The sequence below is a fragment of the Nerophis lumbriciformis genome, linkage group LG06, assembly GCF_033978685.3.
Source record: "Nerophis lumbriciformis linkage group LG06, RoL_Nlum_v2.1, whole genome shotgun sequence".
In the NCBI taxonomy this organism is placed as follows: Eukaryota; Metazoa; Chordata; class Actinopteri; order Syngnathiformes; family Syngnathidae; genus Nerophis; species Nerophis lumbriciformis.
Window position 1 is genome coordinate 38,035,803 of NC_084553.2, and position 133,605 is coordinate 38,169,407.

Genomic DNA, 133,605 nt, shown 5'->3' on the forward strand with positions numbered 1-133,605 from the left:
GAAAATGATTTGCAAATCATTGTATTCTGTTTTTATTTACCATTTACACAACGTGCCAACTTCACTGGTTTTGGGTTTTGTACATTAATATCTGCAGTAGGGTTGTACGGTGTACCGGTACTAATAAAGTATTGCGGTACTAATCAATTGGAAACGGTACTATACTACTACGTAGTGAAATATGCAGCAGAGAACGGCGATCGAGCAGCAGAAAGAAAGGACATACCAGAGGCGACACCGGGGAGGAAGATTTCATGGGATTTAGCGATCGGGAGTGACAGATTGTTTGGTAAACGTATAGCATGTTCTATATGTTATAGTTATTTGAATGACTCTTACCATAATATGTTACGTTAACATACCAGGCACGTTCTCAGTTGGTTATTTATGCGTCACATAACGTACACTTATTCAGCCTGTTGTTCACTATTCTTTATTTATTTTAAATTGCCTTTCAAATGTCTATTCTTGGTGTGGGTTTTTATCAAATAAATTTCCCCAAAAAATGCGACTTATACTCCAATGCGACGTATATATGTTTTTTTCCTTCTTTATTGTGCATTTTCGGCCGGTGCGACGTATACTCCGGAGCGACTTACAGTCGGAAAAATACGGTAATGTTTCAATTTTCTATGCCAACAAAGCAAGTATGTCTGATCGAAAAATACTCGAAAATACGGTAAAGCTCCACTTTTAAAAATGTGCTATCTCAGTGGTAATTTACATAGTGCTGTATATGCCAGATTAAAAACTGTTGATTAGCAATTTTACATGACACCTCCAAATTTGGTGAGGAAAACTACAACTAAGATGCACATTACAATCAAACAGGTGTTGTGAAATACATACAAATAGGGCTCAACAGAAGAAAAGACAGGCACATTCAACTTACAGGCAAAGACTACTTCCTGAGTACAGTAACACACCTTAGTCTATACACTACTGCCAATTAATGTCTTGGAATTGCGACTGTATGCAAAGTTTACTATATAATACTTGCAAATGAGATTCAGAAGTGTAAGAAAACAATATAGAACAACTGGACAGCACATTTATCAATATCAACTCAGTGTTAAATGTCAAATTAAAAAATAGATGTTATTATCGATTCCCAGGTATGGGGAATTGGTACCCTATTGGTTCATATGTGAAAGGTACCCATCCATAATTGTAAACGACTTGCCTGACAACACAGAAACTAAACACTGACAATCACGATCACTCAGCAGGTACTGATTACTGATTACGTTACTATCAATGTACAAATAAGTCATACTTGCCAACCTTGAGACCTCCGATTTCGGGAGGTGTGTGTGTGTGTGTGTGTGGGGAGGGGGGGGGGGGGGGGGGGGGGGGGACGCGTGGTTGGGGGTGTGGTTAAGAGGGGAGGAGTATATTGACAGCTAGAATTCACCAAGTCAAGTATTTCATACATATATATATATATATATATCCTGAAAATATGCAAACAAAACTATGTCTAGATAATTGATACTTCAAACTTGCATAAATATAACATGAATATAACATAACTTGGCTTCTGAGAGCTTCAAAATGTAATGAATAAAATGCTAAAGTTGTTGATAAACAAGCAATTATTTTAATAAATAAATATGGTCATTTTAAATGAATTATAATGATAATTTAAAATTAATTATTTCAAATATGTTTATTTTAATGTACCGGTATAATTCTATGGCTGGATGTAATAAGGAGTCAGAAAAAATACAAATAAAAATACAATTAATTTTGATGTTTTTAGCAAAATATAGTAAAAATGTATTTCGTTTTTTTTTTAATTAATAAATATATTTATTTTTAGGTAAGATAAACATAATAATACAATTTATCTCTAGTCTGGATGATTTAGTTCTTGTCACCCTGTTGTCCTCCTGTCATGAAAAAAGGCTGTCCTCACTCAGGTCCGCATGGAGCTGGAGGGGGCGTGGCCTTCAGCTCCGGCTGAAAATCGGGAGATTTTCGGGAGAATATTTGTCCCGGGAGGTTTTCGGGTGAGGCGCTGAATTTCGGGAGTCTCCTGGAAAATTCGAGAGGGTTGGCAAGTATGAAATAAGTCCAACATTGTCTTTCATGGCCTAAAGCAGTGGTTCTCAAACTGTGGTACGTGTATGTGTACGTTTACTATTGGTTTGCGGGCTCCATCTACGCGGGCTCCATCTTGTGCAGGGGCCGACAACCTTCCGCCTACAAAGAGCCATTTGAGCCCATTTCACACCAGATAAAACCCACCTAGAGCCACAAACTCTGTTTGATTCCTAAAATGACTATAACACTACTTTTAGTTTCATTACATTTACGCTATAGCATTTATGAAATCAAACACTAGACCAAGTATTTTTGCTCAGATCAGCTTTCCGCAGCAGTTCCGAAACTGCTCATTTTCGGTCATCTCCAGCTCGGTAAGATTTTTCCGCGAATGCTGTGTTGTTTGCCATTTTTTTCCCCACATATTAAGCACACAAGTAAACCAACCTTGTCAACAGTGAACGCAAATTGGATAGATAGATAGATAGATAGATAGATAGATAGATAGATAGATAGATAGATAGATAGATAGATAGATAGATAGATAGATAGATAGATAGATAGATAGTACTTTATTGATTCCTTCAGGAGAGTTCCCTCAAATGTTCTATTTTCATCAGAAATGTTTCTCCTTTTGATTTGTCCATTGCTAGTTCACCGGGGGTTGACCGCTAAAAACAATACCATTGCTTGGCAGCAAAAGATGACACATAGGGGGTGTTGCGTGCATTTCGATAGACAAAACATTGCTCTATAAAATAAAAACGGTTACATTAAAATAGACAAACTATGTATATCTACATAACTAAATAAAATAAAATAAATTAAGATGAAATAGCCGTTATTTATTGAAATTTTTTTAAAAGCCAAAGGGAGCCAGGGTGGAGGCATGAAAGAGCTGCAGCTCTAGAGCCGCGGGTTGCAGACCCCTGATCTAGTGGTACGCCAAAGAATCACTTGATTAAAGTATTGTGTATTATTTTTACTATATTCAAACACTGACTATGTTTACACTGCAGGCCAAAGTGGCCCAAATCAGATTTTTTTCCAGCTGACTGTTTACACTGAAAGTAAAATGTGGCTTTTATCACATTCAAGTGGCCCAATGTCATACTTGCCAACCTTGAGACCTCCGATTTCAGGAGGCGGGGGGTGCGTGGTGGAGGGGCGTGGTTGGGGGCGTGGCTAAGAGGGGAGGAGTATATTTACAGCTAGAATTCACCAAGTCAAGTATTTCATATATATATATATATATGAAATACTTGACTTTCAGTGAATTCTAGCTATAAATATATATTTCTTTTATTGTGTATATATATATATATATATATATATATATATATATATATATATATATATATATATATATATAAAAGAAATACTTGGATTTCCGTGTTCATTTATTCACACATATACTTGTTGAGTTAAGGGTTGAATTGTCCATCCTTGTTCTATTCTCTGTCACTATTTTTCTAACCATGCTGAACACCCTCTCTGATGATGCATTGCTGTGTGGCACGCACAAAAGTGCTTTCATCAAATGCACTAGATGGCAATATTGTCCTGTTTAAGAGTGTCACAACATTGCTGTTTACGGCAGACGAACTGCTTTACGGTAGACCAAAACTTGACTGCTGTTGTTGTGTGTTGTTGCCGCGCTGGGAGGACGTTAATGAAACTGCCTAACAATAAACCCATATAAGGAACCAAGAACTCGCCCTCGATCATTCTACAGTTATAACGTCATTGGGCAGGCACACCGTTTATATTGTGGGAAAGCGGACTCAGGTCCATGCGGACCTGAGTCCGCCTGAATTTCGGGAGATTTTCGGGAGATAATTTGTCCCGGGAGGTTTTCGGGAGAGGCGCTGAATTTCGAGTCTCCCGGAAAATCCGGGAGTGTTGGCAAGTATGCCCAATGTGGCCTTGATGTCACTTGCATGTGTAGCACGATAAAATGAAAACCGTATTCTGTAAATAAACAAGGTAGTCGCTACTACTACAAAATAAAATAAGATTTGCCACCGTAGATATTGTCCATCCATCCATCCATCCATTTTCTACCGCTTGACCCTTTTGGAGTCGCGGGGGGTCGCTGGAGCCTATCTCAGCTGCATTCGGGCGGAAGGCGGGGTACACCCTGGACAAGTCGCCACCTCATCGCAGGGCCAACACAGATAGACAGACAACATTCACACTCACATTCACACACTAGGGCCAATTTAGTGTTGCCAATCAACCTATCCCCAGGTGCATGTTTTTGGCGGTTGGAGGAAGCCGGAGTACCCAGAGGGAACCCACGCAGTCACGGGGAGAACATGCAAACTCCACACAGAAAGATCCCGAGCCCGGTCACCACACCATAAAAATTTGTGTTTTTTTATCGTGAAAATAAATTAAAGTAATATAATGTATGAATGGATATAGTGTAATATATTTGGGTTCTAATCTTTTTATGATAAGTAGAGGAGGCACGGACATCTGCATGGATCAACGTTAGCTTTATTTTTCAACTGACGTGTAAGCAAATACACCACAGCGTCAATTACGGTCCTTCAACAATCGCTATTTCTTCAGAATCATAATAATAACTACTTATTGCCTATTGTTTGTGCACTATCGACTAGTGATGCACCAAAAATTCGGCCGTCGAAAAAGAGACTTTGCACACCGAAACCGGATGTTGTGAAGAAGTATCCACTTCCCCTGGCGGACTGCGTCTTTCCCCGCCCACACGAGTGACATAGCTCGCCCAAATCTGACGAAAAAGCGCATTCAGAAAGATAGATAGTACTTTATTGATTCCTCATATCTTAATGCTGTTTAGACTGAAGTCACATTTGAAAAGATCAGATTTCAATCGAAATTGGACTACATCCTGATGTGGCCTGAATCTGATGCGAAAAGATCAGATTTGAAGCATTTTGGAGTGTTTAGACTTGAGGGCAAAAAAATCTGACTTGGTGTGCAGGGTAAACGTGTGCAGTGTAAACGGGTCCACTGTGTTACTGTTCAAGCTGTGTGTGATGTGACAGTGTTACAGTTTGTTTTTGAGGTGGCACTTGGTGAAAAAAGTTTGAGAACCACTGGCCTAAAGCTTCATTGAACGAAAATAAATGTTAAAGGTATGACAAGTTCTCCACAAATAAAGTTTGGATTGATAGTAGCTAAACTTGGCCAAATCGCTATCATAAGCTTACAATAAACATAAGTAATGTTTGTGTGTAATACATGTGGCATAGTTACATGTTCATAGCAGGATGAGGGGTGGGATATAAATACAGTATAATAACATTTAGTGACCTCTGGACAGCCATTTATCAATGACATGTACCAGCCTTACGTGTGACAGAATAACATGAGTTGACCAAACATCCTGTTTTCACATGCTGTCATGGCCACTTTTTGATGAAATTGTCCTGGTTTTCAACAAAAATGAAGAAGATAACTTGAATGTATGAATAAGTTTTGTAATATTTGTATTAATTTGTTGATGATATTTTTAGTTCAAGTTGGATTTGCTAATATAGTTATTATGATTTTATATTTTTTGTTATTTATTTGTCCTTCAAGACTTAAACAGAGATTGTTTTACAAGCTGATTTTTCTAATAGAGAAGCAACATTATTTCTGTCAATTGAATCTTATCAAAAAGATTTTAAGCATAAAATAAACATGTTAAGTAACCTTTGAGAAGCGTCATCTGAATTTGTGTCTTTGGTTATAGAGAGTATTTTATAGTATAACAATTTTCTATCCATACAGTGGAGGCATACTTGAAATGTAAGCATCTTTGAGTAAACTTTAAAAGTGCCAGAACTGGTACTGCAATCACGGTCAAAATTCTGTAGTCCCCCTCCCCTCTCCCTGACTGAGGTTGCCAGATACACTGGGCTACTCCAAGGAACTTCAAACTTCCACTGCCTCTTACTAGGGGTTGAGGTGCTGGGACCATAAGAGCTGAATAGACAAGCGTTTTGACAATAACAAATCTCTAACCAACACATTTTTCACAGAATTAGGCTATTTTCAGGAAGAAGTACGTCTTGCCTGCGTACAATATCACAACAAATGGCAATCATATGGTTACTGTCAGTACTATCAGAAAACAAAGACTAAAACAAACAACAACCAACGCTAGCAATGGTTATATTGGAGAAATTAAGTAGAGCATGCTTAGCAGCCTAATGTACACCCAAAACTAAAGAGGAGTAATTTTACCATGGTATGCCTACAGGCAAGAAGAATGAGGAATTATTTTATCGTGTGATTTGGCTGTCTCCATACGTTTCCCATTGCCATGATGACAGGTGTGCTAATGTTGGAACCCATTTCCTCAGCGCATCAGCATATTGAGAACGAAATAGGCACTGACACTACCCATATCCACATAGGTTTTATTTGTCGAAAAATATATTTTTGCCCTGTCAGCTGGATTACACATCGACATACAGGCTAACGGGCATATATTTCCCCCGTTAGCCTATATGTTGATGTGTCATTGACCGGGCTAGCATGCTAAGCATTACAGTAGGAGCACCACCAAAGCATTCCTTGCACGAACATACTGGCTTTGTTAAAGAAGGTCATAGACTGTATTGGACAATATAGTTTACATACAAAATATCAATTTCCATTTATTGCAAGTAATAACAAAACGTAAATGCCTTACTTACTTATGAAGGAGGAAATGAGTAAGTTTGGCATCAAATGAAAAAATCTTCTCCGCCTTCCATCGTCTCCATCTTTCAAAGGCATCCTGATACAAATCCTTGTTTTGTTCCTGGCTTTGTCATGAATAAGTTGAGAATTGTAAAGACGCTTTTAGATTTACTAAGGTCTGACATGTTTAGTAACTTTACCAGTGGCAGTAGCTAGACAAAGGTGGCGGTGCGTAATTGGCAAACTGGATTTAAAACACTCACATACTTTCTAATTGGTCAAACGGTAGACGGCGGGAAATCGAAATTAAAACAATAACAAGATTTCGGGGCTGTAAATCTAATTTTGAAATGAGCATATCCCGGCTGAACTACTGTTATCAGTTGGAGAAGTATTCGGAAACATTTATTAATTTATTAATGCTTTTTGACATATCAGGGCCATTTAATGATGACTTGACATGAATTTATTACATATGGCTCCTTTAAGGTATGTCACCCTAAAACAGTCCTTCTCAAATAGTGGTGCATGCCCCGCTTGGAGGTCAAGGGTCCGATGCCAGGTGTGTGTCCCACATTCTTTGTTGGTATCATGCACACTTCAAACCCTGCTTCGACAAGCTGTGCACTACAAAATGTGCTTATTGTAGCCCATAATCGCTTCCTCCTTTTGATTTTTTTTTTTTTAAGTCAGCATACATGGTTTTATTCATTTTTGTCTTGTAGGTTAAAGTGTTTCATATATTGTGCTCCTAAATTCATGTTGCTGATCATTTTGAATTTATAGTCATCTATTGAATTGATTTAATTGAATTTTTCAGTATCAATTGGTTCAAGTCACTCAAAAATAGTTTATAGGATAAATCAGTTGTTCCCAAATAGTGGTGCGGGCCCCCCGATGCCGGGGGGAAAAGTGTGACCTTGGGGAACATGCTTTTTTGCCGCAACAGAAAATGATGAAGCGTATTTAGCACTTGGCTTCACTGTAACCACGGTGGAAGACGAGAAAAGACTGGTGTGTTGTTTACTTTAATATTAATACATTTACAATGTTATGCAGAGGTATAATTCTAACAATTTTATAGACAAATTACAGTGGAGAGTGGGGGGGGGCGCAAAAATATTTTTTTTCTTTCTGGGGCAGGGGGGTGCGTAACAGAAAATGATTGAGAAGCACTGGTTTCCAATAAATATACGTTTTTTGGGGGGGGTTTTCTGGCAAATTCATACACTTTAAATAGTTTCTGTTCCAATGTTAATAAAGTTATTGTTTGTTGTAAACTGAGCTATAGGTTTCTCTTTTTTCTTAAATGTTGATAAGGATACAATGTAGCAGAGGTGTGCTTATAGACAAATCATACTATTTATTGTCGCAGTATAGAGTGAGGCGGCGCAAAATATTTTCTTCTTCCTGGGGGGGTGTAATAGAAAATAATTCAGAAGCACTGCCTTACAATGGCATGGCTATTAAATAAATTCACAACAGTGTGTTTCCATGGTGCTTGTGGGAATTAAGGTGTGCCTTTTGCTTTATAGCCACACAGCTAGATAAAGAATGAAAAAAACTGACACAGCATATTCCTTAAGACATAAACCTTAACAAGTCCAAAATATCATTTTTTGTATACAGTTTGAAACAATTGTTCTTTGAGAAAAATGTAAAACTTTGATATTGTAGAATGTTTATTACCATTTTAAAATCTTGCAACAAGTATAAAAATAAGTTAATAGGATACAAACATGGCCAAATAAAACTAAAACCAAACGACGCAACCCTTGATGATGCGCGATGAAAGATTTCATTCATATGGTGACTTTTAGTATTCTTGGCTGCCATAGCATGAAAATAAGTCAACTGCTATCTAGTAAAACTTTAAAGGGGAACATTATCACCAGACCTATGTAAGCGTCAATATATACCTTGATGTTGCAGAAAAAAGACCATATATTTTTTTAACCGATTTCCGAACTCTAAATGGGTGAATTTTGGCGAATTAAACGCCTCATCGGGAAGCAATCCGCCATTTTCTCAAACACCGAGTCAAATCAGCTGTTATTTTCCGTTTTTTCGACTGTTTTCCGTACCTTGGAGACATCATGCCTCGTCGGTGTGTTGTCGGAGGGTGTAACAACACGAACAGGGACGGATTCAAGTTGCACCAGTGGCCCAAAGATGCGAAAGTGGCAAGAAATTGGACGTTTGTTCCGCACACTTTACCGACGAAAGCTATGCTACAACAGAGATGGCAAGAATGTGTGGATATCCTGCGACACTCAAAGCAGATGCATTTCCAACGATAAAGTCAAAGAAATCTGCCGCCAGACCCCCATTGAATCTGCCGGAGTGTGTGAGCAATTCAGGGACAAAGGACCTCGGTAGCACGGCAAGCAATGGCGGCAGTTTGTTCCCGCAGACGAGCGAGCTAAACCCCCTGGATGTCTTAGCTCACACCGTCCCTTATGCCACCGAAGATGATCAAGAGAAGAATATCGACCCTAGCTTCCCTGGCCTGCTGACATCAACTCCAAAACTGGACAGATCAGCTTTCAGGAAAAGAGAGCGGATGAGGGTATGTCTACAGAATATATTAATTGATGAAAATTGGGCTGTCTGCACTCTCAAAGTGCATGTTGTTGCCAAATGTATTTCATATGCTGTAAACCTAGTTCATAGTTGTTAGTTTCCTATAATGCCAAACAAACACATACCAATCGTTGGTTAGAAGGCGATCGCCGAATTCGTCCTCGCTTTCTCCCGTGTCGCTGGCTGTCGTGTCGTTTTCGTCGGTTTCGCTTGCATACGGTTCAAATCGATATGGCTCAATAGCTTCAGTTTCTTCTTCAATTTCGTTTTCGCTACCTGCCTCCACACTATAACCATCCGTTTCAATACATGCGTAATCTGTTGAATCGCTTAAGCCGCTGAAATCCGAGTCTGAATCCGAGCTAATGTCGCTATAGCTTGCTGTTCTATGCGCCATGTTTGTTTGTGTTGGCATCACTATGTGACGTCACAGGAAAATGGACGGGTGTATATAACGATGGTTAAAATCAGGCACTTTGAAGCTTTTTTTAGGGATATTGCGTGATGGGTAAAATTTTGAAAAAAACTGAAAAATATAATAAGCCACTGGGAACTGATTTTTAATGGTTTTAACAATTCTGAAATTGTGATAATGTTCCCCTTTAAACCACAAGTGAATCAAAACCCAAAATAAACTTTGATCTGGCACCGGATCATAAGACTGGCAATAGAGAGGGGTCGTTTCAAGTACAGTTAGTTATCTACCCATTATTCAAAAACAAATTGTTTTTATGGGGAAAATAATACATAAAGGGCAGCTTGCTATTTAAATTTCGATTATCTCGATGTTTTGGATCTTTTGCACTTGCAGTAGCAAACCAAAGACTGCTCAATAGTAATGTCTGAACTTGGCCTTGTTGATTAATTGATGGTCTGTGTTGAACACAAAATAAAATAAGCCACTGGGAAATTATTTTTAATGGTTTTAACCCTTCTGAAATTGTGATAATGTTCCCCTTTAAAACAACATTACCACATATGGCATTAAAAAAACATAAAAATGAGAGAAGTCACAAACACTCAATACCTGTTCTATAGTCATCATCACAAACATACCAAAATAGATATTCTTACAGGGGTATTTAGATCGGAGGTCAATGCGACCCCATACTGCATGGGCTGTTGTGACATTATTGTTTGATACCTTTTTTTATCAATCATTTTATGGTCCCCTGGCATTTTTTCACATTTTTAAATACCAATAAACCTTGATCCAAATACTGTAGTGTAGTGTTTCTTAACCATAGGGCCTCGGACCATTTGGGCAGCGAGTGCCCTCTACAGGGCCACCAAAAAACTTCTGTATCCAAGCCGAGGTCTGTATGGGCCCAACGGTACTCAGTTGTAATACACTTTTCTACCACTTATGGCAGTAATGACATTATCATACAAACAGAAGAGGTCTGCAGCTAAAGACCTAGAGAAGTTTCTTGAGGGCATAAATTAGGATTAAAGTGGTGAAGCTGTAATTTAACTTGCACTTACATTTTATTGAAAGTTTATCTAAGAACATATTCCTTATTAAATTAATGTATTTATTTTTGCACAACATAATATGTACATTTATTTTTGTCAGTTATTTATGAGTCTCTTTTTATGCAGTATATTTGGTTAGTATTTATTTTTGTAATGAACTTTACCTAAGCCTAAAATGTATGTGTTGAGTAAAGAATAATCATTGTGATTCATATCATTTGACAAGGGTGTAAAGTGTAAGTAAGTTTGATATAATCATTGAGTACCATTAACATCAAGAGTAAGATTACTAATTAAGTGTTAATATTTGAGTGGGTCCTGGGCCCCTCTGCAGTGGAAAAGTTGGGTCTCCAGGACAAAAAGGTTAAGAACCTCTGCTGTAGTGAACAGATAACCAGAGACTCCTTCCAGAACGTGTTGCACCGCCGCTATTTCCCTGTTTACACGCTGGAAGTTGTAAGTTGTAAGTGAGGCAAAAAAAAAGGTGTGCTCATTGCTAATGAGGCGGACTTTGTGACACTTTTTTTTCTTGGTTGTGTGAAAATTGTGGAACACATAGTTTTACTAACGCTCCATGAAATCCATGAAAAAGACAACACTTCAATCCAGGAAGTACTTGTTACATAAATGTTTGTTGCCATGGTGATTTAGTGTGTGTATACACGCTACAACAGCTACTTCTTCCTGGCTTTATGTGCAAAATAATCCGTGGCTCAAACGTTATTTACTTGTTGTTATAACCACCTTAATGTTATTTCTGATGTTCAAAGGGAACTGCACTTTTTCTTTTTTTTAGCATTTATCAGTCACAATACTTATGTGAGACAAGAACACAGGTTTTTCTTTTTTTTCATGCAATCGATATAAATGCAATTAAAAGTCCGCTTACAATGGAGCCTACGGAAGTCGCTTTATTTTATATTCTGCCTATAAAAACCCTTAAAAACGCATCCAAACACCTCCATTAAGGTTTTATATACACATTGTATATACAATTTATATATATAATGTAGTAACAGGCACATTTATTATAAGATGTAATATTTACGTATTTAACTCATTTTAAGCATACGCATAAGCAATGATAAAAAATTAAAAAAAACGCATCACAACGTTTTCACTGATTACTACTCACTGCAGACATTATGAGAGCCAACAAACATAATAAAACATCACTTACTGTACAAGGTCTGCTGTCATTAGGATGCCGACTGATAGAATGTTCATGTCCCGTTTAGATGAAGAATGACACATAATCCTTGCAAAGAAAATGGGGGTTGAATCAAGCGTCTTTTTCTGTCTTTCTCGCCATTTCCGGGTCTACATTGGCTATGAAAGTGTACCAACTTGTCGGATTATGGACTCATCCTTCGACTATCAAGGTGAGAGGCATTATATCCATCCATTTTCTACTGCTTGTCCCTTTTGGGGTCGCGGGGGGTGCTGGAGCCTATCTCAGCTGCATTCGGGCGGAAGGCGGGGTACACCCTGGACAAGTCGCCACCTCATCACAGGGCCAACACAGATAGACAGACAACATTCACACTCACATTCACACACTAGGGCCAATTTAGTGTTGCCAATCAACCTATCCCCAGGTGCATGTCTTTGGAGGTGGGAGGAAGCCGGAGTACCTGGAGGGAACCCACGCAGTCACGGGGAGAACATGCAAACTCCGCACAGAAAGATCCCGAGCCCAGGATTGAACCCAGGACAACTCAGGACCTTCGTATTGTAAGGCACATGCACTAACCCCTGTTCCACCGTGCTGTCCGGCATTGTATATGATCTGGAATAAACTTCCACGAGTTCCGATGCGAGAAAGCCGTTAGCGCTTATAATATCGATATCACTAATACTTAACTAATATACATGTCGCAAAAAGTAAATTGAGTATTGATGGCGGTTTTTGGATGGCCTGGGCAATCATTTTGACTCGGGGGCCACATTTAGAGAAAAAAATGTGTCTGGGGGCCGGTATATCTATTTTTAGGAACACTAATACAAAACCTCACAATAATGTCTGATTGAATGCTAAAAACAGTATGACAGACCGCCTTAAAAAACGTAATGAAATTTTAAAAAATTCTATGAACGATAAAACACTGAATATTGACAAAATATGAATGTCACACCCCATTTCGATCGACATATTTTACAATCAGGTGAAACGCAACAAAAAAACAAACAGTGAAATATGAATGCGAAGGGTAGAAAATAAACCCACCTACAATCTGATGTATCTGATATATCCCTAAGCTTTAGAACTTTGTTGTGAAAATCTCCTTCCGCGTCTGTGGAAACGCTTCCCGCCCACACTGCTTGATGCCTCGTCTGAGCTGTTGTGACGTAGATGACCATAGTAACTAATTAGATGACCATAGTAACTAATTAGATTACCATAGTAACTGGTATATCATCCATAAGCGCAGATGCCAACCATTGAAATACTTTGTATAGTTCAAGACTTACGGTCATTAGAAAACATCACTGCACATCATAATGGCAGCTACACTTTCCATCTTAAAGATCTAAAAAATTATTTGGGAATGTCCGGCGGGCCAGATTGAAAAGCTTAACGGGCTGCATGTGGCCCCCGGGCCTTAATTTGCCCAGGTCTGTCCTATTGGCTCCATTGCAAGCAGACTTTTATTTACGTTTATTTTACGAGTTAGTATGCTTCTTTTTTTTTTTAAATACAACCCTTGACATGTCTTTCATAATGATTGTGAACGATAGGCAAAATTCCAAAAAAAGAGCAGTTGTCTTTTATTTATTTATTTATTATTAAAAGTTCTGTTTAGTAAAAATGTTTGTGAAGCCGCAATGCATCAGAGGGGCTTTGTAGATGCTGTTTGTGTGTTTGATTACGCGGTGGAGTGTGACAGTTTGATATTAAATATAAAAGAAATCAATGGAATTAACTTTGTATTAAATAGTCACATCAGTTCAATGATAATTGTCCACGTGTGGTGAAAGTCAGTTAGCCCGGTCCACGATGTGCATTCAGATCTTTCTTAGATAATACAAAGTGGCACCATTGTGCTTTCATCCTCATCTCATCTCGACGGATGTTTTCAGGTCTTTCGGTTGAGGCAATCAGAATAGATTTGATAGTTTTCTGGAAGTTTGTTCTCTCATTTTATTTTGTGTGATGCCATACTTGCCAACCTTGAGACCTCCAATTCCGGGAGGTGGGGGGGGCGTGGTCGGGGGGGCGTGGTTGGGGGCGTGGTTAAGAGGGGAGGAGTATATTTACAGCTAGAATTCACCAAGTATATATAAGAAATACTTGACTTTCAGTGAATGATATATATATATATATATGTATGAGGTGGCGACTTGTCCAGGGTGTACCCCGCCTTCCGCCCGATTGTAGCTGAGATAGGCTCCAGCGCCCCCCGCGACCCCAAAAGGGAATAAGCGGTAGAAAATGGATGGATGGATGGATGGATATATATATATATATACATAAGAGAAATACTTGAATTTCAGTGTTCATTTATTTACACATATACACACACATAACACTCATCTACTCATTGTTGAGTTAAGGGTTGAATTGTCCATCCTTGTTCTATTCTCTGTCACTATTTTCCTAACCATGCTGAACACCCTCCCTGATGATGCATTCTGCTTCGTCTCCTTGTTGTGTGCGCAGTTGTGCACTGCACTCTCTAAAAGCCGTAGATGTTATTGTCACATATGCATGTACAGCAGATGGCAGTATTGTCCTGTTTAAGAGTGTCACAACATTGCTGTTTACGGCAGACAAACTGCTTTACGGTAGACGAAAACGTGACTGCTGTTGTTGTGTGTTGTTACCGCGCTGGGAGGACGTTATGGAGCTAGAGGGGGCGTGGCCTCCAGCTCCGCCTGAATTTCGGGAGATTTTCGGGAGAAAATTTGTCCCGGGAGGTTTTCGGGAGAGGCGCTGAATTTCGGGAGTCTCCCGGAAAATCCGGGAGGGTTGGCAAGTATGTGTGATGCACACTGCGTCCAAAATTTGAGTACAGTATAACGTTTCACCTTCTTGGAGCTCTGGACTTATAATAGCCCCACAGGTGCGTAAGAACAAAAGTACTTTTAAGTGTTGCTCCACCCACAGTGGGCATCTTAGATGAAGGCGCGTATTGGTATACCTAAGACGAGTGGGGAGAATTCTGCACAGCCCCAATCCACGCAGTTGTGCATCTTTTTTCACTTGAGCACGTTGGAGAATGGGGCCCTATGTGTGCAAGGCAGCCAGCTGATGCTTACGGACTTCATTGTGTCTCCCATGCAGTTGTGTGACATTGAAGTGAAAATGAACACCATAAAAAGCTCAGAGCGGATAAAGCCGCCACCAATATAAGCTGCGCATTGGTCCTTATTTTGTGACTGTTGCGTTCACTCCTTTGTTGAAACTAAAGCATATTAATGCTCATAAAAGCCAGAGTGGTCATTGATTCTGTGCCGTTACAAGATTTTGGAGGAAAGAGGATGGTAACTTTCTGTCTAGCCTGGGACAATATTTTAAGAAGGTAGAAACACCTAAAGACAAGCCAAAGGGCTGCAGGATAATTACAGGGATAAAAGTAAGTGTAACCGAGGGCACTCTCATTTCTTTACTGTATCTGTACATCTTTATACAATAGGGTTGTACGGTATACCGGTATTAGTATAGTACAGCGATACTAATGAATCATATTCGGTGCTATACCGCCTCTGAAAAGTAACCATTGGTGGATCTACACCTAACATCCACTGTAATGATACCAAGTACAGTAGCGTATCTAGTCGATACTACTATGGTCATGTCGATATTTTTTGGCATCACAAATTTGTATTATGTTTATAAACTCAGGAAATGTGTCCCTGGACACATGAGGACTTTGAATATGACCAATGTATGATCCTATAACTACTTGGTATCAGATTTATACCCAAATTTGTGGTATCATACAAAACTAATGTAAAGTATCCAAACAACAGAAGAATAAGTGATTATAACAATTTACCAGAAGTGTAGATAGAACATGTTAAAAGAGAAAGTAAGCAGATATTAACAGTAAATGAACAAGTAGATTAATAATTAATTTTCTACCACTTGTCCTTAATAATGTAGACAAAATAATAGAATGGAAAATGACAACACGTCAGCAGCTAAATTAGGAGCCTTTGTTTGCTTACTTACTACTACAAGACAAGTTGTCTTGTTTGTTCACTATTTTATTTAAGGACAAACTTGCAATAAGAAACAAATGTTTAATGTACCCTAAGATTGTTTGTTAAAATAAAGCTAATAATGCAATTGTATGTGGTCCAATTTATTTAGAAAAGTGACGAAAAGTATCAAAATAATATTGGTATCGGGACAACACTATTATACAACGATATTATTATTGAGTTCAATGCAGTCAGGCAGAATGCATCGCTCAGCGTATTTATTGTGAAACTTGTGTGGTTGGTTTTGGAGCGCTTGACAAATGTAATGTGTGACGCAATGGAGAGACACAAAGTTGGACGTAAATAATTATCTCAGAAAAGTAGTTCACATAAGGAGTTATTCTCTTTTATTATTGCTTCATTTAATTCTTGTATCCTATTTTGTATCTGTATATTCTAGATGTATTTCATGTGTTCTGTGTGCAGTGTGAGTAAGTTAGCAGTTAATGTATGCATATTTTAGGCATAAGATCCAATTTACACTAAAACACAACTTACATTGCTGTCTAGGAATGGAACCCTTTCATTACCCAAATACCACCTGTATTTGCCTTAACAAAGTGAGTTGCACAATTATTTTTAATTAATTAATTGTTTAATTAATTATCAATTAATTTGCACGTTTAGAACCTATATAGACCCACAACAATTAGCACATGAATTATGTATAAATGCAGATTAATCACGCAATTTATTATGACCGCACATGCTCGGCCCTTAAGCACAGATGGTTAGCTGCAAGCAGTGGACGACAAACAACGCTGGGGAAGCATACCCTCAGAAATGTTGTCAAAAAAAACTGCCACAGATAAGTTAAACACTTTTATCAAAGTTCAAGTGTGATTAATCATTTAACAGCATTAATTTTAACTAGGGATGTGCCGATTAATCGGCCACTGATCAGTATCGGACGAATTTCGTGAAAAAGTAGGTGATTGCTGTTACTGATTAATACCTTTAAATGCCGTTTGCAAACATTGTGGTTAATACCTTGTGGCTAATATTGTGTTTATTTTAATGGTGTGCTCCAAGTGTACTGGGAAGTCAGAATTTCTGAATCCTCACCACCAGGTAAATAGCAAGTAACAAATAACAGGTAGATTAAGAGTCTAGAGACAGGATAATATAACAACAGCATTGTCACAGTCAGTACTAAGTACTAACTCAGTTTTTTGGACAGCAGATCAAGTCATAATTTGGTGGTGTTGATATCAAGGGTTGTGTCAGTGTATGACACTAGGGCGATTATGTCCATGTTTTTCTTTTCCCCAAATCCTTTTTTATTTTTGTAAAATTTTGTTTATGTTTACAAACTCAGGGATTAATTTCCTGGACACAGGAGGACTTTGAGATAAAGTTCACAGTAGGGCTGGGCGATATGGCCTTTTATTAATATCTCAATATTTTTAGGCCATGTCATGATGCACGATATATATCTCGATATGTTGCCTCAGCCTTGAATGAACACTTGATGCATATAATCACAGCAGTATGATGATTCTATGTGTCTACATTAAAACATTCTTGTTCATTCTGCATTAATATATGCTCATTTTAAACTTTCATGCAGAGAGGGAAATCACAACTAAGTCAATTTACCAAAACTGTATTTATTAAACAGTTATTAAGCAGTGGCACAAACATTCATGTCATTTCCAAAACAGAAAGTGCAAGATTGTCAGAGACATTTTAAAACAAGCTATTAGTGCACTTTTGTGCATGATGTCACTAAGATGACATATCAAACAACACTAAATTAAAGTGCACTTTTTGTACAGAACGCCACTACAATAGTTTAAAACAAATAAAGTGCACTTTTGTGCATTATGTCACACAAGATATTTCAATAACTGTCAAATAAAAAAGTTCCATAATAGGAAATCAAATAGTGTATGTGCTTCGCTATGTGGTATGTTCCTGCGGATGTTATCTCCTTCAGTTGATTGACTAGTTTTTTCATACGATGTTGATGTGGAAATAGTTGCTTGGGCATTTTGTTGGTGTGGCACCGAACGGAGATGTTGACATGGGGAGTAAGCACTCTTCATTCTCTAGCGGGTGACTTTTCAAATGATGCTACACATTAGCAGTGGTGCTACTTTTTGTAGCAAAGCTTAACATACTTGACATATTACAGTTGTCTGTTTAACATCTTCCCGCTTTAAGCCAAACTACCGCCAAACGATGGACCCTGTGCTGTTTTTCTTGGGAATTAAATATTCCTTCATTTGTTACCGGATTCGCACCTTCTTTCTCTTGTATTACCACTCACACAGCACCGCTAGCATCACAGCTAACGTTACCCATGCCGCTACCTCTCTGCTTCCGTGAGAGCGTATGACGTTGCACGCATGACAGTATGTGACGTATGTAAGAAGGTGCGCTTGTTTTTGGTCTCTGTGAGAAGAGCTTGTAGTGTAATGCCCACAGCTAAAACCAAATGCGTGAGAACGTATACTCGAATATCACGATATAGTCATTTTCTATATCGCACAGAGACAAACCCGCGATATATCGAGTATATTCGATATATCGCCCAGCCCTAGTTCACAGTGACTTTTGGTGTATTTACGAAACTGAAACAATGCAAAAAGAATTCCTTTGAAAGTTAATAATACTAACAGGGACACGAGTGAACGTGTTAGCATATTAGCTAATGCTAACTGGGATAGCTTCATTACATTATAATAACATGTACAAATATGCATGAAAACACTACAGACATCACACATGGAATGATTTGATAAGTATGAATAGTTTTAGTTATGTTGTAAAACTTACAAACGTTGCTTGGAGTGATGAATGAGGAATCCATACGTGTAGAAACAATATAGACGGCTAGTAGACGATATGGCACTTGTACTTCCAGATGAAAGCTTAGCCTAAACAGAGGGCACCAGCAGTGAGCAAACTTGTCAAAAAAATGGTGCCATAGCACAAACAATACCACACACGTTTAGTGTCTTTGCCTGTTTTTTGTTTTTTTTACTATTTGCATTATGGCCGTCAGCGAAACAAAATCCATAAATTAGCCACACCGTTATATAAGCCGCGTGGTCCAAAGCGTAGGAAAAAAGTGAATTGATGATACTTGTTAAATAAAACCTCTGCTTTGTTTTTAATGAATATTCAGGCCTACAATACTACTGTATTTTAATGTTGTCAATTTGGTGGTACTTGGTGAAAAAAGTTTGGGAACCATTGGAGTAGTAGATAGATACAGTAATAATTAGTGTTTAGTTATTGTTCACTATTGACTTTGTATCGACTTGCATGTAAAAAAAGAGAATTAATGAACTAGTCTAAATATTTGGTTACCGTAATAATGTTAAACTGTCAACATCTATTAATTAAATATTCAAACACAGTGTTACTGTGTGTAATAAATTGAAACATTTACAATTAATACATGTGATTGGTATCGGGCCAGTCATGGATAAGAAAAAATGTCATTTTTCTAGATCTGGGGTTGAGAGCACTTAGCTTCAGTAGGTGTTGGCTCAGTTGATTAAAAACCACAGTCAGAAAAAGGACCCTTGTACCTCTTTATGGCGAGGAGAGATTACAGTAACACTGAGATTTTGTTTGTTTATTAGTCATGCAAAGTTAAGTCATGTTGGGTGGTTACAGAACAACCTTTTACTGTCCCTCACATGCTTATCTTACAGTATCTGTCCACGACACATGCATACTTCCTTGTGTATTCAGGGAGAGCTTGCACACATTGCTGGTAGCTATAAGGAACTATATGTCTGTTTTTTTTGTTTGTTTTTTTTCACAAAGTTGTGACAACCAATATAATTGAGTCCGGTTGGAGATTAATTAAAATTTTTGTGTACACATCTGCAGATAAAGCTCAATAAATTTGTTTTAGTTTTAGTTCACATTGGCACTAAAGTGAATGATGAGCTAAGGACAACAAAAGACAACAAGCAGAAGAACCAACAATAGAAGGTAAGCTTTTTTCCCCCCCTCCTACTCCACTAATTGCTTGTGTCGCTGTAATAAATATATTACGATTTCATTCCACAGCTAAATTCCTTTTACCACTGGATGCATGGTCTTCATATATACTGTATGTCCACGGCCAGACAAGACTAGACACGCATGATGGAGGACATTAAAAGCAGAGAAAAAAACAGAGAGGAGCGACACAAGTAAGAAATAACATGGAGTCCCCATGTTTAATTGCTTTAATGAGCTGACAAACCAACATATTTCATTTATACACATGTTCAGCAATTTTGGGGATGGGATCCTTCAAGTTTAATTAAAAAAATAGATTAAATTCATACAAATGGAGGAAGAAAATTGGTCGAGCTGACATTTTCCTCTTGGCAGCAGAAATCCATCTTTTTCTCATGGGCTTGATTCTTGTTACCTGCTGGTCTCTGAAAGGCTTTTCGTCGTACAATTTATTAAACAAATTGGCTGCATGGATGGAGAAGGAATATCTTTTTCAAATCTGCTTTTTGTGTACAGTCATCTGTCATTTACAGTTGCACTGGACATTATTCAACAACCCATTGTAAATTACATCTGTTGTCAAAATGTACAATATATCCAAAAGAAAAATAGAGTCTGTAATATTGTAATATTAATATCTTGAGCTTTGTTAATTATTTAGTTTTGTTGTTTTAATAAAACCTTAACAGAATTTAAATTGAGGGCAGAATAATTTTGAGTGCATCTATCCTATACTATATACTATCAAATACCAACATCATTTATTATTAAGTTAGAAATTCTAAATTATGAAATATTCTTTTATCATTTTACATTTAATTTAAAAAAATTGTAATAATATAAATACCTATGTTTTTCTTAATCAATCCTTCCATGATTTTGCAGGCTTTTTTTGTGATTTTTGCGGTCTTAAAAACCCTGAATTTGAGGCAGCTTTTTCCAAAAGTTACAGCATTTTGAGACTGTTTTTTTTGTTTTGTTTTTTTAAATATCATTAAATCAACATGTGGTTTTTTTTTTTGTATTTGCTATTAATTTTATATGTGTTTCTTGTAACCTTAACAAAAAAAAGGACAGCATTGCAGGAAAAAAGTGGAAAGCACATACTGTATTGATGTTTTACTCATTTTGTACCATGCAGACTTTAAAGTAGACACTAGTCAAATTAATTTACTGTTTTAATTAATTATAGCTAATAATCATATTAAATCATTTGATTACTTGCTTCTTTCTGTAATTATAAGTAATGCAATTTGCAGACAGCTCTGTCGTCTATAAATTGCAGGCATTCTCCATATTTATTTTACACTTGAAATGTGTTTATCTATCATTAAGCCCCATTTCAGAACTTTCAGTTTTGGTTGGTTTTGGCGGCACCAGTGGACCAAAGCGGCAGTGTTTTGCCTGAAGGAAGACCATAGCATAGCGATGTAAATCGTCAGAAACTACTGTCACATACAAACAAACTGACACAATAATACCTCAATGATTCAGTATGACTTATCTTTCCAAAGTAGGAATCTACATATTTTACTCAAACTTTATATTTGCGGTTTGCAGTCATTACATTGTTTTTTCTTCATACAATACTTTTGACTTTGTTGCGTGGCTGGTCGTGTAAGTGTGAAACTGCAAACCTCAAGCTAGTGGCTATTTATTGCTATCACGCAAATTTCAGATTGCTAACACTAGCATTATCATTTTGATTTGAGCATCAAAAATCACTTAGCAGGCAGAATCCCTCTTTGTTATTAAGCTCACGCCATTTTTTTTGATTGATTGAAACTTTTATTAGTAGATTGCACAGTGAAGTACATATTCTGTACAATTGACCACTAAATGGTAACACCCGAATAAGTTTTTCAACTTGTTTAAGTCGGGGTCCACTTAAATTGATTCATGATACAGATATATACAATCATCATAATATAGTCATCACACAAGATAATCATCACAGGGGGGTTAAGTTTGGTTGGTATCAACACTTCAGTCATCAGCAATTGCATCATCAGAGAAATTGACATTGGAACAGTGTAGGTCTGACTTGGTACATATGTACAGCAAGTATTGGACACAGAGAGAGAGATCAGAAATTATAAGAAAAAGTGACTACATTTGATTATTTACAATCCGAAGAGGTATGATGAGGAAGGGAGGGTGTTAGTTTAGGGTTGAAGTTGCCTGGAGGTGTTCTTTTAGTGCGGTTTTGAAGGAGGATATAGATGTCCTTTCTTTTACACCTGTTGGGAGTGCATTCCACATTGATGTGGCATAGAAGGAGAATGAGTTAAGACCTTTGTTAGATCGGAATCTGGGTTTAACGTGGTTAGTGGAGCTCCCCCTGGTGTTGTGGTTATGGCGGTCATTTACGTTAAGGAAGTAGTTTGACATGCACTTCGGTATCAGGGAGGTGTAGCGGATTTTATAGACAAGGCTCAGTGCAAGTTGTTTTACTCTGTCCTCCACCCTGAGCCAGCCTGCTTTGGAGAAGTGGGTAGGAGTGAGGTGTGATCTGGGGTGGAGGTCTAGAAGTAATCTGACTAGCTTGTTCTGGGATGTTTGGAGTCTAGATTTGAGGGTTTTGGAGGTGCTAGGGTACCAGGAGGTGAAAGCCTAGGCAATGTTGATCCATGACTGTCCTTTTATGTGGGTAGGCTCCCTTTATCTTTTTTTTTTTTTTGTCTCCTCGGGCAAAACTTTCCGTTTCTTCAGTTGTTTTGTAGCGTCTACCATGCTGCGTTCCATTTACCTACCTACTCAGTGGCCTTGTGGTTAGAGTGTCCGCCCTGAGATCGGTAGGTGGTGCATTCAAACCCCGGCCGAGTCATACCAAAGACTATAAAAATGGGACCCATTACCTCCCTGCTTGGCACTCCGCATCAAGGGTTGGAATTGGGGGTTAAATCACCAAAATGATTCCCGGGCGCAGCCACCTCTGCTGCTCACTGCTCCCCTCACGTCCCAGGCTCCCAGGGGGTGAACAAGGGTGATGGGTCAAATGCAGAGGACAAATTTCAGCACACCTAGTGTGTGTGTGACAATCATTTGGACTTTAACTTTAACTTAACTGCGTTCCATTTACCTTGGAAGTTGGAAGTCGGAGCTGGGAATGGTGTCACAGCCGAGTTAAGAGCGTTCCAGTTGCGATGTCTGAAATCAAGATTGCCACATCCACGAAAGTTATTTTTGCACTTGCTTTGTCTGAATACAAACAACTTATGGGAAAATATGCACTCGTACAACGTAAGTACCACATGAATTAAATGTAGTTTACACTTCAGTGATGTGACCATATGTAAACGTACAACAATACATTGTTTATGGCTGATTCACTGTGACAAAAGCTTATCAGAAGTGCAAATAACGAATATTACAGAAGCGAATATCGTTGTTTACATCCATAGCAGCCATCTTGGAAACAAGCTCGGGGTAGGTGAGAATGCTCTGACTTTCTGAGTCGGAAATCCGACCAAGAGGGAAGTTCCAGTTGAAATTCAAAAAGGAAATGGAACGTTTGCACGTCGGTGTTCGCATAGACTTCCTTCTTATTAACGAATGGGGTGGAGTGACGTATGCCATAAGGCAAGTCAGCACATTTGTAGTTTTTTGTGTAGCAGGGTTCCTGCCACCCTTCTTAATGTGGCTAGGTCCTAAAAGCGATACAGACCCACTCAGACCATTATAGAGGTGCCATTCAACTAGTTGTAAGTCCATGTATCATCCCAAAAGGTATGAAAATATTTTATGAAGGTTGTAAAGTTGTCCCGGGATGCAGACAGATAACTCTGGACAAAGCGTGAAGGTAGGAGATGATTTATTTTCCATAAATCATACATAGTCAATGCAAACAGGAAACAAACAAAAGAAACGCGTGCCGATCGCACGGGAGGCTAAGGGAAAAAACTTAGCACAGGAATCAGCCAGGAAACAAGACATGAACCTACGTGAATGTTACATATAGCAAACAACGAATTCAGACAGAGTGTGGCGAGCAACAGGAATAAATAGCTCTCTGATTAGTGCCCGGCAGCAGGTGAACGTGCCGAACACTAACCAGAGGCAGGTGAAACCAATCAGTACCCATGGTGACCAAAACAAACCCAGGAGTGCACAAAACAGGAACTGAGAGAGTCCAAAAAGAACAGAACATGACTAAACAAAACATGATCCGGGTCACGGGTCATGACAGTATACCCCCACTAAGGACAAATTTCAGATGTCCCCAGAACACCACAAAAAAAACAAGTTCAAGAGCCACGGGAGGGCGGAGGGAGGACTTGGTGGTGGGTCGCCAGGCCAAGTGTCCCCGAATCCACCGAGGACAAGTCAAGTGGCGGCGGCGAGTGGAACGCCGCTACAGCAGGAGAGGCGGGCAACCACGGAATGGCCACATTCACATCCGTGGCCGTTGAGAAGGTGGACGCGAGTAACGCCAGTACTTCAGCAGCCTTTGAGTTCTACGCCCAAGTCACGGGCGTCGCTGCTGTCTGCGCCGATGAGTCCATTAATTGGCCACTGAGGGCAATGGAGCAGGAGCAGTTAATGCTAGCCAAAACTAACAGAACATGGCTAAACAAAACTTGATCCGGGTCACAGCTCATGACAAAAGTTACCTAGTGCGGCTTTAAACATTCATTTATGTTACTACACATTCATCCCCACCCTTTAGGAGCATTTGTGAACTGTTGAGAGCAATTTATTATGGTCATTTGTGTCAGTAAATGAGAGATCATTATCACACTTCAACATCTCTGGCATTGCAAATGACAATCTCTTCTTCGTTGCCTTACTGAGATAAATAATGGTTAAATAAATATATAAGTACGTGTAAACTAGGAAGTCAGGACACTAGTGTGTTGCTAAATGTTTATATACATTATATATACAATGTATATATTATATACACAGAAGGCTCAGCGCCATAGACAGAATGAGAAGTACTGTAAGTCCAAAGTACGCGGAAGGTCAACAATTATTTGAGCAATAAAAGTTTATATATTTTTACACGTTGTTGTTCCTGCTTGGTCTACACAAGATATGAAAATATGTTTTGAGTAGACAATAGACGTACGTATCATATGGAAGGGAGCACTTAAAACAAGGAAACAGAACATAAAAATTATAGCCAACATGAAAGCCGAGAAACCACAGTGCTTATTGGTAAATTCATTAAACTATATGAAACTTTTTTTTTTTTTTTTTTAAAGATAAGTGACACACAATTCACATTATTCCTATCAGGTGTGTCAAACTTATTTTCATTGTTCACTGATTAAAAAAAATGGCTTAAACTACTTTTGTACTTTAGTATGTGCAACATTCATTTTGCAAGTACAGTCAACTTACTTTTGCAGGTGATGTCAACGTAATACCATTGAGTTGACTTTATTTGCAAAAGTAAGTTGACTGTACTTGCAAAATGAATGTTGCATATGCAAAGACTACTATTGTTTGATCTACAGGATAAAATGATGCAAAAAGTTGCCTTACTTTTTTTTAAGTCGATCAAGCACTTTATTTTTATCAGTGTGGGATAGTAGCCAAGTGATTCTACGAATTAGTAAAGTAACACCAAATTAGTAACTGTGCAAAAGTAGATGCTAAAACGGTGAACCTAGGCAGTTTTACAGATGTTTTAACACAGATATGTCCAGGGGGAATTTGACCTTTTTCCAGGTACCAGACTGCATACTTGCCAACCCTCCCGGATTTTCCGGGAGACTCCCGAAATTCAGCGCCTCTCCCGAAAACTTCCCGGGACAAATTTTCTCCCCAAAATCTCCCGAAATTCAGGCGGACCTGAGTGAGGACAGCCTGTTTTCACGTCCGCTTTCCCACAATATAAACAGCGTGCCTGCCCAATCACGTTATAACTGTAGAATGATCGAGGGCGAGTTCTTGGTTTCTTATGTGGGTTTATTGTTAGGCAGTTTCATTAACGTCCTCCCAGCGCGGTAACAACACACAACAGCAGTCACGTTTTTGTCTACCGTAAAGCAGTTCGTCTGCTGTAAACAGCAATGTTGTGACACTCTTAAACAGGACAATACTGCCATCTACTGTACATGCATATGTGACAATAACATCTAGGGTTTTTAGAGAATGCAGTGCACAACTGCGCACACAACAAGGAGACAAAGCAGAAGAACATGGAAGATACAGCCATGCGACGACGAGAAAGATGAAGAAATACGCTTGTAAGTTTCAAGCCGCAGCTGAGATTGGACCTGGATAGCCTCCGGGAAGAAGTAGTGGACTACCAAGTGCTTGGCAGTGAAGATCTTCCTCAGGAAGCAAAGATTGACCGGTTTTGGGCCATGCTAGGGAGAGATGGAAGATTCCAGACTCTAGTGCATTTGATGAAAGCACTTTTGTGCGTGCCACACAGCAATGCATCATCAGAGATGGTGTTCAGCATGGTTAGAAAAACAGTGACAGAGAATAGAACAAGGATGGACCATTCAACCCTTAACTCAACAATGAGTAGATGAGTGTTATGTGTGTGTATATGTGTAAATAAATGAACACTGAAATTCAAGTATTTATTTTATTTATTTATTTATATATTTATATATATATATATATATATATATATATATATATATATATATATATATATATATATATATATATATATATATATATATATATATATAATACAATAAATATATATATATATATATATAGCTAGAATTCACTAAAAGTCAAGTATTTCTTATATATATACGTATATATGAAATATATACACTGAAATTCAAGTATTTATTTTATTTATATATATATATATATATATATATATATATATATATATATATATATATATATATATATATATATATATATATAGCTAGAATTCACTAAAAGTCAAGTATTTCTTATATATATATACGTATATATGAAATACTTGCCTTGGTGAATTCTAGCTGTAAATATACTCCTCCCCCCTTAGCCACGCCTCAACCACGCCCCCGCCCTCAGCCCCCAGCCCCCACCTCCCGAAATCAGAGGTCTCAAGGTTGGCAAGTATGCAGACTGGAAAACTAACTATATTACATTTCAGACCAACTAGCTAGCTAGCTAACTAGCAGTGTTTTTCGAGCTTGAATGTATTCTTTGTGTTTGGTTTGGGTGGCACTGCTTGGTAAAGGTATTTAGCTGAGGTTCTCCCCGTCATTTTGGTATGCTAGGCTACATGTTATGACTGGTGAAGGGGGCTTAGCGCCGCCTGCGGCTGTGCTCGATGCGTTTCAGCGGCTAACAAGCAGAGCTAACTGCCTACAGCCACCGCTGCGACCAAAAACCTCCACAACTCACACCCAGACACACATGGGTGTCTATTTACGGTCGACTTGCATCTTAAACCCCTTGCCAATGGCTAACCCCGCACAGGTGTGTTCTATATCCTGCCGTCCCTGCTTACTTCAAATTAGAGCCGCTTGCAAACATGAGCTTCACATTTGAACAACGGACTTTAGTGTTTAACCAACTACATCACTAACATTAACTTTATTCTTACCGTAAACGTCAGTCTCTAGTCTCACGTTCTGGAACTTCTCCCGCGCTCACCATCTCCTGATGGTTTAAACGAGTTTGCTACCCAGAATGCACCACACGGGGCGCAGTCGGAGGCTTGTAAACACCACAACGAGCAAATTGTTTGTTTTGTGCGTCTGCATAACAAGACTTGTTGAGACACTTACATAAAGTTTGTTAAGAAAAAAAAATCAAAATGACTTGTCTTTTGAACGAATTTAGACTAATTCACAACTTGATATATTTATGTTAAGAGACTAACTTTGTTTTTTTTTGTTCATATCACAGACTTAATGATGTTACAATTACATACTCCCAGATTTACTTTTTTCAGTGTTGGCTACATCCTAGTCACTTCATGATATTAGGTCCTTTACAGGATTTTGGGATGTTGCGATCATGCCAATTATGCACAGCCTCGCATTTGTCCAACCCCTGCAATTTCCCGGCACATTCTGGCCAACCATCGACATCTTTGGCAATCAAATTTGTCCCAGCAGCACCCGAACGCAACTGTCAGACCAATCAAATGTCTCCCTGTATAACTGGGGTCTGCAGCAAAATCAGGCATTTTAGGCCCCACACTTATGGAAAACTTGCTTTGTCAAACTCAAAGTAATAATCCCATATTTTGGTTGGGTAGAAAATGGATTGATGGATAGATGGAATTGAATTTGAAAAGTGTTTTAATGACAAAAAAAAGCTCTATCGAGCGTGTTGTATCAAATATTGAGTTGGAATTGGAATTGAATTATTATTCTATTTTTCTGTATTATTTTGTTGGACTGATTAATAAAAATAATAATAATAATGAGTCACGAAATGCATTGTAAGTATGCATAAAAAAAGAAGAAGATGAAATGCCTTTTTGACACACATTATTTCCCGGTTTTTGCGGGCCGCATCTTGCCAACCATGTCATTTTAGGGCCTTGAGTTTGACTCCTGTGATTTATAGCATCACAGTTTAATAACTTGTGGTTTTTGGATACCAGTGTAGATGGTATTGCTGTTTACATACATACATCCAAGTGTTGGATAACTAGCCAATCTTGTGCAACACTCACCTAAGTACTGACTTCAATAATAAGGGAGTGGAATACAAGGTAGCATGTGAAGTGTGCCTATGAAAGTTGAATCATTAATTGTATGTTGGAATGTCTAAAGTCAACACTTAAGTTTCCTTGTATGAAAAAGTATGTGAGTAGCTGTGAAGTAACACAATGCTTTAAAATGGAACTGCACCTATTTGTTTTCAATTTTGCCTATCATTTACAATCCTTATGAGAGACAACACATGTATTTATTTTTCATTCTAATTTGTAATGATCTGCTGGTTCTAGGGACCTCGCAATGCAGCTGATAGGAGTAATCCATTCTGCCTCTGAATATTAATAATAATAATGGATTCGATTTTATATAGCGCTTTTCTATTATTAGATACTCAAAGCGCTCACAGAGAAGTGAGAACCCATCATTCATTCACACCTGGTGGTGGTAAGCTACATTTGCAGCCACAGCTGCCCTGAGGTAGACAGATGGAAGCGAGGCTGCCAGCTTGCGCCTACGGCCCCTCCGACCACCACCTATCATTCATTCACCATTCATTCACCAGTGTGAGCGGCACCGGGGGCAAGGGTAAAGTGTCCTGCCCAAGGACATAACGGCAGCGATTTGGATGTCAAGAGGCGGAGAGCGAACCTGCAACCCTCAGGTTTCTGGCACGGCCGCGCTACCCACTACGCCATGCCGCCAATCACTCTAAAATGCATCGAAAAACCGCCAAGAATACTTAATTATGTTCCGTAACCTGCATAATAACCAAGCTGTAGCGACATAGTTATCGTAAGAGAGAACACTGAGGAACTGATTTTCCAGAGTTTTTCACAGAGACACTCACACTGCTATGGCACTAGCTAGAGCTGAGCTAGCTTCTACTTCAGCAGCTGGATCAATTTTGAGATTGTAATAGTTAATGTAAGATAATAATAATAATAATAATACATTTTATTTATAAGGCGCCTTCTGGGCACTCAAGGACACTGTACAAAATCACAACAATAAAATCAAATTGGATAAAAACTACAACAACAACAACAAAGAGAAAAGAAAAGATGATTACAATGAATAAGCAGTCAGGAATAGGTGTGTTTTGAGTCTTGATTTGAAGAGGGATATTGAATCTAAGTTGCGAAGGTCTGGTGGTAGAGAGTTCCAAAGATGTGGGGCAGAGCGGCTGAAAGCTCGGGCGCCCATGGTGGACAGTTTAAATAAAGGGACAGTGAGATGGATGGATGAAGAGGATCTTAGGGAACGTGGGCGTGGCGACATGGATCAGGTCAGAGAGATATGATGGAGAGAGGTTATGGATGGCTTTGAAAGTGAGGAGAATTATTTTAAAGTGGATGCGATGTTTGATGGGTAGCCAGTGGAGTTGCTGCAGAACAGGGGTGATGTGCTGGATTGAAGGGGTTCTGGTGATTATCCGGGCTGCAGAGTTCTGGAGAAGCTGAAGTTTGTGAAGTGACTTGTGAGAGAGACCAAAGAGGAGAGAGTTGCAGTAGTCCAGGCGAGAGGTGACCAGGCTATGGACTAGTATGGCAGCAGTATGAGGGGTAAGGGATGGGCGAAGACGATTAATGTTCCAAAGATGAAAGTAAGCAGACCGGGTAATGTTGTTTATGTGGGTTTTAAAAGGAGAGTGTGCTGTCGAGGATGACACCCAGACTCTTGACTTGGGAGGAGGGTGAGACAGAGGAATTGCAGAGAGTAATGGACAAGCTATTGGTTTTGGCGAGAATGGTTTTTGTACCTGTTGTGATTAGCTATACACGATAAGTATTATAGGCTAATCTTGATATTAACTGGACACTTAATTCTCAGTTTAGCCCGGGAGCTCTTTATTTATTTTACCTCTTGGTCGAACACCGGCATCTCCTCCACTTCCGGTTAGTGAAGTGCAATACATCCGGGTTACAGCAGTAAGGAACAGACTTTCACAATAAAGGTTTCAGCCGTAAACATTACATCTCCCTTCAACAAAAATAAGATGTGTATATGGGGATTATCAGTGGCATGCAAAAAAAACGGAGGCATTTAAACACAATTCTGAGCCACAATATTTGAGTCATAGTATACTGTAAATCTTTAGTAGTGCAAATAACATCGGTACACCATATAACATCAGTATACTCAAAAGTGCTGCAGTATTTAAGTGTGTTACTTCTGGAACAAAATTAACAGCAGTGAACATCTCACCATGTAATCTATTAATGCAGTGCAATGTTACAAATCAGGTTCTTTTTTTTTACTTTTTTTTTTTATTTTTTTTCAATCTTTTCTTTTTATTTTTTATTTTATTTTTTTAGGGCAGCGATCCGCCTACACCCTTTACAATCAATTATAAGTCGAGGACTTGCCTCGGCCTTATGACACGTCCATACCTTGTGCATTGGCAAGGCTCGGTGTGAGCAGGTTCACACACCGAACTGGTGTGATGATGTTGCGCACCTGGGTCCTCTGGTGTAGTGTTGGAGTCATCATCGCTGGCCTCTGGCTGCCTCTGTCTAGCAGGTGTCGTCGGTTGCGTCTGAATGACTGTCCATCACCGGTCTCGATGTGGTAGCTCCGTGGTGTCTCAGCTGGTCGGATGACTGTCGCTGGTTTCCACGTGCCATCGCCCTGCTGGAAACGGATGGGTGCTCCGGCGCGCAGCGTTGACAGCGGTCTGGTAGATCTGTTGTACTGTTGTTTCTGGTGCAGCTGGCAGTTCTCTCTCCTTGCACGTACAGTAGCCTCGGGGGTCACCTGAGGTCGGAGTTGTTGAGTTGTCGTGGGCAGGATGGAGCGCAGTCTGCGGCTCATCAGGATCTGGGCTGGGGATTTTAGTCCGTCAACTGGTGTGTTTCTATACTCCAGAAAGCAGAGATAGGGGTCTTTCTTGTCCTCTTTGGCCTTGGTGAGGATTCGCTTTGCAGTTTGAACAGTCTTTTCTGCCAAGCCATTGCTCTGCGGGTAATGCGGGCTCGAGGTGATGTGCTGGAAACCCCATGATTCTGCGAACTGCTAGAATTCACTTGAGTTGTAACATGGCCCATTATCACTGACAACTCGGCGGGCGATTCCTTGCCTCGAAAACACTGCCTTCATCTTGTGAATGACAGCGGCTGTGGTGATGTTATGCAGGCGCTCAATTTCAAAGTATCTGCTGAGGTAGTCACAGATGATGATGTAGTTCTCAGAGTTCCATGTGAATAGATCTGTTGCTACAGTCTCCCATGGGGTCTCTGGAATGTCATGTGAGAGCATGGGTTCTTTGGTGTTGGCACTACGATGTGTTTGGCATATGTCACATCTTTGGACTGTTTCCTCAATCTGTTGACCCATGCCAGGCCAAAACATTATGTCTCTTGCCCTGTTTGCTCTTCTCAACTCCTAAATGTCCTGTGTGGATGCATTTTAGCATGTGTGGTCTGAGCTTGTATGGAATTATTATTTTCTCACCCTTTAGGAGGATCCCGTCGGCTTCTGTGATCTCGTCACGGTGGTTCCAGTAATCGCTGACGAGTGGGTGACATCGTTTTCGTGTCTACGGCCAGCCTGACCGGATGACTTGCTTTAGCTTGGAGAGCTGCTCGTCCTGAGCTGTCTCCATTTTGATGTTGTCCAGCCTGTCAGTACTCACCGGGGCTGTGCTAATGACAGTATGCACTTGTGTCTCCATAGCCTCAGATAGAGACTCGTCCTCTTCATCCATGGATTTTCTCGACAGTGTGTCGGCTACAGGGATCTCTTTGCCTGGTCTGTGGGTGAGAGTTATGCTGTATTTTTGCAATGCAAGCATCATGCGCTGTAAACGCGGTGGAGCAAGGGCTAGGGGTTTTCGGAGAATGGTCTCTAGCGGTTTGTGGTCTGATTCCACAGTTATATTTCGCCCATAGAGGTACTCATGGAACCTCTTACACCCATACAGGACTGCATACAGCTCCTTCTCGATTTGGGCATAATTTTGCTCTGTGCTGGTGAGCAGCTTGGATGCATATGCTACAGGTCTTCCTTCCTGCATGATGGTTGCACCCAGGCCGTTTTTTGACGCGTCCACTTGCAGTGTCACTTCTTTTTCAGGATCAAAGTAAGCCAACACTGGCCCTGGCTCCGCTGTGATGATCTCTTTCATCTTCTGAAACGCATTATGATGAATAGTGCCCCATATGAACTCCGTGTCCTGTCTTAGCAGTAGTCTGAGTGGTGCACACACCTCAGCTAGGTTGGGTGCAAATCTCGCTAGGTACCGTAGTTGACCATGCCTAGCACGGTTTCGAGCTCTGCCTCATTTGTTGGTGGTGGCATGTCTCTGATGGCTCTCACCTTAAGTGGGTCTGGTTTCAAACCGTTGGCTGTGAGCTTATGGCCAAAGTAGCTCACCTCAGAAACACAAATGCGGCATTTATCTGGATTCAGGCGTATTCCTCTCTCTCTGGTGCGGTCGAGCATGGCCCGGAGATTGCTGTTGTGTTCCTGCTTTGTTTTTCCAAACACGACGATGTCGTCAACGATGCCAGCTACTTCTCTCAGGCCTTCGTATGTCTCATCCACCCTCCTCTGGAACTCGTCCTGGGCAGACACGATGCCGAAGGGCAGCCTGAGGAAACGGTATCTTCCGAAAGTAGTGTTAAATGTAGTGAGCAGTGAGGATTCCTCACTTAACTTGATTGCCCAATACCCTGATCTTGCGTCTAGGATGCTGAAATACTTTGCCCCTGCTAACTTGGATGTCACGTCCTCCAGTGTGGGTAGGGGGTAATATGGCCTCATTATTGCCTTGTTTAGGGGTCTTGGGTCTAGGCACACTCTGAGTTTGCGTGTCTTGGGCTTTTCGCACACTACTAGGGCATTAACCCACTGGGTGGGCTCTGTCACCTTGCATATTATTCTGTCCCTTTCCATGTTGTCTAGCTCTATTTTTAGACGGTCTTTAAGAGCAAATGGTACCCTTCGTGGTGGGCAGACAACTGGTGCTACTTTGGGGTCTATTCTGAAATTGCATTCACCTGGGAATGTGCCGATGCCTTTAAAAACATCTGAGTACTCACTTAGGATGTGGTCTGACTGGGCGCTGTTCACTTCGTCACTGTCGACTGCGTACACTACTTTGATGAGTCCCAGGGCCTTGCAGGCTTTGTAGCCTAGGATGGGTGGGCCTTTACAGTTCACTATGTAGAACTTTTCTGTGGTTGACTTAGCTTTGTATGTACTTGCTATTTTGCAGTAGCCGTTCACTTCCAACGCATGTCCGCCGTAGCCTGTTAACTTACGGTCAGCAGTCATTAATTGTGTACTGGGCATTAGTGCATTAAAGTCTTTGGCTGGTATCACACTTGCTTGTGCCCCAGTGTCTAGCTTAAAAGTCAATTTTCTGTTCTGTGGCCCCAATCCAATGGCTGCATATGCACTTTCCTCATCTTCTTTCTCTGTAGTAACAGTGTCCACAAATAGCTCTGAGCTATCATCTTCATTATCTTCACCAACTGTGTGGATTTTTCTGTGCACTGTTCTACCTGGGGTGTGGGACTTAGTTTTGCACACTTTTGCATAGTGATTGAATTTTCGACACTTTAAACATTGTTTACCTTTTGCTGGGCACTCTGTTGATTTATTGTGGTGTCCTCCACACTTGCTGCAGGCATATTCATGCACTTTTGGGCTGTCATGGTGCTTGCTAGCTCCCTTTATGAAATTTGGCCTTCCAGGTTTGCGGTGGATTGCGTGTACTTCGTGGCTACAGTTAGCCATAGCCTTTAGCTGCACTTGTGATAGCTCATGGGAGCGGGCTATATCGATCGTTTTTTCGAGCGTGAGCTCCGGCCCCTGGCTGAGTAATTTTTCACGCACTCTGGGTGAGTTGGTAGCGAAAATTATACGGTCCCTGACCATCTCATCACTGTTTGTGTAGTTACAGTCTTTAACTAGTAGCTTGAGATCTGTCACAAAGTGCTCAAATGACTCACAGTTAGTTTCCTTGCGTCTTCTCCTGGAATTTATATCTTGCAAATATAGGATTTGCTTTCGGGGTGAGGTATTCTGAGAATCTGTCGTAGTATGTTTTTAGCAACTTAGCTTCATTTTCAGTCAGTGTCCACGTGTTGCTGATGTCCCGTCCTTTGTTGCCGATCCACAGCAGAAGAAAGCTGCATTTTTACTCTTCTGCTCTCTGCTTGAGCGGTCCTGTGAACATGAGTTGTGCATGTTGCTTGAATCTCCGCCACGCATCTGGTAGATTAGATGAATCCCAGTCCATCTTCGGGGTAGGTACGCCAAACGCTTCCATTGTTGACTTCTTCCCCGCCTTTTTTTTTTTTTTTTCTCGACGAGTTTACTTTTTTCTCGCGGGTCCGTCGTCTTATTACTTTCACTCTGACACCATGTTGTGATTAGCTATACACGATAAGTATTATAGGCTAATCTTGATATTAACTGGACACTTAATTCTCAGTTTAGCCCGGGAGCTCTTTATTTATTTTACCTCTTGGTCGAACACCGGCATCTCCTCCACTTCCGGTTAGTGAAGTGCAATACATCCGGGTTACAGCAGTAAGGAACAGACTTTCACAATAAAGGTTTCAGCCGTAAACATTACAGTACCGACAAGTAAGATTTCGGTTTTATTACTATTGAGTTGAAGGAAAATGGATGAGAACCACTGCTTGAGTTCACTGAGGCAGTCTGTAAGGGAGGAAGCTGGGAGAGAGGAAGTTGGTTTGGTGGAGATGTAGAGCTGGGTGTCATCCGCATAACAGATTGAGATAGATTATTAATCATGCCTGGCATGTGTATTATACAAGGTTGTGGTTGTTTGCTGAAAAGTTAGTCAACTTCCAGATTCCATGTGTTACCACCAAGAAAAACTCCGGACTGGCTGAAGCAATGGATACTCAACTGGCTCTCGACTTGAAATCGGTGACTTCGCTCGAAAGACTAAGCAAGATAAAAGTTTGTTCTCAACATTCTTTACCTGAGGAATATTCTGAATCCACCAGCTCTACTCTGAGTACAAGTATTTTGCTGAAAGACTCAGCCATCCCATCAGTCAGCTATACCGAGAGCGTAGATTGTAAGTAAGTGTTTGTTGTTGTCCAATAAAAGCTTGGCACTAAGGCTAGTTGTTTTGTTTGTACACAGCTCGCTCGACAATGTGTGTAGTTGTACTAACAAACGGGATGATCAATATTATAGTGACTTACTTGATGGACAGTTGTCCATTTGGGCGAGCTGGCCGGGGACAATTCAGGTGATTTTGGTTAGGTGGGAAAAAGTTTCTACCACTGGAGGGTTTGTTAACACAAACAGTTCGTCTTTCTTTGTGATGCAAATTCCTTGAGCAATGTCCTCCTCGCCAGATACATGAAGCCATTCTATTGACAATAACATTTTGTGCCACTCAGTGCAGCAGAAGCACTCTATTTCAGTCAGCATAGCTTGGCAAAGTCCACATTTGCAACACCAAGTCATGTCGGTCCTGACTCTCTCGGCTCCCGTCTTCTCTGTTTGTTGACGGAAGAAGGAAGTACGTCGTATGAGCATTGAAATCAATGTGCCCAGGAAAGAAGTTCCGGTAATGCTTAAAATGACCAAAGTGCGAAAATCCATCCATCCATTTTCTACCGCTAGCTGGAGCCTATCTCAGCTACATTCGGGCGAAAGGCGCGGTACATTCTGGAAAATATTGTCCAGATTACATATAGTTATTAATGTGTCTGGTACCAGGCAATATATTTTAAATACTTACAATAGTAACGGTTGAAAAATGTGGGCTGGGAAAACCTTCCAGGAAGAGGTGAAAAGAGGGTTTTGGAAAACTGGGAATTTTGGGAACTCCTGGCATTTTTTTTTACTTGGAAAATGGTAGTTTGATTGTCCAAGGTAAGTGGAGTGTGTGAATGTGGAACAAGTGGAAATGTGGGAATTGTGCAAGTTCGAAAAACGGTCTTTTCATTTTCAATGGGCAAAATGACCCGGAAAACCGGAAATTCCATACAATACGTTTTGATACTGGAACGGCTCAGATCGGATGAAAACTTTGGGCTGTGGAGCGCGCCAAGGTTTTTGGACAGAATAATAATAAATATATGATTTTTTTGGTGTAGAATACTATATGTGTGAATGCATGGGCATAATAAATTATTTTACCACAGGCCATTTTGTCAGGGAATTATAATTTTAGATTATATTTAATAACTGTAATTAATATAGCCTGTTTTTTCAGTTCAGTTCAGTTCGGTTTCAGTTTATGCATACGGTACAATTTAATTCATCACATATTTCCAGTTGTTTCATTACAGCACGTCCGAAAAGGAGTAGGAAGAAGCTGATCTTATTTAATCCTACCCCTTTTCATACCATAGTAATTTTATCCCATTTCCTTGTTCTCTGTAACAGAACAGTGAACAAAATAAATAATAAACAAATAATATACCATAGTAAGTAAACAAATATAAATTACATAAATAATCTTTGTCTCAATAAAAAAAAGTCAAATTAAAATTAAAAACATTTTTTTTAAAAAGGGTTCAAGGTGTTCATTATAATTCTTGTTCTGTGAACTTTGTGAACACTTGTCATTTGAACAGTTTCTTAAACTGAATCATATCGGTGCTTTGTTTGATTTCTTTGGTTAATCCATTCCATAATTGAATTCCACATACAGATATGCTAAAGGTTTTAAGTGTTGTATGAGCATACAAATGTTTTAAATTTTATTTTCCTCTAAGGTTATATTTCTCCTCTTTTGTTGAGAAGAATTGTTGTACATTCTTGGGTAGCAGGTTATAGTTTGCTTTGTACATAATTTTAGATGTTTCCAAATGCACCAAATCGTTGAATTTCAATATTTGTGATTTAATAAGTAAAGGGTTTGTATGTTCTCTATATCCAAAATTATGTATTATTCTAATTGATCTTTTTTGTAACACCGTTAGTGAATAAAGTGCACATTTGTAGTTGTTTCCCCATATTTCTACACAGTAACTCAGATATGGTAACACTAGCGAGCAGTAAAGAACGTTAAGTGATTTTTGGTCCAGAACATGTTTTGCTTTATTCATTATTGATGTGTTTCTTGCTACTTTATGTTGTATAGTTTTTACAAGAGATTTTCATCATTTGTGACTCAGGGAAAGATGGGATCCATTTCAGCTCAACCCAATAGGAGCCGAGAAGGAACAAAAAAGAAGATGCTTCCAACTGGCCCAGTACCTAGTGGCTATTATTGTAGGATTATGCGTCCTTACCAGTGCTATCATTGCCAAGGTATGATTCATAAATGGCGTACAATCATCCATGGAGCATGTTAGGTTCCTTTTTAAATTAAAAAAATATTTTGTTTTGGACTATCAGGGCTCTCTCTTGGTGCTGTCGATGTTGTCCAGTCCGACCTCCTTGCGCAGGCCCAAGGAAAAACAGTTCTACATGCTGATGTTGGTGTTCTGTCTCGTTTGGCCAAATTTCCTGGTGTTTATCAAATCACTGTGGAGGTGTGCGTTCAAGAGCATCTTCGTGCAACCCAACTTCAAGACCATGGCATATGTACGTGAGATGTATTACATGACCCAGGCTTATGTATATTTATCAAAAATCTCTTCCTGACAAAATGTCGGTTTCTTCCTTTTGCAGATCTTAGCCATTGAATGCACCGTGTCGCTTGGTACCGCAGTGCTTGTGCTTGTGGTGATGCCTCAGTTTGACGTCCTGACAAATCTGTTCATCAGCGGTGGTGTCTGCGTCATACCTGCATTGCTTCAGATGTATTACCGACTGCAGACAGACACTTGGAAAATTGTATTTCCAATCTGCTCCATCATTCTAACAAGCGCTGGTAAGTGGAATATCTACTGGTCTATGTATGTTGGGGTCATTGAATTTTCATTTCATGGATGCAAATTGAAAAAAAAAAAAAAAAAAAAAAGATTGGTATTTTTGAAACAAAAAGTAAAATTAAAAAACAAAGTGTTTTTCTTGTTCGGTGTCAAAGAGCAATAACTAGATCTAAACAGCGGTTTTATTTTATTTTTATATAAAACATATAAATATGTCATATAAATACTTTTTTTTATATTCCAACACCGGAACTAAAATCTGCTATTAAAAGGCAAGGTCTGTAGGGCGAAAAAAAAGAAATATTACATGTAAATAAAGTGTTTTTTAGATGTCATTTCAGTCGTCCCTCGCCAGATATTGCTGTTTAACCACATTGTTGTTTTCAGAATCAGAATCAGAAGTACTTTATTAATCCCCGAGGGGAAATTAAGATTTTCAGCACAATCCAATTCAATTGGAATGGGAATCACGAATCAATCCCAGTTTTTTTTTGTTTTTGTTTTATTGAAGTTTAATTGACAACATTTTTGACCTAAACTAAATATTTTCAAGCATAAAAATGGCTAAATGAACAGAGAATGATCAATACTACAGTAGTATTGGCCACTAGATGAGACCAAACCAATCAGATCACGCTGCTCAGTATTGTAGACATTGATTGGCTCAGCCTCAGGCAGAATTACTATTTTGGATTTTAAAAAAGTATAAAAGTGACTGAAGGTTGTTATTTCATGTCATAAGGTTGAAAATGGATTTAGAAGGTAGAAAATAATTGTTTTATGCTTGAGCTATGAAAATATTTGATTGATAATTAATGATTCCTACTTTGCGGAAATTAATTAATCGCCAATTCACAACAAAAGATTTCTGTATTGCTTTTCGACACAACTTCCGACAAAAGAACATTTATAAGTAAAATTCCAATAAACCAAAGTTTTTCCATCTCCATTCATAAAACTAAAATTCAATGACTAAAAGATATATAGACAACCGGTATATGTACTGTATATCAGTTGAGTCAAACATAAAAATATAGAGATGTATTACAGACTGTTACCGTCAACAAGGAAAACAAATTCAATGATTACTTTTCGGAAGCAATGCATATAAAGAGAGGTGTGTGGTAAATACCCAACTCTGTTCAATATTTATTTATTTTCTTTAGGGAGACAAAACTTGATAACACAGGAAAAATATACAGAATGAAATTTATTATACAAAAAAAATTAATCAAGGCCGTTGCTTGATACGAGGGAAAGTCAATATAGGGAAAGGGAAAAACAGTATACAAATAAACCGCTAATTTGTCCTTGTGGCGCATGTCAGCTGATGGCATGACCCCACATTGCAGAGACAGCAGGCGGCGTGCAGGTCAAATAATTGAATTCTTTACACAGGCAGCACGTAGCGGTATCAAAGTAACTCATGCACACTGACAAAAGGCAATTATCCAGCATTGACAAGGAGAAATAGGTGAAACTTAATAGACTCGATTAACCAATAGAAAACAAGTGCACTGACAGGAAATAAAGCAGAATGTGAAGTCCAACAGAAAGTACTACTAAAACAAAAGCACCAGGACAGGAAGTGATACCAAACACAGGAAAATAAAGAACCAAATCCCCATTGTCATGTGGGATCATGACAGATCACATTGCCACTAAAAATCCATCAGGACTGCAAAAACATGACCTCCAACCTTTAGTGAGTAGATGGAACAAAATGATAATGACTGTATAATTTTTAAATAAACTCACAGTTTTGTATATGTGTTCTAAAAACCTATTAGTTTTTACATTCCATGGCCATAGATATATTGCACACAGTTTATAAAACATGTTTGAATACTGACCAACAAGATTGTTCTTCACTTTCATTCAGGATACTGCCTGCTCGGAGTTGACTATTACGTCCGGGTATCGTCATATGTGGATGGACAAAGCTCCGACTGCTTTATCTTTGTAGCTGTCGGAATTGTCTCCTCAATCCTCATCTCCATCTGCTGGTGGGAGAATCCAATGCAAGCTACAAATGACATCCGGGTAAAATCGGTTTCCAAGTCTATGTACAATTAACAGTTTATTTGCAAATATTACAGCGAGTTGTGGGAATTTCTTCAAGTATAGCTTTTATTCATGTCAAAGTGTTTTGGCCCATTTGTCGTGTGAAAATATAAACTGAGACTCTTTTGCATCTCTTCATAGGATACGTTGTCAGAACTGGACAGTTTCAGGGACTTTGTGTTTGTCATCAGCAGCATTCTGAGGATAATTGTCATAGGTAATTGTCTGTCTGGATCAATAATGTTAAAACACATTTAATTTTAACCCTTGTGCACTCCTACAGTAGGGCCCAAAACCGGTTACTTATGTGATAAGATTATTCAGTTTGAAGGTTCGCAGTCTGAATTTTTGCCAGGAAGCTTTTCACAAGTTTATTTTATTCAATTGCAATGTGTTTTTGATTGCAAGTTGTTAGAATAGCATACAAACATTAAGTTTACACACTTTCTCTTAAGAACTATTTCGGTTCCATTGACTCCCATTATAACTGATGTGTTTTAAGAGAGAGTAATCCTGGTATATTACTTAGATTTTTCCATAAAACCCAAATTAATCTCATTCTTGCCAATTGAGAGACAAGAAAATGTAGTTTAAGAGTGATTGTGAAAACCGTAAGCGTAATTATTGGAGCTTTGATGAGCGTAAATTAGTTGGACTGCCATTAACCCGCTAAAATGCATCGAAAATGATTTTGGGCAGTTATACGTGTGTACCACAGCAGATATACATAACATACTTCTGTAAACTCAATAAATGTAACCAAGTCCTGCCTGTTTCTCTCTGCACTGTAAAAAATTATAGTTTGTGTCGACTTATCTACTGTATAAATTTCAATGTTATCACGAATAATTGACCTAATCAAGGCCAAATATTCCACTCTGCAACTTATTTTTAAAAATATTACATATTTAGGATTTTCCCATTATAAAAAAAAAACTGTTGCTATTTATGACAAAAAGGCCATTAAAATAAGTTGTTGGAGTTGTTCAAATATTGCAAGCGTTGAAAATATAAAAAATATTAATATAAATTATATATATTAATTTTGACACTTTTGGGAGCGGATCTCTTATGGATCCTAAGAGTAGTGTATTTTTCGGACTATAAGTCACAGCTTTTTTATAGGTGCGACTTATACTCAGGAGCGACTTATGTGTGAAATTATTAACACATTACCGTAAAATATCAAATAATATTATTTAGCTCATTCACGTAAGAGACGAGACGTATAAGATTTGATCGGATTTAGCGAATAGGAGTGACAGATTGTTTGGTAAACGTATAACATGTTCTATATGTTATAGTTATTTGAATGACTCTTACCATAATGTGTTACGTTAACATACCAGGCACGTTTTCAGTTGGCTATTTATGCGTCATATAACATACACTTATTCAGCCTGTTGTTCACTATTCTTTATTTATTTTAAATTGCCTTTCAAATGTCTATTCTTGGTGTTGGCTTTTATCAAATAAATCTCCCCAAAAAATGCGACTTATACTCCAGTGCGACTTATATATGTTTTTTCCCTTCTTTATTATGCATTTTCGGCCGGTGCAACTTATACTCCGGAGTGACTTATACTCCAAAAAATACGGCAAGTGTTTGTAGTCAATCTTGAGGTTGCACAAGGGTTAACGTGTGTGTTATGCCACACTTTGTGCTCGAGATCAAATATCTGAGTGAAGTCAACTGTGAAGGGGCATTTTAGAGGTTTCACTGTAACTGTGTACTGTGGTATACATTGAGTGATTCTGTCATGTACAAAAACTAATAAATCTGTTTTCATTTGTAGGGGCTGTGTACTTGATCTACTATGTCCTCATTGAAAACTCCATCGTCTGGGCGGACTTCAATTTACAGAGTTTTGACTGGGAATTATTGCAAATAGGACTGGTGCTGTTTTTCTTACAGGTAGGCAGACATTGAAAATTGGCAGACATTCATACTTGGTTGTCAAAGTATGGACTGACTATACTCGATTGACGATTCTCCTATGTATTATTATTGACATGGTTATTGTCTCCTGCTTTAAGGCATTTTGCTCAGCAGCGTGCCACTGGTTTGGGGTAGTGGCCTGTAAGATTCATGCTGTCAGGATGAGTTTTGCCCTGCCCTTGTGTAGCACAGGGCCTATTGTGCTACTACTGGGACTGATCCTTTTCATTACCCAAGCACAAGAACTAAATGGGGCACAACATCACAACATCACAGGTGAGTTTTTTATTACTGCACACAACTTGTTGGGAATTTTGCCCATCATCCGATGTCAGACAAGAACACACGTATTTCCCTTTTCTGTGCATTCTAAATAATGAAAAACTGCTAGTATGAGGTGGCCAACAACAAAGGTAATTTGGAATATGATTTATTCTGCGTATAAAGCACATCCATCCAAAAATTCTCCAACACAGTTTTATACACATGCTGTAATTATGTATGTATTGTAATAACAGGCACATTCATTAGACTTAGACTTAGACTTAGACTTCCTTTTATTGTCATTCAAATTTGAACTTTACAATACAGATAAGAACGAAATTTCGTTGCATTAGCTCGTTGTAGTGCAGGATTAAAGAGCAATAAGGTGCAGATATAAATAAACAGATTACTGTACAGATAAATATATTGCACTTTTGCATATGCATCCACGTTTATGGATGTATGTTATATTGTCTTTATATTCCAGCGAGTTCATCCGTTTTGGGCGGATTATGATGCTTAACATGTATTACTTACAGTATTTTGCTCATTTTAAGCTCACATTTTCTTACCTGGGCACATTGATTTTACAGAGGTCTGTGAAATCAAAAGGCCTTTTTCCACTGCAGGAACCTTTACAGGAACTTTCGGTGAAAATACCAAGGGTTACTTTATTTTCCCAGGTAGATGATCCGGGTAAATAAACACCCACCTGTGTTTTCACCAAAAACTACCGGGGTAGATTCAATTCTACTGTAACCACTTTTAGTCCCTATTAGTAAGGTGGGGCTTTTATAAGTTCTCCAAGAACCTCTGAGGGGCATGCTGTGCTGTCGACCGCTGATTGGTTAAACACGGATGGGGCATCCTAAAAACGTTGTATTCGAACACAAACACCACTATTACAGTATGCGAGACAATTTGTTTATCTCTTATTTCTTGTGTATTTCAATTACAACAAACTTGACAATGGAGAGAAAGCAAAACAAAACAAACGTTTGACTTGTAGGAACTTTTGTGGGGCATCTTTGTGCTGAAGTGGAACTATCTCGCAGTGTTTTTACTCAGCCGAATTATTGAAACGAGTATGCAGTTTAATGTTGTTTATGAATTTTTACAAACTTTATTTCAATACGCCAATCTACGAGAAGTGGATGGACTCTTTTAAACGTATTTACAGAGGAATAAGCCGGACTTCGAAGCAGTGAGGCAAGTTGCTCACTGGGACTCCGACTTCGTTGTTTGGGGATAAATATGAAATAAAGGACGAGTGGAACGAAGATAAATCACATTAAATATTAACTTTTTACTTTGTTGCATGCTGTAAAAGTAATCTGTGACACGCCATTTGTGTAGTTATTCGTTTCAACTCAAAGAAACCAAATGCTAATGCTAACAGGCTAACACTAAATCGGATGCGCATATGTTGTCACCATGAGATAAACACTGAAATGTATTCTTTATGTATTGTTTTTTTACAGCTGAAATGGAACATAAGAAATCGTATGACCCTCATGAATTAATAACTTACTGAGGGGACAATTTTTTGACTATTGGACATTTTGGGCAAAAGCCTGAATTTCTATGTAAAATTCGGTTCACTTTCTTTTTAAATCATATCAATTTGTAAGTTATTGTCTTGTATTTCATTCACTTACACTTTAGTAAAAGAAATATGACTTAATATTATCTGTTTATTTACATGGTATCAGTGTAGAAATATAGTTAACCACTCCTCCATACGTCATCAGCCTGATTTGTATAAACTACCTGGGACGGTGAAATGCGGTGGAAACACAAACCACACACTTTCACAGGAAACTTTAGTTCAAGAAACTAAAGCAGTTCAAGCTAGCTAGTAGCTGGCTCCTGGCTAGTGGTCGGAGGAGCAGTGTGAGCAAGGTGATGTGTCACAACGCCAGAAAAGTAGTTCTCTGTGTTTGCTTGTACAATAACAATGTCGCTGTACCTTGGTTGTAAATTAAGTGTTTTTAGAAGTTTTGGGATGTTTTTAGAGCTCTTTCTAGGCAGAATAGATGGCTCCCCATTACCCGCATTGTACTAGCAGAGTTTTGCTAGAACGCACGTAATAGTGAAACACCTGTGTTCTTCTTTCACATCGTGATTGAGGATGATGGACAACATTTAAAACAAAAGTGCAGTTCTCCTTTAAGTTCACAGGGTCAGTTCGATTAAAACCCACTCTCGTGTAATTGCGCCCACAACTTAAACAATGTTTTTTCATTTCAGAGTTTTGTGAAAGCTTGGTCTTCTTGAGCCACAAGAACACAACTCCTGTGGTGTTACTAGAACTCACCAGGAGCATTTGCCGGACGTCACTTTCCAGGTATCCATACGTTGACTATTGACTGTATTATCATCAAGTAGGCATCTCCAGTAATAAATATTGTACGGTAAATACCAATTTGATTGACAGCTACTACTTACAATGGCCTTTTTCAATGCTGGCACTCGAGGGAGTATGCATGTGGTCGGGTTTTGTCGCCTGCACATACTACGTATGGAAGATCAAGGTAGATACCGCTACACACACTTTGCAATTGGTATGTAAATCAAAATAAATGATACATGGTGTTTACTTCCTCATAGGTCCAGCGAATAGAAAGGACCTCTCAGCTATTTGTTCGGCGTCTGTACGAATCTGCTTTCATTGACTTGTCTTTGTTACTCAACACCAAGATGAAGGTAGCTCGGGCCCGAAACCACGAAAGGTAAGCTAGGTTTCATAACAATGTTTTTTTTTTCTTTGTTGGGTGGACGGGAGAAAGACAGCCAAGAGAGACTAATACTGATAACAAGGAAAAGCCTTGTCAATCAGTTGCAAATGATAACATAACAGTTTTGCCCCTCAATGATTCAGCCAAGACGACATCCAGAGCTGTGTCATCTACCTATGTGCCACCATGTGGCATGAGACCTATGACGAAATGCTGAAGATTCTCACCTCCATGTTCAGGTTTGCATAACAACAACACACACATGAACCCACTAACAACATCAAATTATGACTTTCAGTCAGCCAAAGAGGGACTGAATGTAATGTCATTATGTTTGTCCCTCCAGGAATTTGCGATTTCGCGATCGCGCAAATTCAGCGGATCCCCTCGATATAACTTTTTCTAATGCCTGCAACTTCTCCGCACATTTTGGCCAATCAATGTCCTTTTTGCTCAAACGCACACATCAGCTGTCTAATCAACAAATAAATGTTTATTTTTTGTGTGAACGGGGCAGGAACAGAAAACGTGCAACAGTATATCAACTGTATATTGTAATTGTATATTATTGTCCTGCCGCATAGCTCAGACATACTTCCTGTTACTGTATACAGCGCTAAGCCTTTTGGGTAATGTCGTATATAAACATTAGCAGCCCTACTGAGGTCCTCACTTCCTAATTTGATGTAAGCTTTATTTATCCAAGATAAGACAATTAATAACAGATTTTCATTGGAAATGCTGACCTTGCAAAGAGGCAGCATTTACATGTTAGAGATGTTGAAGTTTGATGATATTCTTTCATCGTCTCTCATTTACCAACAAAAATGGTCGCTGTAGATACTTCTCAACAGTTCACAAATATTCTTAAAGTTGGGTGGTAAATGTGTAATATAAAATCAATTGATTAACATCAATAAATATAAATGAGCGTAAAACATACACGGAAAATCTCTGCAACTTGTGGATGACAGGGCAGACAGTGAATGACAAGAAAGCCTTTGATGGTGGCTATTTTGTGTAATTATTAATAAATATAACGATTGTTAATTAAGATTAATTAAAACACTACAGTAATTTTTGTGTACTGTCTTCTAGCGTCTACTTTTAAGTCGGTCTGGTATAAAACTAGTGAAACATCGATACTGTATTTGTTTAATTATTTTTCTTTGAAATCCTTTTTGAGGTTAAGAGTACAAGTAACACTTAAATCAATTGATAACATATACATAAAATACAAAGCTGATTCAATACTAAGGGGAAAAAAAAAATACGCAACTTTCTGAAAAAGCAACTACAAATGCATCCATTTTAGGCCACAAGAGTCATTTAAAAAAAAGCCTGGTAGGACTTTATGTCTACTTTATATTGCTACGACTAAATTGGAATTAAGCTGGAAAAACGTAAGAATTGAGCATAATCGTTTTGGATTTATTGGTGGCACGTAAATTCCACACAGCCTATGCAACAATTATCTTCCATGATTGTTTACTCTCCAAGAAAATGTTGTGTCTTTAAAAAGCCTATCTTCTGAGATGACTATAAAGATGTTTGAAGTTATTTAGTATTCATGGTCACCAGATTAGATAGGGATATTACAGAATTTACATTAAAAGGTGTAACTGTTTTTTTGTTTGTTTTTTTAGGCTTGACCGTTATCGAGGTGACCCCAAAGAAGAACATAAGGACTGTTTTGATTTTGAGTGTCACATTTATGTGGATGATGCCTTTATGACTGAAAAAGGCACAGAAAAAAGGCTGGTTAACTCATACGTTAATGACTTGACCCAAGTTGTCATCGAGGTTTACAGGTAAGGTCTCGCCTTTCATTTAAACATTGCATAAAAGTTTCGCCATCTAAGCCCTTCGTCCAAATATTTAGGGTTTTTACCAACAAAGAGCCGGACGATGTGTCGATTGTGGAAACTCCATATGGTGGCAGACTCATGTTTGTTATGCCGGAAGGCAACATGCTCTACGTTCACCTTAAAGACAAAGCTTGTATCAGGAACAAGAAAAGATGGTCGCAGGTATGAGCTGCCAACCTGAGTAAGCGCTGACCCAAATAAATATGAGTTTGCTCTTTTCTGACTTATAAATGTTCTTACAATGTTGCATACTCGCATTAAACAATGCCAAAGCGTCAAATCATAAGGTTCAAGCATTTAGGTGTGAGCTTCCACATAGTTTTGGATGCCTCTGAATTCTGTTTTGCAGTCTTTTTTTTACCATAGGGCCCTTTGTGATGTCACAGATTGACGGACATATTTATGTGGGAATTTCTAGTACATGCTCTTTGTCAGCCTCCTCTAATTCTGCTGTACTGACACGGCTAACTGCAGCCTCCCGTGTCAATCCTTGTCATCTCATGATAAACATAAAATAAACACCTCAGTGTTTATTTGTCCACGACATTTTACTCCAGACTGTTTTGTCAAAATGGACCAGTACAAAGTTGAATTAGCCGCTAAACTCTGATTAAAAAGTAGGCACCATTGCAACCTTACTAATTGTTTTTTGGGGGACAAACAAGAGAGAAGGAAGGATAAAGTATTATTTTTCTCTAATCGTATCTTGAGCACAATAACACTGACGTGCAACATGTAGTGACACAAATGCTGGTAAATGCTGATTTATTTATTTTTTATGAGGCCTAATGCGATCGCACAAGATGAAAAAAACCTAATGTTTTAACCGGTGAATCTCTAACCTGTACAGTTAATGAAGTGTATTTTCCGACCGTGTCGGGAAAAAACTAATAGTGATAGTCGTTTGTACCTTTTCAAAAGATTGATTCGGATACTTTTGGAGAGGGTGGGGCATCGCAACCAAAACAATATTTTGTTAAAATGTTCTTTTCTTCAATATTTTGTTTAAAAAACAATATTTTGGGGGTTGCAAATGTACTACTTCTGTTTTCAAATCTTTATTTGTTTGCACTGGTTTGTTCCAACCAAAAAAAGATTTACAACCCCAGAAAATATATCCATCCACCAAAACTATTATTTGTAACTAAAAATGTGATCCAAAGAAATTTAAAAATGTTTTTGTCTGGGAAAAAATATATACTTATATTCATTTGTTTAAATCCATTATTTTTTGTTTACAAATATATTGTTTTTTGCCAAACCAATATTTTATCTGCAAATCTTTTTTTGGTTGCGAATCTTTGTTTTTTGTTGTTTTGGTTGCATAAAAAGACACGTCTCTCCAAGACACATGAACCTTTTGCAGACAGACTCACAAAGTGGGTTATAAATGCGACTGTGGAGCTAAATGTGCGCAAAATGTACAGCAAAGCATAGCTAATTTATATAGTCTAGACCATGGGTGTCAAACTCTGGCCCGCGGGCCAAATTTGGCCCTTGAGGCGATATCAAATTAACACTAAAGTTGGCCCGCCGATCCTCCCGGGAGTCTTCCAAACACCAGCCAGCCAGCCAGCCAGCCAGCGCTGGCCCACTCACATAACATGTGCGGCTTCTGCACGCACACACTTTAGAATGCAACGCATACTTCATCAACAGCGATACAGGTTACACTGAGGGTAACCGAATAAAAAACTTTAACACTGCTAGAAATATACGCCATACTGTGAATCCACACCAAACCAGAACCCTTTACAGCACTAACTCTTCCGGGACGCTACAAGGTGTGTGTGTGTGTGGGGTGGGGGGTTTGGTGGTAGCGGGGGTGTATTTTGTAGCGTCCCGGAAGAGTTAGTGCTGCAAAGGATTCTGGGTATTTGTTCTGTTGTGTTTATGTTGTGTTATGGTGCGGATGTTCTCCCGAAATGTGTTTGTCATTCTTGTTTGGTGTGGATTCACAGTGTGGCATATATTTCTAACAGTGTTAAAGTTTTTTATACTGGCACCCTCAGTGTAACCTGTATCGCTGTTGATTAAGTATGCGTTGCATTCGCTCGTGTGTGCATACAGAAGCCGCACATATCTTGTGACTGGGTCTGAACGATGTTCGAATGGATGAAAAGCGGACGTGACGATAGCTCGTAGCGTATGTTAAAGGTTCATTTGTTCAACCTTGGCCCGCGGCTTTGTTCAATTTTAAATTTTGGCCCACTCTGTATTTGAGTTTGACACCCCTGGTCGAGACCATAAGGAAGTGAGTTGAATGTAGATTAGAATCATCATGTGTCTTTAACTAGCTGGTGTTAAGGAGACTATTGTTTTGAAAGTGCAAAACATATCATCAAGCCACAAAATAGTAAATTAGCCAGCAAGTGACTACCCAATTTATACTTGGACTTAATAGTCATAATTTGTCCCTTGACTCCCTTTATCATTTCTTATGTCTTGTAGATCATGTACATGTATTATCTTCTTGGCTGGAAGGGGTACATTTCCAAAAACCCTCAGAAGAGCAGTGTAAGACTTGTCCTAATATTAGATAATAGTTTGCATAGATATTGTGAAACATTAAAGTAATGCTTTTGTTTTTCTTTGTAGCGCCAGGTTAACCTATCTAGAGAATCTTTAGTCTCTACGGACGGTGAGATATTCTTCATGCCTCAGTACGACAATGACAACAAGAGAAGGTTCATCTCAGATGATAATGTTTACATCCTGGCTCTGGACGGAGACACTGACTTCCAGCCTAAAGCTGTCATACTGCTTGTAGACAGGTCAGAATTAGACAATTGTATTCTATAATAGATTTCTCTAATATTTTAACTCTGTAATCACCAAAAATATTCAATACATTTTGTTGAACCTGTTATAACTCCTTGTTCACTTATTTTCATTTTTATCTAATGAAACTTTGATTGACAGGCTGAGGATGTATGAAAACGTAGGAGCAGCTTGTGGGCGAATCCACCCGACTGGAATGGGTAAACAAACAATTGTACTCCACTATTCTGTAGGAGATATTAATCATCCAACAAGCCCGCTTTTGTAAAAAGTGATAATAAAGCCAGAGTTGACATACTAATCAGTGATTAGCAGAGGAAAAACAGTCACCTCTTCCTACATGGTTGTCTCAGGGGCCTTTAGGGTGACACCAATAAATATGTCCCCTTCTTGTTGGAGGATAAATACTTGGGGCTTTGGCACAAGCATCTGGACTAGATCTGACCAATCTAAGTCTACGAGCATGATCTGATGAAGCCTGCATGGATGAGAGGCAAAACTTCTTCTAAGACAAACTGAACAGTCCAGTTTCGATCGATTTAATGCCCAGACAATACAATGACATAGATCAGTGGTCCTCAAACTTTTTTCACCTTGTACCATTTCAGAAAGTACTTGCCTCTCGAAGTAGCACTGTAATAACCAACATTACAGTAGCATAGTAGGCCTATTTAGTCAATAAAAACAAGGCATAGGCATAGTATATTACATTTTTTTTGGCCACTATAACATTAATACAATTTGAACTGTAACACTGTGTTTGAATAAAACATTGCAAGTCCAGAATCAAGTGATTATTAGGCGTACCACTTGAGACCGTGTACCGTACCACAGTTTAAGAATAACTGACCCAGATGAATGACGGCATCCATTAACATGTTCCCCCAAAGCTCCATGTTTAGCTCTGTCTCTGACCATCAGGTCCTATGGTGTGGTACCAGAAGTTTGAGTATGCAGTCGGTCACTGGCTTCAGAAAACCGCAGAACACGTGTTTGGGTCTGTGCTGTGCAGTCCGGGATGTTTCAGTCTGTTTCGAGCATCCGCCTTAATGGATGACAACGTACTGAAGAGATACACGACGACTTCAACAAGGGCGGCAGAATATGTGCAATATGACCAAGGTAGAGACAGTACAGTTGTCTTTTTTTTCTCTCTCTCTCTCTCTCTCTCTCCCTCTCAGCTCCTTGTGATATTCAAGTTATTTTCTTCTCTTTTCCAGGGGAGGATCGTTGGTTGTGTACTTTGTTACTGCAGCAGGGGTGGCGTGTGGAATACAACGCTGCATCCGACGCTTTCACTAACTCTCCACAAGAGTTCAAAGAGTTTTACAACCAGAGGAGACGGTGGGGACCGTCTACGCTGGCGAATACATTGGACCTGCTGCACAGGTCAGTGCTTTTTATGACTACATTTGACTCCAGCCTGTCACATATAGGGGGCATGTTAAAAACCCACCTTTCTGGCCTGTTGACACAGTTTTTGGTGTGTTTGGATCCCCATAAGACAAGCAAGGATAGCGATGAGGAGATATCTATTACACAAGCTGTTGAGATTTGCCCCAACTTGTGACGTTTACCAATTGGTGACATCAGCGGCCAACTCCATACATGGTAGATGTTTTCTGGGAAACTTCTGCACGAGTCCGACATTTTTTAATATTCCCTTGTGGCAGTTGTAGGCCAAACAAAAATACATCTGCGGTGCGACCTGATGACCAAAGATCCCGTTATTGGGTACATTAACCAGCACAGGTCACTACAAAAACTTCCAGCATCATCTCATGGGGCGGTATAGCTCGGTTGGTAGAGCGGCCGTGCCAGCAACTTGAGGGTTGCAGGTTCCATCCCCACTTCCGCCATCCTAGTCACTGCCGTTGTGTCCTTGGGCAAGATACTTTACCTACCTGCTCCCAGTGCCACCCACACTGGTTTAAATGTAACTTAGATATTGGGTTTCACAATGTAAAGTGCTTTGAGTCACTTGAGAAAAAGCGCTATATAAATGTAATTCACACTTCACATCTGAAGAAGGAAGAAGTGCCTGGTTAACTTTTGTGTTTTTGTAATTACTTGGCTGTGGAGCATGGAGGTCAGAGGACAAAATATACAGAAGGATTTACCCAAGACTACTTTTAATCGCAGAGGCAGTTCCAACAACTTATAGAAACGAGGAATACAATGAAGCAGTAAGTCCATCAACAGTATATAAATGACAATTTGCAATGATAGGGTAGCATGTAGCATCCTCCTCACTATTGATATTAGCAAGTAGGACACTGGCACATGTAGTTACAGAGTTACGGTTTAGCATACAAACCCCGTTTCCATATGAGTTGGGAAATTGTGTTAGATATAAATATAAACGGAATACAATGATTTGCAAATCCTTTTCAACCCATATTCAATTGAATGCACTACAAAGACAAGATATTTGATGTTCAAACTCATAAACTTTATTTTTTTTTGCATATAATAATTAACTTAGAATTTCATGGCTGCAACAAGTGCCAAAGTCGCTGGGAAAGGGCATGTTCACCACTGTGTTACATGGCCTTTCCTTTTAACAACACTCAGTAAACGTTTGGGAACTGAGGAGACACATTTTTTAAGCTTCTCAGGTGGAATTCTTTCCCATTCTTGCTTGATGTACAGCTTAAGTTGTTCAACAGTCCGGGGGTCTCCATTGTCGTATTTTAGGCTTCATAATGCACCACACATTTTCAATGGGAGACAGGTCTGGACTACAGGCAGGCCAGTCTAGTACCCGCAATCTTTTACTATGAAGCCACACTGTTGTAACACGTGGCTTGGCATTGTCTTGCTGAAATAAGCAGGGGCGTCCATGGTAACGTTGCTTGGATGGCAACATACGTTGCTCCAAAACCTGTATGTACCTTTCAGCATTAATGGTGCCTTCACAGATGTGTAAGTTACCCATGTCTTGGGCACTAATACACCCCCCATACCATCACAGATGCTGGCTTTTCAACTTTGCGCCTATAACAATCCGGATGGTTCTTTTCCTCTTTGGTCCGGAGAACACGATGTCCACAGTTTCCAAAAACAATTTGAAATGTGGACTCGTCAGACCACAGAACACTTTTCCACTTTGTATCAGTCCATCTTAGATGAGCTCAGGCCCAGCAAAGCCGACGGCATTTCTGGGTGTTGTTGATAAACGGTTTTCGCCTTGCATAGGAGAGTTTTAACTTGCACTTACAGATGTAGCGACTAACTGTAGTTACTGACAGTGGGTTTCTGAAGTGTTCCTGAGCCCATGTGGTGATATCCTTTACACACTGATGTCACTTGTTGATGCAGTACAGCCTGAGGGATCGAAGGTTACGGGCTTAGCTGCTTACGTGCAGTGATTTCTCCAGATTGTCTGAACCCTTTGATGATATTACGGACCGTAAATGGTGAAATCCTTAAATTCCTTCCAATAGCTGGTTGAGAAAGGTTTTTCTTAAACTGTTCAACAATTTGCTCATGCATTTGTTGACAAAGTGGTGACCCTCGCCCCATCCTTGTTTGTGAATGACTGAGCATTTCATGGAATCTACTTTTATACCCAATCATGGCACCCACCTGTTCCCAATTTGCCTGTTCACCTGTGGGATGTTCCAAATAAGTGTTTGATGAGCATTCCTCAACTTTATCAGTATTTATTGCCACCTTTCCCAACTTCTTTGTCATGTGTTGCTGGCATCAAATTCTAAAGTTAATGATTATTTGAAAAAAAAAAAGTGTTTATCAGTTTGAACATCAAATATGTTGTCTTTGTAGCGTATTCAACTGAATATGGGTTGAAAGTGATTTGCAAATCATTGTATTCCGTTTATATTTACATCCAACACAATTTCCCAGCTCATATGGAAACGAGGATTGTACATTGCCAGCATTCTATATTACATCTTTTTTGTATCCTCTGTAATAGATAACTCGATTGACAAATGTAATGATACCTTAGTGATACAGTATTAGCTACATGTAGATGAGCTATGAACAGGCTATGTATTTCCAATTGGGAGACAAACATTTTAAAAACACGTAGCCTGTATTCTTTTAGCTTTTTAGCACTGAAATGTGTGAAAAACAAAGCAAAGAAAATTAACCTTTGGGAGGTTTTAAATCTCGGTTCTGAAGTGTCTTTTTCTTGGCGTTCCTGTCACTATTGGTCAGACTCTGGCTGGTACATGTATGGTTGGATGCTAAAATCCTCCAATGTTGCCATTTCTAATTTTAAAAAAGTAGTGTTTAGTTTTAACCATTGGCGATTGCACTAATAAAGTTAAAGTTAAAGTACCAATGATTGTCACACACACACTAGGTGTGGCGAAATTATTCTCTGCATTTAACCCATCACCCTTGATCACCCCCTGGGAGGTGAGGGGAGCAGTGGGCAGCAGCGGTGGCCGCGCCCGGGAATCATTTTTGGTGATTTAACCCCCAATTCCAACCCTTGATACTGAGTGCCAAGCAGGGAGGTAATGGGTCCCATTTTTATAGTCTTTGGTATGACTCGGCCGGGGTTTGAACCCACAACCTACCGATCTCAGGGCGGACACTCTAACCACTAGGCCACTGAGTAGGTATTATATAGGTAATATTGGCTTTCTGTAAAATATATTATAAAATTAACTTAGGTCAAATATGTATTTTTGTGTTTACAATTCTATGTGCTAGAATTAGTTAAAATTGTAGTTGAGCATCCATTAACTTAAATGCAGTAGCATAGAATGGTTGCTCCACTGCAGCCAACACTAAACAATCATTGGACAAATGCTGGTTTTTGTCCCGCCCCTTGGACAGTCTGCATCTCTAGATGTATGTATATGGAAAGTGGGCTTGGCTTCGGCTAACATAGACACTGAGCTTCCACCTGATAATTAGATCGTCTGTCTGAGGCTGAATCCCTTTTATTAACAAATGAGCGAATCAGCGATCTTGAAATATAAAACCACTGCCAGAGTATTTTTCAAGTTTCATTCCATAGTTGTGAGTTGGTCTAAAGAATTAAAAAATTGTAAGTGACGTTCTCTTAGCATTTTTATATCTTTTATCTGTTATTGGAGACTGTACTCGGGTTTGGAGGGTATAGCTGAAAATGAGATACCCCTACTTGAAAGACCAGCAGCCGCCACTTGTTCTAAGTTATAAAATGTTTTTGGTACGAAAGTTAAAGGCTAAAACTGCAACATGGCTGACGAGGGCGGTGGCGAGGCATGTAGAAGGTCTTTGGCACGAAAAGAAGACCGCCCACAAAACGTCTCGTTTTGAAGAGACAGACAGAAAGTGGCTTGAAGATGGTGTGTAAAACATAATCTATGCCGACCAAATTTTGACCAAAGCACCACTGTTCCATTTCATGTAGACCGCAAGGAAGTGTTTTAGATGTAGACTAAAAATCATAATATGACCCCTTTAAGATGTTGTCATTCAGATGAATATGAATTATTTTGCACTGCAGCGGCTCAGAGACGGTGAAGAGAAACTCCTCCATATCCAGACTTTACATTTTCTACCAGATGTTTACAGTTGGTTCTTCTATTCTTGGACCAGCCTCAGTGACTCTGATGGTGGCAGGTGGGTTGTCTATGACGTCATACCACCCTATTGGCATAACACACCTGTCTTTATCGAATCCTATTTGTTTTGTCCTTCAGGAGCTTTCCAGTTTGTCTTTGAGCTCGCTGGTACAATTTCCATCATCATTTCGAGCATTCCTCCTGTGTTCTACATCATCGTCTGTTTTGTCGCCAAGCCAAACACCCAGATAACAATTGCTGGAATTATGAGTGTTCTGTACGCTTTCCTCATGACAGCGTCCTTGTTTTCTATCATCGGTGAGTTAATCTCCGTTAGGTTTATTGGGATTCTTCGGAGAAGGTTTTTTTGAAAAGTAGAAAAAAACGCCACCATTCTGGCCCAACCAGGTGATATGGTGGTTGAGGGCACGTTCCTGACCCCAACCGGAGTGTTTCTGGTTTCTATGACGATCATGTACCTGGTGACTGCCCTCCTACATCCTGAGGAGTTTGGTACGTACACTCGGTTATCCTCAGTGCTCGCAAATTAATGTGGAATGATGCCATATTATTCATTGTGATGATATTCTTGTTCCATCTAGGGATGATTATCTACGGCCTGATGTATTTCATCTGTATTCCCAGTGGCTACCTTCTACTTACCATCTACTCACTGGTTAACATGAACATTGTGACCTGGGGCACCCGAGAATCTAATAAGTAATGTAACAATGTTTTATAATCGTTCTAAAGTAATCATTTAATCATGGCTTATCTCATACTAGCAAGCGTTGTTTACTCTTAAGTATTTTAGGTATTGGGCGTGTTCACACTATTTTTTTTTCTGACATTTCATCATAGGGGAGCAACGGAGGTGAAAAAGAACCAGAACGTTCTGTGTGATAGAAACTGCAAACTCTGCTGTTGGGACATGAAGTTGCAGGTAAGATAAACACCTGCCAAAATGGGGTGTGATCTACTATGATCCAAATAACAAGTGATAAAAAGCATAGATAGATAGATAGATAGATGGATAGTACTTTATTGATTCCTTCAGGAGAGTTCCCTCAGGAAAATTTAAATTCCAGCAGCAGTGTACAGAGTTGAGATCGAATTTAAAAAGTAAAAAGTAAATAATGGGGGTATAAATGGAAACAAAATAGAAGAATATTACAATAAGAGTACAAATAAAAAGCAACAATGAGAATAAAAATATAACAGTAAAATAAGAATATAACAAGAGAAACTAGGCGGTAGTGATCATGTTATGAAAAAGTATTGCACTGTCATCCGAGTACCCTCCCTCCCCCCCCCAGAGAGGAGTTGTACAGTCTAATGGTGTGTGGGACAAAGGAGTTTTTGAGTCTATTAGTCCTGCACTTGGGATGAAGCAGTCTAGCACTGAACAGGCTCCTCTGGCTACTGATAACGGTATGCAGAGGGTGACTGGCATCATCCAGGATACTCACTAGTTTTTCCACAGTCCTCTTCTCTGCCACCGTCACCAGTGAGTCCAGTTTTATTCCGATCGTAGAACCGGCCCACCTGATCAGTTTCTCCAGTCTGGAGCTGTCCTTCTTAGATGTACTGCCCCCCCCCAGCACACTACGATGTAGTACAGAATGTGCAAACTATAAAATTGCGTGCACTATTAGTGCGTGCTGCGGGTGAACTACTAAGACCGCATTGGAAATTGGAAACAAGTGCAAAAGTGGTGCGGATCGCCCTATTCAAATTAGCCTTTTTGTGTGTAATATATTGGTTATCACCATGGAGATACTCATTTACTGCATATTTATTGGTTTATACGGTCCAACCCGTGGCGTCATGTCGTTCACATCTCGCACACAAATATAATATGAACCACCTTGAAGCGCTATCTGGACAACAAAACCTACTTTTGGCATGCTGAAGGTGCGCCGTGCAAGCGCTGCAGTGTTGTTATGGTGTGTCTGGAAAAACGTAGGTGCAAGAAAATGCATATTGCAAAAAAGAATTTCCATTAGGGGATATATAATCTCTATGAAAAACAAACACCACTAAACAAATGCCAGGCCCTTAAGTTTAATGTAAATTTAAAACACGTGTGGTCTGCATAACATGTAATGGTGGTTCTTTGGTCCAAATTTTGCATAGATTATGTTTTACAGACATTTTTTGTGCCTTTTTCTGGCTGTTTCTTCCGGATGCGCCATTTTGGGGTTTTATTTACACACCTCCACTTTGAAAGCGTCTTCTCCCCATCTTACATGTTGTAGTTTCAGCGCTTTTAGCGTCGACTGACAGACATAAGTTCGAAATATACGCTACTTTTTATTAAAAATGGCAACAGCGGAGGATGCATGTGCAAGTACAAGCCAATTCTCCCCACAACAAAAGGATAGAAAAAAGAAGGATTTTATTGATTATGGCGTCGGAATCAATGGCAGACTCGCGCAAAGCAAATCGGGTATATTTCTATCATATAAGGAGATATCTGCTGATGTCACAATTGAGAAGACATACATGATATGTCCAATATTTTGTGGCAGTTTAAATATTGTGACACTGACGGAATATTCTCTCGTAATCATCTGTCTTTGCAGCACATACCTTCTTTGTCACAGCCATTTGTGCATAACTGTGCCAGTTTGCATGACCATTCCAGAGGTGCCAAATATAGATGCAAAACAGCGGCGGTAGAGAAGTTTGCGTCTTGATCATTTACATTGCGAGTGCTAAAAGATTACATTTTCATCTTCTCCTACCAGTATTGCGGATGTTCTAATAATCAGCACATTTTCTGCATATTCTGTACACGAAGACAGACACGCTAAATGGATTGCGCTCTCTATTTTGCTCATTTAAGATATGCACGAGTGCACATGCTTAGTCGATCAGATTTGATCAAATCCAAACCTTCAGTAATCAGACCTATACTGTATCGCACTGTAATTGTGAATGAGTCAATTTTACAGCTCTTCATTATTTGCAAACTACAGGTAACCCAGGAAACAGAGAATTTGATGATACAACAAATCACAGGACAAATTGGACAGCAAGCTCCTCCCCCTGCTATCACAAACCATGAAACAACTCTACCTGCCACGTCAAATGTGGAGCCACAAGATAGATTAGACACCAGCGACGGGCCTGTTGAGCAAAAAGGACAGAGGGACAAGATTGAGGGGAAAGACTTTGACACCATGTCCAGTTACAGGTAACTTAAGGAAAAATGTTCTTCTCGTCAAATACATAGTACCCTAAAATCCCAACAGAACTGTGATTTAAATATGTGTGTGTGTGTGTGTGTGTGTGTGTGTGTGTGTGTGTGTGTGTGTGTGTGTGTGTGTGTGTGTGTGTGTGTGTGTGTGTGTGTGTGTGTAGTGTGTACAGTTTTGAACAAAAATCAACTGCATCTTACAAGGACGACGACGACGACGACGACGATGATGACGACGAAAATGACAAAAACACAATAGATCTTCCCATGAGTGGTGAGAAACCCTTTACCTGACATTTAAACTGACATTATTTAGTAGTGGTCGCAGAGGTGCAAATTGGCAGTCACGTTTCTGTCGGCCTACCCCTGTGTGAAACATGTGTGGACATGTTGGAATACCACCGCCGTTCCTTTGTACTGGTCTGTTTGGACTTTTAAGTATTTAAAAAAATACATTCTCCAACCAGTAAAGTCTTTCCATTCCCTACTGAGATGTTGCCACCGCAACCCTGACCTGTGTAGATGGAAGACAATGGATGAATGGATTTTTAGGGACCGCAATGTCCCTTTGGGACAGAGGACCCTATTGTAATTGTAAGGTTTTATTATTATTATTCCGCCGCCTCTTTGAGCTGTAATTTGACCCCCTTAACATGCTTCAAAACTCACCATATTAGACACACACATCAGGACTGGCGAAAATTGCCATCTAATAAAAAACCCAAACCCCAAAACTCAAAATTGCGGTCTAGCGCCCCCTAGGAAAAAACACAGACAAAACTTGTAACTTCCGGTAGGAATGTCGTAGAGACATGAAACAAAAACCTCTATGTAGGTCTGACTTAGACCTAGATTTCATACATTGACATCCATCAGCAAAAATCAACAGGAAGTTGGCAATTCCCCCTTCAAAACAAAAGTTTAGTACAATCCTTCATTTTTGCTTCTTTGAGCTGTAATTTGACCCCCTTAACATGCTTCAAAACTCACCAAACTGGATACACACATCATGACTAGCAAAAATTGCGATCTAATAAAAAAAAAACCAACCCCAAAACTCAAAATTGCCCCGAGGAAGAAAACACAGACACAACTGCTCCTAGGAAGAAAACTCAGACAAAACTGCCTGTAACTTCCAGTAGGTCTCACTTAGACCTACATTTCATATATTGACAACCCCCTTCAAAACAAAAGTTTTGTAAAAACCGGTCATCTTTTTTCAAACATTATCTCCTCTGAGCGCATTTGTCGTGTCGGCTTCAAACTAGCACAGGAGAGAGATTGAACCCTTCTGATTAAAAGTTGACCAAAGAGTTTTAATTACTGCTCCGGTTTGGATTTTATGTGCCGTCAAAGTCGGTCCCGTCCATCGCTGCCTGCAGCTTTAATTTTTAATTGTTTTTGCTTTAATCAGAATTTCTTTCAAGTGAATAAGCTGTGGGGCTGCAGAGTCCCGACGGTGTGACGTGTTGTGTGTAAAGTGTTTTTTCGCATGCATGTGATTGAATCGGTTGACGTAAACAGCGTTGTGTAAGCACACAGTCGTGATCTGTGCATACTTGGATATGACACAAGTGCCAGCTTTTTGATAAATAAGGTGAAGAAACACAAAAAGAAGAAGTAGCAAAGTATGGAGGTGGCGTCCAGGGCTCTCTTCTGTTGGATTTACATTGTTTCTTATGAAAAAAAACAGTTTTGATTACTTTATGTTTATGTTACTGTTACGTACGGCGGGGGAAGGAGACAGCCCGACACAGGAAGTATCGCTCAACAGGAATGTATTGAGCTTGATGAGGTGTTGGAGTGTGTATGCTACTATGTGTGTGTGCATGCAAGACTATGTGAAGGAATTAACAAGGTAATGTTACCAGGAGGTTGTTGTAAGTGCGTGTTGGTTGGAAAGGCAAACAAGTCCAAAGGGGCTGGGCAGAAGAAGGTCCGTGAGGCTGGAGATGGGCGTCCAGAGCGGGGGTCGAGGATCGAGGGAGGCAGTCAGAGTCCAGAGGGGGATCCAGGGAAGTGAGGCGCACAGCTCACTTCCAAGGCGATGGAGGATAAACTACGGGAACAAGGGAAACGACAAGGACAAGTGAGCACAAGGGGCAGAGGTACACAGAGAGCAAACACAGGAGAGGAGCCAGAGACGCGAAGCTTACTGTCAGACAGAGAACTACGTTCCAGCACTGGATCGTCGACTGCGTTGGTCTTTATGCTGTCGAGCCTCATTAGATCCAGGTGCGCTGATGGTAGATTGCCCGCAGCGGAACGAGCAGGGGCGTGTCCGCAGGCGCTCTCAGCGGAGCTTCTAGCTGCGCTTGCTGCGGAGGAAATTATGGTACGCGCATGTGCTGTAACAGTACCAGACTAAAATTGTGTGTGTGTGTGTGTGTGTGTGTGTGTGTGTGTGTGTGTGTGTGTGTGTGTGTGTGTATGTGTTCCACACCTTCACCCACAGAGACAAAGAGAGTGGACGACTGACAAGAGGGTTTACTTGGTTTATTTAATTCCGCTATAAAACAATAACAAGATAGCTTAAAACATAATGGGTGGATTTTGATGAAACATTCAGAAAATGTAAAAAATTGAGTAAGGAATAAGTGATTAGATTTTGGGGGTGATCCAGATCACTGTCTGATATCTGGATTTTTTTTCTAAGAATCCTTAACAAGTTTGGTTTTTATTACACAAAATCATGAATAGAATAACATCAATAAAATCATGAATATAATTTTTTTTAAATACAAATATTTTAGTAAAACTGTCAAATAGCAAATATTTATTTCTGATTTCAACATGGCCACCTGGATGAAAGATAACACCAGCTGTTTGTATTTGTGTGCATGTGTTCTTAGACTGGGTGGGTCCGGTGAAAGAAGAGTTTTTGAAGAAGCTGACCTTTGCCAACCTGAAGAGGAACTTACAAGAACACATTCGGTATTGCGCAATACAGAACATGACTGTGCACTATTTATTGTGCCGTAAACAAAAAGAACCACACTTAACACAATGTGTGCAGTACTTCAGTCTTGTGCTGTTCCTTTCTCTGAACTCAGGTCCTCTCTCCGCAACAAAAATCTGGTTGACGTCTGTGAGGACATGGTCTCCATGTTAACAGAGACTCTTAATAGGGAACTATATGGAGTGGGACCAGAGGATGTTCTGACAGAAAGCCAGCTGAATGAACTGCAACAGGCACTGACGGAGGAGGTAGTCATTACAACAATCAAAGTTGATCTTGATTTATGTTTAATAGCTTTTTTCCTATGTTCAAGTCTGTTTCTGTCCTCAACACTATTTCCTTTTGTTTACTTTTGGTTGCCGTGGACACTAAATGATCACACTTGTTTTAGTGATTAGTGTCCTCACCTGTTTCTGCCCCTAATCACTCCCCTTTATATTGCTCAAAAAGGTTCATGATGTCGTCTTATTCATATACTTTTCAAATGTTCTTGTAGTCAGACAATAATTTTGGTACACACAGCGACCAATTTCTACTCTGGACTTCTGAACATCACACAGCACACAAACTGTCAGTCATGAGGACACTCTATGAACGGGCCAACATCATAACAGAAGGAAAAGGAAGAGAAACACATCTAAATTGCACTCAAAAACTGCCAATATGCAACCTGGGTTATCAAAAAAAAAGGGGAACAACAGGTAAAAAAAACAAAGGAAAGAGAATAAAGACAAAAAAACGAAGAAAAAACATACATTAGGCCGAATAACAGAACCAACAGGTCATGAAAAAACACAAAATAAACACAACACTAAACCTCACACAAAAACAAGACACTTACTAGTACACCCAAAGAACGAAATAGAACAAGACAAGAAATGCAATGTAATTTACAAAATCCCATGTAAATCATGCAGAAAATCATACATCGGAGAAACAGGGAGGACATTCAACACAAGAAAGAAAGAACATCAGAAAGAATGTGAAAAAGAGACAAGTGGAAGGTTCAAAAGAAGCCTAAAACTACAATCTGAACAGGAATACTTCAAATCAGCCATATCAGATCATTGCAAGATAAATAACCACATCATGGACTTGGACAACGCCAACATCATTGGGACAGAAAGTAACAAATTTAAACGGTGATTGGATTAAGGAAACCATCAATCGGTCACAATGGTCAGGTGACCCTTCTGAAGAATACAGCAAATGACAGTCGAAACATGTCAGGTAAAAATTCCATCCAATATACCGAAAATATTGTCTGACTACAAGAACATTTGGAAAGTACTCCCCTTTATATTTTGTCGTCTCCCAGCCTAGAGTGGCTGGATCAATGTAGGCTTTATGCGTCACATACGTTTGCTCTTGCTGTGATTACTTTTCCTTTTGTTTACCATTAATTACAACAGGTGCGTGCTACAGCTTATGTTTTTTCACCTCTCCGTGCTCAACTTAAGTTGTTGCTTTGTGGATTCCTGTGCGCCTCCGAGCGACACACTTTTCATGTTTTTGCCTCTTATATACAAACCCCGTTTCCATATGAGTTGGGAAATTGTGTTAGATGTAAATATAAACGGAATACAATGATTTGCAAATCATTTTCAAGCCATATTCAGTTGAATATGCTACAAAGACAACATATTTGAAGCTCAAACTGATAAACATTTTGTTTTTTTGCAAATAATCATTAACTTTAGAATTTGATGCCAGCAACACGTGACAAAGAAGTTGGGAAAGGTGGCAATAAATACTGATAAAGTTGAGGAATGCTCATCAAACACTTATTTGGAACATCCCACAGGTGAACAGGCTTGGGTGCCATGATTGGGTATAAAAACAGCTTCTCAAAAACTGCCCAGTCTTTCACAAGAAAGGATGGGGCGAGGTACAGCCCTTTGTCCACAACTGCGTGAGCAAATAGTCAAACAGTTTAAGAACAACGTTTCTCAAAGTGCAATTGCAAGAAATGTAGGGATTTCAACATCTACGGTCCATAATATCATCAAAAGGTTCAGAGAATCTGGAGAAATCACTCCACGTAAGCGGCATGGCCGGAAACCAACATTGAATGACCGTGACCTTTGATCCCTCAGACGGCACTGTATCAAAAACCCACATCAATCTCTAAAGGATATCACCACATGGGCTCAGGAACACTTCAGAAAACCACTGTCACTAAATACAGTTTGTCGCTACATCTGTAAGTGCAAGTTAAAGCTCTACTATGCAAAGTGAAAGCCATTTTTCAACAACATCCAGAAACGGCGCCAGCTTCTCTGGGCCCGAGATCATCTAAGATGGACTCATGCAAAGTGGAAAAGTGTTCTGAGTCCACATTTCAAATTGTTTTTGGAAATATTCGACATCGTGTCATCCAGACCAAAGGGGAAGCGAACCATCCAGACTGTTATCGACGCATAGTTCAAAAGCCAGCATCTGTGATGGTATGGGGGTGCATTAGTGCCCAAGGCATGGGTAACTTACACATCTGTGAAGGCACCATTAATGCTGAAAGGTACATACAGGTTTTGGAACAACATATGCTGCCATCTAAGCGCCGTCTTTTTCATGGACGCCCCTGCTTATTTCAGCAAGACAATGCCAAGCCACATTCAGCAGGTGTTACAACAGCGTGGCTTCGTAAAAAAAGAGTGCGGGTACTTTCCTGGCCCACCTGCAGTCCAGACCTGTCTCCCATCGAAAATGTGTGGCGCATTATGAAGCCTAAAATACGACAGCGGAGACCCTGGACTGTTGAACGACTGAAGCTCTACATAAAACAAGAATAGGAAAGAATTCCACTTTCAAAGCTTCAACAATTAGTTTCCTCAGTTCCCAATCGTTTATTGAGTGTTGTTAAAAGAAAAGGTGATGTAACACAGTGGTGAACATGCCCTTTCCCAACTACTTTGGCACGTGTTGCAGCCATGAAATTCGAAGTTAATGATTATTTGCAAAAAAAAATAAAGTTTGTGAGTTTGAACATCAAATATGTTGTCTTTGTAGTGCATTCAATTGAATATGGGTTGAAAAGGATTTACAATTCATTGTATTCTGCTTATATTTACATCCAACACAATTTCCCAACTCATATGGAAACGGGGTTTGTAGAATAAAATCAATCTTACCTGCACGCTGCTCTTGCTGCTTCCTGTCCTTCTCCGCATGGTAAGAACTCCCACCATCGCAGCAACGCCACCCGAACGTAACACGCACTTTGTTGAACCTTGTCGGGAATCCAATGCACAACATCCCTCATGAATATGCATGAAAGATTTAATCAATGCATTGATGTTATCATATCAAATGTATCAAATTCTGTGCCCACATAGGCTCGGCGCACCCTCAAGACCAGTAACATGGAACGGTACCAGCAGAAAGTCAAGAGAGCCATCCAGAAAACTCTGACTGCCCCTCAAGTGCCAAAAATAGATGAGGTAAGAGAGTGATTCTAGAAATTGTTTAAATCGCTGTTATTGCATGTCGAGAGGCATGTTTTTATATTAAAGACAATATTTTAAGAAGCCGTAAATAGTTTTTTTATGCTTAACCTCTTAAGGCCCAAGCTGTTTGTTTACATGCTTTTTTGTATTTCTCTTTGCTATTTGAGCTTATTGGACCCTAATTAGAATAAAAAACTAAGAATCATCTTTTTTACTTAGTCCATAAGTAGCAAACGTGTACTTCATGTTTAGTGACATGCTAATTCTTATTTTTACACTTTTTTTTTCCAAATTCCATTGTATGTTATACTCTTCTGACACCACCATATGGCAGAATAAGTGACCCCAATTCAGTAGTGTACACAATTTTGGAAATAAGAGCTAAAAGGTGCTGTCCACGCATGTGGCCACTAAGGCCTTTAGTTAAGCTATGAAAATATTACATTTATAATTAAAACGGCCAGGCCCGGAACCAATTGACGGCAATAAACGAGAGTTTTTTTGTATTAGTATTGACCATCAGAAGTAGATGTTGCTATTGGAACCTGAGGACCTGATTTACAAAGATCCAAATACCACGTGCTGAACAGCATGTACACTCTATAAAATAGCGTGTATTATTAGTAGGCGGGTTTGGTGCGATCTACTAACATTCCACGTGCTATTCATAACTGGTGCAGACCACATGGTTTAAATGATGTTTTTGCGTGCACTACGCAGCTTTCACCATGGAGACACTCATTTACTGCGCATTCATGTTATCATGATAGGCGTTTTGCTATCAAACAAGCAACCGACATGCACCACTTTTTATGGGCATTTTAGAAGCAGTCCAGTGCATTCTCAATGAAAACCCACTTTTTTGTGCGCTGCAGATGCGCTCAAAGAGGCTGCCCTTACTGTGCTGAAGATGCAAAATATGCATTCTTCAAGGAATTGTTTTCATAGGAGATATGTTGATATATATTCTTAATATAAGGACTATAACTCCTTGATAACTTTTTATTAATGTGTAATTGTTTGTTACGTATGTCTATATTATGTTGAATGCAGGAAGTGAACGAAAGTATTAGTAATAATTCAATGTAAAAATGGCAGTATTGCATAAGCTCTGCTTCTTCCAACTCCCTTTTGGGCATGGCGTGACACTGGAAATATGTGCTTTGTGTATTGTTGTATAATCTTCTTTCCATCTTCTAAAGAAAAGATAAATGTATGCATGCAGGAGGAACACGACTTCTGGAGCAAGTTGATCGACCGCTACTTGACGCCCATCGTAGAGGATAAAGCACATTTAGAGGAGGTCAAAAGAGAACTTAAGTCTCTGCGCAACAAGGTGAGCACTTTCTCTTGTTTATCAAACCACTTTGCTTTCAAAAAAGCATATCGACATACAGTTTATTCGTGGATTCGGTCAAGCCAACAACAAAGAAACAGGAAACGATGTACTGACATTACAAAATGCTGGGGGACGGCGTGTCGCGATTGGGAGAGTGGCCGTGCCAGCAACCTGAGGGTACCTGGTTCGATCCCCACCTTCTACCAACATAGTCACGTCCGTTGTGTCCTTGAGCAAGACACTTCACCCTTGCTCCTGATGGGTCGTGGTTAGGGCCTTTCATGGCAGCTCCCGCCTTCAGTGTGTGAATGAATGGGTGAATGTGGAAATAGTGTCAAAGCGCTTTGAGTACCTCGAAGGTAGAAAAGCGCTATACAAGTATAACCCATTTTCATTTTTTTCCTCCAACATTCCACAGTCAGTATTCCTGTATTTTATCGTCAATGTGCTGTGGGTTGTGGCTACCTTCTTCCTGCAAGCCATCGGAACCGACCTCATCAGCATTAAGATTCCGAAATACTATCCCAATGGAACAGCATCTGCAGAAGACCTCAGGGTTGGCACACACACACACACACACACACACACACACACACACACCAGAGTGACATGTTTTAAATACCAAATTCTGATGCAAATCTAATTTCCTTGTATGTCTCTTTTGTGTTGCCAGGTGGAGCCTCTCAGTTTGATGTTTTTGCTGTCTTTTGCAGTCCTTCTCCTCATCCAGTTCCTTGCCATGTTATATCACAGGTGCACACAACACACTTTGTTATCTTATTGTATTATTTCCAGTTGGAAAAGGCGCCGCAGGTACTGATCTACTTTCAATCTTTATCTACAGGGTCTACACTCTGATCCACGTGGTGTCATACCGCAGCACGGAGAAAAACTACAAATTGAGAGACATGGTAAGTAAAAGAAAACACTAATGAGTCACTCAGAGCTTCCATGTGCTCGTCCCACCACTTATGTTTTGCTGAATCAACACAATTTCTCTGCCCTTGTGGATTATTTCCAGTAATTATTTATTTCATGGTGTGGAGCAAGTTCCGAAAATTCAACTGTTATTTTGGACATATGGAGTTTCGTGACTGTTAAATAATATGTTAGACGTTTCATTTTTACACAGGCAGCTTCACCTGGCTAACTATGATGCCAATTCATTACAGCCAATCACCTGGCTCGATTAATTAGCTAGATCGATAATTATAGTGGCTATATACAACAAAAAATAGGAATGATTCATTTCAAACCTAAAATTTGGGACCCTAACATGCACAAATGATAGAAAATGCAATTTAGTGGAAAATGTCGTAAATAAATGTACATGCATGTAAGACCACTTTTATTTGCTTTTGGGGACAGAACTTTTGATTTCCCATATTTTTTGTCACACCAGACATTTTATTAGATTTGGGCTCAGGTTAAATATATTGGTAACATTTTGATATGGGGAACATATTCTAAGTAACAAAGACTTCATTTAGAGTTATTTGGTTAGGGTTAGTTGTACGATATGGCCATGCAGAATAAGGCATTAATAAATACTTAATGACTAATTAAGAGTCAATATGTTACTAATTTGCATGTTAATAAACAACTAATTAATGGTGAATATGTTCCCCATACTAAAGTGTAACCAATACATTAAATTGTAATATCTCTCCACTTTCTTGGGGCGGTATAGCTCGGTTGGTAGAGTAGCCGTGCCAGCAACTTGAGGGTTGCATGTTCGATCCCCGCTTCCGCCATCCTAGTCACTGCCGTAGTGTCCTTGGGCAAGACACTTTACCCACCTGCTCCCAGTGCCACCCACACTGGTTTAAATGTAACTTAGATATTGGGTTTCACAATGTAAAGCGCTTTGAGTCACTTGAGAAAAAGCGCTATATAAATGCAATTCACTTCACTTCTTCAGCATATAATGTGAAGTATTTGCTCTGCGCAGTGCATAACCATTCATGTTTCTTTGTTCCCAGGATGATGACGATAATGGCTTGATTCTGGAGAACCATACCAGTGGACTTTGCATCACAAGTGATGACTTATAGTTTTGTCATAACATGATTGGAATTATTCTGCTTGTTTTACTTATCATACTGTGGTGTTATCAGGAGCCAAGGTCGAAGGTGTTGTAAAGCCCAGAGATATACTGAATGTTCATCTATGACGTAGAGGAGATAACACACTCCCAACCAGTCAAATACTGAAATCCTGCCCGACAGCAGAGATTTTAAATCTGTAACTTCATGGTTGAGTTTGTATCAAGATGTTTATTCTTTGTGGCCCTTTATGCAGTTACTCACATAAATCACATCAATGCGCTCTTGAAAACTGGTTTAAAATGCAACATTTGCACATACTGTAAGCCTATAATTATGTATGACTTTGTAAGTTAAATGCAGTCTATAATTGTTTATCCGTTTTGATTAACCATGTTTTCTCAGTGTAATTGTGTAGTAAAATAAAAATATGTATTGTATTAAGTGCAAAATGAAGAAACCTCTATATACTGTATATGTACTTTGATGTCAGCTGGGATTAAGCCTTTATTCTTGTTCCTAATTAAATTGTATTTGACAAAAAGTATTAAAAAAATAACTATGTAAATGCAGTAACGTTAACTACATAAAGAAAGACACACAACCTTTGTTGACCAGTTTTTAATGGACACACTCCTTTCAAATGAAGGAAGGTAGTCAAACAAGCAGTAAAAAGAGGCAATTGCAAAGCAATCATCCAATATATTTTGGGGAGAATGTTCGGCTGAGGTAAGGCAGCAAAACAGACTCCAGCACAATAAAGGTTGACGACCATGATCACGCCCCTCTCCATAGAGGCAGAGGGGCACACACACACACACAAATGGTCACCTCCTACAGGAGAGTGTCTTGCTGCCCACGTTTCCCCAAATGCAAAGTAATAAAAACGTTACCCACAACTCAATGAGATCTACGACTTTCACTTTGGATTTCAGTACTGTACCGATTTGAAAAGTGAAAGCTCAGGTTGTCACGTTCAGAAGTCTGTCATTACAAAATGGCTGCTATTGGTCTTCTACTTACTGTGTAAAGGTTTCTCCAAAACAGCCTATCAAAATCTTGCTCCTCTGATAATGCTGAATATAAGTTTTAAATACTATTCATGAACAGCTGACATTGTGTATTGTAAATAAGAATTCCTGCCTGCACACAGGCCTGAGACACATCCTATCAGTCCACAGTTTGGCGTCTCATTAATTAAACGCATCGCTGAAAAAGCGTTTGTGTCCACCACCACTATTGTTGCCGTAACCGCGGCCGCCGCCACCACCACCGCCGCCTCTGCGGAAGCCATTACCGCGCCCCCCACTTCCCCCAAAACTATGTCCCCTTCCGCCTCTGAATCCTCCTCGTCGATCGCCAAAGCTTCTGTCGCCATAATTGCTGTAGTGCTTCTCTTCCAGCTCGGGCAGCTCTGTGGCCACGGTCAGCTGCCAACGGCGACCATCACTCCAGGCATCCTGTTGACCAATCAAACGGACAGCAATGACTAAAGTTGGAAACAAATACTTAGGGCCTGATTTACTAAGATCCAAATACCACGGGCTAAACAGCATGTGCAATCTATAATGTGTACTCTATGTGGGCATGTTGCTTGTGATCTACTAACACTGCGTCTACAATTGTAAAGTGGTGCAGACCGCCTTATTTAAATGAGCATTTTACATGTACTATACAGAGCATCACCACAGGGACACTCATTTACTGCACATCCATGTTATCATGCTCCTACCTGCGAAAATGTTGCTATGTTTTCAGCGGGGGGTGCTGGAGCCTATCCCAGCTGCATTCGGGCGGAAGGCGGGGTACACCCTGGACAAGTCGCCACCTCATCACAGGGCCAACACAGATAGACAGACAACATTCACACTCACATTCACACACTAGGGCCAATTTAGTGTTGCCAATCAACCTATCCCCAGGTGCATGTCTTTGGAGACGGGAGGAAGCCGGAGTACCCGGAGGGAACCCACGCAGTCACAGGGAGAACATGCAACAAGCAGCAAATACTGCTGAAGACCCCTCCCCCCTCTCTTAAAGCGCTCAGCGGCAGCTTTGTTTTTGTGACAGTGAAAAACAAACAGGAAAACCGTTATCAGGGCCAATCATGCAAACTGGACGGATACGTCCTACCCCGCCCCACAAATAGATGGCAGTCTTGTGGGAAACACTCAGTCATGACAGGGCGGCCTTTAAAGTCCCACAATTAGATGTTCTTACCTGAATCTCTTTGACTTTGTTGGCTGGCACGTCAAAACAAACTCCCTATTGGAAACACAGTCAGGTTAAAATGAGGACTTTTTATGTAAAAAAATAACAGTTATTATAATTCAGATAAAGATGGGTAGAACGATATTAATATGTCATATCACAGTTGTTATGACAGTATTGTCAAAAATATATACTATTTTATATTTCTAATGCTTTAATTTTCTGTTTGAAATTAAAAATTAAAATAGACCTGCAATATACTTTCTTGGCAGAAGAATCATCAAACTTCTGGCTTCTTCAATCAATCAAAGGGCTGTACAAGCCACAACGACATACCGTATTTTCCGCACTATAAGGCGCACCTAAAAACCACAAATTTTCTCAAAAGCTGACAGTGCGGCTTATAACTCGGTGCGCTTTATATATGGATAAATATTAAGATTCATTTTCATAAAGTTTCGGTCTCGCAACTTTCGGTAAACAGCCGCCATCTTTTTTCCCGGTAGAACAGGAAGCGCTTCTTCTTCTACGCAAGCAACCGCCAAGGTAAGAACCCGCCCCCATAGAACAGGAAGCGCTTCTTCTTCTACTGTAAGCAACCACCCGCCCGCGTAGAAGCAGAAAAAGCGCGCGGATATCACCGTACGTTTCATTTCCTTTGTGTGTTTACATCTGTAAAGACCACAAAATGGCTCCTACTAAGCGACAGGGATCCGGTTCATGAAAAGACGCAATCTCTCCATCCGCACACGGATTACTATTTCACAGCAACTGATATTCCTGTGAACCGCACTGTGGATACAACGGGAGCACGTACGGTGAATATTCGCACCACAGGGAATGAGAAGTCATCCTTCACTGTGGTTCTAGCTTGCCATGCTAATGGCCAGAAACTTCCACCCATGGTGATATTCAAAAGGAAGACCTTGCCAAAAGAGACCTTTCCAGCCGGCGTCATCATAAAAGCTAACTCGAAGGGATGGATGAAGAAAAGATGAGCGAGTGGTTAAGGTAAGTTTAAGTTTACGCGAAGAGGCCGGGTGGCTTTTTTCACGCAGCTCTGTCCATGTTGATATACGTATGTTTGTGATTGCACATTTGCGTACATTTTGGGAGTGAACAGAGTTGTTAGAATGCTGGTTTTTAATATATTATTAAAGTTTGACTGACCTATCTGACTGTTTTTTTGACATTCCTTTAGCGCAGTTAGATGCGGCTTACAACACGGGGCGGCTTATAGGTGGACAAAGTTTTGAAATATGCCGTTCATTGAAGGCGCGGCTTATAACCCAGGGCGCCTTATGTTGCGGAAAATACGGTACTCGGCTCAGATCCCAGATCTTAAGTCATTCTTTTTAGTTCAGTGTTTAAATATGTTTATCTTCTTTTGTTTCGATTTGTAAAGGTTTTAGTGGGTCTTTTTAGATGACCGGAAAGATAGGTGTTCACTTCCTGTTCTTTGTGTTATATTTCTATGAGTATAGATTGATTACTCTGTGCTAATAGAGCCCACACTGTTGCTTCAATGTGCACAACTGAACACCTTAGTTGCTCAGAGTACCGTATTTTCCGCACTATAAGGCGCACCTAAAAACCACACATTTTCTCAAAAGCTGACAGTGCGCCTTATAACCCGGTGCGCTTTATATATGGATAAATATTAAGATTCATTTTCATAAAGTTTAGGTCTCGCAACTACGGTAAACAGCCGCCATCTTTTTTCCCCGTAGAAGAAGCGCGCGGTGCATGCTGGGATATGTGACGTTTCATTTCCATTTGTGTGTTTATGTAAAGACCCCAAAATGGCTCCTATTAAGTGTGTTGTCTGTCTAATTATAAATAATGCAGACGAGGCGTGTTAACTGAGTTCTCAACGTTTTCTCACAGCGTGCTCATAACCACATTCGAACTCCCAGCATACAACAACGCTTCTCAGGGCTACCGCGCATGCTCGTAACTATCGTTGCATGCTGGGTAGTGTAGTTGTTATATTTGCTAGCTCATAACAGCACATTGAGAGACACGCTTACGCGCTTAATTCAATACTCGCCGTCATTCCGGGTGGATTGACAAAAGACCTCCAGTCGCTAGATATTGGTGTCAACAGGGCATTCGAAGCTAGACTGCTAACTGCGTGGGAACTTCTCAGGGCTACCGCGCATGCTCGTAACTATCGTTGCATGCTGGGTAGTGTAGTTGTTATATTTGCTAGCTCATAACAGCACATTGAGAGACACGCTTACGCGCTTAATTCAATACTCGCCGTCATTCCGGGTGGATTGACAAAAGACCTCCAGCCGCTAGATATTGGTGTCAACAGGGCATTCGAAGCTAGACTGCTAACTGCGTGGGAACAATGGAAGACAGAAGGCGAACACACCTTCACTAAGACGAGGAGGCAGCGCCAGACGACGCCAACATCTGCCAGTGGATCGTAAATTTGCCCAACTTTTCACTTCGGACACCGAAGACGAAGGATTTACGAATGAAGAATAACTTCAGAAAGTGAGCGCTATGTTTATTTTGTGTGTTGTGACATTAACGTTCGAGCAACATTATGTTGCTATTGCTCTGCACTATTTTGAATTTTACTATGTTTGTGATTGCACATTTGCGTACATTTTGGGAGTGAACAGAGTTGTTAGAACGCTGGTTTTTAATATATTATTAAAGTTTGACTGACCTATCTGACTGTTTTTTTGACATTCCCTTTAGCGCAGCGTAGGCGCGGCTTATAGTCCGGGGCGGCTTATTGGTGGACAAAGTTATGAAATATGCCATTCATTGAAGGTGCGGCTAATAATCCGGTGCGCCTTATAGTGCGGAAAATACGGTAATGTGTTTATACAAGTAATATCTGCTAATATATGATAATGTCTGCTTGTCACCTTATTGTGATGTCAAAACAGGTTTTATATCAGTTTGTTGGTAAACAATGATAAACAAAATGAAGGGGGAATTTTTGTCAATATCGTGAGGCGATTATATTCTGCATTTACCAGTGTATGATTATATTATATCGCAGTGACATGCAGCCATCTGAGGGTAGTTGTAACTATTATTATCATTAGTATTCTTGGTCATTTTAAAACTGCTACAATACACAAATACATTTCAGCCTGATCACAAAATAAGGATTAAGGGTTGCTGTGCTAAAAGCTGCTACATGGTTTGCAAACCCTTTATATACAGGCCAAACATACCATTTTCCCTTTCAGGAAGTTCATTCTATGAATGTGGTTTTCAATCTCCTCTCCAAGTTGTTCTTTGATGCTTCGCCAAACATAACCCAAATTATCCAACTCCTGAGTACATGTCAACTTCAGAGTGTTGAAACCCTGGAAAAAAACAAACGGCGGCAACATATCAAAAAGTGAAATACATTTCAATGATAATAAACAATGAACTTCTGAGAGCTGCAGTAGATATGAAAGCAAAATTATTGCCAAGCTCTGGTAAACAAGGTGGCAGAAACGAGCAATACTTGATTGAAAAGCAAGAGATTAACTTACAGCATCAGAATTGAGAAGTGACCTCTGCTCTAGACTGGTAGCTCCAGAAATGTGTGCCAATGCAGCGGCCAGCGCGTTTGCAGCTCCTCTTGAATCTATGAGCTTCTCTGCAGCCTCTCTGAAGTACTCAACAGCAGCAGCTGGAACAGAGTCCAGACACCTGGATGAAAAAAAAAAATCTGACAATTCCACACCAACCAGCATCGGATTCCAAACAACTTTTGTGGTATAATAGTAGGGCTGGGCGATAAAACGGTATCAATATATCGCAATGGACATGTAATCAGTATCAATAAAAAATGCGTTCCGAAACAATCTTTTTTTCTTCATCATAAGAAACAGGAAGTTGCGAAGCAAGGTTGGTTGCATGAACAAAGACACGCTAATGATCAGTGGGTTTGACATACAAACAGCCAATAAGGTAACAGTATGAACTATCAAGTTTGGTTGTGCCATCGTTGTGTCCTTGGGCAAGACACTTCACCCTTGCTCCTGATGGCTGCTGGTTAGCGCCTTGCATGGCAGCTCCCGCCGTCAGTGTGTGAATGTGTGTGTGAATGGGTAAATGTGGAAATACTGTCAAAGCGCTTTGAGTACCTTGAAGGTAGAAAAGCGCTATACAAGTATAACCCATTTATCATTTATTTATCTTGTCGTCTTGCGGTTGAGTCTTTGGATGGAGTGAGAAGACGAAGCAAAAAGAAATGCTGCAGACAGCAAATAAATTGTCGATAAAACAGCAAAAGTCACCTCAACACTATGGCAGTTTATAGGGTTTTTTTTTCTTTTATTAACGGACTGTTGTCAGATTAAGGTGTTCGTAATCCGCTCACCATATTTCAAACATTTGCCTCGAACAAAAAGCCGCTGCTTCGTGTACAAGCAACTAGGGATTTTCATTATTTTTCTTCCATTGTATCTTCCGACCAGTAAGCATGCAGAAAATTACAGTGTGAGAAAATTCACATTGTATATTGTAGACAATTACATCCTGAGAAAGCTATTGGTAGTTTTTTTTCAAGGCAACAGTCAAAATTGACAGAACACCGGCACTGAACATGCAGAAAATAGTACCTCTCAGGTTTCTCTAAGTTTACATGTTCATACTTTGTACTATCATTACACTTCAAGCATTTCATCCCATTCCTTACTTTTGCAACTTAATTTTAAAGACACTATATTATGTGTTCAATGTGATATTAGAATTGAATGTTTGAATGTTTTCCATGGTTTTGTTGCCATTTCCTTTCCGCCTTGATAGGTGAGGGGATTATAATTACAAGATTACATTTTAAATAAAGTTAAAGTGAATAGTTAAAGTACCACTGATAGTCACACAGTCACTAAGTGTGGTGAAATTACCCTCTGCATTTGACCCATCCCCTTGTTCCACCCCCTGGGAGGTGAGGGAAGCAGTGAGCAGCAACGATGGCCGCGTTCGGGAATCATTTTGGTGATTTAACCCCCGATTCCAAACCTTGATGCGGAGTGCCAAGCAGGGAGGTAATGGGTCCCATTTTTATAGGCTTTGGTATAACTCGGTCGGGGTTTTACCTCACTACCTACCGATCTCAGGGCGGACACTAACCACAAGGCCACTGAGTATGCTAAAAAGGTTTACATTTAATATATTTTTCTACTGGTCCTTATTTTCGATAGGTTATACAAAATATGAATAATCATCAATATCAGGAATATAAAACTTATATCGTGATACACTTTTCAACCATATCACCCAGCCCTATATTAGTAGTGGGAGTTGTTGCCCCATAATTGTAGCATGCTCAGTAACATTGTGCCTCAAACGCACTTTAGAGCATCCTTGCTTGATGACTTGATGATGTCATTGGCTGTGGGAACGCCGACTCGCCTGAATGTGAGGCCCTGCATCAATACAAAAGACATTTAATATTTTCTTGACGAAATCAGCAATGGTTTTACTTCAGATGCACTTCCAGCATAGCTTCTGCAAAAAGTTGTTTTAATATGTTGGCTTAAAGTACCAGTAGAGTGGAAAAATAAGTTGACTTCATATGCTTAATTGTGTTCATTGTATCTATTAAACCATATCCAATTGTATTTACAATCTACAAAGTATGTGAAAATACCATCCAAACCTCACAAAATGCCACAAATTCAGTCAGCTATTTTGAATACTCCGCTTCGAATACCTTCAGCTATTTCCGGAACTTGACGTCACTGTAGTAACGCTTCTGCACTATGACCATGTTATCAGATCAGTCATACTGAAAATACGCCACAATTAGAAAGACATGGAGAAAGAGATGTGCTGTCTATAATTCACAAGCCTTATGTACATACATTTTTTTATTTTATTTTAAATAAGTAAATAAAATCAAAATCAAAATCTCTGTGAGATTGATACTATTTTGATCATATCTATTTACTCGCAAACTTTGTAAGTCTTTCTGTGTCATACATCAGATATACTTGTATATGATAATAGCTTCAATATAGCAGCAACTTGTTTTTCCACTCTACTGATACTTTAAAGAGAGGACACTTACAGCTTTGTTTTCTACGTAGCGCAGCAGGTTCTCTTCTCTCTTCTGGTACATACAAATGCAAACTCCGGTCCTTCCAGCTCTGCCAGTTCGACCTGAGCGATGAATGTATGACTCCACATCCTGAAGAGTGTAGATGACACACAATCTCAATTATGACAATATAACTTGACAGTAAGGCTTAAAAAACACATGCAGTAGAAAATACCTTGGGTGGAGAACACTGGACCACCAAGTCAACTTCAGGGATATCTAACCCACGGGCTGCCACGTTTGTGGCCACCAAAACCTCAAACAATCCGTTTCTGAAGCCTTTCAATGTTGTCTCTCTCTGTTTTTGAGGGATGTCTCCATGGAGGGACTGGGCACTCTGGAAAGATGTCAGAAGTGTGACACCAAAGCAAATGATGTGACACATGCCGACGCGACTGCTTCTCCAAGAAGTCAACGGCTCCTAAAACTCTAAATGAGTTCTGTTGTGCAAAAATGGCTTACCTGCTTGATGGATGCACTCAATGAAAGTTCATTGGCCTCTCTCTTGGTCTCACAGAAGACTATGGTTTTGCCATGGCTGCCGCTGTACACCTGTATCACATCTCCAATCACCGCTGCACGCTGTGACCAGTGGCACGCTATGGCCAGATGCTATAAAATGTGAAAAAGAAGAGACCGTTACTGTTGTCATAGAGATAACTCAAAATGGATAAATAATTGATTATCATTATAATAATAACAACAACAATAACAACAATAATAATAAGGATGGGAGAATCTCTCCATGAATGTTCTAAAGTCTTGTTTCAATGTACTGGTCCAAGGGCTCTCAAAATAGCGGCCCGCAGGCCCAAATTTTATCGCCCTCTACTAGGAATGTAACGACATTAAAATTTCATATCACGGTTATCATTATTATTGCGCAGTTGTTAAATGTGCTCAAAAGTAACTTATACTCAGTGAAATATTTTGACCAGGATACTTATAATAAAATAACAAAAATAAATAGACACACTGTTGGAAAACCCACTTTTTTTCTTATGCCTCACTGATTGAGTTTAGTCTTAGTATTGTATCTGTTTTAATAGCTAAGCTTTTATTGATTTAAATTTTGGTTTGTAACGCAGCACTTTAAGATTTATTTACCGGCAACGGAAAAGCGCGTAGCAAAATCTATCATTATTATTGATCATTTTTGGCAGGCGTTGTTGTGGCCTCCTCTCCTCCTCTGTTCAGCGGCCCATGAACACAGCGTTAAAACACCTCCGTCTCACAATCCTTTCAGTATCGAACAATCACTCTGTGCTAAGAGATCACAGCTTGTAGGTTCAATGTGCATTATTCAATATATTAGTTGCTCAGACAGATATACTGTAAGTTTACATCGGGGTATGTTTTCTAATGGGAAAATACGTTAATGTCTCTTGTTTTCATTTTAGCATTTAAGCTAGCAAGCTGGCGCCAGTAAATTCACGAGTTTATCAAAGAGCAGATATCAATCACAATTGTTGCCGCAGTTATTAGTATTACCGGTACTATTAACCATCTTTAAAACTTCATAGTTTCGTGTAATTGCGGCCTGTGCACACTGTGTAAATAAAATAATTTCTGACAATCTCTGGTGAACTCAACAGTTTAAATGTATACAATTTTGACATTTAATTTTACATAAGGCCTACTGTAACTCAGAGCTGCTGTAGTTGCTGGTAGAAGTAGTAACTAACTTTATCATGTGGTTAAAACGTGATTCTTAAAAGGGGAACGGCACTTTTTCTTGGAATTTTGCCTTTTGTTCACAATCATTATGAGAGACAAGAACACACTTCTGTTTTTGGGGGGAATTTTAAAGATGATAAACGCTTGGAAGATGCAGCTAATGGGAGTCACCATTGTAGCCGTCAAAGCCCTCTAAAACAACTTCAAAACCCTCAATCAATGTTTTGTATTCACATTACAAGTCAATAAATAATGTAGTAACAGACACGTTCATAACAATATGTAATATGTGTAAGATTTACTGTATTTTGGTCATTTTAATTATTGCCGGAACTAATTCTTTGGCGCATTTATTTCCGTTTCCATAGCAGCGCACGTCTGACTTCTGGCAAAAACCCCTGCCAGAAACAAACACGCGAGTGTGTTCTAATCATGGCAGATTCGGTAACAAACAACAAAGACGACTATTTTTGGACAAATGAGGATTCGCAACCTTATCTTTTTTAATCCGAATTTTTCTGAATTTAGAAGCTAGCACGAAGGAAGAGTGAGACGTTGGAGAGGGTGAGGTGAAAGTAAATCGAAGCTTCAAAATGTGGAACTTGAAGCAAAGCTATTTTGACATAATTGGCGTGCTTAACCATAATTAACCGGAAAATGATTGGTTTAACTTTAATTTCCCTTGCTTCATTTCCGTGGAGCCTTGGCGTGCATTTAAGAGCGCACTGCTGTTTTTCGATGGCGTCAGGTGTGGACAATATTAGAGACAGACGCATTTGTCTCATACTAAAAGTATACAGCGAAGGAGAAAAACTATTTGATGTTGCTTTCATTTTGTTAATGCAGTGTCCGTCAGCTGCTGTGACAGAGTTAATGATGTGAGGAAACATGCAGCAAGCGATGTGTCGAGAACGTTGTCACAACTTGTTTATAAAATATTTGTTTACTGGGATGCTCACTTGTCCTTTATTTAACTGCAAACTGTATCAGTGTTTAAATAACATAAATACTAGCTATAATGTTTTGTCATTTCATCAAATTGAACGCAGGCTGTGAAGATTGTGTATTCGATGTGAGAGGTATCACTCCTGTTTTTTTTGTTGGCCAAACTGTTGGTGTTGTTAGAGGAAAAACAACGATTGTTTATTAGACTTAATTTTCATTAGCCAAACTGTTTTGTTTTGTTTTGTCATCAAAAAGTAAACAGAAAGTTGTTTTACATTACTTGTGTTTTTTTCATTTCATAAAGTTATTTTAAAAACCATTCATGTGACTTAGCATGTTAATATTCATGGTGTATAGTTATTTCTGCTCAAACTCTTAATGGATTTGTCCCAATGCAGCATGTACACGTACATATGAATGTACATAACTTAAAAAAAATACGTCTACCAAAATGTAAAAATACAGATAAAGGCATTATGTACTGAGAAAAAGCTGACATCATATTAATGAACAAAAAAACTAATATTTGTCTTCAATTATATGGATAACGTGTATCTATAGCCTTTTTATTCGACATTACAAATTACATGATGGTGTCACGTTCACACCCCAACACTGTTTTACCTAACATAATGAAAAATCATGATTTCAATATTGATAAAAAATAATCTTAATTATTATTTTGGCCATAATTGGCCGTCTTTGTGTAAGACTAGATTTCATACACGAACACTATTTTTGTCTAAATGGACAAGTGCAGTTATGTCTTATGGCCATCAAGTGCCACCTTGCAAAATTCTTTCATTTGTTTTTATTATCTCTTATGTCCATAAAGTGCTATCTTGCATAATGTTCACATTTATTTATTTTCATACCATGACATCCCTAGTAGAAGACCCCTGTACTGTTCTGTGTAGATTTAGCCCAAAGTCCCATAGCTGGCATTTTTTTTTTTTTTTTTTTAAACCAGTGTTTCCAACCTTTATTTAACTAAGGCACATAATAAAATATCAGAAAGTATATTCCTGTTATATAAAAGTCAACCGGTGCTTACAGATTAACTATATACTGCCATCTAGTGGAGAAACATTTAATTGTTCTGCCGGTCACTATATGTTAGGGCTGCGAATCTTTGGGTGTCCCACAATTCGATTCAATATCAATTCAATTATAAATCAATTTTTTCGATTCGACGCGATTCTCGATTCAAAAACGATATTTTCCCGATTCAAAACGATTCTCTATTCATTCAATACATAGGATTTCAGCAGGATCTACCCCAGTCTGCTGACATGCGAGCAGAGTAGTAGATTTTCGTAAAAAAGCTTTTATAATTGTAAAGGACAATGTTTTATCAACTGATTGCAATAATGTAAATTTGTTTTAACTATTAAATGAACCAAAAACATGACTTACTTTATCTTTGTGAAAATATTGGACACAATGTGTTGTCAAGCTTATGAGATGGGATGCAAGTGTAAGCCACTGTGACACTATTCTTTTTTTTTTATACATTTCTAATGATAATGTCAATGAGGGATTTTTAATCACTGCTATGTTGAAATTGTTACTAATATTGATACTGTTGTTGATAATATTAATTTTTGTTTCATTACTTTTGGATTGTTCTGTGTCGTGTTTGTATCTCCTCTCAATTGCTCTGTTTATTGCTGTTCTGAGTGTTGCTGGGTCGAGTTTGGTTTTGGAATTGGATTGCATTGTTATGGTATTGCTTTGTATTATTTTGTTGGATTGATTAAAAAATAAATAAATAAATAAAAATCGATTTTTGAAAAATGAGAATTAATACTGAATCGTACAACAAGAGAATCGCGATTTGATTTCGAATCGATTTTTTCCCCACACCCTTACTATATGCCACTGGCATGGATAGGTGTACAAAGACACATTTGCAGTAATCAAAGATTTTTCAGGCCAAATCCATAAATTTGGATGATACAACACAGGGTGTCATTTCTGGCCCTCAGTTTTTTTGTTGGCCCTCCACATGTTCTCAAAATTACATGAATTCATTAATAATGATGTATATTAAATATAACAACTTTGTGTTGCGGGCACAACCGCGGAGTCCGCGGATTATCCGCGGATCGGGCGGATGAAATTAAAAAAAATAAGATTTTATCCGCGCGCGGGTCGGGTCGGGCGGATTAATTAGATTTTTTTTTTTTTTTTTTTGCGGGTGGCAGTTAAACCAATTCGGAAATATATATACATAGTTAAATGTTGTTACCCACATACGAAAAACGAGCAGGCACCTGCTGCATATGCCACAACAGAAGAAAAAAAAAGAAAAGAGATGGACACTTTTACGGAGCGGAGAAGGGACGCCTCGCCGGGGTCCGGGGAGAGGGCCCCACCGGGAGCCGTAGCTGAGGCGATCCGCGAGAAGGGCCCGACGCACGTCCAGGGTCACTACCGCACCCACCGCACCCCGCCTCGTCCGCCTTCGCCGCGGCCGGCGTCACGCGCAGCAGGTAAGCAGCTTACCTGCCCGCCACCCCCGTGGCCGGGGGCTCGTAACATGGGTCACTCCGCGCGCTCCGCCCGCGCAGCTTACCTGCCCGCCACCCCTGTTGCCGGGGGCGCGTAACAGGGGTCACTCCGCGCGCAGTGCGCTCACGAAAGGGGTGGGGCTCACCCTGGTTGATATAGACAGCAGGACGGTGGCCATGGAAGTCGGAACCCGCTAAGGAGTGTGAAACAACCCACCTGCCGAATCAACTAGCCCTGAAAATGGATGGCGCTGGAGCGTGGGCCCATACCTGGCCGTCGCCGGCAGCGAGACGCGCTTGGAGGTGCGCTCAGCGCGGCTCCCATATGATTGCGCACTGGTGTGCGTCTGGGTCGTGACAGCGTGGCACGCGAAAGTCTGTGCTGCAATGGATCAGTCTCCTTTCTTTAACAGGCAAAAGCTTTATAACCTCACCATACCTGCCAACTTTTGAAATCAGAAAAACCTAGTAGCCAGGGTCCAGGGGCCGCAGGCCCCGGTAGGTCCAGGACAAAGTCCTGGTGGAGGGTTCAGGGCTTCGCCCCCCGACGCAAAATGATTATTAGCATTCAGACAGGTTAAAATGTTGCTAAAACCATCACTTTTCTATCAGTCACAGTGACTTTTCAAAACAAAAATTTTACAGCAAAAATCATATGGGTTGATTGACATGTTCATTCTGTAAGCTAACTTCAATAGTTTGAAATTATTTTGACAGTTAATGCCAGTTATCCTGTCAACCTTTCACAAGACTTCAATTTGTTAATTGAAAGTATAAACAGTATAAACACTTTTTACAGTAAACAAATGGTAAAACAGTACTAAACAATTCCATATAAAAAAAAATTGGTGTAATTATTAACTTTCTGTCCAAGCTTGTATAATCTACTGCCTTGTTCAATTGTAAAAAATATTCTGTGCCTAAAATTCACATTTCTATCACAATTATCATACTGTAAACATGGTAAGCTAACTTCATTAAAATGAATAGTCCTGTCAATAGCATGGAATTACAATTCAAATGTAGTTTTTTTGTAAGCCTTTCAAAAGAATTCAAAATATGAAAAATTAATGAAAACTAATTTAAGCCATCAGACACTTGAAAAGTGGCACATCACATCTCTAATGTAATCATTTGAACTTTTCAACAGAAATAGCACTGCAAAAATATTAAGGACATACTTCTGTATTTTGGTAGTTATGCTGTCAACATTTAACAAGATTTCTTCAACTTGGACTTGAAAGCATAAATAGTATAAACACTTTTAACAGTATGTCGTGCTGTGAAATACAGCAGACAGGATTGCGCACCAAACACGAAGCAAGGCCAAAGCGCATCGTGCAGGAGAACAAAGGACTTCTTTCATTTAAGGTTTGTGATAAACCATCAAACTCATTCGTTAAAAGGACTCTATAGTAATATAAAGCGAATTTTTCTGGACATTATCATGCAAGAAAAGTTTATTTTTGGGACCGCGATCACCGCGTAATGATTTTTAAAGGTTGCATTACAAACATTTAACTGTCCCATGTGATCAGCCAGTGCGATTGGAAGTCCATGCTCAATTATTGCCTCCGTAAATAAAACTTCGGGCGGGTGCGGGCGGGTGCGGGCGGATGGCGGGCGGGTGCAGTTCTGATCAAACGTTACATCGGGTGGATGGCGGATGGTTGACGACTTTCTGACGCGGTTGCGGATGAAATAAATTGCCTATCCGCGCATCTCTAGTTGACACCTATTTTGGCCCATTTTGAATATGCAGCCCTTGGTGGACAAAGTTTAGACACCCCTGTGTGGAACACAAACAATGGTGCCTGTCCTCGTTGCAGTTAAGTAGTGCACTTAATTTTTTCCTCAAAAGCTTCATCAATAACCAACACCAAATGACAAAATGTGAAATTGTTCAGCATTAACTATGCCCATTCTCAGCTCCAATTCAAACGCACACTTACTTCCACAGTTGTTGCAGCTCTCTGTGATTTCTTACCAATCAGGTCAACACGTTTGCACTCTGGTCTCATGTATTTCTTGGCCACATCATAGACCCACGGGGGGCATGTGGCCGAAAAGAGCAAAGTCTGGGGGTTGGAGTCGCCATCTGGAGGGGAACATGGCCATAAGCACACAAAGGCACGGTTGTCATTGAGAAAGAGGAATGAAATCGATCGTTTTGATGGGACAAAATGCTACGGTGCCTCTTAAGGTACAATTCTAAATTTGAGAAATTAATAAATTGGTCACACATTAACAGGAAGATTAATTCATAATTAAAAAAAAAAAATGCAAACCACTTTCCCCCCGCCACAGTCAACATTTGTGATACCTTTTTTGTAGGAGGCGGATAGAATTTCTTCCACTTGCTCAGCAAATCCCATGTCCAGCATTTGGTCTACTTCATCCAGAACCACGTGCTTCAGTTTAGTCAGGTCCAGTTTATAATTCTGTATGAGGTCTCTGATCCGACCAGGTGTTCCAACCAAAATATCGATCCCACTCCGGATAGCATCGACTGCAGAGTAGAAGCATTCATATTTTAATAAATTATACTTTTAAGTTTACTTGTAAATGACTTAAACTACTATTTTAAAATTGTGATAGAGTCAGGTAAGGCCAATACAGACTTTTTGTTTTTGTTTTGTTAACATTGTGAGAATAATTATATTCTTTATTTTCTCAATGAATAATACATGAATCTCAACTATTAAGAACCTATGTAGGTGTATAATTTTGTGCTAATAAAAACTAAAGTGGGGTACACACAAGAACAATCTGGCTGTTTTTGTCATGACTTCCCCCTTTCCCCCCACAGACAGCCCGAATATCTTATGTCATGTAAGACTGAGGTGTGTTACGAGTGTCCCAATAATTGGCTTCAAAACTGGTAAGGGCCGACAATCATACAGTCGTGGTCAAAAGTTTACATAAACTTGTAAAGAACATAATGTCATTGCTGTCTTGAGTTTCCAATAATTTCTACAACTCCTTATTTTTTGGTGATAGAGTGATTGGAGCACATAGTTGTTTGTCACAAAAACATTAATAAAGTTTGCTTATTTTATGAATTTATTAGGGGTCTACTGAAAATGTGACCAAATCTGCTGGGTCAATTAATATTTGGTTACATGTCCCTTGGCAAGTTTCACTGCAATAAGGTGCTTTTGGTAGCCATGCACAAGCTTCTGGTTGAATTTTTGACCACTCCTCTTGACAAAATTGGTGCAGTTCAGCTCAATGTGTTGGTTTTCTGACATGGATTGTTTCTTCAGCATTGTCCACACGTTTAAGTCAGGACTTTGGGAAGGCCATTCTAAAACTTTAATTCTAGCCTGATTTAGCCATTCCTTTGCCACTTTTGATGTGTGTTTGGAGTCATTGTCCTGTTGGAACACCCAACTGCGCCCAAGACCCAACCTCCGGGCTGATGATTTTAGGTTGTCCTGAAGAAATTGAAGGAAATCCTCCTTTTTCATTGTCCCATTTACTCTCTGTAAAGCACCAGTTCCATTGGCAGCAAAACAGGCACAGAGCATAATACTACCACCACCATGCTTGACGGTAGGATTGGTGTTCCTGGGATTAAAAGGCCTCATCTTTTCTCCCCAAAACATATTGCTGGGTATTGTGGCCAAACAGCTAAATTTTTGTTTCATCTGAAACTTTCCTCCAGAAGGTCTATTTGTCCATGTGATGTCAGATGAAAAAATTTTTTGAGCTTTTTGTGTCGCAAACGACACGAAAAAGACGCTTAGTCACTTCCCCGCCCCTCCTTCTTCGAGATGATTATGAGTCATTCTTCATGTGAATGGGAATATATGAACATCCTAGCACTTGGCATCCTAATGGCAGCAGACCTTGTACAGTAAGTGATGTTTTAATATGTTTGTTGGCACCCATGAAGTCTGCAGTGAGTAAGAAAAAAAAAAAGAACATTGTGATGCATTTTTTAAATTCAAAATATTTCAATTTTAAGTGGTATTATGAGTGTGCCCGTTACTACATTACATACATACTTACAGCATGTACTGTATATAAAACTTTAACTGAGGCGTTTGGATGATTTTCTAAGGGCTTTATAGGCAGAATAGACCAGCTTCCATAGGCTCCATTGTAAGCTGACTTTTGATCGTATTTTTAAAAACATTTTTTTAGAAATACATCCGTCATCATGTCTTTCAAAATGATTGTGAACGATAGGCAAACTTGCAAGAAAAAGTGGTGTTCCCCTTTAATTTAAACAAAACCACTAAAATGGTACGCAGATATTTGTGAAAAATAACACCACTGACAAAGAGACGCTGCAGTCACATAAACTGTGAGGTAATGGAGTAATTTGGCTGACTTATAAAAGAGCAACTACAAAATAGTATCGATTCCACCACGATAGTATCAATCTGATACAAATAGGGAATACATGACCCCGAGAGAGACAAGCGATAAAAAAGGGGTGAATGGAAGGAATGGAGTATGGCTCCCTGGTGGGATAGAATCTTCATGTGTGTGCTGTGCTGTGTTGACATTATTGTAGCACACAACACACAAAGATCAAAACTGCTCAATGCCTGTTTTTATCTTTATGTGTGGGGTCTGTGACAAATTAAAAAATATCTTAAGATTTTGAAAATCTTTTGGTGTATTTGCCTTGACCGATTTCTGTGCTTGACTGAGGGCCATTGCTGTCAGTTCAATCTAATTAAACCCCAGGTAGACTTATAATATACTTAGATGTATGCAGACAACCTACTCTGTGAGTTGTATGGGCTGCCTCCATAGAAACAACAGATGTATAGTTTCTTGTTGATGTCTTTAAAATCCTTAGCGACCTGAATGGCCAACTCTCTGGTGGGAGCCAACACTAACACCTGCAGACAAAGAATAGTTAATAGCAGACACAGGTTACGGTATAAGACACAGTTATATAAAAATGATGTGTTTAATGACTGTGCAGACCTTGGGAGGACGCCCTCTTGCCCGCGCCACTGAATCCAACTGGAGCTTCTCCACCAGTGGGATGGCAAAGGAGAAAGTCTTTCCTGTTCCTGTACGGGCTTGGGCCAGTACATCTTCTCCATCATAAACACAATCAAATGTTTTGACTTGAATGTCAAAAAGGTAAGAGACACCACGAGCTGAAATGAGAATTTGCAATTTGAGAAAGAAGACGGGATGGCATATGTAGACAATTGAATAACATGAACAGTAATGTGTCATTTGACAGCCTGTCCACAATAAATCAGCAAAGCTCTTAAATTTAGCACACCGTTATACATACGCAAAGTTAGGTTTTTTATTAAGTGTGTGAACACCAGATGGTCACTTCAATTTAAAATGTTTTCACATCTCTTAGTGGGATGCCAAAGATTTTATTTTACCAAATGAATTTCACCAAATAATTTTTGAAAAACTATCCAGTGCTAATGATTAGGGATTGGTGGCGTGCGTGCCTAGGGGACATTTGTTGAAATTGTTAAAACTTTGTTTAATTTACTTTAGTACAAATTCAGGAGGTCATTTATTTCTTTATTAAAATATTCCGTTAACTTGACGGGGTTTCCACTTGATCGTGGCGCATCTCCCACAGCAGCTTAAAAAATATATACAGTATATATATTATTTTTTAGGTGAAAACAAATTCAAAGTAATATAATGTATTGTAGCGTTTAGAAGACACAAAGTCGTGCGCTCTTTTTAATATATATATATATATATATATATACATACACACACACACACACACACACACACACACACACACACACACACACACACACACACACACACACACACACACACACACACACACACACACACACACACACACACACACACACACACACACACACACACACACACACACACACACACACACACACACACACACACACACACACACACACACAGTACAGGCCAACAGTTTAGACACCTTTTCATTTCAATGGGTTTTCTTTATTTTCATGACTACCGTATTTCCTTGAATTGCCGCCGGGTATATAGTATGCGCCTGCCTAGAATTACTGCCGGGTCAAACTCGTTTCGCAAAATAATTAGCGCATGCTTCGCATTACCGCCGGCTCAGGATTAACGCCGGGTCAAACTCGTTTCGCAAAATATTATTTTTTATTAGCACATGTCTAGAATTTCCGCCGGGTCAAACTCGTTTCGCAGAATAATTAGCATATTCCTAGAATTTCCGCCGGGTCAAACTCGTCACGTCACGAGTGACACTTCACCTGTTATCATTTTCAAAATGGAGGAGGCTGATTTCAATAATTTGAAATCACATAAAGGGAAGAAGATTAAGAGCTATTCAGTAGGATTTAAGGTCCAAGCTATTGAATATGCTAAAAATAACAGTAAGCAGCTATGTTTTATTAATATATCGTAGCTGCGTGTGTCAAATATGAGTCATTAAATGACTCCCGCCTCCTGGTGGTAGAGGGCGCTAGTGATCCTTCCTGCGACTACTCGGCTGCAGTAGAAGTGACAACAAGCAGCAACAGCTTTAGCAGCGATCGTTTATTTTTTCCTCTCGCTTGCACTTTTTACATGGAGATTACATATCTAAAATAAAACAGTTTTCTAAACTGGACTTTCAATCGAAGCAGGGGGTAATAATTAAAGGAATATCTCCATCGAGACAGAGAGACCTTTAAAACTGAAGAAAGATAAGGAAGACTTCTATAAACAAGTTATCAATGCTTTTGGTCAGAAGGAGCTGCGCATGGACTTCATTTATAAGTAAAGGTAAGACCATAATAACGTTTTTTTTATTAAATGTGCTTTTCATGATGGTATCCTTGCATCACACTCAAATTTATAAGCGCAGGCCTAAATTCACCGCATGCCTTTGGTAAGGGCTGGAGTGAGAAGAGGATTTAAATTAATCACCGCCCCGGCGCCAATTCAAGGAAATATGGTATTTACATTTTAGATTGTCACTGAAGGCATCAAAACTATGACACCTGTGAAGTGAAAACCCTTTCAGGTGACCACCTCTTGAAGCTCATCGAGAAAATGCCAAGAATGTGCAAAACAGTAATCATAAAAAAATACAATCATGTGTGCTTACGGACTGTATCCCTGCAGACTGTATTGATCTATATTGATATATAATGTAGGAACCAGAAATATTAATAACAGAAAGAAACAACCCTTTTGTGCGAATGAGTGTGAATTAGTTTAAATGGGGGAGGTTGGTTTTTTTGGGTTGGTGCACTAATTGTAAGTGTATCTTGTGTTTTTTATGTTGATTTAATAAAAATAAATAAATAAAATATTTTTTTTATTTTTTATTCTTGTGCGGCCCGGTACCAATCGATCCACGGACCGGTACCGGGCCGCGGTCCGGTCAGGACTCAGACCAGTCAAGTTTATCCACACCAGACTCAGTAATCTGTCTTCATGGACCTTGCTTTGTGCACGGTCATGTTGGAAGAGGAAGGGGCCCGCTCCAAACTGTTCCCACAAGGTTGGGAGCATGGAATTGTCCAAAATGTTTTGGTATCCTGGAACATTCAAAGTTCTTTTCACTGGAACTAAGGGGAAAACTCTTGAAAAACAACCCCACACCATAATTTATCTTCCACCAATATTCACACTTAGCACAATGCAGTCCGAAATGTACCATTCTCCTAGCAACCCCCAGACCCAGACTCGTCCATCAGATTGCCAGATGGGAAAGCGTGATTCATCACTCCAGAGAACGCGTCGCCACTGGACTCTAGAGCTTTACACCACTGCATCCGACGCTTTGCATTGGACTTGGTGATGTATGGCTTAGATACAGCTGCTCGGCCATGGAAATCCATTCCATGAAGCTCTCTGCGTACTGTACATGGGCTAATTGGAAGGTCACATGAAGTTTGGAGCTGCGTCGCAACTGACTGTGCAGAAAGTCGGCGACGTCTTGCACTATGCGCTTCAGCATCCGCTGACCCATCTGTCAGTTTACGTGGCCTACCACTTTGTGGCTGAGTTGCTGTTGTTCCCAAACTCTTCCATTTTCTTATAATAAAGCAGACAGTTGACTTTGGAATACTTAGGAGCGAGGAAATTTCACGATTGGATTTGTTGCACAGGTGGCATCCTATAACAGTTCCACGCTGAAATCACTGAGCTCCTGAGAGCTGCCCATTCTTTCACAAATGTTTGTAGAAACAGTCTCCATGCCTAAGTGCTTGGTTTTATACACTTGTGGCCGGGCCAAGTGATTAGGACACTTGATTCTGATCATTAAGATGGGTGGCCCAATACTTTTGGCAATGTAGTGTATTTTGTCTTTGCAGTGCATTCAATTGAATATAGGTTGAAAAGGATTTGTAAATCATTGTATTCCGTTTTTATTTACGAATTACAAAACGTGCCAACTTCACTGGTTTTGGATATTGTACAATAAGCTGCAACACTTGAAAAATATAGCAAAACTATATATGTAAAGAAAATATGTTTATAATTATTAACACATATTTTGGTTTTGCCTTTTTAAATCAAATATCTGCATCATAGCAAATGATATGCTAAGATAATATAGACCACACGCCATCAAGCCATGCTTCTAGTTAAAATACTGGAACAATAAGTCACACAACAGCTTAGACAAATTTTTGATGAGGTATCGAAAAGTAAACATGATTAATACCTTTTAGCTTCTCAATGGTGTTCTGAGAGATTCTGAAGTTGGAAAAGGCCCCTTCTTTTTGTTCTGGTGTCTCGTCCTAAACAATTAGAACCACTTAGTTAAACGTGAGAGCTTTTAAAATGGGAATTGCACTTCTTATGAATTGTGCATCATTCACAATCCTAATGCAAGACAAGCACAAATGTTTTTCTTTTTTTATGCAATCTAACTTAAATAAGTGCTAGCAAAAGTCAGCTAACAATGAAGCTATCGGGATTTGCTTTATTCTGCCTATAAAGTGCTCTAAAATTAATATATCCACTGTAAGTTGGGCTGCACAATTTGGCAGCTACAACTACAGGCTCCGCTGCATTTCAAACCAAGCACGATCAAAGTCAACAGGCAACCAACCACCAGGGGGCGACCAAGACAGTGGACTCATGTGAGAGCAAGTAAAGCAGACCTTCTCCGGGTAAAAGATGGATTTCAAAGTTTACCAACTTCTAGATTTATGGCAACAATCTTTTACTATACAAGTGAGATGCATGATTTAAAATCTAGAATTAATTTTTACCAACTCAGAGGCGATGCAGCAGCAGCTCAGTATGTCAATACGGTAGCATCAAAAACTAGTTAGCTCTCTGTGATCACAGCATTGCTAAAAATAGCGCTTATAATTAGAATTTTGCTAATACTTTGTTAATATTCACTTTGTTAATAGACAGTTCCCCTGTTAGAAGACTAAATGTAAAGGCAGACGACATGACAGTTAATTTAATTTCAGTTCAGTATTTGTCACATGTCAAAAGCTATGAAATAAGATGACAAATCTTACAATTTCTTTATCACTGTCACTGGTTGAGTCATCGCTTGATTGAGATGGGGTCGGGTTGGGGGTCTCAGCTGGTGTCTCCGGCATGGAATGTCCGTTGATAGCTTCAGCAATTGCTTTCTTTTTTTTGGTCTTAAAACAAGAAAGTAAAGCCATAATTTAACGGGTTACATATAAGCTTTCTCACAGTGTTAAAGCAAAAAATCATGCTGGTATTTTTTTAGCACACATCTGTTTAAAGGGTAAACCAATTCTAACCTCTTTATCTGCTTCTGTGCTCTTCTTTTTCTTCTTTTTGGGTGGTTCAACATCATCAATGTTGTCATTCACATCTGTGGCCTCATCGATGTGCTTATTTGTTTGGTCCTCTGCAAGCTTGTCTTTCTTCTTTTTCTTTTTAGGTGCAGGAGGTTCACAGTCTACATCTTCCTCCACCTCCTCCTGTGTTACCACCTGCTTCTTCTTCTTCTGTTTCTTGCCATCCTTAGATTTGCTCTTCATGTTTAGGAAAGAAGACATTTGAACATATTACAAAATGTTTTGATACATTTATAAAAGCCTTAGCCTGCAGGTAATATTTTGATACCTTATATAGTAGGGGTGCCACGATTTGTCAACGTTGTGGACAAATATCAACACTAAAATTTGTCACCAACAAATACATTTGGCTACAATGGTCATGGCGTGATCATTCGTGTTATTTTGTAAGGAATGCAAGTCAGCGCAGCCACTCGAAAAAATGTAAAGTGTGGGAACATTTCCTATTATTGTTTTTAAAACACGAATGCCTTGGTAAGTTTGCAAAACAGATCTTGTTTTTATGACAACATCTGTGAGCATTTTAAGCGGGAAAATGTCGGACGTCCGAAGGATGCAATCATGAGAAGGTAAAATAGTTAGCTTGTTTTCTTATGAGTTAGCAAGTGTGAGACAAAGTTGTGTACAAAATAACAAATTTTGGCCAACTAAACTTTGTCTAAATCAATTCAAGTACCGGTACTTTTAAAAGCAGTGACAATTTGCAATGCAATGAAGAAAGGCACAATAACAAACTTCAATCTCACGCACACATAAAAAAGATTAGGCACCAATACACCAGTATCGTAAGAATAAACATACAATATATTTACGCATCTAAATTGTTAAGAATTAATCATTAATAGAATTATATACATTGAAGCTATTAGATTGCTAAGAAAAGCCAGGAGGCATTCAATAATCAATAATATACTAGTGTGCATCCTATCAAACATAAAATGCTTGTTTCTTTTTGAGCTGGTTAGTTTTGGTGTTTTACTGTGTATTGTTATTGCTGTTATTTTAACCGTCCCTTAATCCATTAAAATATACTACTTAAACATTTTGCCAGTCCTGGTTTATAAAGGGGAACTGCACTTTTCTGGAATTTTGCCTATCGTTCACAATCATTATGAAAGACATGACGACGGATGGATTGAAAAAAAATGCATTCTAAATAAAAGTCTGCTAATAAGTGGAGCCAATGGGAGGTCCTTTACTTCGCCGATGAAATCCAATTAATAACCATTCAAAAAGCGCCAACAATACTCCATTCACATTTTGTGATTTGAATATTAAAGTATTAGTGATATTGTTATTATAAGCGCTAACGCAGACAAACTATAGCGTCGCTGTGATCACAGGCCAGTGTAACATTTCGACATGATAGACTGGCAAGGTGTTTGTTCACTTCCTTGCTCCTTTGAAGTTTATTATAAATCATAAATCATGCATATCACCTGGACAGAAGGAGTTTGGGGATGCATTTAGGTCCTAAATGGTCCTAACAGTCATTTAGAACCCGGAAATGGCGAGAACGACACGAACAAGGACAATATTGGAGACAGACGCACTTGTCCCCACACTAAAAGTATACAGCAAAGGAGAAAACTATTTGATGTTTTGCAGCAGGCAATGTGTCGTGAATGTTGTCAAAACTTATTTATAAAGTCTTTAGTTTGCTGACTGGGATGCTCCCTCGTCCCTTAACTGCTTTTTGTTGGCCAAACTGTTGTACTGAAACACTAGGGAGGCACAAAACTTAAACGAAATACGTCCCTCTATCAAAATGTAAAAATAGAGATAAAGGTAACCTGTAATGACAAAAAGCTGACAAGTTGATATTATTAAAGAATTGAAAAAACGAATATTTGTCTTTAAATACATGGATAACGTTTATCTATAGTCTTTTTATAAGACATTACAAATGACATGATGGTATTACGTTCACACCCCAACACTGCTATACCTAACAATCAGTAATCATGATTTCAATATTGATAACAATAATCTTAATTATTACTTTGGCCATTATTGGCAGACCTAGATCTAATACATAACACTATTTGCAGAGGTTAATTTCACCACACCTAGTGTGTGTGTGACTATCAGTGGTACTTTAACTTTATCTATATGGACAAAAAGTGCAGTTACGTCTTATGGCCAACAGGTGTCATCTTTCAAAATGAGTTTATACATATAATATATATATATATATATATATATATATATATATATATTAGGGCTGCAACAACTAATCGATTAAATCGATTAAAAAAATAGTTGGCGATTAATTTAGTCATCGATTCGTTGGATCTATGCTATGCGCATGCGCAGAGGCAATTATTATGTTTTTTTTATTTATATATATTTTTTTATAAACCTTTATTTATAAACTGCAACATGTACAAACAGCTGAGAAACAATAATCAAAATAAGTATGGTGCCAGTATGCTGTTTTTTTCCAATAAAATACTGGAAAGGATAGAAATGTAGTTTGTCTCTTTGATCCGATTATTAATCGATTAATCAAAGTAATAAACGACAGATTAATTGATTATCAAATAAATCGTTAGTTGCAGCCCTAGTTATAATCATGGCAAACTTGTTAACAGACACGAAGACGACTATTTTTGGACAAATGAGGATTTACATCCATATCTTTCTTCAGCTGAATACACGAACGGAGAATGAACTGCTGCTTATAGAAGCGAGCACAAGGAACAGGGTGAATCGTTGTCGCAGACGGAAGCCCAGAGAGTGAGGTCGGTATGATTTGGTCATGCTGCAAATCTGGAACTTTTGAATACCTACTATGCTGAATTATTGGAGTACCATAATAAACTGGAAACGTCCCTGGCCAGCTTAACCAAACGGACTACCGTCCATTGCTCCCATTAGCTGCATTGCTAGCCACCTAGAACGAGCCAATTGTTATATGGTAGAAAGTGAACAAAACAAAAACGTTTTGTCTTCTTGTCTCTCGTTATTGATTGTGAACAATAGGCAAAAAAAAGAAGCGCAGTCCCCTTTTAAAGTCCCTAGAGCAGGGGTGCTCATTACGTCGATCGCGATCTACCGGTCGATCTCGGAGGGTGTGTCAGTCGATCACCAGCCAGGCATTAAAAAAATAGTCCTAAAAATGAGCGATCATAAATCTTCACTATGACGTCACTTTCGTCACTTGATTGACATTCACGGCACCCGAGGGTCTTCTGAGATGACGCTGGCTGCTGCCAGCTCATTAAAATTACCGACTGGAAGGCGAGAAACACTTTATTTTAACAGACTCTGGCGCCGTACCTGTCGTCAAAACTCCAAAGACCGACTGCACAGTTGCACAATAAAAGCTCTGCTTCATTCTGCCTGCGCTACCAAAATAAGAGTCTCAGAAAGCTGGCGTGCACAAGCTAGCAAGCTACGGAGTTTGCCGACAATGTATTTCTTGTAAAGTGTATACAAAGGAGTACGGAAGCTGGACAAATAAGATGCCAAAAACCAACCACTTTCATGTGGTATTGGACAGAAAGGGGGACTTTTTTTCTCCTCCATTCGAAAATGCGGACGTTATCATCACCACTGTCTGATTCCAATCAATGCAAGTCATCACAATCAGGTAATACACCAACTTATATTCTTGTCTTCATGAAAGAAAGGAATCTATATGTGTTAAACATGCTTGCATTATCTTTAACCACCTTTAAGTTGTTAACAATATTAACTATATGTGTTAAACATGCTTGTATTATCTTTAACCACCTTTACGTTGTTAACAATATTAACTATATGTGTTAAACATGCTTGTATTATCTTTAACCACCTTTAAGTTGTTAACAATACTAACTATATGTGTTAAACATGCTTGTTTTATCTTTAACCACCTTTAAGTTGTTAACAATATTAACTATTTGTGTTAAACATGCTTGTATTATTTTTAACCACCTTTAACTTGTTAACAATATTAACTATATGTGTTAAACATGCTTGCATTATCTTTAAACACCTTTAACTTGTTAACAATATTAACTATATGTATTAAACATACTTGTATTATCATTAAACACCTTTAATGTATTAACAATATTAACTATATGTGTTAAACATGCTTGCATTATCATTAAACACCTTTAACTTGTTAACAAAAACATATATTTCATAAATAAGTAAATATAAATTATATATATGAATGAGGTAGATCCCCACGACTTGATCAATTGAAAAGTAGCTCGCCTGCAGAAAAAGTGTGAGCACCCCTGCCCTAGAGTGAATATTATTTACCAATGGTGATCTGAAAAAGCAATTGTACTTGTTAAACATTTTACCTGAAGTATTTTTTTTATATAGGCTACTGAAAAATTCTGAATTGCATGTAAAAGAAGCAGATACAATAATTGTGAGGATAAAAAACAGAAACTGATCATTTGTATATGATTACAGTGATGCAGTTTATGCTGGAGTTTGAAGGTTTACACCATATTTTGTTTATATAATACGAGCTGGTTAAAAAGTAAAATAAATCCTACGTAACATTCCATCCATCCATATCTACCGCTTGTCCCTTTCGGGGGCACATTCCCTGCGCATTAAAAACGGCATCAAAAGACCAAGAGGTAAGAAAAGTGGACACAAAAGGCGAGTATAGAAGCTAGAGTGCTATGAACCCAAAACGTAAACATGCTGATTTGTGTGCTTTTGCAAGTCGACCTTATGTGACGTCACAACAATGCGACCAAAAAAACACCGGATCTCCAGTGTTGCAACGTTTTCGCAGTCTTTAATTTTGCTGTCAACTTCCGGTATCCATATGGTTTACAGATCTGTTCTCAAGCACATGGCCTTCCCACGTGACGATGTTCTTGCTAGGCTACGCTGCGAATGTACAACCCCACCTCGACGACATATAATAAAATGACTGTCTTCTTTAACATTGTTGCGTAAACCTTAGTGTTCAAACCCATTATGTAACCTTACATTGTACCCGTTTAGAAAAGCGCGTCACCGTTTCGAAAGCCGGTCGTCAAATGATGGTCACACTAGCATCATATGCCACATGTTATGGAACAGGGAAGCAGCTGAAACGGGAGGGATTTAAAAGTCAGCCCGAGAGTCAATATGCTCACCTTTGAGGCCTTAAGTTCCGCGGCGGCGTCCACCTCTTCTTCCATATATGTGTCAGTTTCTACCATGACTTTAGATGGCATTTCCTCCCCAAGTTGGAATCACTCGATCTGAACACACGCAAACACGCGGGCACGCGGATTGAAAAGAGGGAGCCTAGCGCGTGTGCCCGAGAACAGCTTTTCTTCTTCTTTTGTTTTACGGCGGTTGCAGACTGACTTCGTGCATCACCGCCCTCTTTCGGATGTGAATGGTAACTTAATGGCTCGCAGACTAAAGTTTGAAATTATACATTGAATCAAATTTCCTATTAATAAATACATATACACATCTATATGTACACACTCATTATACATCAATACTACTTATAATAACCAACATTAAAATACACTATATTCTACTAATGATCTAATCTAATGACTGCCATAACCACAACACCAGGGGGAGCTCCACTAACCACGTTAAACCCAGATTCCGATCTAACAAAGGTCTTAACTCATTCTCCTTCTATGCCACATCAATATGGAGTGCACTACCAACAGGTGTAAAAGAAAGAGCATCTCTATCCTCCTCCAAAACCGCACTAAAAAAACACCTCCAGTCAACTTCAACCCTTGACGAACACCTTCCCCCCTCCACATCCCACCTCCCCGGATTGTAAATAATCAAATGTATATACTTGTTCTTATGCTTTCTGAACTCACTATGTTCTCTGCTCGCTGTACATATCCTACCAAGTCAGACCTACACTGTTTCAATGTCCATTTCTCTGATGATGCAATTGTTGCACCCCCGCCATAGAATTGTTATATCAACTAAAGCCCACACTTAAACTTTCCACGTGCAAGATTGAATCTATTTAAAAAAGTTATTTCATAAGAAGCCAAAAAGTGCAAAAACAATAATGTTTGTGTTGGAGGAGTTGTGAATGACTGCAGGGCCACAACATTCGGTACACCTGCAAACTGCAGGTGTATCTAATTCACAACTCCTCCAACACGAACATTATTGTTTTTGCACTTTTTGGCTTCTTATTAAATAACTTTTGTAACCTATTTTCATGGGCTTTCCTCTTTGTGATGTTAAGTTCCTGTTATGCGCTGTTATACAGTATATGCCTTGAGCTCTTATTTTGAAGGCACTAAGAGCGGAAGTGATGACACGTTGCGGAGGTTTTTGAAAGAAGGTAAATAAAGTGGTCCTCGTGTAAACTGGAGCCTCCGTGTTTGTTATTTTGTAGTTTCATACAGTATAGGCGACATTTATAAACCCTCGGTTACACTTTTTTAAATAGATTCAATCTTGCACGTGGAAAGTTTAAGTGAGGGCTTTAGTTGCATGGACTTAATTTATAAGTAAAGGTAAGACCATAATAACGTTTTTTTTATTAAATGTGCTTTTTTGTGTGCTACAGTTTGTATGTGTAAAGTTAAAGTTAAGTTAAAGACCAATGATTGTCACACACACACTAGATGTAATGAAATTTGTCGTCTGCATTTGACCCATCCCCTTGATCACCCCCTGGGAGGTGAGGGGAGCAGTGGGCAGCAGCGGCGCCGCGCCCGGGAATAATTTTTGGTGATTTAACCCCCAATTCCAACCCTTGATGCTGGGTGCCAAGCAGGGAAGAATGCTGGTATGAGCTTTTAAACATAACCCGTTAACTGCTGCCAATCAAATGGTGAATAAGATACTCTTTAGGGTTCATATGTTTGTAAATCTGACTGTGATGAAGTCAGTGCCTCACCAGCCATCAACCTCACCGCACGTCACTGGTTGATATAAACCAAACCCTCCCCATCCCACCCCCCGGATTGTAAATAATGTAAATAATTCAATGTATATACTCTGATGATTAACTTGTGTGATGACTGTATTATGATGATAGTATATATTTGTACCATGAATTGATTTACGTGGACCCCAACTTAAACAAGTTGAAAAATGTATTCGGGTGTTACCATTTAGTGGTCAATTGTACGGAATATGTACTGTACTGTGCAATCTACTAATAAAAGTTTCAATAAAAAAATAATAAAAAAATGCTCGTTTCCATCAGGATCTCAACAGATACAGTCGTGCCGTGGTCAAAGAACATAATGTCATGGCTGTCTTGAGTTTCGAATAATTTCTATAACTCTTATTTTTTTGTGATAGAGTGATTGGAGCACATACTTGTTGGTCACAAAAAACATTCATGAAGTTTGGTTCTTTTATGAATTTATTATGGGTCTACTGAAAATGTGACCAAATCTGCAGGGTCAAAAGTATACATACAGTAATGTTAATATTTGGTTACATGTCCCTTGGCAAGTTTCACTGCAATAAGGCGCTTTTGGTAGCCATCCACAAGCTTCTGGCAAGCTTTTGGTTGAATTTTTGACCACTCCTCTTCACAAAATTGGTGCAGTTCAGCTACATTTGTTGGTTTTCTGTCATGGACTTGTTTCTTCAGCATTGTCCACATGTTTAAATCAGGACTTTGGGAAGGCCATTCTAAAACCTTGATTCTAGCCTGATTCAGCCATTCCTTTACCACTTTTGACATGTGTCTGGGGTCATTGTCCTGTTAGAACACCCAACTGCGCCCAAGACCCAACCTCCGGGCTGATGATTTTAGCTTGTCCTGAAGAATTTGGAGGTAATCCTCCTTTTGCATTGTCCCATTTACTGTCTGTAAAGCACCAGTTCCATTGGCAGCAAAACAGGCCCAGAGCATAATACTACCACCACCATGCTTGACGGTAGGCCTGGTGTTCATGGGATTAAAGACCTCACATTTTCTCCTCCAAACATATTGCATATTGTATTGTGACCAAACAGCTTAATTTTTGTTTCATCTGACATCACATGGTCAAAAATAAGACCTGGAGGAAAGTTCAATCAATCAATCAATGTTTATTTATATAGCCCTAAATCACAAGTGTCTCAAAGGGCTGCACAAGCCACAACGACATCCTCGGTACAAAGCCCAAGTTCTGTGATCTTGAGTCCAAATGTTTCTCCCATGTCTTCAATTTTTTTCTTTATTCTGTTTCTTTCGTTTTCATATTTAGTGTAATGCAAAATGACATGTTCTACAGTTTCCCGGCTATTACATTTGTCAGATTCGACAGTCTTGTGTTTGCCTATTGAGAACAGTGTTTGTATTCAACCCAGTATGTCCTAACCTCAAACGAGTGATTATTGTTTCCTCCTTTCTACATCAACTACCCTGACGTCCCCATTGGTAATTTTGTCGACTAACAATGTTTGTCTTATTTCACGTCTACAGTGTGAATTTTGACATCTGTTTTTAATTTAGTTTTTGGCAGTCTTTTAGTTTTAGTCATATAAAAGTCATCATAATTTCTTCCCTAATTAATGACTTGACTTCGGATTTACTAACTTGACAATGAACAGTTATGCTTCCAGTCGTTAATGCTTGCTTTGCATATGTGTCTGCTAGTTCATTACCCATCACTCCTACATGAGCTGGAACCCAAACAAATTTGACATACAGTATGTTCCCATATTACGAATTCTTAACAGCGTTTCTAAAATCTCATACATCAAGCTATTTCTTTCACTCGTGTTACCTAATGTCAGCATTTCAACCGCAGATAATGAGTCTGTGCATATTATTACTTTTAACGGTTTAACTTGTTCCGCCTACTGCAGTGCCATTTTAATTGCCATAAATTCAGCAGAAAAGACAGAAAGATGGTCAGTTAATCTTGCTGCAAACTTTACATTTAATTATAGTACTACAAACGCCACTGCCACTTTCCCAGTTTCTGGTTGTTTAGAACCATCCGTATAAATCTGTATGTATCCATTAAACCTATCTGCATATATTATCGCTAATTGTCCACAATCACCCTTGTGCGTCTTGGTCTTTTCATACGATGTAGTGTCAGTCTCTGGGCTTGGTAACATCCATACTTGCCAACCTTGAGACCTCCGATTTCGGGAGGTGAGGGGAGGGGGGTGGGGTGGGCGTGGTCGGGGGTGGGGCGGGGGCGTGGTTAAGAGGGGAGGAGTATATTTACAGCTAGAATTCACCAAGTCAAGTATTTCATATATATATATATATATATATATATATATATATATATATATGTGTATATATATATATATATATATATATATATATATATAAGAAATACTTGACTTTCAGTGAATTCTAGCTATATTATTTAATTTCAAGTTTATTCACAATACCATATAACAATTACAATAGTAGTGAATATCATCATTTAAAGATGTTGGTACGTGAAAGGGTCCCCCAAATAAGCTAGAAGAAGCTTTTGACAGGGGGTCCAGAGGACAGTATATACATGGAATGATGAAACATGGTAGCAAGCACAACAACAACAAAAACAACGCTATATGATTAACACAAGATAATAGTACTAAAGCAAGCATACACATACATACATGCATTCATTCAACCATGCAAAACCCAACAGTAGTCTAGCCCACATGAGGCATTAAAGATAGGTGGTTAATAGGTACGTTTTCAGTTTCTTTTTGAAGTTGGAGAATGGATACAGCATCTTGAGGCTCTCATTAAGCCGGTTCCAAATCTTTGGTCCCCTGCATACAACACTTCGAGCGGTACAAGCCAGTAAACAATGTTTACCTGATATCAGATCTAAGTTACGAGTGTTGTGGGCATGCTGGGGATGGTAGATAGGAACCAAGCTACAGAGCCTAAGATTCAGCCTGTAAATGACTTGATAGGTTAAACAAGCATTTTGATAAATATTGAACTCTGTCAGTCTTAAGAGATGATAATTATGGAATAGATGTCGAGTGGGGGCATTAACCTTGGACCATGACAGGGCCCGTATGATTTTCTTTTGCATGAATTCTAATTTGTGAAGGTAGGTAGGTAGGGAATGTGTTACACCAGATGACATTACAGTAGTTTAGATGTGGTTCAAAGAGAGTTTTATATAGGGTAAGTAGAGCATAAAGAGTAAGATAATGACGAAGGTGAAAGAACAGGCCAACAACATATAGGATAATTTGTTTAACAGATGGCTAATGTGACATTTGAAATTGAGGTATTCGTCAATGATGACCCCCAGGAATTTTGTGGAGTACACTCTCTGTATTTCCTGCCCATTGATGTTGATATGGCAGTGCTCAGTATTTGTCCGGTTTTTATTAGAACAAAATAGAATAACATTTGTTTTATTTACATTAAGTGAGAGCTTATTGCATTTGAACCAGGAATCCACTTTCACAAGCTCTGAATTGACAGTTACTTGTAGATCATGTAGGCTCCTATGTGAGGTAAACAAATTTGTATCGTCAGCAAAAATTATTTTATGAAAAGTTTCGGAGGAGTTTACAAAATCATTTATGTATAGGATAAAAAGGAGAGGCCCCAAGATGGATCCCTGGGGAACCCCATAATTTATGGTCATACAGGGTGAATTGTGATCATTGACGCATACACATTGTTGCCTTCCGTATAGGTAAGAGCGGAACCAATCGAGAGGTACCCCTCTGACATCATAGTGATATAGCTTATACAATAAGATCTCAAAGTCTATTGTGTCAAAGGCCTTGGACAGATCCAAAGAAATGCCAATACCGCATTTTCCTTCTTCAATACAGTCATTGACCTTTTCCAAGAGGTCGAGTATAGCCGTACAGGTGGTGCTTTTTTTACGAAAACCATATTGGGAGGGGACAAGGATATTTAGTTTTTCCAGAAAGCCATTCAGTCGGTTATAGACCACTTTCTCAAATATTTTTGAAAATGTTGGTAAAATTGAAATTGGCCTATAATTGTTCATATTATTTTTATCACCTGATTTAAAAATTGGGATAACTTTTGCCACTTTGGACATTTTGGGTACAGTGCCAGCACTAAGTGACAGGTTTATACAGTGACAAAGAGGATTTACGATCACATTTGCTATGACTTTCAAGATTTTGCTACATATCCCATCCACTCCAGCTGTATGTGATGACTTTAGGTCCATAATGATCGTATAAAGCTCATTGATGTCTGTTGGCTGCCTGAAAAAGGAGCTAGGGTAGCTGCCTGATAAAAATTCTTTAAAGGAATACCCTGGAGGTTGACCTATTTTACTAGATAGGTTTTCCCCAATAGAAGCAAAAAAGGTATTAAAACTATTGGCAAGATCAGCCCTATTTGACCCTGTATCCGGAACAACAGGGGCCTTATGTCCCTTGTTGAGAACAGTATTCAACACGTTCCATGTTCTCCTACAATCCCCCTGCGATGCTTGTAATAGTTCAGAATAATAGTTGCGCTTACTTTTCCTGATAATATAAGTTAATTTATTTCTATAATTTGTGTATTTTTCTTTGTTGACAATGGTAGGGTTCGAAATATAACATTTGTAGAGTTTATTATTTTGTCTGATGGACTTTAAGATCCCCCTTGTAATCCAGGGATTTTTTTCTGAGGTATGATTTTAGATAGTTTTTTCAGGGATTGTTTCCTGAATGGCATCCTGAATCATTTTAATCAGATTTTCATATGCAGCATCAGGACAGGTGCAATTAAACACAGAGTCCCATTGCCTGGCAAGCAGATTATTATTTAGGTGTTGTAGAGTTGTATTGTTGAGTATTTTGGTTTTACCTTTAGGAGGTGCGGGGGGGTTTTGCCAGAGTCAAAGAATAGTATAATGGGAAAGTGGTCTGTGATATCGGATTGCACCACCCCTGTCACGAGCTTTGTATTACGGATGTTAGTAATAATGTTATCGATTATTGTTTTTGAGGCATCTGTGACTCGAGTGAACCTATTGATGGTGGGGAAGAAGGAAGAAGAATGTAACGTGTTGATAAAGTTCAGTTTTGCTCCATCGTCCTTGGAAATATCAATATTAAAGTTTCCAAGAAGGATGCAGTTTTTGTTTAGTTTATTTAGACTGAGTAATAGTTCATCCAATTTGGAAAGAAAAGTGTCAAGAGGTGAGTCAGGAGGACGATAGAGTACTCCAACAATTAACTTTTTTCCTTTGTTGTTGATCTCCATGAACAAGGATTCACAGAGATCATCTTCTCGGGTGATGTTACATACTTTGGCATGAAGATTGTTCTGGACATAGAGGCACACACCTCCACTTCTTCCACTGGGTCTATTTTTTACATGTAAATTGTATCCATCCAGTCTAAACAGATCAATATATGAGGAATCAGAAAGCCACGATTCACTACAGGCAATAAAGTTAAACATACAGCTTATATTGGAAAGTAGAGAGACTAAATCAGTGTGATGTTTATTCAGGCTTCTAAAATTCAAATGCAAAAATGAGTAATTATAAAGATCATATAAGGACTTTGTCATGATCAGTGATCCGGTTCATGTTTTGTTTGGTTATGTTTGGTTAGTTTTGGACTCCTTTTGTTGTTACTCGTGCACCTGTGAGTTTGTTTCGTCACCATGGTTACTTGATTTTCACCTGCCTTGCACGCGCACCTGTTGCGCATCAGAGACTCTATTTAAGCCTACCTTTGTTTGTCACTCGTTGTGTTTGCTCCATGCAAATTGTCACGTGAGTTTTTGAGTTCCCTTTCTTTTGCCTGTGCTAAGTTTAGCCTTAGCTTCCCGTGCGTTCGGCACGCTTTTCTTTTGCTATTGTTTTCTGTTTTTTTTATGAGAAATAAATCACTTCCTACCTTTATGCTGTCGTCCGGAGCCGTTCTTGCGTTGTGACAGAACGAAGGCAGCATACGTTCTTTCGCAGACCGGCCACGACGAGGAGATGGAGACGCGCCGGCGAGGACGGAAGCCAGCCAAAAAGACTTCGTTCCGCCGCCAAAATGCGTTGCTCCCCCAAACTCCTCTTCCGGACAGCAACATTCCTCAATCAGACCAGTATTCCTCGCCGCCGAACTTTGGTAATCCAATTCATCACTTTGCCAAACAGTTCACTACATGGGCGGTCGAAAGAATGCACTCTTACTCTGATGACGTCACTGAACCGGCGCTTGGCGATGACATCATTCCGCCGGCGTCTTCAGAGGAAGTCACGGATCAGGAATTTTTTTTTTTGCCTTCTGTCAGCCGTTGTCAGCCACCTCCTACAGACTTTATTTCAAAAATAAAGTATTATCAGGACATTTTGTTGAAAGCTAGAGTTAGTCAACCTCAGTCACCTCCGTCCCCAGTGACTCTGACTCCGCCCCTATGGACCATAGCCCCGCCCACGTCACAGACTTTGTCTTCCCTGTCTCCTCGTCACTCTCCTGTTGGAAGGAGAGATGAACATTTTGGACAATTTAAAGGGGAGAATTCTGCCCCCCTCCTAACCTACCACCACCCCCCTTTAAAGACTGTTCCAGACCGCAAGGAGCGCATCTGGTATCCGCCCCTTGAGGGGGGGGGGGCTGGGGCCGGGAGCTGTGCTGGTGGGGCTGCTCAGCTGCGCCCAGCCAGGCAGCAACCTCCATCCCGGCCGCCACCACCAGTTTTTCGACCTGCCAAGCCGCAACCTCCAGCTCGTCCTCCACCACCAATCCGTCGGCATGTCAAGCCGCAACCCCCAGCTAGACCGCCTCCGCCATGCTCATGGCTAACCTCAGCCCGGGTGGGCTTGCAGACGCCACCATCATCTCCGGTGGGCTTGCAGACGCCACCATCATCTCCGGTGGGCTTGCAGACGCCACCATCATCTCCGGTGGGCTTGCAGACGCCACCATCATCTCCGGTGGGCTTGCAGACGCCACCATCATCTCCGGTGGGCCTGCAAACGCCACCATCTCCAGTTCCTGTTCCTCGGCTAGCACCTGCTCCAGTTCCTGTTCCTCGGCTAGCACCTGTTCCTGTTCCTCGGCTAGCACCTGTTCCTGTTCCTCGGCTAGCACCTGCTCCTGTTCCTGTTCCTCGGCTAGCACCTGCTCCAGTTCCTGTTCCTCGGCTAGCACCTGCTCCAGTTCCTGCACCTCGGCTAGCACCTGCTCCAGTTCCTGCACCTCGGCTAGCACCTGCTCCAGTTCCTGCACCTCGGCTGACACTTGTTCCTGCACCCCGGCTAGCACCTGTTCCTGCTCCTCGGCTAGCACCTGCTCCAGTTCCTGCTCCTCGGCTAGCACCTGCTCCAGTTCCTGCACCCCGGCTAGCACCTGCTCCAGTTCCTGCACCCCGGCTAGCTCCTGTACCTGCACCACGCCAAGCTTTGCCGCCCGTGCCCGCACCACGCCAAGCTTTGCCGCCCGTGCCCGCACCACGCCAAGCTTTGCCGCCCGTGCCCGCATCACGCCAAGCTTTGCCGCCCGTGCCCGCACCACGCCAAGCTTTGCCACTCGTGCCCGCACCACGCCAAGCTTCGCCGCCCGTGCCCGCACCACGCCAAGCTTCGCCGCCCGTGCCCGCACCACGCCAAGCTTCGCCGCCCGTGTCCGCACCACGCCAAGCTTTGCCGCCTGCACCTGCGTCCACGCCTGACTCGTCTGCTGCTGCGTCCACGCCTGACTCCTCTGCTGCTGCGTCCACGCCTGACTTGTCTGCTGCTGCGTCCAAGCCTGCCATGACGGCGCCAACACGCCCACCTCCCCGTCGACCACGGATGTGGCCGCTCCCTGGTCGTCCGCCTCGCCAAATGCGCCCACCTCCCAGTCGGCCACGGATGTGGCCGCTCCCTGGTTGTCCGCCTCGCCAAGTGCGTCCACCTCCCAGTCGGCCAGGAATGTGGCCATTCCCTGGGCACCCGCCTCGCCTGCTGCAGCGGCGTTCCACTCGCCGCCGCCACTTGACTTTGCCTCGATGGATTCGGGGACACTTGGCCTGGTGACCCACCACCAAGTCCTCCCTCCGCCCTCCCGTGACTTTTGACCCTACTTGTTTTTTTGTGTGTGTTTTCTATATGGACATCTAGGATCTGTCCTTGAGGAGGGGCTTCTGTCATGATCCGTGGTCCGGATCATGTTTTGTTTGGTTATGTTTGGTTAGTTTTGGACTCCTTTTGTTGTTACTCGTGCACCTGTGAGTTTGTTTCGTCACCATGGTTACTTGATTTTCACCTGCCTTGCACGCGCACCTGTTGCTCATCAGAGACTCTATTTAAGCCTACCTTTGTTTGTCACTCATTCTGCCTTCGTTGTGTTTGCTCCATGCAAATTGTCACGTGAGTTTTTGAGTTCCCTGTCTTTTGCCTGTGCTAAGTTTAGCCTTAGCTTCCCGTGCGTTCGGCACGCTTTTCTTTTGCTTGTTTTCTGTTTTTTTTATGAGAAATAAATCACTTCCTACCTTTACGCTGTCGTCCGGAGCCGTTCTTGCGTTGGAAGAACAACCCCGTAGCAAGCTGCGACCCCCATGTGACAGACTTTAATTGCTCAGGGTCATAGACATTGCAGTTTATATTATTCTCAATACCAATGCAGTGCTGTAAATCTCCAACTGTGTCAAGGTCTTCAAAACCTATAAAATAATATATGAAAGTAGTCAGGTTTGCCTGCTGGGATGGCATTCAAATAATAAATACTCATACATGGACACTCCCATTCACACACACTCGTACCATACATACTGGAAAAAGCTGCTTCCATTTAGCATAGGATCGCATCAATCCCCTTCAATGTATGAATATGACATGACATGTCGAGAAAATAAACATTCACGCACCTCCCCCAACCCGCCAACAACCCACCAAATGTCACGCGTAGTCACCCCGATGGGCGTATGAGTCCCACGAAAACGTAAAATTTCTTACCAAAAAGGAGGGGTCCCAACTAACAGTCAGGTTTTGGACAAGTTCCTAGGCACATCAGCGCCACCCCGCGGGGTAAAACGAAATTACAGCCAATACGAGACCAAAACAATAACAAGAATGTCACGTGTGTATCAGAGCCAGGTGTAGCCTGCGCTAATTTCACTTCAGAGAAAACCAAAACATCAACAAACGCTGTGAACAATATGAGGAACATCAACGCATGGGATTGTACATACCTATTGACTTTAAAGCGCAACGTGAAGGCGTGGGCTGGTAGATCAGTTAGGATACATATAAATGATAAATGGGTTATACTTGTTTAGCGCTTTTCTACCTTCAAGGTACTCAAAGCGCTTTGACAGTATTTTCACATTCACTCATTCACACACACATTCACACACTGATGGCGGGAGCTGCCATGCAAGGCGCTAACCAGCAGCCATTAGGAGAGATGTATGTTAATGTTAATGTTACTCTGCTCCGAGAAAGTTATGGTGTGTTAGCTAGCTAGCTAACATTAGCCTTACCGTGTAGTAGAGATGCGCGGATAGGCAATTATTTCATCCGCAACCGCATCACAAAAGTCGTCAACCATCCGCCATCCACCCAAACTAACATTTAATCAAAACCGCACCCGCCCGCCATCCGCCACCCGCCCGTTGTTATATATCTAATATAGACGATGCAAGGCATTAGTGAGGTTATAAAGCTTTTGCCTGTTAAAGAAAGGAGACTGATCCAATGTAGCAGAGACATTCAATGCGTGCCACGCTGTCACGGCCCAGACGCACACCAGTGCGCAATCATCTGGGAGCCGCGCTGAGCGCACCTCCAAGCGCGCTCGCGCCACTCAAACTGCTGCAGGCAGCTGCGTTCTATCTTGTTTTAACATCCTGTGGCACTCTTCTGGGATCACGGCGGACGAAACTGCTCAAGCTCAGGGTGTTTGTGGAGGTTCGGGGTTTTGCACAAATGTGATGCACCATGTTAGATGTCCCGGTTTTGTGACTGTCGTAGACATAAACAGCGTCGCAGCTCTTGCAAATCACGTAGCCAGCATTACTATCATCCTGATTTACAACCTCATAAAAACGAGTCCACGCTGAACTTGTCTGGCCTTTTTTCCCCCTGGTCTTTAGTATTCCCTTTTTTAGTTTGTCGCGTACCACGTTTGCTGCCGGCGTTGCCATCTCTCTTTTTTTTCTTCTTCTGTTGTGGCATGCTGCAGGTGCCTGCTCGTTTTTCGTATGTGGGTAACAACATTTAACTATGTATATATATTTCCGAATTGGTTTAACTGCCACCCGCCTGAATCTATTTAAAATCTAATTTTTTTTTATTTCAACCGCCCGACCCGACCCGCGGATAAAATCTAATTTTTTTTTATTTCAACCGCCCGACCCGCGGATAATCCGCGGACTCCACGGTTGTGTCCGCAAACCGCGCATCTCTACCGTGTAGCAAGTCACGTTAGCCGTTTGCCGCCTCAGTAGCTGGCTCAACACCCAAGTTGCAGCTCGCAGCCCGGGTCGCGATGAATGCCTTAGCCTCATCGACCGAGGAGAGGGATCTCCTGCCTGTCTCCACCATGATGGAAAGTTTGGCTGGGTAGCGCAGGGCAGGTCTGAGACCTAACTTGAAGAGCTTCGACATGACATCGCTGTACTCCTTTCGCTGATCGACAACTTCGGGTGGATAATCCTCAAAGACCAAGATAGAGTGACCACGGAACTTCAGCTTTCCTCTCTTGGACCGGGCTTCCCGGATAATCGCGTCCTTTTCCTGGAACCTGAGGAGCTTGATGATAACCGGTCTCGGTCGCTGGCCTGCTGGAGGTTTGGGGTTGAGGGACCTGTGGGCGCGCTCGCATTCGGGTGGGGAGTCCAAGATGTCGCTGAAGACTTCCACCAGCATGTTGGAGAAGAAAGCAGTAGGTTGTGGACCCTCAATGGATTCAGGTAAGCCAATTATTCTGATATTATTGCGGCGGCTGCGGGACTCAAGGTCTAAAACTTTGACTGCCAGTTTGGTATTTTTGCCTGCTAGTGCTGTAATGGATGTTTCCAGAGTTCGCACGCGGTTCTCCATGTCATTAGCCGTAATCTCAAGATTTAGGAGTTTTGGCAGAGTTCGCAGACACTGTGGCTTGTACTTCGTCCAGTTTGCTCTCTATAGCTGCGAGCAAAGTTTTTAAATTTTTGGATAGAGATTCCCGATGGGACTCGAGCAAAGTGGTCAAAGACGCCATAGACTGTTCGGGTTCCGCATCAGTCTGATTTCCTCTGGTTTTCGGCATTTTTAGAGGAATCAGAAAATAAACATGTGCAAACAGCAAACTTATTGGTTTAATGTGTTTTTAGGAGAGAGTTAGTATCGGCGGATTTAAGGTTAATTAGGCATGAAGGAGCGAGACGCGACACACTCAGCCTGCTACCATGTGGCCGCCATCTTATATATATATATTTATTTTATCATATATATATGTATATATAAATAAAATAAATACTTGAATTTCAGTGTTCATTTATTTACACATATACACACACATAACACTCATCTACTCATGGTTGAGTTAAGGGTTGAATTGTCCATCCTTGTTCTATTCTCTGTCACTATTTTTCTAACCATGCTGAACACCCTCTCTGATGATGCATTGATGTGTGGCACGCACAAAAGTGCTTTCATCAAATGCATTAGAGTCTGGAATCTTCCATCTCTCCCTAGCATGGCCCAAAACCGGTCAATCTTTGCTTCCTGAGGAAGATCTTCAGTGCCAAGCACTTGGTAGTCCACTACTTCTTCCCGGAGGCTATCCAGGTCCAATCGCAGCTGCGGCTTGGAACTTACAAGCTGTTATGAGAGTAGCGTATGTGTGTGTGTGGCCTTTAATAGGTGAGCATGAGAGGTGAGTGACGTCAGTGAGTGTGTGGGCGAGAGAAGAGAGGGAGCGGTAGCGTGAGTGCGGGCGGGACTAGTTTGTTTTGTGTTAGATTGGCTGTGTGCAAGCAATCAATAAAACAAGATTTGCAACTAATCGCCGGACTCAGACAGGAAAGGTGCAACAAAGCGTATTTCTTCATCTTACTCGTCGTCTGCGTCGCCATGGCTGTATCTTCCTCGTTCTTCTGCTTCGTCTCCTTGTTGTGTGCGCAGTTGTGCACTACACTCTCTAAAAGCCGCATATGTTATTGATGTTATAGATGGCAGTATTGTCCGGTTTAAGAGTGTCACAACATTGCTGTTTACGGCAGACGAACTGCTTTACGGTACACAAAAACGTGACTGCTGCTGTTGAGTGTTGATACCGCGCTGGGAGGACGTTAATGAAACTGCCTAACAATAAACCCTCATAAGAAACCAACAACTCGCCCTCGATCATTCTACAGTTATAATGTGATTGGGCAGGCACGCTGTTTATATTGTGGGAAAGCGGACTCAGGTCCGCATGGAGCTGGAGGGCGCGTGGCCTCCAGCTCCGCCTGAATTTCCGGAGATTTTCGGGAGAAAATTTGTCCCGGGAAGTTTTCGGGAGAGGCGCTGAATTTCGGGAGTCTCCCGGAAAATCCGGGAGGGTTGGCAAGTATGCATATCATGCAGTCCCGCGCACTGCCCTCGGACTGTCAGATCACGTGATGGTGCACTTAATCCCTTCATACAGACAGAGACTGAAACTGGCTAAACCTGTTATGAGGACCATTAAGTGTTTCACCGCCGATGCTGTGGAGGAGCTGCGTGTTTGGAGACGACAGACTGGGAGGCAATTGGAGCGGCCACGGACAATCTGGACGAGTATACGGACACTGTGACCTCATACATTCAGTTCAATGAGGCGTGCATCATTCCAACGCGTACCAGGGCTTGTTATAACAACGACAAGCCCTGGTTCACACCCAAGCTCCGACAGCTGCGCAAGAAGAAGGAGGCTGCGTGGAGAAGCGGGGACCGTAGTACTTACAGAGAAGCGAAGTACTTCAACAGGGAACTGGAGAAAGCTAAATCTGTGTAGTCTAACCGTCTACAGCAGGGGTCCCCAAACTACGGCCCGCAGGCCGGATCCGGCCCCCCAGCATCCAAAATCTGGCCCACAGGAAGTCCCAAGTTAAAACATTTTTTTTATTTATTTTTTTTATTTTATTTATTTAATTATTTTTTTTTTAAATCTTTCCTTTCTAATCCATTTTCTACTGCTTGTTACTCTCGGTGTCTCCTAGCCGCTCAGGCAAATCATATTGTCTAAAAATGAATTTTCCCATCGATAACGTGACAATGTTAAATGTAAAAACGGATTAAAAAAACAATGTATATATATATATATATATATATATATATATATATATATATATATATATATATATACAACCCAATGCGGCCCAAAAAATTTGGGGGACCCCTGGTCTACAGGAACAGTTCCGCTCCAATGATTCTGCGGCCGTTTGGAGAGGGCTAAGGGCCCTTACGAACTATAAGCCCAAATCCCCCCAGGCCCTGAATGACCGGACTCTCGCTCAGGGCCTCAACACACATTACTGTCGTCATGAACGGCCTTCAGCTTATCAAAGCTCTGCTCCCCCCACCGTCACCCTCCCCACCAATGCCAGCACTTCATTAAAGGATTTAAAGGACTCAAAGGACTACAAGAACATCACAGGACTTTAAAGGCCCTCTCCATCCGAGAGGAAGATGTACGCCGGCAGTTGAAGCTGAATACGCGGAAGGTCCCTGGGCCGGAAGGTGTCTCCCCCTCCACTCTCAGACACTGCGCGGATCAGCTGGCTCCTGTCTTCACTGACATTTTTAACACCTCTATGGAGCTATGTCGCATGCCGTCCTGCTTTAAGACCTCCACCATTGTCCCTGTCCCCAAGAAAGCACAGATCACAGGACTTAATGACTACAGGCCGGTTGCGCTGACGTCTGTGGTCATGAAGTTCTTTGAGCGCTTGGTCCTGCCCCACCTCAAGGACATCACCGCCCCCCTCCTGGACCCACTGCAGTTCGCCTACAGAGCCAACAGGTCCGTGGATGATGCAGTGAACCTGGCCCTCCACTTCATCCTGGAGCATCGGGACTCCCCAGGAACCTACGCTAGGATCCTGTTTGTGGACTTCAGCTCTGCCTTCAACACCATCCTCCCTGGACTGCAACGAGACAAGCTCTACCAGCTCAGTGTGCCCGACTCCCTCTGCAGTTGGATCAATGACTTCCTGACAGACCGAAGACAGCACGTGCGGCTGGGATAGATTGTCTCGGACAGTCAAACCACAAACACTGGTACTCCTCAGGGCTGTGTACTTTCCCCCTGGCTCTTCTCCCTGTATACAAACTACTGCACCTCCAGTCACCAGTCCATAAAGCTGCTCAAGTTTGCGGATGACACTACCCTCATCGGGGACTGCATCGGAGACCGCCTACAGGAGAGAGGTGGACCGGCTGGCGTCCTGGTGCAGCCTCAACAACCTGGAGCTGAACACCCAGAAAACAGTGGAGATGATCATGGACTTCAGGAAAGTCACAGCCCCACCATCCCCCCTCACCCTGATTGACTCTCACACCCCCGTCTCCATTGTGGACTCCTTCCGTTTCTTGGGCACCACCATCACCCAGGACCTCAAGTGGGAGCCGACCATCAGCTCCCTCATCAAGAAGGCCCAGCAGAGGATGTACTTCCTGCGGCAGCTGAGGAAACTTAAGGTGCCGACCAAGATGCTGGTGCAGTTTTACTCAGCCATCATCGAGTCCATCCTCACCTCCTCCATCACCATGTGGTTCCCCGGCGCCACAGTCCAGGATAAGCATCGCCTGCAGCGCATCGTACGTGCTGCTGAGAAGGTGATCGGCTGCAAGCTCCCATCCCTCCAGGACCTGTTCTCCTCCAGGACCGGGAGGCGTGTGGGTCGGATCACAGCTGACTCTTCTCACCCTGGACACAAACTATTCTCCCCTCTCCCCTCAGGCAGGAGACTACGGCTCATCCAGACCCACACCTCCCGCCACCTGAACAGTTTTTTTCCCCTCTGCCATCAGGCACATAAACAATAACTCCTAACAGTAGCTCCTTGAATTCCTTTCTAAGTCTATAACAAGATCTGATAGCTCAGTTAGAGCTCTTGTTATTACCAAATCTGTGTTATATGTGTTTTATGTTGCACGATTGCACCAAGAAAAATTCCTAGTTTGTGAACCCGTTCTCAAACATCCATCCATCCATCCATCCATTTTCTACCGCTTATTCCCTTTGGGGTCGCGGGGGGCGCTGGAGCCTATCTCAGCTACAATCGGGCGGAAGGCGGGGTACACCCTGGACAAGTCGCCACCTCATCGCAGGGCCAACACAGATAGACAGACAACTTTCACACTCACATCCACACACTAGGGCCAATTTAGTGTTGCCAATCAACTTATCCCCAGGTGCATGTCTTTGGAAGTGGGAGGAAGCCGGAGTACCCGGAGGGAACCCACGCAGTCACGGGGAGAACATGCAAACTCCACACAGAAAGATCCCGAGCCCGGGATTGAACCCAAGACTACTCAGGACCTTCGTATTGTGAGGCAGATGCACTAACCCCTCTGCCACCGTGAAGCCCCGTTCTCAAACAATGTCAGTAAAAACTATTCTGATTTTGATTCTGATTCTGATTCTAGATGTGTACTTTGTACCAAAATGTCCACTAGATAGCGCACTATGGCAAACATGTTCTACACGGTGTTGCCAGCTGTCCGATAATTACGGTATGCATACCCTTTTTAATCAGGGCACTGTACATTTAAGTTGTATTTACATTTTATTAATATTTTCTATTTGCAATTATGTTATTTTGCCTAATTTTTAACTAAGTGACCCCGTTGACTTTATTTTATACATACATATATATATCTATTGTTTTTTTTATTCTATCGCTTATATAGTTGGTATTGTTTGTCATATCACTTTTGTATCGTTAGTATTGTTTATTATTATTGGGACGGCGTGGCGCAGTGGAAGCGTGGCCGTGCGCGACCCGAGGGTCCCTGGTTCAATCCCCACCTAGTACCAACCTCGTCATGTCCGTTGTGTCCTGAGCAAGACACTTCACCCTTGCTCCTGATGGGTGCTGGTTAGCGCCTTGCATGGCAGCTCCCTCCATCAGTGTGTGAATGTGTGTGTGAATGGGTAAATGTGGAAGTAGTGTCAAAGCGCTTTGAGTACCTTGAAGGTAGAAAAGCACTATACAAGTACAACCCATTTATCATTATATTTTATTCAATCAAACTTTGTTTACAAAGCACTTTTTATGCACATGCAAGTTGCAACACAATGTGCTTTAACAAAAAAGAAGAAGAAAATAACATAATAAAAATAACAATAATAGTTCAGAACCTAAGAACAGTTTGAAATTATTAGTAATACGACAAATAAAATAAATATGCCATTCTAATAAAAAAAATGTAATTGAATAAATTACCGTTTCAATGGTCTCTACAAGTCTCATGGATCCCCAGCCGGCTATTCCACAGCTGGGGGCCATCCATCCATCCATCCATTTTCTACCGCTTATTCCCTTTGGGGTCGCGGGGGGCGCTGGAGCCTATCTCAGCTACAATCGGGCGGAAGGCGGGGTACACCCTGGACAAGTCGCCACCTCATCGCAGGGCCAACACAGATAGACAGACAACATTCACACTCACATTCACACACTAGGGCCAATTTAGTGTTGCCAATCAACTTATCCCCAGGTGCATGTCTTTGGAAGTGGGAGGAAGCCGGAGTACCCGGAGGGAACCCACGCAGTCACGGGGAGGACATGCAAACTCCACACAGAAAGATCCCGAGCCCGGGATTGAACCCAAGACTACTCAGGACCTTCGTATTGTGAGGCAGATGCACTAACCCCTCTGCCACCGTGAAGCCCCAGCTGGGGGCCATTGTGGCTAAATGCTGCCCGATCACCCTGTCTTTGTTATTATATTTGGTAAAGATAAAAGGCCAGTTCCAGAGGACCTAAATCTAGTAATTCAACTCAATGTACTTTTGTGTATATACTAAAGCATCAATTCACAGTTGCATTTTTTTTTCAAGCCACTTATGACGGGGTTTCCTGATCCTCACACATTAAAAATCTTTATGTCCTATTTATGTTTGTGGACGTACAAAAGACACAGGAATACATGATACATGTACAACAACAGTATACAAATAATGATAGTGATGGAGGACGATGTACAAGTCAAATGCCAAGACATGAAGACACAAAAAGGTCATAGCTAAAATGTTAAGAGGTTTGTGGTGGATATTTACTACAGTAAATAAAATGACTAAGAAGAATGTACCAATGTAATTTGCACAGGAGTGAAAAAACATGAAAGTCAATAGCCAAGGTCTGACAGCCTTGGAATGCCATGCATTGACATACCGTTGGTCTTTACTAATCATACATTGTTGTGAATTCAGAATTCTCTGAGTAGATTAGAACAACCTTCAGACAATGGAACGTCAATATCAATATACTACTTTCCTTTCCGTCCCCTAAGGCACAAATCCTTTTCCAGCCATTGTTCTTATCTTGCTTGACCCACCCATTCTTGCATTTTGCCCTGTGATCCTTTCATGAGAGTCAGTCCACATGTGCACACAACTCAGTCCATTATCATATTGTGCACAGGATGCCACCTATCTGCATTCCAAACATGCAGGGTCTCTCAACGGTAAACACCTGGCCAACATCCCAGTCCAAAACATGACGGGGCATATTTATAAAGTTCATGTGAAAATTCCTCTCAAAACTGCGCTCAACGGCTCTCACTTATAGTGTTCTATAAGTCTTGATACGAAGTAAACATTTTAACCACTGAGCTATAACACAGACAAAACTATTAAGCAAACAAACAAATCAACAACTGTTTTCCTGTTCTAAAACTTAGACAAGTTCACAAGTTTAATTAGCGTATTTTTTCAGACTGTAAGCTGCCGATATATAAGCATATATTAGCCGCACCGGACTATAAACCGCAAATATATACCGATACTTTGGGAAATTAGATATTTACATAGAAATGTTTATTTACATACCATAGTTGTTTCCAAACGGTGCATGTAATGCGGCAGTAAAACGGCTGATCAAACAAAACAGAGAAGACACTGGTGTCTTCATTCATTCTTTATGACAAGGGTTCTCAACTTTTTTTGACCTCGGGGCCCAGTGGGGTCGTGTAGAATGATGTCTGGAGCACACGATCGTTCAATATGTTTGGGAACTCCACCGACGAATAATCCTTTATCATTGGACAATTTTTTTTTTTTTTTATAGTTTAGCGATCAATTCCATTGTATACGGTAGTTGGAATTTTCTGTTGTTTGCAGGAAGATCTAGGCCGCATGTGTACTCAAGAGATTGCACGCTGCATGCTGCACAATAGCCATCTTGGCTTGGTTGACCACCACTGTTTTTCACTTACGGGAAGAAGTCTCGTGACAGAATACAAGCAATAGTCCAGAAAATACAGTATTAAGATGGAAGGTTAGTCTTAAATCTTACTGTAAGTATGCTGAGGTACATTTGTTGTAAAGTCATCTCTCGTTTAGTGCTGTCAATTAATTCCAAACATGACCACAATAAATGAATTTCCTCAAAGTAGAAATCATTCATTATTAATCAAGTACTTTCATGCCTATGGCTACTATCAGTTTACAACCTTCTAGATACGATTTTCTACAATATTAGAGCCCTTTAGACATGAAACGACACATTTTAGTAATGTTACACTCTTTTAATCCAATATAGTAATGCTCCCCAAGACTGAGCCAATCAGTGGCCACAATACTGAACAGTGCGCTCTAATTGTATTGGTCTCATCTAGTGGCCAATACTGCTGTAGTTGGTTGATGTACAAACGTATATTTCTACTTTATTAAGCCATTGCTATGCTTGAAAATGCTTAAAGGGGAAATGCGCTTTTTTGGAATTGTTCACAATCATTATGAGCAGGGGTCCCCAAACTATGGCCCGCGGGCCGGATACGGCCCGCCATCATCCAAAATCCGGCCCACAGGAAGTCCCAAGTTAAAAAATTTATTTATTTATTTATTTTTTTAATTCTTTTTTTTTTTTTTTTTTTTTTTATCTTTCCTTTCTAGTCCATTTTCTACCGCTTGTTACTCTTGGTGTCTCCTATCCGCTCAGGCAAATCATATTGTCTAAAGATGAATTTTCCCATCGATAACGTGACAATGTTAAATGTTGATGAACATCAATGCTAATTGATGTTAAATGACAAAACGGATTATAAAGACAATGTATATATATATATATATATATATATATATATATATGCACTGTATATATATATATATATATATATATATATATATATATATATATATATATATATATATATATATATATATATATATATATATATATGTATGTGTGGGGAAAAAGAATCACAAGACTATTTCATCTCTACAGGCCTGTTTCATGAGGGGGGGTACCCTCAATCGTCAGGAGACAAAAAATAAATAAATAAATAAATAAAAAATAAAAAAAATCTCCTGACGATTGAGGGTACCCCCCCTCATGAAACAGGCCTGTAGAGATGAAATAGTCTTGTGATTCTTTTTCCCCACACATACATATATTGCGCTCTACTACGGTATCGAGCACTATTTTTTGGATAACCTTATTAAGACATATATATATATATATATATATATACAGCCTGGCCCCCGGCCAAATTTTTTTAACCCAATGCGGCCCCGGTGTCAAAAAGTTTGGGGACCCCTGATTATGAGAAATGAGAACACACACTTCTTTTTTTTTTTTTACGATTTTAAAGATGAAAAAAAACTCTTGGAGGATGCGGCTAATGGGAGTCAACGTTGTAGCCTTCAAAGCCCTCTAAAACAACTTTAAAACTCTCCAGCAACGTTTTATATACACACTGCAAGTCTATATATAATGTAGTAACAGACACATTCATAACAATATGTAATATGGTCAATATTTACCGTATTATGATCATTTTTATCATTTCCGGGACTGATTTATACCGCACATTGATTTCTGTTCCCATAGCAGCGCTCGTCTGACTTCTGGCAACGACTGTTAGTTCCTATTTCCGGAATCAAACACAAGTGTGTTTTCCAATCGTGGCAGACTTGGCAACAGACAACCACGATGACTATTTTTGGACAAATGGGGATTTACAACCTTATACTTTTGAAGCTAAAGATACTGCTATTTATAGAAGCGAGCACGAAGGAAGGCTTCTGCCTGCTCACGTTGGAGCAGGCAGAAGCCAGAAGAGTGAGATAAAAGCGAATTTGACGCTATAAATATGGAACCTGGAGCCAAGCTATTTCGACATAAATGGAGTGCTTACCCAAAACGTGCCCAGCTGGACCAGACCAACAACTGTCCATTGAGTGAGCCAGTTTAATATCGACCATGATACACGCAGCACGCCATGTGTTATTACAACTACAGTACATACGCTGTCTGGCTAGCTCAGCTGTGTACAAAAAAACATGAAATGTAAGCTAATACTTTACGGATACTGTAATATGATTGTTCATGTTTTTCAGTCAGTACAAATTGGTGTCGTATTGCAGTGTTGTGCATTACAAACTCAAAGGTTTTTTTCGTGGCGACGTAGAAGCTAACTTATTTTTAGCTGTAGTTAGCTTTCACGGGTAATTCCGTAGCATGGTGATGTGTTATCGCGCTAGAAAAATAGTTCTTCAGTATTTGCTCTTACAACAACAATGTCGCTACAGCTTGGTTATTATACGGTTACGGAACGTAAATGAGGTATTGTTGATGGTTTTTGAATGCATTTGTAAAGTGATTTAGAGGTAGAATTGATTGCTCTCATTAGCCGCATTGCTAGCCACCTAGAATGAGCCGATTTTCATAGCAAGCGGAAAAAAAAAAAGCCTTTTGTCTTCTTGTCTCTCACAATGATTGTGAACGATAGGCAAAATTCCAAAAAAAGTGCTGTTCCCCTTTAAGTCTGCTGAGATATATGTGTTGTAAAGGCATCCCTCGTTTATGGCTATTATTTGGTTCCAGTCATGACCGCAATAAATGCATTTCCGTTAATCATTAATTATTAATCAAATATTTTCATAGCTGGAACATAAAAAACAGTTTACGACCTTCTAAATACGTTTTTCAACAAAATTAGAGCCCAATATAGATGAAATGACGCCCTTTAATCAGCTTTTACACTCTTTTAATAAAGTTTTCAAGTTTCAAGTTTCAAGTTTTATCCGTCACATGCAGAGTACACCACAGTGAAATGCTTTTTTCCATGCTCTTCAGATATTGCGTACAGTGGGATCCAAACACTAGTTACAGAATATAATACACTGAATACAAAAAAATACAAAAAGTTGAATAGCTCTGATGTACATTAATTACAAGACAATACGTTGCACAATAAGTTGCAGTCGTTATGGTAGAGGTATCAGTACAAGTAGAAGTACAGTAGTCAAATACAGTACCAGTGCAAGAACAAATAGTATAACAGTACAGTATATACAGTATAGGAAGCAACAAATATTAAGGTGTCTACAGTTCTTTGGCAGTTGAGTAGTGACAGTAGTATGAACAAAGGTAATGGAACAGTATGACTTCTTTATACTCTTGTTTTTACATTATTTACAGTCATTGAATGAACAGTATTGTAGTCCGGTAATTACAGTGGTAAGTAAAGTGATTCTTGTGCGTGCGGTTTTGTGCAATTATGATAAGTTTTAATCAGCGGTGCAGTTGAGCAGTCTGATGGCTTGGGGATAGAAGCTCCTCCTGAGTCTCTCCATGTTGGCCATGAGACTCTGGTAGCGCTTGCCTGACTGCAGCAGTGAGAAGAGGCAGTTGCTTGGGTGGCTCGAGTCCCTCACTATCCTCTTGGCCTTGGATCTACACCGCTTGGTGTAGATGTTGCAGGTGGTTGGGAGCACACCTCCGATGGTGCGCTCGGCTGATCTGGCCACTCTCTGCAGTCTGTTGCGGTCGTGTGCGGTGCTATTCCCAAACCAGGAGGTGATGTTTCCAGTCATGACACTCTCTGTTGTGCATGAGTAGAAGTTTCTGAGGATCTTGTGATTTAGCTTAAACGTCCTTAGTCTGCTGAGGAAGTAGAGACGCTGTCGTGCCTTTTTCACCAAGTTGTCTATGTGTGTGGTCCAGGACAGGTCTTCTGATATTGTCACTCCGAGGTATTTGAAGTTGGTCACTCTCTCGACCGGCGTCCCGTCTATGCTGAGGGGCCTGTAGTTCCCTGCCTCCCGTCTCCTAAAATCCACTATGATCTCCTTGGTCTTGCGGACGTTCAGGGCGAGGTGGTTCTCCTGACACCACAGTGCCAGGTTCTCCACTTCACTCAGGTAGGCCGTCTCATCGTTTCCGTAGATCAGGCCCGCCACAGCTGTGTCGTCAGCAAATTTCACAATGGAGTTGGTGGTGTTTTTAGCCACACAGTCATGTGTGTAGAGTGAATAGAGGAGGGGGCTTAGAACACAGCCCTGGGGGGCACCGGTGTTGAGGGTGATGGGTGATGAGGTGCAGTTCCCTGCACCTCACCACTTGTGGTCTGCCTGTTAGGATATCCAGGACCCACTGACAGAGGGTTAAGTTCAAGCCCAGGTCCTTAAGCTTGATGACGAGTTTGGAGGGGACTATGGTGTTCAATGCTGAACTGTATTCTATGAACAGCATTCTCACATAGTTCCCCTGCCTTTTGTCCAGGTGTGTCGTGGCGGTATACAATACGTGTGCGATTGCATCGTCAGTTGACCTGTTTGGGCGGTATGCAAATTGCAGGGGGTCCAGGCGCGCGCCCTCTGCTGTAGGCTGAGGTGCGCACTTTAAAAGCCCCTCGGATCGATCTATCAACCCAGGATTTCTGATTTGGAAAAACCCGTACTGTGGTGGTGGGGACTATTTCCTCGACCAGTTTACCAACAAAGTCCAGCACAGTGTCTGTATATTCGTCAATGTTGTCAATATAGTAATGCTCTCCAAGGCTGAACAAATCAGTGGCCACAATACTGAACAGTGCGCTGTAATTGTATTGGTCTCATCTTGTGGCCAATACTACTGTAGTTGATTGATATATATTTCTAGTTTATGTAGCCATTGCTATGCTGAAAAGGCTTATTTAAAAAAAAAAAAAAAATGTAGACTATAATTTAAAAAATAATGCCAAAAAATATTTGACGTGGTGAAGACACACTATTTGTAGAGAGGGACGAATGTATATTATAAATTCTGTGATACTTCTTTTTCTTCAAGTCGATCATAAAAAAGTAGAAAAAATGTGTGTGACTGTACACATTTTTCTTTCAACTTGACAATTTGAGTTTGTATTTGTTACTACATGAATTGAAAACATCCTAAATAATTTTCATGTTGGGTACCCTTTTTTTGGCTTGAGCACCTTCTCCCCAAACTCACTGTGCACTTTTCTGAACATATATGTTAATTAACAGAAATATGTGTTATGCATTACGCCGGAGAGTCGAACCTCGGATTCAGCAGAAACTGTGGTTTTCGTCCTGGTCGTGGAACAGGGGCCAGCTCTATACTCTCGGCAGGCTCCTTGAGGGTGCATGGGAGTTTCCCCAACTAGTCTACATGTGCTTTGTGGACTTAAAGAAGGAATTCGACCGTGTATGGGGTATCGGACTGTCTGATTGTGGCGGTCCGCTCCCTGTATGATCAGTGTCAGAGCTTGGTCCACATTGCCGGCAGTAAGTCGGACCTGTTTCCAGTGAGGGATAGACTCCGTCAAGGCTGCCCTTTGTCACAGATTCTGTTCAAAACTTTTATGGACAGAATTCCTAGGCGCAGTCAGGGCGTTGAAGGAATCCGGTTTGCTGGCTGCAGGATTAGGTCTCCGCTTTTTGCAGATGATGTAGTCCTGTTGGCTTCATCTGGCCAGGCTTTTCAGCTCTCACTGGATCGGTTCGCAGCTGAGTGTGAAGCGACTGGGATGGGAATCAGCACCTCCAAGTCCGAGTCCATGGTTCTCGCCCTGAAAAGGGTGGAGTGCCATCTCCGGGTTGGGGAGGAGATCTTGCCCCAAGTGGAGGAGTTCAAGTACCTCAAAGTCTTGTTCACAAGTGAGGGAAGAGTGGATCATGAGATAGACAGGCGGATCGGTGCGGCGTCTTCAGTAATGCGGACGCTTTATCGATCCGTTGTGATGAAGAGGGAGCTGAGCCGGAAGGCAAAGCTCTCAATTTACCGGTAGATATACGTTCCCATCCTCACCTATGGTCATGAGCTTTGGGTTATGACCGAAAGGACAAGATCACCGGTACAAGTGGCCGAAATTAGTTTCCTCCGCCGGGTGGTGGGACTCTCCCTTAGAGATAGGGTCAGAAGCTCTGTCATCCGGGGGGAGCGGAAAGTAAAGCCACTGCTCCTCCACATCGAGAGGAGCCAGATGAGGTGGTTCGGGCATCTGGTCAGGATGCCACCCGGACGCCTCCCTAGGGAGGTGTTTAGGGCACGTCCGACTGGTAGGAGGCCACAGGGAAGACCCAGGATATGTTGGGAAGACTATGTCTCCCGGCTGGCCTAGGGACGCCTTGGGATCCCGAGGGAGGAGCTGGACAAAGTGGCTGGGGAGAGGGAAGTCTGGGCTTTCCTGCTTCGGCTGCTGCCCCCGCGACTCGACCTCGGATAAGCGGAAGAAGATGGATGGATGAATGGATGTGTTATGCATTACCAATTAGGTATAGTATAATATGTAAATTACTTTCTTAGTGTTTACAACCCATCCATCCATTGTGTACCGCTTGTCCCATTCCAAATGTATTTATTAAGAACAAACATGTCACACTCAACACAACCTGCTCACTGAACTTTGTGGATATTAAAAAAAAAAACAGTTAACCACCATAAAAAAATCTAAATTACACCCATTTAAATCCGTTGTAAGGCATGATGGGAAAATGCAAAAAACTCTCCTCACTAATACATGTTTGGCGCATTTTAGCTGCGAGATATTTCTGATTGATAACTTTAAGGAAGCCGTCATGAAGGGAAATAGGGTAGGAGTTGAACTTTCTCATGCTCTTGATATTCAATTTGAATAATTATTAATTATATGCATTATATTATTAGAATTAGACTAGACTTAGACTTAGACTTAGACTTCCTTTAATTGTCATTCAAATTTGAACTTTACAGTACGAAACAACATTTTGTTGCATTGCACGTGATATATATATATATATATATATATATATATATATATATATATATATATATATATATATATATACATAGTATATATATATATATACATATATATACTGTACATACATTTACATATACACACACACACACACATATATCGATATATATATATATATATATATCCATCCATCCATCCATTTTCTACCGCTTATTCCCTTCAGGGTCGTGGGGGGCGCTGGAGCCTATCTCAGCTACAATCGGGCGGAAGGCGGGGTACACCCTGGACAAGTCGCCACCTCATCGCAGTATATATATATATATATATATATATATATATATATATATATATATATATATATATATATATATATATATATATATATATATGGTAGCACGGTGGAAGAGGGGTTAGTGCGTCTGCCTCACAATACGAAGGTCCTGAGTAGTCGTGAGTTCAATCCCGGCCCCTGGATCTTTTTGTATGGAGTTTGCATGTTCTCCCCGTGACTGCGTGGGTTCCCTTTGGCTACTCCGGCTTCCTCCCACCTCCAAAGACATGCACCTGGGGATAGGTTGATTGGCAACACTAAATTGGCCCTAGTGTGTGAATGTGAGTGTGAATGTTGTCTGTCTATCTGTGTTGGCCCTGCGATGAGGTGGCGACTTGTCCAGGGTGTGCCCTGCCTTCCGCCCGATTGTAGCTGAGATAGGCTCCAGCGCCCCCCGCGATCCCGGAGGGAATAAGCGGTAGAAAATGGATGGATGAATGGATATATAAAATATCTGTGTTAAGCTAGTTGCCAAAAATGTGTCACAGATTGTGAATTGCTGTTTGTTTATGTGTGCCCTGTGATGATCTGTGGATCATCCTGTCACCCTGAACAGGATAAGCGAGAAAAGAAATGCACAACAATTCACTTTGCTGTGGCAGCAACTGTTAGTTCCTACTTCCGGAATTAAACACGAGTGTGTTTTCTATTCATGGCAGACTTGCAACCAAGATTACTATTTTTGGACCAATGAGGATTTACAACCTTATACTTTTGAAGCTAAATATACTGCCATAACGTGACGTGCTCAGACGTGGCGTCCAGTTAAGTTAGCAAAATATAATTAACGCTTTCTGGGCTGCTCCTTTGTACCAGGGTAACGGGATGATGTGGCTTCGTAGACATGAGCATGTGCACACCAGGGACCAAATTCTGATTTCAGTAGTGGGTTCGGGGGCACAATTGGCTTGAGTACAATGGGCGTGGTTTGAAGGATTAAATGCATGTTTTGGGTCTTTAAACATACATGATAGATTGTTTTTAGTGCAAAATAAAGTAAAAGTAAACAATAAAAGCAACAATAGTGGGCTGATATGTTAAATGATGACACATAGTACATCCGGGAGAGGTGTGTCTCGCAAGGCGGCTAAGTTTGTTATTAAGTTTCACCCTGTCATTTATTAACTTACAAAACTCCCCAATGGCCAGTCCACCTGTGTAACCTACTCTCTCATGGTCCGATGTAATGCACTGTAAAACAGGGGCTCTTAACCTACACAGGGTCCCGAGGCCCACCCAAATATTAACACTGAATTAGCTATCGTACTCTTGATTTTAATCATTGTATTATTATTATAATATATCTAACCTACTTACAGTGTAACATGATACAAACCTGTCAAATGGTATGAAACCATGAACCATGAAACCAAAAGAAGGGACTTTTAAAATCTGATGAACATTTTTTTACATACAAAATTACGCAGTGCTAAAATAAGAATGTAAACTTAATTAATAATACATATGTTTCTTATATAAACTCTCAATAAAATTAAAGTGCAAATGAATATACAGCCTAACCAGATTAGTCATATTTTTTGCTCTTAGGAAACTTCTCCATGACTTCAGCTCCAGACTTCTTCAGTTTGTTTGAAATTGTCATTACTGCCACACGTGATGAAAAAGTGTATTACAACAGAGTACCGCTGCGGCCTATACGGACCACAGCAGAGAGAAACATATTTTTCGGCGGCCTTATAGGGGGCGCTCGCGGCTCAACAATGGACCCCGGCTCTATGGTTAAGAAGCACTAAACTCAGGGTATCCGCAGGGTCTTAAAAAGTCTAAAAAAGTCTTAAATCCAATCATTTGAATTTAAGGCCTTAAAATGTCAAAAATTCTCATAAAGGTCTTAAATACAATTTTGAAAGGTCTTAAAAATCATTGACGTTACTTTTATTTAAAACATGCATAAACTTCAGTCTCGCTTTGAAATGTTTCGATTTTTGCGGACGCTATAACGGAACTACACAGCGGAACTAACTGTGCTGCCCGGTCAGTATTTATCGAACACCACCAGCTATTGCTGTGCGCGCGCAGATGTGTGTTGACAGCTTAGTTAGCATAGCAGTGGAGAAAACTTAACGAAAGCCCACAGCAAAGCCAAATTACTTGCATAAGATGGGTAAGTAAAAGTTCAACAATTTATGTCTCCTGAACGATCAATTTAATGCATGGTTGAAGCCGGTGGATGGAAACGTATAAAGTGTTTATTACCCAGATGTGCAGCCATCGAGGAGGGAAGCGATTGTGAACATGGCGATGAAAGTGAATGGAATTATAATGTAAAAGTCAAAAATCCGGGATAAGTCAGTGTCAAAAGATGCTGAAACGCCACAAACACTTGCACAACTTTACAAAGATAAACGTAACACCCTAAAGGAGTGTTATGTGGGTTAAGTGGTGCCAATTGCTGAAGGACATCAATATGAGAAGTTTAATAGTGAAATCCTATTATTACATACAGTAAGCAGTGAGCACACACTCATTTTCTCTGTGGTAGTAGTGTAAAACTATAAAAAAAAAACATAATTCTCTTATATTATTTATATTATTTGTTCCAATAATTTCAGGTCAGCTTCTCATGCCTAATCTTTTTCTCCAAGTTTATACAGCAACTGTTGCCTGTGTTTACACTCATCTTATTGTGGGGTGAGGAAAGCAATGGAGATTTGCAAATGTCATCTTGTCATGCCTAAATAAAAATTCATTCTTGTGTTTTTTTTTTCAAAAAAGTCACAACAAAATTGAAAAATGTATCCATACACACCAAATACAAAATGAGCTGAGCACATTTGAATGTTTTCCACATTATTCACATCCAAATTCTGTTTGAGGCTTGAAAGCCATAATCGCATTCCTTCTTTTTAGACAATCACTCTGTCTGCACACTCTGTTTTTCACAACTTTGTGCAGATACAGTACTACTGTAGATGTTTTTATCGGTTTGCTCAATTCTAACAGCCGAAAAAAACATGACCAAAGTTAATCATTTAGCTTCAGCAGAGATGCCAACAGTCCCTTTCACAGACAATATATTGTTGTGCTTTCCTCTACCATTGCTGATGTTGATGTTACATGAAAACAGTTGATATGAAGGACACTGCACCTTTTGCAAGATAACAATTCTATGGCAAATCTGAAAATTGGTTGTTACAAAGTTTGATAATATTTTTGTCAATTAGTTTACACAAGAGAAGCTTAATGCTAACAAAACTGCTATCAGCTATGCAGGCAATGTTAAGTGGAGACAAACTCTGTTGATGCACTTCATCTTTGACACAGTCAGCTCCACATGACATTGGTGAGTCTTTGGCGTGAGCGATGTGGAATTACAACATAGGACACGCTAAGCCAGGGGTGACAAACGTACGGGGGCCGGATCAGGCCCGCGAACAGTTTTTTTTCCGGCCCGCGTGATGAGTTTGCCAAGTATAAAAATAAAAATGTTTTCAATGAAAGAAACTGCTGATCTAAATGTATCCACTAGATGTCACAATAGCAATTCTGTTAGGCAAGTAAACGTTTATACCGGGGCAAAGCAAGAGGTACACAGTAAAGGGTGACTGTGGCTCCTTTTCTTCGACCCACATGAAACTTAAAACCTGCTGTTTTATGTCTTCTGCTTCGAACACATAGTCATTTGGAACCCTCGTTGCCCCAAAATGTCTCTGTCAAACACAAGAAAAGTGAACTTAACCATTTTGAATAGTTTTTACCTCCGTTTCTTACAATTTGTTGAGTTAGTACTGGATTGATACGTGGACATGACAAAGGAGGTATTTGTTACCTAGAAGAGTTTACATGTTGTGTTTTTTGTTCAATCCCAGAAAGACTGTGACTTAAAGTCTAATCTTGGCTTTGTAGATACACTGAGACCAAGTCTAAGCACATTGTGTTTTTGAAGCTGCACCAATTTCCTCAGAATTTTCGACAAACTTGAAGTGTTTTGTCCAGAGAATTATTTGTAATTTGTACGTTTTCATAATGTGCTTGTTCTATTTTTTGCCAAAGTACAACAAAGAAAACAACCTGGAGTTGTCTTTATATTTAAATTATCATGCCATGATTTTACCATTCCAGCTCACTTGGGAATAGATTTTCCTCTATGCAGCCCCTGAACTAAAATGAGTTTGACAACCCTGCGCTAAGCCATCAACACGGAACGCCAACAACACGGCCAATGGTCGTACCTGCGACCGTTAAGTTGACCAACTTTCGGAAGAACAACACACGCCCTTGCTTAGAGCACATCGAAGCCCAGTTCTAACTTAGAGGAATTATCCAGGACGTAGTTTGAAGTATTTCCACATACTGTGGTGGTCGTGTGGTAATGTCCATGTGACGGCCATAGTAAGGACGCTTGGAGGATCCGCCAGACAACCAGTGAGTTTTTGAATGAGTTGAAATAAGTTTAAAGGTGAATTTACGGTAGGACTGGCCAATTAAGCAATTTTCGATTATAGCTTCTCACTATTATTAAAGTATAATCATGGAAAAAAAACACGATTATTGAGCCGTGCAACGTGCATATGACGGTGAAACAGATGAGGAGCAAATGAGTAGAAAAAAAGAGCATGTCTACTAGAAGTTTAGGATCTCACCATGGTTGCTACTTTTTATTCAACACAAGGCTACTGTACCTAATCAGTAATCGCTAAACTCAACAAAAAAGTAAGGCATAGGATTGCTGCGTTCTCAAAACCGCGGACGGAGTCACATAATTGGCCAATAAAATGGAATCCGCTGACAAACGCAAAGTAATATCAGGGAAATAAATGTAAGTGAAATGTTGTCATTGTGATGAGAAGGAACATTTGTTTGGAAAAATAATGTGTCCGGTAGCGCTAATTTATCCTCAACTCACTCAACCGCCCCAACCTGAGCTAAACGATGTGGAGACAGCCACTTGAAACAGCGATTAAATCCATCCATCCATCCATCTTCTTCCGCTTATCCGAGGTCGGGTCGCGGGGGCAGCAGCCTAAGTAGGGAAGGCCAGACTTCCCTCTCCCCAGCCACTTCGTCCAGCTCTTCTCGGGGGATCCCGATGCATTCCCAGGCCAGCCGGGAGACATAGTCTTCCCAACGTGTCCTGGCTCTTTCCCGTGGCCTCCTACCGGTCGGACGTGCCCAAAACACCTCCTTAGGGAGGCGTTCGGGTGGCATCCTGACCAGATACCCGAACCACCTAATCTGGCTCCTCTGGATGTGGAGGAGCAGCGGCTTTACTTTGAGCTCCCCCCGGATGACAGAGCTTCTCACCCTATCTCTAAGGGAGAGCCCCGCCACCCAGCGGAGGAAACTCATTTCGGCCGCTTGTACCGGTGATCTTGTCCTTTCGGTCATAACCCAAAGCTCATGACCATAGGTGAGGATGGGAACGTAGATCGACCAGTAAATTGAGAGCTTTGCCTTCCGGCTCAGCTCCCTCTTCACCACAACGGATCGATACAGCGTCCGCATTACTGAAGACGCCGCACCGATCCGCAGCAGCAGCGATTAAACTACGAAGCTAAAGAACCAAGAATAATCCATACACCCACAACACATATTATCTGCTTGTGTTGTTGTGAACGACATCATCAATGTAACATTAAGGTATAAACAGTGGTCACAACTCTTTTTTTTTTTAACAGCATAAAGTGAGACACCTCTTTACTCGCCAAGCTGAGAACAACAGCACAGCACACCTCCTCCCCTTTTATAATAATAGCGCGGTGCGCCAGTCTGACTGCGCTAACAAAATAAAGGTTTCAAAAAATACCTTGCACAAACATAATGTACTTAAAGCACTTATTGATACATTTACAAACGTATTATGTTTTGACCTAAAATATCCGTCAAAATTGTTCAAAGATGTATTGCACCAATAAATGTGAATATTTTTGCATTTAATTAACACTCTATTAAATTGTATTTTATGTCAAAAAGCACACACTGAATTAAAAAGAAAACACAAAAACAGAATTTTATTGAATTTATTGTTTTTGCTAATATTATCATTTTAATTGTTGTGGCGTATTCGTTACTAATTTATATTCCGTTGTTTTAACTATATTTAAAGTGGCGTTTCAGTGGCACAAAAAATACTCATGTTTTCAAATAAACGAGTAATCGTGTTATTAATTGTGATTACAATATCAATCATTATTATTTATTCGTCCAGCCCTAGGTGTTATTTCATGTTTAGAGGGCTCTAATTATGTTAAAATGGTATTTATTTTGAGCGTTGCAGTTATGAGGTCAGAAATCATGATGGCCACATCCACTAAAGCAATTTTTTGCAATTTCCTTTTAAAAGTTAAAGTACCAATGATTGTCACACACACACGAGATGTAGCGAAATTATTCTCTGCATTTGACCCATCACCCTTGATCAACCCTATGAACAAAATAAAAATACCTTCTGCAACCTTCAAACGTGGTGGATAAAAATAAAACACAGAGAAAACGTTGATAGCATACTTGCCAACCCTCCTGGATTTTCCGGGAGACTCCCGAAATTCAGCGCCTCTCCCGAAAACCTCCCGGGACAAATTTTCTCCCGAAAATCTCCCGAAATTCAGGCGGACTCAGGTCCATGCGGACCTGAGTCCGCTAACCCACAATATAAACAGCGTACCTGCCCAATCACGTTATAACTGTAGAAAGATGGAGGGCGAGTTCTTGGTTTCTTATGTGGGTTTATTGTTAGGCAGTTTCATTAACGTCCTCCCAGCGCGGTAACAACACACAACAACAGCAGTCACGTTTTTGTCTACTGTAAAGCAGTTCGTCTGCCGTAAACAGCAATGTTGTGACACTCTTAAACGGGACAATGCTGCCATCTAGTGCATTTGATGAAAGCACTTTTGTGCGTGCCACACAGCAATGCATCATCAGAGAGGGTGTTCAGCATGGTTCGAAAAATAGTGACAGAGAATAGAACAAGGATGGACAATTCAACCCTTAACTCAACAATGAGTAGATGAGTGTTATGTGTGTGTATATGTGTAAATAAATGAACACTGAAATTCAAGTATTTATTTTATATATATATATATATATATATGTATATATACACACATAATAAAATAAATATATATTTATAGCTAGAATTCATTGAAAGTCAAGTATTTCTTATATATATATATGTATATATATACATATATATATATATATATATATATATATATATATATATATATATATATATATATATATTTATGAAATACTTGACTTAGTATTTCGTAAAGTATTTCTTATATATATATATATATATATATATATATATATATATATATATATATATATATATATATATATATATATATATATATATATATACAGTATATGAAATACTTGAATTGGTGAATTCTAGTTGTGAATATACTCCGCCCCTCTTAACCACGCCCCCAACCACGCCCCCCACCCCCACCTCCCGAAATCGGAGGTCTCAAGGTTGGCAAATATGGTTGTTAGTGATGTAGCATTCCTGTACCACATGAAAAAAGGTGATTGACAGTTCAGTAACATGACTGAATATTCACGTCTAAAGACACAACGTATACAGCTGAATGAGTGCGACAAAACTTAGGACCTGATTTCCTAAGATCCAAATACCACGCGCTAAACAGCGTGGGCAAAAAATAAAATGAAATAAAATAGCGTGTACTATGTTGCGCGTGATCTACTAACACTGTGTGTACAATTGAAAAGGAGTGCAGACTGCCTTATTTAAATGAGGATTTTTCGTGCACCACGGAGACAATCTTTTTCTGTACATTCAAGTTACTAAGCTCCTACATGTGTGCACTTTGTTGAACTGGCAGCACACATCTATAATCTGTACCATCTTTTCTGAATCGCAATCTAGACAACAGAGACATATGCACAGTGACACTTACTTCTGTGCAAGAAAGAATGTTAGACTAACCATGATCTCAAAATCCTCTACCGACATAAATGTTCAGGAATTAATTGTTTTAGGACATCAACAGGTTGTAGAGGGACAGACACATCATGTCTGACAAATTGTTTCACATTTATCAGGACAGGGGACACATAGAAAAACTCAAGGTTTGTTCGAATAAACCTGGTTAGGTTCACAAAGTTTGACTTACCCCTCTTTTTTTGGAATGGAAAACTTTGAATTTCCCTTATCTCGGGTTTCACACACTCAAAGTTGTCACTTTAACCTGCTTTCTGTAATCAAAGTAAGTGATGATGAGACCCCAAGTACTTGAGGTTGGTTGAGCTTTTATAAAGTTTAAGGATTTGTTTTCTCCCATTTGAATATGTAATTTACGGAAAAATCTGTCGTACATTATAATATGAAATTAATATAGCTGTGAACGTTCGATAATAAGGATGCTTGAATCAAATTAAGAATGTTTAAGACTACTTAAACCTCCTATCAAAAATACAAAAAAGGTCTATTCTACTTGGATAGCAGCAAATCTAGCATGGACCACTTTACTCACAACAGACGTCAGAACGTCATTGAAGCTCACCTTTAAGCATTTCCACACAGCACCAGCATTTTGGAACAAAGATGAGGTGATACAAAAAATATATTTAATACGAATGCAGCTGAGATAGGCTCCAGCATCCCCCGCGACTCCGAAATGCTTAAGCGGTAGAAAATAGATGGATGGATAATAAACGTATTTGTGGAACCATAAGAGAAACCTATGTACAAGTTTCACTTTTGCATCTCATTGACCATAACTGTTGTGCGTTGAAGGACCCTCAATTAAAGTTAGAAACATAGGTGTGACTTGTTTTTAAAGACAGTGTTTGTACTAATAATAATATAATCCAGTAGTTCTTAAACATGATGACTAACATTAAAACACAGCAGTATAGTAAGTCTAAGTGTTCATTAAAAACAAGCTAGAGATTTTATTTAACAAGTACATTTAATATTTTGGCCACTGTAACATTACACACAGTTTGAACAGTAACGCTGTTTCAATATAAGAAAATAAAACACGAAAAAATGTTGGCATACTATGAGATAGAGCCCGCTTATCACAGTTTGAAAATCACTGATTATGATAATAACAATGATTTCTCATTATGATTCATATTACCAACTGATGATAAACGTGTGCATCAGATCATTTGTAATTTACATTCAGAAGTAAAGGAAAACACAACATATTTATAATGAATAATGATTGGTTACATGACAGCGGCTTAGTGGTTAGAGTGTCCGCCCTGAGATGGGTAAGTTGTGAGTTCAAACCCCGGCCGAGTCATACCAAATACTATAAAAATGGGACCCATTACCTCCCTGCTTGGCACTCAGCATTAAGGGTTGGAATTGGGGGTTAAATCAGCATTAAGGGTTGGAATTGGGGGTTAAATCACCAAAAATGATTCCTGGGCGTGGCCACTGCTGCTGCCCACTGCTCCCCTCACTTCCCAGGGGGTGATCAAGGGTGATGGGTCAAATGCAGAGAATCATTTCGCCACACCTAGTGTATGTGTGACAATCACTGGTACTTTAACTTAAATTATTTAAATTTATATTCTTACAATTTAGGCAGCATGGTGTTGCTGAGATAGGCTCCAGCGCCCCCCGCGACCCCAAAAGGGAATAAGCGGTAAAAAATGGATGGATGGA

At 40.2% G+C, this 133,605-nt stretch overlaps 2 protein-coding genes across 2 annotated transcripts; one reads left to right on the forward strand and one right to left on the reverse strand.

Moving 5' to 3' along the window:
* The first annotated feature begins 19,724 nt into the window (after positions 1-19,724).
* chs1 (chitin synthase 1) lies at positions 19,725-69,416 on the forward strand. Its single transcript, XM_061964251.1, has 35 exons — positions 19,725-19,929; positions 20,008-20,132; positions 37,643-37,778; positions 37,866-38,054; positions 38,142-38,343; positions 40,227-40,387; positions 40,550-40,625; positions 42,205-42,323; positions 42,446-42,623; positions 44,862-44,958; positions 45,049-45,145; positions 45,222-45,343; positions 45,493-45,588; positions 46,996-47,160; positions 47,232-47,379; positions 49,669-49,734; positions 49,816-49,991; positions 50,140-50,198; positions 50,920-51,120; positions 51,219-51,387; positions 55,469-55,584; positions 55,665-55,844; positions 55,935-56,039; positions 56,129-56,246; positions 56,388-56,469; positions 58,508-58,725; positions 58,893-59,002; positions 61,581-61,662; positions 61,782-61,935; positions 65,023-65,127; positions 66,359-66,469; positions 66,891-67,028; positions 67,146-67,225; positions 67,317-67,383; positions 68,455-69,416. The coding sequence occupies exons 2-35, from the start codon at positions 20,083-20,085 to the stop codon at positions 68,524-68,526; spliced, it is 4,245 nt and encodes a 1,414-aa protein (XP_061820235.1). The 5' UTR covers positions 19,725-19,929; positions 20,008-20,082; the 3' UTR covers positions 68,527-69,416.
* On the reverse strand, positions 69,124-97,000 carry ddx21 (DEAD (Asp-Glu-Ala-Asp) box helicase 21). Its single transcript, XM_061964252.1, has 16 exons — positions 96,797-97,000; positions 91,638-91,874; positions 91,383-91,511; positions 90,569-90,644; positions 86,881-87,059; positions 86,675-86,792; positions 84,257-84,442; positions 83,886-84,031; positions 77,261-77,410; positions 76,974-77,135; positions 76,769-76,888; positions 76,051-76,124; positions 74,241-74,400; positions 73,932-74,066; positions 70,738-70,782; positions 69,124-69,977 (listed from the first exon to the last, which is right to left on the reverse strand). The coding sequence occupies exons 1-16, from the start codon at positions 96,875-96,877 to the stop codon at positions 69,711-69,713; spliced, it is 2,265 nt and encodes a 754-aa protein (XP_061820236.1). The 5' UTR covers positions 96,878-97,000; the 3' UTR covers positions 69,124-69,710.
* Between the last annotated feature and the right edge of the window lie 36,605 nt (positions 97,001-133,605).

Excerpts from the sequence above, each read along its gene's own strand:
- chs1 (XM_061964251.1), top strand. The coding sequence starts at position 20,083 with ATGATGGAGGACATTAAAAGCAGAGAAAAAAACAGAGAGGAGCGACAC. Across the intron at positions 55,585-55,664 it reads AGTGACTCTGATGGTGGCAG|GAGCTTTCCAGTTTGTCTTT; the intron begins GTGGGTTGTCTA and ends TTTGTCCTTCAG. Across the intron at positions 61,663-61,781 it reads AACTTACAAGAACACATTCG|GTCCTCTCTCCGCAACAAAA; the intron begins GTATTGCGCAAT and ends CTCTGAACTCAG.
- ddx21 (XM_061964252.1), bottom strand. The coding sequence starts at position 96,877 with ATGCCATCTAAAGTCATGGTAGAAACTGACACATATATGGAAGAAGAG. Across the intron at positions 91,875-96,796 it reads CGGAACTTAAGGCCTCAAAG|AGCAAATCTAAGGATGGCAA; the intron begins GTGAGCATATTG and ends CTAAACATGAAG. Across the intron at positions 70,783-73,931 it reads ACTTCCTGAAAGGGAAAATG|GGAGTTTGTTTTGACGTGCC; the intron begins GTATGTTTGGCC and ends TGTTTCCAATAG.